The 144179-nt window shown below is 41.0% G+C and overlaps 2 protein-coding genes across 2 annotated transcripts; both read right to left on the bottom strand.

The window, feature by feature from the left end:
- Positions 1-47841: 47841 nt before the first annotated feature.
- Positions 47842-114991, bottom strand: si (sucrase-isomaltase). The gene is made up of 48 exons (XM_079165742.1): positions 114975-114991; positions 113464-113587; positions 111823-111908; positions 111400-111520; positions 109747-109856; positions 109252-109403; positions 106754-106925; positions 106244-106343; positions 105533-105645; positions 105235-105360; positions 102889-103020; positions 102448-102567; positions 97997-98110; positions 97385-97469; positions 96612-96729; positions 92794-92965; positions 91184-91300; positions 89500-89654; positions 86609-86693; positions 81701-81757; positions 79710-79834; positions 79324-79412; positions 78972-79021; positions 78267-78449; positions 76078-76227; positions 75736-75942; positions 75414-75568; positions 73422-73590; positions 70393-70489; positions 69603-69715; positions 69129-69254; positions 67526-67654; positions 67249-67362; positions 67084-67146; positions 66838-66951; positions 66644-66734; positions 66364-66502; positions 65558-65691; positions 65342-65376; positions 64344-64460; positions 58677-58825; positions 57800-57884; positions 57551-57607; positions 56561-56685; positions 56061-56149; positions 53767-53816; positions 51213-51383; positions 47842-48134 (listed from the first exon to the last, which is right to left on the bottom strand). The coding sequence occupies exons 2-48, from the start codon at positions 113585-113587 to the stop codon at positions 48057-48059; spliced, it is 5463 nt and encodes a 1820-aa protein (XP_079021868.1). The 5' UTR covers positions 114975-114991; the 3' UTR covers positions 47842-48056.
- A 21794-nt stretch (positions 114992-136785) lies between these two features.
- slitrk3a (SLIT and NTRK-like family, member 3a) lies at positions 136786-139563 on the bottom strand (the record flags this gene model as incomplete). The annotated part of the gene is made up of 1 exon (XM_079165637.1): positions 136786-139563. The coding sequence occupies exon 1, from the start codon at positions 139507-139509 to the stop codon at positions 136786-136788; it is 2724 nt and encodes a 907-aa protein (XP_079021763.1). The 5' UTR covers positions 139510-139563.
- Positions 139564-144179: the final 4616 nt, after the last annotated feature.

The following is a 144179-nucleotide window of genomic DNA, read 5'->3' as shown; positions in this document are numbered from 1 at the left end:
GTGTTTATTTAGTCACCGTGATTAAATGCAAACACTGACGATGTATACTTCTGATGTAAAAGACCTGAAAGACAACAAATGATTTAAGTTGCAAAGAAGCTGGTGGACGCAGAGGCAAAATAAAGGAAATATGTACGTGTGTCAGGTGGTTAGAAACACAACTCCAAATAAATGCTAATGTTGCTCTGTTTCTAGAGCCCTCAATAGTTAATTATAATATGCAAAGATATTTACACCTGTTTTTTTGTGGGGTTCTTTTTCATTTTGAAGCACACTTGTTTAGGCATTCAGCAATAGTCTCACTTCTAAAACAAATTTGAAATGGTGTGTGACATACTGTGAGATAGAGTTTGAATATCACAAAGTAAGGGGCCAAACAGGAGTTTCCCTCTGTTAAACCGAAGAGACACTTTATTTCCACCACGTGAACGTTGTGAAATTTCAGATAGCTGGCAGGAGAGCCTGGGGCTAGAGGCAACATGCCATTCACTGTGTGTTCATTCAACCTCCCCCATCAAGCCACTGTGGGATGAACAGAGAAGGAAGCCCTAAACTGAACACCTGTCAAAGAAAACTGAATAAGAACACAAGGCTTGTTTTGGTGTTTACTGCGTTATACTGATGGGAATCTTTTATATTTTCCCATTGACATAAAGAGTGGCAAAGTATTAAACAATTCAACAAACTTTCTCATTTACTGTGATAATAAATCAATAGAGTGAAGGTTGACACATTGGTTGTAGATCGGTAAATTTGAAAAGTAATGCATATCCAGGGCCTTGTTATTCATTTGTATACAGAGCAGCCCAGAGGTGACAGTGATTGTGCATAGAGGACAAGCATGGCGCATTGTGAATTTGTAGTCAGGTCTCCCCTGGTGTTGAAGTAGGTCGTCCTCTGTAAAAGCTTTGACAGGGGATAGCTGTTAGCTGTGTGACCAGATGAGCTGCCAGTCATGACAGTTTTGTTTCCCTCAAGTTGCATGAGCCTCTTGGTTTGAGTGTGCCCTGTGCCGCAGTTGGAATGCAGGCACATTGATGGTACTGTGCTGTGCAAGGCATTACTGTCACAACACATACATACATACCATACATACAAAAAGACAGCCGAACTAAATGACTCAGAGCGACAGAGAGACAAAGGAGACAGATGGAAAAACTGTGACAGATATACGGAGAGGCATTCATACAGCCAGTCAGTTGATGACTTGTGTCATAACTTTTCCCATATGTCTTGTCTTGTCTCATTTGTACCATGGGACAGCTGTATCGAAGCTGGGGATACATAACTATCAGGCTATGCATATGGGAGCTGTCTGTTCTGGAGACCCCTTGGCATATCAAAGCTACAGAATATACTGAATCATCCTCCCAATGCTGAAGCAGCAAAGAAGAGAAGTAAACTGGCGGATGCATATGTGGGTGTAAATATGGATAGAAAATGATGGCGATGAAAGTGCTTATGGAGGCACATAACCAGGACTTTTACTTCTAATGAGCACAGATGCATTTAATTATTTAATTACAATGTTGTACGCTTTTAGCTCCCCATTTATCTACCTACTCATCCCTTCCTCTTGCCTCACCTGCCCACTGGTCCCAGTTTTTTTATGCACATTTATTCATAACTGCCCTGCCAATCGAAGACCTGCCATGCAAAGTTCAGCAAGAGGGAAATACTGCTAATAGCCAAACATTTCCAGGTAGCATTTGCATAAAGCCAGAAATAATCTCTGGTGTCAACACATACCTGATTGGTGACATCTCACTCAATTTAGGAAATAGTGTTCAATTTATGTGGGACTTTGGAGACTCAAAGGAACAGTGCACATACCTAAGATATATCCTTCAGGGGTGCAGAGTCAGGATATGACACAATAACACCTTACATTATGTTAGGAAGGTCAACTTCTCACAGTAGAATGCTCTGCTAGCTTTTCAACGTTCTTCACTATAATATCAAATGACTACTATCATCCCAGTATCTCTGGAGGAAAGGGAACATACGTGCTCCAAATGTTAAGTTACTTATATATTATATGCTTCCATGTGATTGGTGCTGAATATCATATGCAAACTATGGGCAGGATCACACCGCCTCCAGGATTGCAGTATTTCTATTTGTAGCATTTGTGCATATTCCTGTATTTGTGTGTGAAAGAATGTGTATGCAAAAATTTCCTTTTTCAAATTATTGGAGCAATTGTGCTCTATTGTGCTTACCTTTTACAACTCACACTCATTTGATCTCACTGTTGCAGATTTTTGTGGCAGTTTTTCACTACCCTATCTTACAATGAGATTTATTTAACTGGGTCAACTGTGTCTAGTAAAGGAACCCTTATCCCTAATCCCTGAAGGATTGTGACAGTAACATGGTAGTCTGACTTTGCACACATTCACACACAAATGCATATATGCACAGGCACATACTGTGTGTAAATACATTCTGCACATTAATGCATGCAAATCCACACACTCCAAAAGGCCACTTTGCTGAGGCCAGCGTATTTTTTTAAATCATAAAATAATTTACAATTGGAGCGCCATGTGATTATGCCAGGGGTATTCAATTACAATTCAACGAGGTCCGTTTAGAGAGAATTTCCTCATACAAAGGTCTGGGACATCACAGTAATGTCTAGCTTGCGCAATGATTTAGTGCCATATAGTGATGTAGCCAACAGTTGTATTAAAGTCTGTATGTAGTAAACAACTGACTGTCAAATCAAATAAAGAAAGTTCAATTTAATAATATCTCAACAGTTTTCAAATGTAACTGGATGAATTATAAATAATACATAATCTAATAATAGATCAATGTTCTTCTCTCGTTTCAAGTAAAATAAGGGCTGCATTTAGGAATAAATTACAGAAAGCTTTTGAAAAAATGAAATTAATTGAATTGTCTTTGCCCTGCAGCTTTAAATCCAGTTCATTCAGGTTGAAGTGTTATCAATCAAAAAAAGCCACGCTATTATAATCTTGTCATCTTCTAAAAAGAGAAATTTGTGTGCAGGGACTTTATCTGTGGTTATTAAACCACTTGTTTCAGCTCTATTCTCTTCTCTGTTAACGGCATTGTTGGACAGTGAATTATTGTGTTAGGATTCTGATCATATTGGGCTCTTAGGTTTATTTTTCTGTGCCTTCATTTCGGACGTGAGTGGGTACGTTTGCTAAAAATATTTGTGCTTTGTCTCGTAGTGCTGCTTCACATTGCTGCTTTTAATAATTGCCATGGTCTCTGAACATATGAGACATACTGCTTTTGAAGAAGAATTAACATTTTAAAGTCTGTCCATTCTTGGTTAAAGTCTCGTTGACCATGTAAAAGTACTGGACTAACCTCACGATTTCCCTGTCTAGGAAAATAAAGTTGATCTGACTGTGAGCAAAATTATGTTACTAGCCGACATATTTCCTCACCCACAAAATCTCACTAGCCACATATTGTCCTTTATCCAAAGCAAGGGCATGTACTCTATGTGCTCTACGTAGTGCCTTCATTTTTACTTCTATAGATACTCTATATTGTAGCAACCAGACACAACCAAAGCACCATGCTGTAAAAAATGCAGCACCTCTAAAGCCCTCAAATCGCTCCCAGCTGGCCAATTTTAAAAGAGAGTCTGGCATTTTCAGCTGAGAAAAACGCTTCAGTAGACACAGTCTGTAATGAGCTGTAAAGTGTCGTAAAACACACTTCATTCAAATTTAAACTAAGTCTCCGGTTAAGAGTAGTGAGTAACAAGTGTGAGTCACCGCAACCACGAGCATACAGCCATAACTGGCCACCCTAAATATTATGCAGTTTGCTACAGCGGAATGCAAGATTAGCCGTGGATAGACACAGGGATGCACACCCACTCACAAACTCATGGACGCATGCACGCATCCACACAAGTGACCAATCAAGCGCATGATCCTCCTGGGGGAGATAATCGTACATCAATCTTTAGCTCCTTTCAGTCTGCTGTAGGCTACTCTATTTATTGCCATACTCTTTACCTGCTGCACTTTATAGAGTGTCATAGCCAAGTACCAACGATCAGCCTTCATCAGTGACTGTCGGGCATTATTGATATGTTGATATCGTGAATCTGCTCGTGAATTTGCCAGTCTGTCAGTAAACTGCAGATTAAAGATTTCAAGCAAGCAAGCTTTCCTTCCTTCAGACACTTAAGCCTGTTTATTGATGACTTTGTGGGGCAGTACTTGATTAAGATAGGCTTGTCTTGGTGTGTGTTTTTCATTGAAAAGTCACAGGTAGATTGGGCAACAAACATTTCACCGGCAGGAACAATTTAGTCTTTTCTCTCAAGGCCGGACACTTGGGATGTTCTTTTCTCATTGCCATCAGTCAGGGTGCAAAACTGGTAGAGCAGGGCCCATAAAGCTCATCAGACGATGTGGCCTTTGGGGGTGGAAGTTTCTGACCAGCTTACCTCTAACCAGCAAAATGAGTTCCCGATCCTGATTGTGTGGCGGATGAAAACAATAGTGCTCTTCCTGTTCATACAACTATGATTACAATATGTCACATTATATTAGCAGTATTTATGAATATACGTTGTCTGCTCTGTCACTTGCTTTGTTTGGTTTTTCTATCTCATTATTCCTTGTTTGTCACAAAAGCAGGTACACAGTCACCCTCACGCACACATGTCCACACATACTGATTAGACAACTCTCAAAGTAACTCAACACCTCTTTTATCTCCATCTCATATTCTCTCCTCTGTCCTCACCAGATTCCCCACTCCATCCCATTGCCCCTGTGCCTGCTGTTCATCCATGTGTGATTGATGGAGGAGTGCAACCTTCCCATCCTCCGCCACTCAGCACTCCTCTGTCCCCAAAGCCCCTCCATCCTTCTCTCTTACCTGCCGTCACCAGATGGCCCACCACCTGCCTCCAACAGTCAACAAAAGCTGCAATTACCCTTCATGTCCAACAAAGGGAAACTCACTCAGCGCGCCCACCGACACACACTCACATGCATGAGGAGATATCCAAGTAAGTAACACGCGCATAAAAGTAAACTCTGTGAGCATGCACACAAATACACACATTCTTCTATTATTTATATAAATTATTACTCATTGTGATCTGTCCCAGTCTTTGTAAACATTTTCAACCGCGCTCATCGTATTCTTCTGTGATATGACGATGTTCCTTTTCCTCTACCTGATTAATAATCAGAGGGAATTGACCGGGCTTGAGTTCTATGGAGCAGAAACCAACACAGGACACACGCGTACAGTGGGAAGCAACTATTTCATGCTTCTGCTTGTTCCCAGAGGAATCCACATGAACATGGACCGACAGCATAGTTCATGAAATCTCAAAGTCTAACTTTCAAGCTTATATGCACTCAGAAAAGTGCACAGACACACACACACAGGTATATGCACATTTATATACACACCTACACAGTTGAGTTGATGATTTGTAGAATAAGGAAGATTTGTTAGAACTACAAACCTATCTTTATACCTTAATGATGGTTATTATTTTGTCATAGTGTGACTCTCACTATGCAAATGAATGTTACCGACTGCAAGTTATTTTTCTCAATACACCATAATTACACACGATTGATAATGCGTGTGTGTCATGGTGTGTGTAGGCAGTTCCCTATTGCTGCTGATAATTACAGGGATGACTGACAGCTGTAACAAACAGAATCACTACCACACCGTATTCTGTTGCCCCTGGCTGCCAGAAATCCAGATAAAAACTGAAAGAGCTCTGAAGTAGTCTTTTCTTATGTTATTGAAGTGGAAATGAAAAATAAAAGCTCTGAACCGTCGTTCAATATGATATACATAATCGCGTTTTATATAGATCAGCTTCCTTAATTTCCTTTCAGTGTCTGAAAGGATTTATGCTCCCTGATAAAAGCCTAATGCCCACTGTGCTATGGTCACAGTACAAGCCTGCTATATTCAATAATAATGATTATTGTTTTAATTAGTTGTGTTTGTGTCATAGTTCTGATGAGTTTAATTAGTTGTGATGAAATCAAACCAAAGACATACACTTCGACCTTTAATTAGATCATCTATAAGACCAATCTTACATTGTCAGAGTTACTTTTCTTGTGAAATGCTGCAAAATACAGGTTTGGGAACATTTCTATTGTCTCTCAACGGCTCACAACATTTGTCCCAAGTTTCTCTTAACCTTCCATTACAAGATTTTCTGAGCTACCTAGGAGATACTGTATGCCGTTTTCAGAATTATGTAGAGCTTTCAAAAGGGATAAATTGTGCAACATTTTAAGTGCCATTTAATTTATCATTGTATCAAGTGCTATTGGTAGGTGAAATGCCAGCAGATTTTTAAGCAATCATTGGAGTGAATACCTACAACTAATCTGCTCACAAATTAACAAACATACAGGAGTGAAACAGAACCTCTTTGAAGAAGCTAATGTTGTAAATGCATACACAGTGATTGAATTTTGTAAATGTAGGTAGCATCTGGATGTAAAAGAGAATAGGCAGGCCTTCTGTAAATAAGACAGCACACAAACATATGGAAAGACCAGTTCAAAGCTAGTACTAGCGTATACTACTACAATGTTTTAAAGTTTGGACAGTATATTTATTTTGTGATGGTTTTTTTAAAATAATAATAATAATATAAAATGTAATTGTTAGGGGGTACAGGACTGAATGTTTTATGACCAAGCAAAGTTCTCTATTATTGTAATAAAGTTGTTGTCAATTTAAAATGAGCTATATGGCTAGTTTGGTATATATTTGCATCAAAGTAGTTCCACTGAACTATTATTTCACATATACTTTGCATAAAACATAATACAGGAATCAATACAGTACTTTTTCACTGACTTGTATGGAACTTTTTTGTAAGGCTTATATAATCTGCTATTTATGTCTGAAAAGCTTAAGAATATTAAAGTGCCCAAATAGTAAAGTATTCCTTATTTTGTCCATTGTAGTACTTTATTGGCCCATTTTATTTTTGCACTATGCAGGAGAACCTTCCTGTACGCGCTAGTGCTTTTCGATAAACTCACTTTTTTGAATTCATACTGAAGTGAACATTGATTTGGCTTTATTGAAAAGTGGATCCCTTATTTGATGCATGGCCTCACGATGGCTTGCACCGTCAGTGAAATGTCCATAAAGAAGTAGAGCAATGAGAATTACAGCACCGAAAATAAAATGAAAAAAGTCCTTGCTCATCCATGCATCACACTGCCTTCCTTCTCACTTATTTAGTCAATTCCTGGTTATGATGGATATATCAAATAAGATTTATTTCCCTCTCATATTTCACATTGCTTCTGAATATATATTACTCCAAAGTGATGTTATTTCTGCTTGCAGATGTGAATGCAGACACACACACACACACAGACACACACACACACACACACACACAACGATGTTTCTCTCACAGCGAGGCCAATCAAAGGTAGCTGTCTCCTGGTGCAGCAATCAACAATGACAGGCAGGCCAATTACATCAGTAAATCATGTAATATCAATTATTCCACTCCACAGATCAAATGCCAGCACTTTACACACGCAGACACATGACAACGTTATACAGCAGATAGACATGTATGTGCCCAGTAAACCATAGTTGCATTTAGATTTTCCGAGGAAAGTGAGATGATAACAGATCATTTTCTTTTGTCACTATATCTCGTTCTAGTTAACTACTACTGAAATTTTTGGATTACTCCCTCTACTGTCATTAACCCATACAAAGGTCAAACTACGTCCTAAATGTCCAGTGGTAGAATTGCCGGCCTTTAACGCCAACACATAGATGCCTACCATCCTAACTCCATCCTCATTAGAACACATGACATTCAAACCCTTTGATCCTAAAACCCTGGTCATTGCAAGTATCTGTTGCCCCACCAAACTTAACCCTATACCTTCCGCTCCGACTTATACAGATTTAAAATTAAAAATAGCAAAAATAATTTCTGGACATGCTTGGATGTTTCAATCAACACATCAACTTCCCTACCCAAAACTTTGGGTACATCCTTGACCCTGTCTGTTCCACTGGAATCACCACTAACCACCTCTCCGACTCTGACCTCACCATCTCCGACCACCTAACCATCATCATTGACATCAAAAATCCCCATCCCAGAACCCAAACACACACGCACCATGTTAAGAAAATTCACTCGAGCCGTGGTAACAATCATTAAACAGGACATTTATTCTTTGCAAAGAAGGAGACAGAGTTGATTCACATACAGTATACATGGATCAAGGCTGCTCCGAGATCTGTCTCCGAGCCTCGTATATTTATAAGTAAACAACAGTGTCACAGGCAATCTACGTCACAAAAGGATAACACACACAAATTGCCTTCATACAGCATATTCTATGTGTCTGGACACTTTAACAATTCGTTCTAGTACAAAGGTCGCTTTTATAATCGGAAGACGCCATGAAGTATTGACGCCGTCTACAACTTTATTTACCATTATAAGCAGTGCTGAGTGTTCTTTTAGATAGACTATACAGCTGTGGTGCTTAATGTCAGAGGAAGTTCACACAACGAGGATCACATAAGGACACCAGACTTTGTAAGCACACATTATAATTAGTCATTTAGATTTTGACCCCAACACACCATCAATCTTTAATATCAAGTCCATCTGTCCCTCATCCCTGTCAGCCCATCTCACCAACAAATATTTCACCCTCAACCTCTCCTGGAGCCCCTGGTCAACCTCTACAATAACACACTATACTTCTGTCTCGATCAGCTTGCCCCTCCCAAAACCAGAACTGTCTCTTTCACCAACACTGCTCCCAGGGTTCACCCCTGAAATCCCGGAAACGCGGACTAGAGCGGCTCTCCAACAAAACCGGCCTCACAGTACACACCCTGGCATACAAGAATACATGCAGCAAAACAAAGATTCTCTCAATAATGCATGCTCCACTGGCCTCATCCACTCTGGTTCAGCTAACCCCAGGGTCCACTTTCCCACAATACACAAACTTCTCAAACCGATGGAAAATATCCCCTATTCTTTCACAGTTGATAAATGTAACTCATTCTAATCATCTACATTCAATGGCTACTGGCTGGCCACTTCCAGCCCAGCCCCCCTCAACCCTGAATATGTCACTCCCCTATTAACCAAACGGTTACCCTCCCAATTCTCCCTAATCTCACCTTCAGAACTCAATAAATCACTGTCGGGCATGAAGACTACGACCTGCACCCTGGACCCCACCCCCTCCAAATTAGTCATCACTTGTCTCCTTGCCCTCCGCCCGCTCATCCTCTCTGTCGTTAACTCCTCCCTGTCCACTGGCTCGATCACTTTCTCCTTCAACTGTCACGCCAATCCTCAAAAAGCCTTGACCCTGACATCCCCAACAACTACAAAGCCCTCTCCAATCTCCCCCTTTTGTCTACAGTAATTGGACAGGGTTTTCGCCTTCCAAATCAAAACCCACCTGTACTCCAGCCAACTCTATGAATCATTGCAGATCCAATAAATAGCAGTAGTATTTTATTCAGCCATCACACACAACACAATAAGTGTAGCCTGTATACAATCTAATATACAATATGACTGAAAAGGTACAGGCAGAAGTATAATATTCATATATACCCATTCTACACACTACAGGATACATCAATTTAAGTTGCCCTAAAAAAAAAAAATTCACATTTGTAACCCCCAAAAATGTATTTTTGATTTCCAAAACCATGATTGTTTTATTTATTTATGTTATGCGACAATATAATACCATTAACCCAAGTTTTAAACACAGCACAGAAACCACCCTAATCAAAGTCCCCAACAACCTCTGAAGATCATTTCCTGAACATCCTTATCCTACTTCACCGCATTTCTGCTTTGAAACCATCAACCACTCCATCCTCCTCTCCCGCTTTGAGTCCTCACTGGCATGTCCCTCTCCAGGTTCAAATCATACCCTTTCGACCACCACCAGTTCATTAGTATCAAGAAATCCAACTAGAGCACAGCCCCAGTTTCTCAAGGTGTCCCCCAAGGCCCGATACTCGGCCCTCTCCTCTTCATTTTTACATTAATATGCTGACGACACCAACCTTTACATTTCCACCAAATCCATCGCTCCCGCCACTCATTTCACCCTTATAATCTTCCTCACAGATATAAAGATCTGGATGCAAGCTAACTTTCTCAAACTCAACAGTGACATATCTGAAATCCTTATCCTCAGACCCAAATCACTCAACAAATCCTGCCTCAATGTCTTTCTCTGCATCAATGGCTCCACTGTTTCTGCTTCCACACACATCTGTATACTCATCTTTGATCATACCCGCTCCTTTGAACACGTCAACCACATTACAAAAAAAACCCACCTTCTTTCATCCCAAAAACATTGCTCATCTTTGCCCTTCCCTCGCCTCCACAGCCGCTGAAACACTCATCCATGCCTTCATGACCTCACGACTCATCTACTGCAATAGAATCCTGTACAGCACATCCACCAAAATCATCAACAAATTACAATAAATCCAAAACTCAGCGCTCAGCCACGCCCACACCATAGATCACATCACCCTAGTCTTTCAAAACCTCCACTGGCTCCTCTAATGAAAAATACAACAAAAATACCTCTCATCACAGACATCATCCCTCACTCCCCTCTTTCATGACTGCACTCAAAAGTTACCTATTTCAATCTGCCTTTAACCTGTGATTCAATGTTAATGTAATAATGTAATTGTCTTGTTACTGTTATAATGTCATTTATTCGCTATGCTTTCATTGTTATTATCCTACTCTTTCTGTTTTTACCTTTTAGAATTTGAGTACCTTTTTAATTTAAACACTTTACAAATAAAGTGTATTTGTGATATTATTATTATCCTTATTTTCAGAGTTAATAAATCCCTTTTACATATTAACATTTTTGATCATGATTTGTTGGCACTTTGTTTCTCCTTTTCAGCATATTTGTCAATGACCATAATAATGATCATATTATGAAAATACAAAAAAAAATGAGCATAAAGGTTTGGACAAATCTTTAGAATATGCAACTCCGAGACAATCTTTAAATCTCTGAGGGGCTCATTACAATTTGTTAATATTTATCACAGTCTATCCAGTGTTCTTTTTCGTTACGCCACAATGGGAAGGAATTTTTAAAAAGTATCACCACATATTTGCAATTCCCCTTCAAGTTTACCAGACAGTAGTACAGTGTGTACCTAGGACTTTGCCACCAAACCCCACTCTCTCCTCTGACAACTCTATTACAACACAATTGGGAGGGGGTGTAATGGCAAGAATCCCACCTAGCTGAGATGGCAAACAGTAATTCTGCAGAGCAAATTGAACTTAGAATCCAATTCCATGGACAGATTTGATGTGTTTCTCAGACCTGCTGCACAAATTAACTAGTAGAGTGCAGCATAGCAAATGAGGAAACACATCAGTTGTTTTATTGCAGATTGTTGTTGAACGTACTGCCAATGTATGTTTTCAAAAATTCTTAAATGTATATGGGTTGTATTTTTTATATACGGTACATGCACATATTGTATTTCACTGTAGAATACTAAGCTTGATCATGTGTGTCACGAGCAGAATCCAGTCTTTGCTATGCATCTTAATATTTTCCGACAGACAACCACAACTGCAAACGTTGAAAGAATACTTCATTTCAAATTCAACTTTTCCCAGATTTTCATTACATGGGAGCATAATGCCTGGGCAAGTCAACATGATTCCAAAATGTTACCAGGATGTCATCATCTCCAACGTTCCCGTTGAGTCGGATCAGTTAAGAAACTACAAGCAACATGTAGTTTGCTTAAACATGTATGTGTTATTCTATAGCCACATGTGGTTAATCAACATAACCAGTGGATTGATGGATCTGATGTGGTGTCTAATGGTGCTTTGACCATGCACGTTTCTCAAAGTGTCTACTTCTTTGGAACTTTTCAAAACAAAACTTTCTTTTTCTGCATTTAGATGTGTCGACTGGTTATGGAATGTTTTTTTTTGTTATTTTGGAGATTTATATATGGGTGATGTTGTAGTGCACTGTTGACCTGGACCAGGGAGGAAGATGGCCAGAACTCCCCGTACCCTACAGCACCTCTTGTCTCACTGCAGAGCAAGTAACAAGGTCTGGAGAAATACCCTAGCAGAAAATAATACCATAACTTTCCACTTGCATCTGGACAGAGTCCGACGATATTCTTAGAAAGTAAAAAGCAGTGAAAGAAATGTACATTGGGAACTAACTTTCTTCCATTGTCTTTTACTGTTGTTTAGTTTAGATTAACCTTGTGACAGTATTAATAAGATATTTACACAGATTTTCTTTCCCCAGAGGAGCTGAGGTTTGGGAATTTTTTTCACATTACAGTAATGAGTAATTAGTATTTATTATTTTTTGATGATATCAATCACTGATCTGTACCTACTGGGCTCTCCTGTTTTTCACATATGCCTGAAAGGAGTTCCCAGTTGTTATTTTAAATGGCAAAGTGCATAAGGCAATTTTAGTATATGCAGATTGTGAGGGAAAATTGGCACAAATATGACTTGTGATTTCCTGTACATACATATGGCACTCAGTGTGTTAGAAACAACCACTCAGTGTGTGTGTGTGTGTGTGTGTGTGTGTGTGTGTGTAGAGGTCGCCTTGTATGGACACTTATTTCTTTTTCACCTATTTGCATTTAGAGCTCAAATTCAATTAGTTGTCCATTGTTTTTGCCTAATGAATCAGTTGAAAGTAAAATGCCCTCTCCACAAGTCAATTAAATCCATTCAAAGACTCAGTAATTGTTTAACACTGCCTCAGGTAATTATGCCATATAAAATACAGTCAATGTCACCTGAAGTGACCGTGTGTGTGTGTGTGTGTGTGTGGAGGGGGGGGGCATCAGAACCTGTTTGACGGGGCATGGCTGCTTGCAGGTGAGCTACTGTGTGTCAGTTGGATATGTACATTTACTCATTAATAATCTAAATGTGCTCAAGCTATGTGTTTGTGTGCTTCTTTGGTATCTGACTGTATGTGTGTGTTTCTAAAGTCTCCTGTGTGCTAGCTGTGTGTCGAGTGCCAAGAAGAACAGACGCCATGGAAAACCAGGGCTCACTGCAGGAGACAGCGATGTTTAATGAACCATTTGGCTGGCGTGTCTATGCAAGCTAGCACACACACACACACACACACTGTTTAGTGTGTGTTTCAGAGTGTAAGTATTTGCACATTTTTCCAGGATGAGTTTTTAGTTTTGGCCTGGTGGCAGAGCAGAATTACTTTGCCTCCTGGTGAGCACACACACTTTGCCCTTGGGAGGGCAGCAGAGAAATGTGGTAGAAAATGGTTTGATTGAATCAGAGAGAAGGTAGTACTTGGAGTACTTGGGGTTTTGTGCTGTGGTGCCATATGGAGCTAATGGTACAGGATGACAAGCTTTTGACTTGGTATTATGGAGCAACAACCTACGAGCCTATTGCAAACATCCAAAGACTTACTGACACTACTTAAATGATGACATGCAACTTTTGCTCTGCTTTTGTATTTACTTTTGGTGTTGCCTCCTTTTCCACAATAAATAAAGCATAACATAATGTATTATCCCAAATTGCGTTGCAGCTAGTTGGCTGAGCGAACTCGGCAACATGCCTCTGGGGACTTGGTTCCAGATTGAAATATCCTGACAACTTTTGGATGGATCAGATAAGAAAATGCTGCTTAAAACTAATCTGACCTGCCAGACGGTTTGTTACACAGAACCATCTGAGAAGCCGTCATTAGAAAAAAAAATGTGGCAGGTGATTGGATGAACCATCTGTCAATACAACTCTTACCGAAGACAGTTGGGAGAAGAGCAAAAACACCTTTTCCATTGAGAAAAGCCTTCAGTGTTGTTTCTTTGCTCTTGTTTTGATCGAGAAATACTCTCCAGTTCTAAAATGATTGATGCTATTGCAGCATCAACGCTTAAGTATTCGCACAACAATCACTTGGACAGTAGGAATATGATATTCATGTTGTAATGTGGTTCACAAAGAACGTTTGCTTGCATGTATTGTATGTCATTGGCCACTGCAACGCCATGTCGGGTGATGTCTTGTTGCAGTCCGCTATAAGTTGAGCCAGGTTAAACTTTTTTGCCAGGCTTTTTTTGTGCTGCAGACCTATGCAGTGGCACAGTCAATAATGGGGGCTGTAGCTCAAGTCTGACTGAATGAGGCCATAATTTCACTTTTTATTTCGATCATCCATCTAATGTTGAGCTTGTGACCATTGGTGAGGTTGTGGGAATGACGGACTGACTAGCACATTGACAATTTTGATTCATAGCTCAGCTCTCTCTTTAAATGAATTACCAAAATAAATAAATAATATATGCTCCTTGTATTTGATTACCAGGACTAATGCATTCTAATTATGCAAGTCTAATGTGAGAGAAAGTTCCCTTTAATCCAATTTAACTAGTGCTTGTGATCTTATCAACCTTCATTTACCCACCTCAAACATCTGTTACCAAAATAACTGGAAAACACACACACACACTTATATGTGCTCTGACTGAGAGGGAGGAAAAGCTGAAGTCTAATTTACACCACACAACTTTCAAAGTTGTCAGATCAATCTATTGTTCACACTGCACAACCTGCTGTCTTGTAATTTGGAGTCTTAAAGTCACCGTGGCTTCCACAATACATGACTGACCATCAGTAGGGTATCACACAGCACAAGATCTTTCACCAGGAGGAATCTCAGATAAGTAGGTCTCGAAAAGTGAATGGTAATGATAAATACCTTGCAAGTTGTCATGTCTGTCGATGTTCCTGTTGGCACACATGTTCACAAAATAGCCTGTTTCCACATGTTACTCTATCTTCCTCTTGGTCTATCTTCCTGGTATTTTTGGCATTCTGCATTTTACATACTATGTATTAAAACATACTATATATTTTTTTTCCACCATGCTCAATAGTATGGTAGTATGGGTAATGGAATGCACAGACAGTTACTGGCGACCCCTCCCTGAGGTTTCCCTCAGTCTATGCCTTGCACTCTCATTGGCTGTAGCTCTGCAACAGACTCCCCGACAGGTCCAGATACTTAGAATACTAGATATTTGGAATGCATCTGGGATGCACTGTCGAGCCTCTCCGCTTGTTTCAGACATAGTGCTTGAGCACACATTTGCGAACAGGAGAGCTGCTGGCTGTGAGGAGTGACTGATGGATGTTTTATGTGATGAATTGACTGGCTTGTCAGGATTTGGTGAAGACCTAGTGGAGATACTACAAACAGCCCCATCCCAGTGGCCAATACCTTAATGATCTGAGCCAACCACAAGACTTCCACAGAAAACAATAATAATTAGGGGTGGACAGCAGATTGATACCAAGTCTCTGTGTTTATTTGAGTTTGTGTGTGAGTGTGTTTGTGTGTTGTGCCTGCTTTTGTGGTGTGTTAGCCTCAGGGGATATAAATCAATATGTCACGTAATTGCTTGAGTGACCTTTGCTGATAAAAGACGGTAGCCTTTTGAAATCTCTATATGTCTCTGTCACTTTGGCCATCTTCACCTCTCAACCATTGCTTTCTCTCTGTCACATGCTTTCACATCATTATGCTCACATACTCAAACTCTTTAGGAATCACTTGGCTAGTGAAGGCTTTGCATCAATTCGCCTATTGTTAACCGATGCACAAAGTAAATCTAATTCTTACTACTGATCCAATCACATACACACAATGTGCCTGTTTTTTTCAATAACAGGGCCAGTGGAAAGGCCAATTGAAGAGATTATCATGACCTTTAATAATCCAACCGACTCTGCCATTTATCAAGTAGAGCTCATAAAGTACTGAGCCTTTACAGTACAGTAGGTTGGACAGAGTGTTTTTATTTTCAAACGTGAGAAAAACGTGTAACCAATTTGATATTCAAAAGTGTAGATAAGAAGGGCCTCCTGAGGTATTGAAAGGGGACATCTGATATAGACTAAAACCTTGAGTTTCTGTGACATTACCTAACATAAAAGTGCAGTTTAGTTTGAATTATTAATCATTATTTCCAGGTAGAGAAACTCCTACTGTATCATCATATCATATGGAGTTTCTAAGCTTTTGAACGGGTTTGATTGATTTTTTTTTTTGCATTCAGTACTCTTTGAAAGTCACACAAATTGCACATACAGACGGCACAGTTACAGTATTAGCTGACGGGAAAATTGTGCCGCTACAGTTGACTGCCACCAGCCCTCCTTTTGATGCAGTGACTCCATGGCAATAAAAATGTTACTTTTTAACCTTCATTTTGAAACGGAAGCGTCACAGAGACCAATGCTTTCTTCTTCAGGAAGGCCCTTTTCGCACTCACACTTTGCTGTTGCCAAAACCCAAGTATACCATATGGTATCAGTTGCAGGCATTATGATAATCAGGTTTTTTTTTACCTCTCCCTTCTTTTTCCATGTTTTCCATCCCTTCTTTATATTTATTCTTCCCTGGTTCTTCCTGCCATCTCTCTGCTTGTATTCATTTTCAAAATCTGCACCCAGCCTTTTCACCTCATGGCTAATGCATATCCACTGGACATATCTTTTGATTGACATCTTACTCTCTCTCTCCCTCACTCTCTATTTTGCCTCTCTCTACCTCATCTGCCAATATATCTAAAGCCCTCCACAGTTCCCTCTTTCCATCCGCTCTGCCTCCAGTTCCTTTTCTTCTCATGTGCCTAACGGTTTTGTCATTTACAGCGGTGTGTCGCGTTAAATCTCTCCCCTGCTGTTGCAGGAGCCTGTGGAGATGGAAGGAAACAGGGAGAGAGAAGAAACGAACAGAGAAGTGATTTGTCGTTCCAGGTAGTTGCTCCTTTGGGAAGTGTAATGGCCAATGGCTCTTCAAAGTGTCTCCTATCTGTCATAAATGTTCACTACAGATGGACACATACAACAGCACGCTGCCTGGCTGGGGTGCAGCTGTATGTCAAAGATTGAGGCAGCATTTGAGCATGTGAATGAGGATTTGCGTCTGCCGCAGTGTTTGTGCACGTGTTAGCCTGTGCGTGTGTTTGTCCAGAAAACTAGCATTATATGGATCTGTGTGCTTACAGTGCAACAGCCTGTGTGTGCTAAACTTATTCTGTATGTATGGCATTTAAGACATGTACTTATACTTGTACGTGGATGAATGGCTGAGATGGGAAACAGGCTACAGTGAGCTCCATTCCAGTAAATAGAAACAAAGAGTTTTTAATAACATTATCATCTTGCTCTGTACTCAAGCTTAAGTAACTGCTTTACAGCACTGTTGTCATTTACACTGCTCTCCCTCCGTGTAATGGTGCCAGTCTTGTCTCGCACACACTCCTTTCCCCCCTTCTTTCTCTTTCTTCCCTCTGACTGTCACTTTTTCTGTCTATTTTTCTGCTGTGCCACCTTATTTCGCTCTTCATTTCAGACCTTATCTGTCTGCCATTTATTGCCTGTGGCCCACTTTTCATTGCAGCTTAAAAAGACACCACTGCTGTAGTTTTCGAATAATTTGGATCATTTTGCCAAAAGAAGCATATAAAACTCCCTGACTCTTTGGCAAAGAGCACAGACGTCTGAAAGTATTTGAAGGAGCTGAAAATGGCTTGAGAGTTTTTTGCTCAATCCAACCAACCAAAATTAGTACCTAAGAAAATTGTCTTTGCCTATGTCTCTTCTCATTCTTTATTGTTTCAACTTACTTATGTATTACATTGTATTCAACCACTATGAGTTGTGGAAGGCAGGAACCTATCGCTGTGTGTGATAGGGGAAGAACACCCTGGGCAGGTTTCCACTGCATCACAGGGTTGACACACACACATAGAGACCCGACAGATCCCAGACAGGGGTCAAATGTAAGATTTAGTTTCAGAACAGCCTTTCGGCAGTTCATTGAAGGACACTCAAGGCGGGAGGATGCTTGCAGTCACAGTTGCTTGAATTCTAGGCCTTTAGTTGAAGATAGTAACGACATGAAATAATTACTGCAGCCCAAAATACATTTTCCGCAGCACACAGCTTTGAAACATACTTGAGCAGCAGGGGGTCTGGTTGTCTCAGAATTATTCCTCATAGTCAAGGTAAAAAGACTGTCTATGACCTTAAGGGCACTTTCTTGACATAGTCTGAATGGAAATCCTTATTAGCACTTGAAATGACATCCTCCCTGCATTTTTTAATACAGAATGCAAATAACTGCATTATTGATATTCTAAAAAAGATGTTACCTGTATTCCTTCACATATTCATTTAACATCACAAGTGTCAGTACTCTGAGGTATGCGCTGGTTTGCTAAAAAAACTTGATGAGGTCTCATTGTAATTGGTGTGAATATTTCATGGATGGAAAAAATGCAGAGTAAAAAGGACTGACAGCCAGGAACGCGACCTGCTTACCGCTCCTTCCAAGGTTCCAAACATACACACTCTCTCACAAATATCGTACAATAATTATATTCGCTCACACTCACCTGCAGATGCACATCTACACAATCACCCATAGGATGTCCTCTAAATGCAGCCTATTAAGTTAGTTTTTGGGACAGTATTGTGTAATGTTTGTAATGTGTCATGGGACTTGAGTGCACATATGTGAGGGATAATAACTCTAAAATCTTATGTCATGTAATTTTTGCTTACATTCATGTCGATCAAGATTCTCATCTTGTGTTTGTCTGCATCAAATAGCTCCGTGTGAGGCTGTTTGAGGCTTACTTAAAATTGGCCCCGGAAGGAGGTGGTAAACATTAAATATTGGCTCATATCGCCATAAAATACATCTTAGCAACAAAGCCTTTAGAATTCTAAACTCAGACAAATGTTGAACACTTTAGAATGCATAAAAGATAGCAAAGTATGTCAACAAGTTACTTTAGTCGCCAGGGTTTTGAGTCAAACAATTACAAACAAAGTATAGAAGTCTATTGATTTTTTTTCCTAGTGTGTTTCAAATGATAATCAATGGAGTAAAAGTGTTTTGAAGTACAATTTCTTTTGTTGTTTTATTTGGGCTCATGTTTTCCGAGAGAAATTTTGTAAAGTGCATCTAAGATGTTAATGCGTCTATCCATCCATCATGTCCCCAACACATAAGCCTCATTTCAAATGAGCCTCATCCTGCTTTTGTTATTTGGTGTGACAAAATAGCGTTCTCTCCTGAAGGGACATGGTAGACTGCTTCTTTTTCCAGAAGCTAAACTGTTCAACATATTTCTTATATCAACAGGGAAAGAGTGACCAGTTATGTTGCCACATTTTACTTCCCTGTTTAAATATTCTGTATACTTGAAGAAATAAAAATGTTCTGCTTTCCTCACCAGACTCCAAATGAGCAGGAGTATCATCCTCTGTGTGATTGGATAGGGGCCATATTTACATTCATAGCAGAATGAATATTTGACATATTTCTTCAGGATATTACTAAGTATGGCATACCTCGGTTTTGTTCTCAAATTAAGAATTGCACTTCTTCACAGAGGAAAAAAAGGAGTGAAGAGGGTAAGAAAGAGGAAAAGGAAATGATAGAAAAGTGGGAAGTCGATGGGGATGGGAATGTGAGTAAATGCAAACAATGAAATGGTGGCACATGCCACTAGATCTCTGATACATACAGTACATGCAACCACACACTATTTCCAACCACCCACCATGCACACACACGTATGCATACATTACCTAAACACACATAGACAGACCACCTGTCTGGGTGTTTAGGGAACTATTTAGGTAAGTTTTAGCAACGATCTGTCACATCGTCGCCAGTGTAAACAAGAGCAGTTGCCGACGGTCTGCTGGCATAGAGCTCCGGAGACTTTGTGTGTGTGAACAGTTGTTTTGCGTTTGTTTACATATGTGTGTGTTTGTGTGTGCAGGAATCATAAAGTGTGGGACTAAGAGAGAACCGGAAAGCGCATCTAGACACACAGATGTGCATCTGAAGCACATGACCACACATCCAGCAGCTATTAAGTATGGAATACCTGAGTCTTTTATATGGATTTGCAGACACTTTTCAAACAAAGGCATTTTAAACAAAGACACACAAAGCAATCCCCTGCATTCATATTGAAATAAATTTTCTGAGTCCGTTTTTCGCCATCTCTTCCTCTCCCACAATCACAAAGACTGACAAACACATGGACATACACACCTGTCTGAAGACAGGACGGTAAAAGAAGCCACGAAGCCAAACCGCAGCCAAGCATTAACAATCAATATGGTGCAAGCTTTTCCAAACAAAACTTGCCTGCCCATAACAGCTAATAAAAACTATTTGTGTTATGTTTTTTCAGTTTACATTGATGAGAGCATTTGTACTGCTAATAGGTGGTTTGTTTAGCAAGAGACAATCTAGGTGAGAATTTAAGTGAGAGCAATGAAGAATATTAGTTACATATTGTAAGTACAGATTCTATGAGTATAGGCATAGCCCTGTGAGGATTTATCCCTGCGTGGTCATGAAGATTTTTTTTGCACCCTTGTGCTCTGCACAAATATTGTGTATGATAACAGTCCCCATGCAGCCCGCTAATCAGTGATGAACAGATTATATGCACACCGTTAGACACGTGAGTAAAAGCTCAAGATTGGGTATAGCTTCATCTGCTGTCTAGCACATTTATAACTGAATGAGTAAGGAAGGTTTAGGTCTTGCAGAAAAAGGTGAAAGGGGTACGGGGAAGCTTGGGATGCTGCTGCTTATATGTCTGCATCTTGCACCTTCTACGGAGGGCCACAGAAGAGGATACAGTTATCTGGGAGTGAGGAGTGTGCCCCGGGCAGAGGCTCAAATCTTGCTTCTCTTCACACTTCAAAAAGTGCTTCACCAAGGGGATGCAGATACATTGATCTTACTCCATAGCTTCTGTGGCAGGACGAAATGGCTGCAACATATTATTTAGCTGATAAATACTAGTTGTTTCCTACCAACGTCTGAAGGTAAGTTAACACGAGAAGCGAAGGGACATGACATGGGAATTTAGCCTCTCTCCACACATTACCGCTGAAAAGCAGACCACCTTATTGCGTAACACTCTTTAGTAGATGGGGCTCTAGCGCCCTGGATAATATGCACCACTGCACGGGAGAGCCATAACCTTTGCAAGCGCTCCCATTTAGTTGCCAGGCCCTCATTTGCTGGTCTATCTCTGGGAAGTGGAGGATCACACTGTCCAGCACCATGGGAGCTGCTATGGGTTCTCCAACAGCAGCTGTACCATGGTCAGGAACCATGTGCGTCCTGGTGCCACCAGAATGACAGTTAGAGTTTCTTCCTGAATTTGCGCTAAAATGTGAGGAATCAGAGGAGCTGGGGGAAATGCGTAAAGGAAACCTCTGTGCCACAGTTGATGAGAGAATGCACCAACTCCTACTGGAGGGTGGTCTTGGTGGTGTGTTAATGGAGCACCACATTGCGCATTGTGCATTCACTGGTGAGGCAAAGAGATCTACCTTTGCCTTCCCAAACCTTTCCCACAACATTTGAAAGAGTCAGGGACTCCGTTCATTGTGGGATGGACCCCCATTGGGTGAAAAGGGGCCGGCGAACTGGATTTTGTAGCCCCTTGAAATTAGATCATGTATTTATGGCAGGCATTGCTACACTGAGCTGTGCTCTGTTAGCAGGTGCACGCAAGTGTTCCAAGCTATGTGTACAAAACCTTAGTCTGATTTAACACGTGCCGGAATATCACCACTAACTAAGGGATGTGATTGATATTTCTTTATATTTCTTCTGCATTGTGAAGTGACAAGCCTTTAATTTGTATATTGAGTGTGTGTCTGTGTGGGGAAGACTGGAGCCGGAGCATGTCGAGTCACAAAGGCAGCAGCAGCTGGAGGTCGCCTCATCTTCGGGCGAGCGTCATGCTGTCTTTAGTCCTGCGGCTGAGGTGCAGCTTTGTTTCCTGACCCTCTCCGCTTCCACGGCTGCTTTGTGCAGATGAGTCATGGCCCCCTGGAGGAGTGGTCCAAACAGCCCATTAGAGATTATGGCATCACAGCAGCTGCTCCCCTCTGATCTGAGCCACCTTAGAAGCCGTGGTAAGGGTCAGGACAGCAGTCATAGCCTTCCCAATGTCCAAGACAGCGTAAGACAGCAGTGAGATGTTGTTATAAGCTGCAGCCACCTTAGCGGCACGCTGGTTTGAGTGGTCAGTGAGGAGAGTATAAACCTGGTCCCGATTAGATGGTGGTGTAGTTTTCTAAGGTCTGAAATAGCCGCCTCTGTGAAGGGCAGGCCACAGGGAAGGACGTGTGGCCAGTGGCTAATGCTGATGCTGATAGACGTCTAAGAGGCTGCAAACAGGTGCACGTTGTTTTGCCGGCATTACGGTGCCTTTCAGATCTTCCCGGAAAGTCCTAGGATAAAGAAAAAGTGTCTTAGCGGCGGGAAAATAATCAAAAGAGAGAAAGCTTCTGCTGCGGATCTCCCGGCCACACTGGGAACATGCAGAGAAAAAAAACAGCACTTGTGGGGATCAGCCTCCGGTGCTTCCAATGGAGAAGGGGGAGAGTTAGAAAGATAGCCCACCATGCAGTGACCTGAGTCAGCAGCTGGTGTCCATCACAGCGGTCCTGATCCAGCATGTCCGGGAAATCACAGATGGAGATGTCCAGCTCCTCCTTCAGCAAGATCACATCTGCCCAGCTGGCATCCCGCCACCGTGAACACAACGCACTATGAAATACTCTGCCTGATGTTGCAGCTCTTCCATAGGTAAGCAAGCATAGACTGGCTGGCTGCCTGTGGGGTTGCCACTAGCTAACCCGTTGTGGAGGGCGCCTATACAGGGAGGATGTAGCCAACCCATCAGCCAATACATAAACAGAAATCACTGGATGTCTTCGTTGTCTTTACTTCTTCACTTTTTGCCTTCTTGATGCTATAGAATAAGAATGGTAGCAGAACTATGGTTGCACGATTATATATATTACAAGTGCGGTCGAAGTGTGGCCCATACAGAGCAACAGGGCGCAAATGAAATCTTGCCGACTGTGTATGCACGTGGAGATAAACCCAATAGTGACAGCTCTTGGAAGACGAAGCTTATAGGAATAGAATTAAAGTCAAACCAGATAAATGGACTCAGGCCCCTTCCATTTGTCCTACAATTTACATAATATTTTTTTAATTGAATTTACCTAGAATCCTTTATTAATAACTTTCACAAACCTATAACTATATCACACATCCTTACACACACACACACACACCAGAGCAGAAAAGGCAGCCAGTAAATAAACAAAGAGGTTACAAGGCAGACCGAAACTGTGGGGAGAGGTCAGGGAAATTCAGACAAATTAAGTAGGTACTTGAATGAACTTGCAGACAAATTATTTGCATCGATCAGTGTGCTTCTAGTTGCTAAAGGCGACGACTACCTCTTTGATTCATTTAACCTATGTGCATCCCTCTTGTCATCTCCCTGCATTCATTCTTATCTCCTGCCTCCTTTCCTCCAACCTAACCCCATATCTATATATAACTTGTCTCTTTGCTTTTCCCCTTCTTCCCATCCAAAGCCCCATTAGTGTGATGTTATCATCCGTTACACCTTAATACAGTTGATGGGAGGTTAGAGGGAGGGTAGAAGTGAGTGAAAGGTATTGGTGAAATGTATATGTACTAAAGTTTCTATCTGCAGTGATTTGTCTTGAAGTAGACTGCCCCTTTTCAAAATAAAAGTTGGTTTCAAGAGGACAAGTTGAGCAGAATAACCACATGACTGACAGTGAGATTTGTGTTGGATGTGCGTGTTGTTGTTTTCAGGAGTTAAAAAGGGATTGTGTCAGTTTAAGAGAGCATGTGGCGAGTTAAATGTGCATTATGACGGAAGGGAATTACTATGTGTGTGTTTGTGCGTGCTCACTTTTGATATGTGGAAGCAGATAGTTTGTGTGCATGCTAGTTTGTGCACGAGGGTATAGGTAATTATCTATACAATACCATATACCAGATCAGTAAAGCATCCACATCCTTCATATCCCATCTGTACCCATAGAGTCCAGTAGCGAACCAGTGTGATTTAGACCGAAGGTTACGATAACGTAACCCTAGTTCAGTACAGCCAGAGCCCTCTACCAATAGAGCCCTGTCACTCCTACGCCACTTAGTGAAGAGGGTTTAGGATAGCAGAAAGCAGTGTGTGCTGCCTTATATACTGTTGCGTGAACGTGATTGGAGGAGAGTATTACCGAGTCCAGTAGAGGACTCCAACTGTGAATATAGAACTAGGGTTACAATAGTGTGTGTTTCACTACTTTCCACCACTAGGCCAAAAGAATAAATTCGTATTTAGTTTCTTCTGTGTCTCATTCAGTATTCTTCTATATCCCTGCCTTTTCTTTAGTCACTCTTACATCTGTCCAGTTCTGTTCCTTTATCTGTTTTGATTGCCCTTGCAGTCTCTTTGACATTCTGACTGTTTCTTATCTTATTAAACTATATTTGCTTCAGTGTTTCCCTTCTTCCCTCCCCCTGTCACTCACATCAGGGTTCGGCCCTTCTTGTTTTACTTCCATTTGCCTTCTATCTCACCATGCAACTATACGTTACAGAAACTTAGATGTGCACTCACACATCATGGCCAACAGAACACACACTCAACAGACACACATACACGTGCTATTGGATTCAATTTTAACAAGCCAGACCACAAGGTTGTTTTAGTCACCTTTCCTCTGAAGATGTTGATAATAAGGGGACAGATTGTAAGTTAACAAGGATGTGTTGTCTGCCTGCAACCCTGCCAAAATCCTCTCCTTCATGATCTACACTCACATCTACACACACTCCTCATCAGTTATCGTGGCCATCAAAATGTCTCTTCCTGAAGCATGTATCATAGATAGCAGAACAGTACATACGGTACATTTTTGAAGCATAACAATAACTAACAAACATACGCACACACACACACACACACACACCAGGATGTTTATAAGTGGCTCTCAAAGTGGCCACCATGGATTCAGCAACAATCAGAAACATCAGTCCACAGCAACAAACACAGTGACTCAGATTCCTAAATACACAAACACGCACAGCGCCCCCACCAGCCCCAACGGAACCGACGACACACACAAAGTCCGCTTTTAACAAACCACACACCAGTGGCTTTGTTCTGAGCGACTGCCTTCATCTTTAATGTGTTTTGGTTGCTAGTGGCTGCTGATGTTTGGACCCTTAGATTGCTTCAGACTCTACTGTTGTCACACTACAGAGGTCAGTCCAATAACTTGCCTCCCCTGGGCTGAAATACACAAACCACGTCAGGCCAATTCCACACACTGACACACAAATACATGGCATGGACACACACTTTGAAGCTCACAGGGTTGCACACCGACACACTCACACACAATCTCCATACAGTTTCGTAGTTTTAATGCACTCTCTTTTCAGTTTACATCAATTAGCGATGCTTTGTGTGTTTGTCCTGACCTTTCATAGTGAAATTGAACGTTATGAAGTAAACTCTGCTAGGCATGTCACTGTGACCTGTCTCACAGCTTTAGTGGAATATAATTATTTTTAAGCATTCAGCTGCACAGTCCAGCTCTTGCAAAGTACATATATTTTCTTTACTTCCATTAAGCATCTAATTGAACACAATCAATGCATTCACTCAGAGGGACTCTAACTGAACCAGTATTACATGTTATTATCAATTCATAATAGAAGAAATAGACAGAAAGAGTATGTTTTTTCACACATACATAGACACACACACACATTAATCTTGTTCTTACAGTAAGAAAACCAATAGATTTCACAGTTGCAAGGAATAAGTAGAGACAAGATGCAAGACAAAAAGAAAGAACAACAAGGAAAAATACGTGTATTCTTTTGATAATAATAATAATAATAATAATAAAAGAGAACCGAAAACTCAGAACTTGCTTTACTGTTTTTAAATAATTTTGCATACGCATCCATTATCAAAACCACACGATCACCATTAATATTGTTTCATTAAGAGTCTTAAACTTGATTTCTGGATTATGGCTTAGTAAAGTGCACAATTGTTCAGTAGATGAACATAATCTCACACATGTATGTTGATAGCAAACATACACTGTGGTTTAATGTAGTGAAAATAAATTCTTAGTGTAACTGCTGTTTAAAAAGCAATAATTAAGTTTGAGCTGGGAAAAAAAATTCTAAAACAAAAGTCATGAGAAGGTTTGATCGAATAAATTGTTTTTATACAGTAATATATAAGTCAATATGTGATAATTAAATACGAAGTATATGAAAACAAGGCAAAAACGTATATTAGAAATTGTGTTTGAGACGCTACTGACGGACATTTAATCAAGGTTGCTGCAACACGCATAGGCTTATTTTATAGTGCTTATAGCGCTGAGTGGATAGGCCAAGAGAGACTGCTATCTCCCAGTCCTACAATGGTAAAACAGTAGGAATATGCATGTCTGGTGATGTTGCAACGTTGTCACAGTGACGCAGGAATTTGACTGACAATCCGCCATCACAGTCAAGAGGAGTAAGTGGTGGGCCTGATGCAGTGGCATGCACACTGCAATTTGTGGAGATTACTGGAAGACCCACCGCTGCAAACAAGTACGGTTTGGCCGGTCGTAAAACGCCAGACCTAACCACTGAGGCACTTAAAGAACACCCACTTTCAGTTAGATTGTCATTTGCTGTTACTGAAGGAAAGTGAATGAGGAATAAGTTGACCTTTTCCTTTTTATACGGACAACTCCCAAAGGTTTGAATAGGCTCTGATTGGCTGGTCACATCCACACAAAAGTTCACAGTTTAGATTCGCAGAGTTAAAGCCTCTAAGAGGGACTAGCCTGTGTGAAATAGAACTAGAGAGGTCTATAGACCCCAATCTGTAGAATCTTGTATGTGTGCATTCAAGAACATTTCCGTATCCTTATCTTAACTTTCTCTTACTTTTTTTCGTACTGCGGGCTTGTACAAGTGGGCCACGTTAGATTCAGCTTTTTGGGGTTCAAAAAAGATAGTTTTTGATTTTGAACAAATTGAAGGGACCTGCTTAATTAAGTCAAGGAATGGGGGAAATGAACAAGGCTACAGAGGGTCATGATGTCACTGAAATAAAGAAGACATGTTCTCATATGAAAAACGTCTTACCACAGCACAGCCTTGAACAGGAGGGGGTCAAATAATTAAAGTTATTTTGCAGTTTGAGATGGTCATTTTGATATTGTAGTTTCATACAATAGCATCAATAGTTAACAGATAGAAGGTACAGGGCTGAGCCATTTACTAACATGACTTCAACTTGATGAATACTAATACCACCTTGAGGCTAACAAATGGCCAACCAGCTGAGTGCATTGACCTTAATGGTTATTCATCGATGGGCATGGCACTTAGCAACTAGTTTGACGTTACCAAGCAATGCAGTCAGTCATTTCACAAATTAATAATTGCAACAACCCTCCTGCCCATTTGCCAGTGATGCCGTAAGTGACAAAGTGAAGCCAGCGTTAACGCATTATCTTATCAAAATAAAGAGATTATTTTGTGATATTTTATTTGTGATAATTGTAACCATTTCAAAAAAAAAAATTAAATGGTTATCTGATCTGCCACTGCTAAAATATATCTCTTGCAAAAAAATATTGACGTGTAGATAAACAGCAAATGCATGTTCAGATCAATGCATTCTTTGTTTGTAATTGCCTCCTATCAAATATAGGAAAACTATTTTTTAGAAATGCCAATCATAATGTTTGTATTTTAGTTATACTTCAGTTGCCATTGTATTTGACTGTCTATCTTCTCTAGAATTAATTGATTAAATAAACCTGCATGCAGTCAACTCAGCGTGCCTGCACAATATTTAACAATTGCAATATTGTGCAGGCAAAACAGATGTAAACGCATCCACACGGACACAAATGTACACAAACGCAGATGAAAATCAAAGACATGAAAAACTTTTTCTCCAAACTCTCTAGATTTGGAAAGAATTCCTTGACCATTAACTTTGTGAAAATGTTAACCGGCATCAATACTCTAACCTCAACCACCAGATGGTTTGTTAATCCTGTTACTTACCATCTGAGAAGCAGTCTTTGGAAAGTGTTTGGAAAAGGGCAGGCACTTTCAAAAAATACTTGGCAAGATGAATCAACTGTCAATTAAACTCTTGCCAAAGTCAGTCGGGAGAAGAGTGAAAACCTCTTTTCCATAACAAAAAAATCCTTCAGTGACGTTCTTTGCTGCTCTTTCAATGACAAAATATTCTCCAGTTCTGACTTAACTGATGCCATTGCAGCATCTAGGCCTGGGGTCTTCAATTATAATTTAACGAGGTTCATTTAGAGAGAATTTCCTCAAGCAAAGGTCCGGAACATCTATCTATCTGTCTGTCTTGCGCTCTGATTTAGTCATATAAAAAAAAGACAGTTTAATTGAATAATATCTCAACAATATTTATTGTCAGTTTTCAAATGTAACTGGATGAATTATAAATAATACATAATCTAATAATAAATAAATGCTCTTCTCTCATTTCAAGTCAAATAAGAAATGCATTTAAGAATAAATTACATAAAAGAAAGCTTTTTGAAAAATGTGCATCTTAAAATAAAGTACCTAATTCATGAATTTAACTGAATTGTCTTTGCCCTGCAACTTTGAATTCAATTTGTTCAGATGTGAAGTGATGTCAATCAAAAAAGCCAGGATATTATATTTTTGTCATCTTCTAAAAAGAGAAATTTGTGTGCAGGGATTATATCTGTGGTTCGTGAAACCACTCGTCTCAGCCTCATTCCACTCTCTGTTAACATCATTGTTGGTCAGTGAATTAATGTGCTCGGATTGTAATGGATCAATCATGTTGGGCTGTTAGGTTTACTTTCTGTGCCTTCATTTCGGATATGAGTGGATACGTTTGCTCAAAAGAGTTGTGCTTTGTCCCGTAGTGGTGCTTCACATTGCCGCTTTTAATAATCGCCACGGTTTCTGAACTACCCGTGGGAAGAATTAACATTTAAATGTTTGTTCTTGGTCAAAGGATCTTGTCTCTCTGACCACATTTCTCCTTTTGAAGAAAGCCATGTGAAAAAACTTCTGACTCGCGTATTATTCTCATACTACTCGGCCTCTCGCCCCGTCTCCCCCGTGTGTGTGAATCTCACTCAAGTCGGGAAGCTTACCGGAATACACATATTTGATTGGCTGAGTAGCATCATGTAATGTCATTTAACGCATGCAATTGGTCATTGTGTTTCCCGGGCCGCTGAACGAGTACCGCCACAAAGGCTAGAAAAGCAGCGCTGGTTAAAATTGAAGCGTTCCGTCAAAATTTATTAATTCTCAATTATTTAATCGGTTTTGGGTCCAGGTACAACGGCGTCCGGGTCCAGTAGTCCGCCTATTAGTGACCCGTGATCTAGGCTAACCTCTTAAGGAGCCGCCATTGTTGTTTGGAACAGACAGTCGGGTCTCTGTGTGGTCTTGCACACACCCAAGCCATGCCTGTAGTATCTGCAAGTAGCTCCTCACAGGGTGCTGATTTGTCCATGCTCTGCCTTGCTGGACACAAACACATTACTTGAGGCCTGACTAGATGGATTTTTGTGCAATATGTGATTCTGAGATTCGTGCGGGAATCCAGCTGCCATGCAAAGCAATATAACTCTGAATTACAGATCACCTATTCACTGTACTGACTACTTCTTTGAGTAATATATATATAGTGTCACAGTTTAAATGTGTTCATCATGACCATGTGAAATGAAAATCAGTTGGATGAATGGATGGTTTCAATATGGACGCCACCCATGACAGGCCAGATGATGAAGTCAGTTGAGCAATCAACATCCAAAACTATCATCACGCAAGGATTGGAATTAACGATGAACAACCGTCATAATATTGCACCTCCGTTTGAAACATTGAGTCAGGTACTACACATGGACAATTAGATGTTGGTACTCTTAACTGTGTTCATTCAATAGTATCAACTGCCGTGTCAAAACAAAACAAAATAAATGAAAAAAACATTCAGTTTGGAGAGTATTGCAGAAAGATGGTATAATCCAGAAAATACACTGAAGGCAGTCCAGAGAACGAGATCACAACAGCTTAGCTTTTTGTAGCCCTTTTCCTCTGATTTCATGCCTTGTCAACTACTCGTGGGGTTGCCCAAAACATAGCAAAATCTGTACTTTGTTTGCACTTGGCCAGTTTCCTACTTAGTGGCACACACTCCCAGGCCATTTCAATACAAGGCTGTTTTATCTGCAATATAACTTACATCTTAAGTTATTGCACGTTGTAATCAACATCTTCTGTTGTACCCATCTCTTCACTCTTTCCCACTTTGAATACATCATTAACCCTATGTTTGCTATTGGCTCTGAGGCTTTGACAGGGCCGTTCATATATCCCAAAAAAACCCAGCAAAACTCCAGTAATTTATTGGTGTGAGTGACCTTCTAGAAACTAGTTTGGGGTGCTTTTGGAGTTGAACTGTGGTCTGCCAACTGTACCTTTTTAACGATAGCTTATAGCAGTATTCAGAAACAATGATGAAACTAATCTGTGAACTGAAAACTTTAGTCACAAACAGCTGAAACAACCTTGTCTGGGATTACATTTGTTTGCTGATTTGAAAACCTATGGCAGCAGACGCAGGTTGCACCAAACGATGTGAAATTACACGCAGTGTACAAATTGACTCAACAGTCAAATTCAACTAATTAATGGTAAAAAGCAAACAACATCCACTAATGTTAAACATCTTCTTGCCACAGTCTCCCTTTCATCTGTCTCCCTTGTTTTTTTTTTAGAGACATTTTTATAGCCAAGATCTACCAAACGATTGATACTTCATCAAATATTCAGATATTCATGCTAAAGTATACAGTCTCTGATTCCTTTAATTAACACAAAGAGGAAATAGATATAGTAGCTATGGCAAGTTTAGTACTTCTGTTTTCTTTAACCGTGCAAAGATTATGTAAGATCGACTTGCAGTGCAATAGGCCTATATTCAGACACATCTTTACAAGTATTAAATGTAATACATGATTCAATTAAATCTAATTGTCGACATACTGGGGCTGTTACCCATGAGTTAACACACTGCATTATCTTTTTCTTTTATCTCACTAGCAGATAATGTCAAATTCATCCCAAAATATCCACGAGAGGCTTGAAAAGAAGTCAGTACTTCAACGTATAGGAAATACCTCAGACTGCACTGGCTGATAATATCACTGCCTATCATGAATCACAAAAGTGTGGTGATTGATGACTTCCTACTTTTTATCATTGAGGTGGTGTTGCTCCATATGTATTAAGAGCGAATGTTTTTGTTATCTCTTTCCTTCAAACTTTCCTCTCCTTTTCTCCATATGACTTCACCCTAAACAAGGAATTTCCATCTGTTTGATGTGTGTGCTTCCCTCTGTCTCCCTCCCACTTCTTGCATCTCACTTCCATAATAACAGCGACTCCCTTTTTCAGTCTACCTATCTGTGTAGTGAGCTATTCCTGAGGGAAAGCATGGCGCTTCAACACCTTGCGCTTTCTAAGTTAAAAATAGTGCTCTTCCGCAAACGAAAAGGTTATCCAATTAAAAGTAATTGCCTGAGAAGAGGAATGGATGTACTGCTCTTCAAGGAAAATAAATAAATAAATAATGACAACAAGTTGCTAACGGCTTGTTATTGCATTATTCAGTGTGATGTCCCCCGAATCTACATCCCCCCCTGGTCCTTCTCAGTCTCTCTTTTCTCATATTTTAGCATAAAACATCAAAGATTGTTAACTCTTAATTTAGAATAAGGCGTGATGATTTGAAACAGGACAGTAAGGAGACTGGCAGACTTCCAGAAGTTGTTCTCCAGAAGACACGGAATAGACAACAAAGCAGAAAAAAGAGAGCTGACGGTTGTTGTTACAGGCTCAGAATAAAACCTTTGGTCCAGACGCAACTTCAATTACAGGGGTCACTTGTGTAACACATCTTCATGACAGTAGTTCACTCCATCATCTGTTGTTGATGTTCAGTGCCACATGGCATCGGAGATCTACGCATTGGCGTTAATGGTCAATGCGTCGGGACAGCATGTCAATATGTACATGCATAGCGTGCTTTCAAAATAAACTTTCATCTTCATCAGTTAGGTTTAGGAAGAAAACCACTTAACTTTAGGAAATAAGCGTGGTTGATGTTGACTCACGTCACTAGAGAGTGACAATTGATTCACGTGACTCAAGACTCAAGGGACCAAAGACACTAATTACTAAGGTGACAAAATGTTAATGTTTATATTTAGTTTCACAAAGGATATGAACGAAAATCCTGTCTGTGTGTGTTTGTCTTAATATGATCTTTTATATCAAATGTTCTCTTCGATTGTGTGCAAAATGCAGCATTTGTGTTGCTGGGTACTTTATGAAGGATGGAGGAGGCCTCCTGGAGCTCTTTAGAAAAGCCCGGCTTCCTCTTGGAATATTACAGATAACCGTCAGCGTACTGAGTCGCAAGCATAATACAAATTGATGACACAATGAATGATTGATTGACACACATTCAGACTATCAGAAACACATTTTTGAGTTAGGTAATAATGACTCAGACATAAATTATAAACGTTTATGTTCGACATTTGTGAGTTGTAGAGATATTTGTCAGGACTCGGGACAGCCAGCCTGAAAGCGGGGCATTACCGGACAAACTGGGACGGTGTAGTCACTGCATCTAAATGATTGTTAACAATAGCTGTTAGCACTTTCACTAGCCCGTGAATTGAATATGCTATTCAGCAATGCTAGTTACATGTTGCTTATCCCAGACACACTGCAATAATAACACAATGCACACTCACATAGCTAAGCGTACTGTATATTGCTTTGGCCTACTATAGGCGATAGTTCAAAGTTCAACCCTGGCCACCTTTTACACCTGTTTACATCTGTTTTCACTGTATCCTATAGTTTTCCTTTTTTCAGTTATCAACTTTTTCATTATACTGCCATGGTGTCTGATGTATGACGAATCATAACAAACTGGAAAGGTGCGCTCAGGAGAGTGCAGAAATCTGCCAGGTGTGTCTGAGTTGACCACTGCTGTATTCTTTGATTGACTGAATACAACCAGTGCTGTAAAGCAAACAACAAACATGCACCAATTTAAAGTAACAGAAGCAATAGGCTTGTATAAAACACGTGCCAAAAAAAAAAGTAAACTCACCAATCTGTCTGCCCCCTTAGCAGCAACTGAGTGGCGACGAGGTACAGCAGTATTTTCATATTGTATATTTCTGTTAGCTGTTTATTTTTGCATTTTTACAGATACCCCCCATTTAATTGATGATTTAAGAATCACAAGAGCAATTACGGGTATGCTAATTAAGCTTTGGGCTTGCTGCGTTCCTCAGTTGGCCATTGACCTCAGTAAAGTCACTGAAGACAAGCTGACCATTTCCTTTATTTGCATTTGTTCTTGCACAATACAACTTAATGGTTTCTTAAAATAAGTCCATCCTGAGTCTGCTGTAATGCGTGGATGCAACACATGCAGCTATGACTGGGCACCCAAGATGTTATGCAGTTTGCAACAGCAAAATGTAAGATTAACCGTGGACGACCACAGAGGTGCACAACACGTAACCTCTTCCCAGGCTTACGCTTGGTGTAGATAACAATAGGCACATACATGCTCTCTCATGTAAAGAATAGTTCTGACAAAGTCAATGCTCTCTTATTTTCTTTCCCTCTTTGACACACACAGAGTTCATCAAAACAGTGCTTAAACAGTATACAGACACACTAAATCAATAGATATTCAGCATTTTTTTTGTCATCACTGTGCAGCTGCCAGGCAAACAGTGCACATGAGGGGTAGGAATGCTGCAGGATGACGATAGAGAAGTGGCACTTAGACAGAGAGAAGACATGTGGAGTCAGCGAGGTCCAAAGACAGCTTGCAAGATAAGAAATGCAAAAGGAGAGTAGGGTATTGAAATAGCTGTGATTGAAAAGCCGCAAACAGTAAGAAAACCACAAAAAAAGCGAGGCACATCAAGAATGACAACAAGCCTCAATGAGAAAAGAAGAAAACATGGCAGACAGAAGAAGAGAATATCAATGTCGTCCTCTGTTCGTTCTGTCCTCGGCAGTCTTTTTGCCAAAAGTGGAACAAAATTGTTGCCTCTTAGATTCTCTGCCTCCACCTCTGTTTCCCACTTCCACCATTAGTCTTACTTTCTCCCGCTTGCCCTTTTTCCTTCCATTTATCTTGTTTCTTTACCCCTCATTTTTAACTCTGTGTTCCACCTTTCCTCTATCTGCCACATCGCCTCCCCATTCCTCTCCCACTTTCCTTCTTATCTCTATTTCCATCCTTCTTTCTTAATTTCCCCCTCTGTTCTTCCTTTCCTTTGTCTCTACCACTCTCCAACCCTGTTTTCAACATACTGTGCCTTCTGCTCTGTTTCCATCGTTCCACCCTCCCACTGTCAATCATCTCACTATACGTCGCCACATTAACTCCCAACTGTTTCTTGCCCTCCCTCTCTAGCCTGTTGCATTATTCAGATGTGCATCTTTCTTTTTTTCCCCTCCCTCTAGCAGCTTGAGATTACTATAGGAGGCCACAGGAAAGTGAAAGAACAGTCTATGTCTGTCATTTATCCTGCTCTGCTGTCAAACACCCGAGTGAAGCAGAAAGGATGATGGAGTGCGGTTGATGGGATGGGGAAGGGCAGAGGAAAGGAATGAGGTGCCAAGGGTCAGGGAGTCAGAGGACATCTTGTGTAGTTCTCTCTGTCCACCAGATTCCTGTCTTTTTGTGTGCCATTTAAACAGGTGACTTGCAGTAACCACTGAGGCCCCGGTAAGAGGGCATATGACGTTTATACATGGCTTTTTTTGTGCCTATAAAGTGGCTTTGTGAAACTGTTGGAAAAGTCCTTGTCGCTAAGGAATTATTCTCTTTCCGAGTCTCTTTGAGGGGGAAACCAGTTGGGATTGGCAGTTCTAAAAACAGGCAGTTGAGAGCTGAAATCACCACCTCAACTGAAATCGCGCATTCCTGTTACAAAAGCTGTGGTGTGAACACACACACAACACACACACACACGGGCACACAAGCACACCTTGCCACTTCAGCACCATGGCCAGTGGCAGCCTCAGTGATACGGCCAACGCCAAGAGGAGCTTAACTCTCAGCACCTTGGACAGCACTCACTCAAAAGCTTACAGGGCAAGTGCATGTTTGTGTATCTGTGTGTGAGAGACCAAACCATTTTTCTATAAGCTGCTGTGACAGGCATGTATCGAAAAAAGCGTTTTATTCAACAACAAATATTACACTGCTAGAGCATTGTGCCTCGCTCTATAAGGCTTCTGCCTGATGTGAAATGACGTTTTGGATGGTCACATATAAGACATGAGCAATCCTTTGTTACTGTGTCAGATAGATTGATGAATTTATTCATTCTTCTTTTTATCTATATAACGATCTATATATATATATATTCTTGAGGGTTAGTATCAGTCCAGTAGCAAGGTTTTGATTTATAGTTCAATGTTTTCAGCCGTTGGTAGCACCACCGCAATACAAGAGGAATATATTGTACGTGATCAGACGGTATCATGCTTTGATTATATTGCCTTGAATAATTGTGTTTACATTCTACATTCATACTATTATTCACTGTGATGGAGGGCAATGGCCGTGGTGAGCAGAGGGTTTGCAGCTACATGTTTTTGCTTGTACGTGTTACTGAAAAGGAAAACATTACTGAGCCGTTCCTCAACTTGCTTAAAGTTAAAATCTCCAACATTTTCAGGGAGGCTAACTCCATTTTTCAAGTTATTTATGGTCTGCCTTTTTCTGCAAAAGCCAATTCAAACATATTTACAATCAGTTATTAAATCCTTATGAAGTATTTTTTATTGATGGTGGTGGAATTCATGGCTTTTCACTTATTGCATATTATATGTATATATATATATATATATATATATATATATATATATAAATACACACTCGACTGACACATCTCATGCACCACATGCAGCCACATTTCACATAAGTTTGCCTGTGTCACATACATTTTGATTCCCCATGATCAGTCCACACACAAGTGTGTCTCATTGAGATTCTAAGTGTAGTAACATATGCTCATTCTTTTTGTCACATATACATACTCACTAATATGTAACCCTCCACCACCAGTTCTTCACCCTGCAGCCAATTAACGCTCAATAAAGCATCACACCGTTCACTCAGTCTTAAACTCATGAACAGAGTTCACTAGATTTCCACGCTTCATTTGCAGATCACGAATGTTGGGGAGATGGTAGAAAACATGTGTAATATTAACACCAGAAAAGTAAACATTTGGAAAGAGGCTTTAATGTTGTAAATATGACAGTTGTGCCAAATTGTAAGAGACAAAATACTCATTATTCTTCCATTATAACACTGTGCCATAGTGTTTGTACATACAAGGACATAAGACGGTGAATTAAGAAAGTTTTCTAAGATTTCCATTAAAAAACAATTTCCACTATTATATATATATATATATATATATATATATATATCTTCCCCTATGCTTAACCAACTAATTGCCTAGGCATAACATACCGTAACCACAGAGCAGCAGAAATTGCGTATTTGAGTCATTTTTGAGTCATTTTTTCAAACAATTAAAAAACTAATTTGTGGTTTCGATATAAAGTCTTCTTTTTTTGAACAGATTATCACAGCAACCCTTGGAAACCAAGTGAATATTATTGGATAAAGACCGTGAGGAGGACTTAAAAGAGAGCAAGAATAAACCTAGCATGTCATTTTCTCCTTACGGTAATTGTGAGAGAATTATAGGCTAAAGCTTTATTGTTTAGACAAGAGCTCTGAAGAAGGCTCATACAATTATTACCCAAAATTACTTTTCTTTATTTGTGTAATATGGTGTGAAGTATGATCTTGTCCCCATATGGACAAGATTACATTTTATATCATTACACTTTGTGGACAGATATACATGACTTTACTTCAGCATTGTGCTCTTCTCTCTCTGTCTCTCAGTCTCATCGTCCCTCTATTTCTGCTTACATTTCTCTGTTTCTCTGGTCTTCTTTGGCCTTCTTTCTCTCTCCCTGGCTGTCTCCAGCATTATGCTAACACATTTAAAGACAGGCTCCTGCTGTGCAGAGTAATCCTTCAGTGAAGCTGCACTCCCTTAATGTGTCTGCGGGGCCCGCAATTCCTCCCAAACCGATCTATCTCTTGGATGACACAAGCCCCAAGGTTAAACCAGGGTGACACACAGGCCGCACACACACACTTGCATTTGCATGCAAGAGCACACTGACGCTAAACATATCTGCACACACATGGAAAGTGTATGAATTTTACAATGTTTTGTGATTTGTAAAGTCTTAATGCAAGACTTCTCACTCATTGGGCTAAACAAAATGATATGCTATGTATTTTCATATTGACACTATCATACTATTAAATTGTTTGCTTGATAACTAATGACACACGTACACACACAGCCATATATAGAAACATAGCCATGTTCCACTAGCATTACAAACCAAGCATGAAATCGCATAAACATCCATATGCAGACAGCTGTCCATGAACATACACGGATGCCCTTTGTCGGAAAGTCAAACTCGCATAACTGAATAAAGTCAAACCAATGTTTCAGTGGCCAGTCAAACATCGACATTCTATAGCACTGTCTAGTAGGAGGATTTATTTACTTTCTCCATCGCCTTACATGATTTTATATTTTGGTGTTTTTGAAATTGCAATTAGCTGCTAGCTTTACCATTGTAATAATAATAACAACACCCTCTTAAACTGTTGCACATTGTATGATCAAGAACAGCAATTCAAGGTCAGCAGAAACAATTTGACAAAACTATTCGTGTGACCTCTTCAACAAGGTTCACAAAGCTTGTGCCCTTGATCCTCAACAAGCACTTGTTTCAGTTTGCTGTCCTGTGACGTCACAGCGGCGTTTTTGGAAGGATTTGGTCATCATCCCCATCTTAGTTACTGCGGCTATTACTTTCATCAGGATCTGCGACAGAGAGGGTTCATGTGATGAGAATGTTATTAGACTGCCTGTTGGAGGGTTTGGAGGTGTAGGACAACAGATCTTGCTGGGGTTGAATTCCAAGAATAGCACTTGAAGGCAAAGCTGTCTTATGTAATGTACACACACAGGCGATAAGGAGGAAGGGCCACCATGTGCTTGCTAGCGGTGATGATTTGTGTGATGTGAATGTCCTCTTGTCTCTGCTATTTTGCTGTTGGTAAGAGCAGCAGAGAGCCACATACCTCCATGACTCATGGTAAGTCACAATCCGCTTCTAGCCAAGCATGAGCTTCACAGGGAGGTCATGATGCTGAAGTTTCCGGTTCATTTTTTTCCCCCCATGTGCCACCCTCCACTGTATGGGTGCCCCTGCCATCTGCTGAGAGTCCGTATAGTGACAAGGATGAGAACCCTTGATGGCGTCCAATCCCTGAACAAGGCCACATGCAACCCCGTGTCTCTGCAGGGGTCAATGACAACTTTACAGCCCGAATAATGTTTCACTCATTAATTAGACTTGCAGTTAGACCTTTAGGCTGCAGCTGGTACACCTGACCAGAGAGCGGAGCCAGACTTTGTTCAGGGCTCAGCCCAAACCCAGGGGTGTCTATAGGGGCAGACGTTGTTTCCCATTTACTGCAGCTATATGCACTCTTTATAAAGCAATTGAATGTAGCTTCCCTACAAATCTGTACATCATTCAGGAAAAAAATCATCCTGTAGAGCTTTAATCCTGCTTTGTTTTTATTTGTTGACTAATTTTCACTCACTACCCATACAAAGGTAGGGTAGGAATTTCGCATAAACAGCATTACTATTCTTAAAACCTCTTTTTATTATATGCAAATGTACTATTCTGCTGTTATTAATTAAAAAGGCTGGTTATAGCCTACAAATAAGATTTAAACCAACAATGAATTCTGCAACCAAATATCATACATGTAGCCCAAGCCTGAAGTGCTGTAGGCTTTCATCTTGGATCAAAAACTATTAGCAACACACCAAGGAACCACACTGTAGTTGTAGACTGTGTAGTCTATATCTGAACCATCCCACATACGCCACCACCCTTCTGCGGAAAGTACTCACTTGGGCAGCAAATGCACTTTTTACGTAACATTTGCTAAAAAATACAGGGCCCTACTATTTTGACATAATATGGCCTTTGTTCAAAATGAGTGCTGCCTGTTGAAGCTCAGTGTGCAATTCTGAATCAAAGCTAAGGAGGTGTTACTCTGGCTTCAGACAGATGGGAGACCCCATGCTGAAACCAGAATCTTCTCATCTATTTCTCTCTCACTCTCTCTTATCTCTCTCTGTTTGCCTATCTCCATTTTTATCCTTGCATCGGTGCCGGCTGTCTTTTCACTCAGTGGGCTTGTGCTCTGTCAATTTTGTATGAATGCGGTCGGGGTTCCCTATCCATAAAATACTTAAAAAACATAATTTCATGGAATGAATACTTTTTCCAGAGCAGAAAGAAATCCACCAAACTGTCTTCAATGAAGCTGCCTGAGATTGGTTGCAGTCACAATGAAGTCCAGTTTATGTGCATTCAGAACACAATTTGTACTTCTAATGCTTCATGTGCTCATGCCATGATAACATTCATAGTGGCATTCTTTGCTTTACTTGTTAATGAAAAAGGGGAGACAAGCATTGCTCTAAATACATTGAATATCAGTCGAGTTTGCTTTGCTTTGCTTATAATGCCTCACTACGGATCATTAGAGAATAACACGACATGCTCCCTTAAGTTGTGCCCACATGGCTTTAGCTCCCTGTACATTACAGTGATGAAAGATGTTTTCAGATCCTTTACTGAAGCAAAATTAGCAATACCAGCTGATAAAACATTTCACTTTATAAAGTTGATATTTGGAACATTTGGTATTATTTGGAGTTTGTTTCTGGCTACATGGCAAGTAATATTTACTTTTTTTATCTCTTATTTTGTTCTCCACAATCACCTAAGGGAAATATCTCAGTTTTCAGTTCCAAAATGCTTTGTTTACCAGCTAGTTAGGTTAGTTCTGGGCAGGTTCTGGCCAGGTAGTTGTCTGTGGGTTATCAGTGATGCTTGAATAGGTAAGCAGCATTACCTTGAATATTGTTGTTGGTCCCGGTGGACTAACTGTTGGCTGGTCTAATCTATATGACTGCTCCTAAATTAAATTGAATATGTAAATGTTAAGTGAATGTAGCGGAGTAAAAAGCACAATATATTACCCCTAGTATGTACTGGAGCAGAAGTCTAGAGTAGTATAAAATACAACTAGCTTAAAATAAGTATAATACCTATCTACTGGTAGTACACAGCTGCAATTTGATGAGGAAAGTTATGTGCTAACATATTACGTATCACATAAACATATCATCATCAGAACAACAGTAAATAAGTGAGAAAGCCGGCCAGCAGGGTTAGGGGAGCAGCAGACTATTTTAAATTCAAACAGTCTCTGCTTCTCAGTATTTCTTCCAGCTAGTCTCTCTTTTTCTCTCGTCTCTTAATCTTATTCCTCTTGTATACACAAACTATTAATCTTTTCATTGTGTGTCACTGGTTTTATGCATGTCTCTTTTTTCATTCAGTTGGATTGAAATGCCTTACTATTTATAATGCTGGTGCTGTGTTAGTTTTTTTTTCTGTACTCCACAACGTTGCATCTCCTGCAGCATATGCATTTATTTCTCTTTGTCACTTTGTCCTTTGCTTTTCATTTCTCTCATTGTAGATCTGCCGTCTCCTACTCTCTCATTGAGCACGTCCCGCTCACATTTTGTATGTGTCTCGCTCGTCGTAATTTTTTTTTATTTCTCTTGTCGATATGTCTCCCCCTCTCCCCGAGCACTGACTCTCCTCTCTCCCTGATGAGGCCAGCCCCTCCATGCCGATGAGACTGACAGAGGGTGATTAAAGTGGAGTCTCATCTGGTGGAAAAACTGACCTCAATCAGAACTATTCTACGAAGAGGACGCTCTCCTCCTCTCTGTTTCCGTCCATCCATCCCTGCTCCTCAGTATATTCCTGACTCTCATCCACCATCCTTTATTCTCCCTGACCCACTCCCTCAGCATGTCAGTACTCCCCGTCTCTCAGCGTCCCTCTCTCTACTCTCATTTCTCATCTCCCCCATCCACTCACAGTAATCACTCTCAATTTGTCATCATCGGCTCTATTGTTCTGAGATGGTAATCTGTCCTTCTGGAGAATTCTCAAATATGCTACCCTCAGCTGTGTTCAAAAAAGCTCATATTGACAAAAAGGATACTTTTTAGGATATTTTTTTTAAATATCTATCTTTGCATAATTTTTCTTTTTCTTTTGCATAATTGGGGAAGTAAAGTAATAGAATCAATTAAAATATATTGTGCAAAAGTGACAAAGTGAGGAAATGAGGGCCATGTAGTGTAACAGTCAGACATTAGCTCATTGTGGTTTCTGTCCCTTATGCTTTCAGATTAATGTGATGGAACTACACGTGTAAAGTGACTTTTTCTGTGTATAGATGTGTTGCCGTCAAGGTCTGGCAAAATATGGTTGATGAATAGCTCACTGCACAGCACTGGAAAGCCTCAACGTGTTATTGCTTGTTAGCTGAGACAGATGCTAATGCCTTAGCACTGCAGCTCAAACCACAAGGGAGCTAACGTAGACAAGCACTTGACAAACCTAAAATATCAATGTTGTAAGATGACTTTTCACTTCTTTTTTTTTACTGGAAATGGTTGAGGAATACTGCACACCGCTGGAAATCCCCATGAGTCATCTGCCAAACTCCTTTACTTAGTTAGCTGTGTTAGATTTAGCTAGTGAGTCTCATGCTAATATCATAACACCAGGGATAACCACTCAAATAAGCCCTCGGAGCAGAACCTAGGGCAAGATAACGTTCAGGTAGAGTACAATTATTTTTAAAGCTTTTTGCTATAAGTGACTGCTCTTGAAACCTTTTTTTTGGTGGAATGGAAATCAAAGTAGAATATTCTCTCTGCTGCCAAAGTTGGAAAACAGTAGGCTCCTTGTGCATCCCGGGAGCTTGGCTGTTACATTCAAATGTGTCATATTGTATATTTCTAATCATATGCAGTATATTGACCAGTATAGTGTTGATGCTTCAATCATACCATGTATTACTCTTTCACTGCATCCTTGGCATTACAAAATGTAACTGTACAATGTTGTTTTCTTGATCTGGCGCCAAGGAAGAACACAATTTTCTGCTTGTGTGAAAATAAGGACATACTAAAGATTTCTGTCTCTCTGTCTCTTTCTCAGTGTCACCGGCAGTGTGAAAGGTCAAAGAGTTGTTAAACTTAGGTGATAACATCAGTTCCCCCTTTAGATGGATTGTCTCTGGTTGACGAACAAGTTGAGCAAATACTGATCAATGTTCACACTTACATATTTAGCCTGTAATTGCACTATAAATTCACGTATAAGTTGCATGCGTGGACTTAAAATAGAGGAGAGCAATCCCAGTGTGTCCTTTTATAAATGTCAGGCGTAATGCGTGTTGTCATGGCAACATTCATCCACAAACCAAATAAAACACTTTCCAGTTTTAGCTTTGCAATTACGACAATACATCACGACTGTCAGCCTTTGCCATCACTTCCTGACTTGTGCTGAAAATATAACATGTATTTCCCACAAACTTGCCCGAGCCCACACACACGTGTGTGTGTGAATGAATCATGTCTGTGTCATTTTCTGGGGGTGATTGTAATCTGCAGTGAAGCTCGAGGTTGTATGCTTCGGTCCCCTTGTTTCTATGGTGGTGCTGGGACTGAAAAGGGGAGAAAATAGATAAATAAATAAATAAATGGAGGCAAACGAAAGATAAATAGAGAGATTTCACCGCACACATAATTAGCAGGGATTATGCATTTGTTTATCGGTCTTTTTGCTTGTCACCGTTTTATCAGCTGACAGCTACAAGGAGCAGCTGTCAAATGTTCTTTCCCATATTCAGATTTGTATTCAGGAGTTAAGGGCAGTAGGTTTGACCCTTCGTATATTTCATATGGAATGAATCTGGTGTCTTGGTACAGTCAAAACACTAAAGGGCAGACTGTGTTTAGCATAATTGCATATACCCTCGACGACACTGTTGGGCTAGCTTGATTTTAATCTTCAGTTTGAAATTACACATGCTTTCTGGAGTATTGAATTGCTTGGCCACCAGAGGCATTTAACTAGCTCTGCTGAACCGGAAGTGATGCAATCACACTGGCCCCATTTCCAGTGATATTTAAATCCTTTTCTGCGTGGATGGTCTGGCCAATTGGCAAATTGCTCTTCCTCCGTGCGTGCCCTGCTTTTGATTTGATTTGTAAGGAATGTTTTTTGTGAGTGTGTAAGTGCGTAGGTGTAGTGTTGTGCGATTTGATGTGATTTTTTGTGAAGATGTGTGCGTGTGGCCATCCTTCGGTGCTTAATCCACAATCTGTCGTCTGCCAGGAAGATATTTCATTTTTTTTCCCCTCGGTGCTTTATCCAGAAAAAAATATATATTTTCTTTCTTAATTTGCAGACTCATAAGTAGCCCTGCAGGTTCACCCTGCTTTTCAGCAATTAAAAAAAAATGTGATGCATCATTTTGCTCATTTGAGTCCAACTAAAGCTTCTCGTCAGCTTTGTGACTAATTGGTTTGCAAGACATTTCAAAGCAAACAGTTGGTCTTGGTGGTTGTTGACCCACCAGTCAGTTCCAGCCAGAAATACTAATGATTAGCAAGTCATTCAGTTAAACGCATGCATTTGGTTGGTAGCTAAATAGAACAAGGTCAAAGACACAGTGAAATTTGACACAACCCAAATGACCTTTTAACCCAAGTGCTTATCAACATTTTGTCCAACTCTATTCAAGAGATGTTCTTTTCCCTTTGCTTTTTCCATGTGAGCGAAGTCATGGTTCTATTCTTGACTGAGGCGTTTTAAGAGTGATGACAGTGATGATCATGATGATGGTGATGGTGATTGTGGCAATTATGATTGCCATGCCACCTGAAGGGGTAGCGCCGGTGTCGACAGATGCGTTTTAATGGCATTTATTAATTATAGTCGTTCATTCTAAAAAAAACAACTAAAAAAACGGTTGTCTAGTGCTCTCTGCAGATTTATCTCTGTTGATTTTGCCCTTGCTTTTGCTTTTGCTGATGTTGATTTGGATGAAAAGTGCCGCACCTTTTTGTCTTAAAAGTTTCCCTTAGATGTTCACTGTCATGTTTTTAATTGACTGTCTGATGCACAATTGTCTCTGCATTGTTGTTCAGTTTACCATATTATCAGTGTTGTGTTGGGTTGTTAATGTCAATAATTGATGTATGATACTATCCCAACCCGCTAGCAGGCTGAAATATCATTAATCTCAATGTAATTGCAACTCGCGTCAAATCAAGCAGTGGAGTGGAAAAGTGCAAACAAAAACAGATGCAGTTGATGTTATTCTGTCACCAACTAAACATTTCTGTACAAGATATTCACCTAGAATTTTTTCAACAAAAGAGGCATTTCAAAAAGTAGAGACAAACAAAAAAAAACATCCCATTTACTTCCAGGGCATGCTGACAAATCAGGATGAAATGAAAGAATGGGATGACAGTGTTAAGAAATGGCAGACATGAATCCGTAAAGGGGTTGTAACATACAAAATGAGTTAACAATTTTAAAGCTTTCTTTGAAAATGTATTTTTTTTCCTTTTCACCATAGGTGCGTTTTGCACCACCAGCTGTCGGGGGAGGGGAGCATTTCTCTTTGAATTGCATCTCCTGAGGTTTCGTCTTATTTCTGATTTGTTTATCATTTAAAAAGAAGATTTTAATTTTATTCTTGGTCAGGAACCACCTTTAATGCAGTGCAGCATAATCAGCATTGAAGGCTGCCAGTAGGCAGATCTGTATGACTTGTCAGTGTGCATGACTGCCTTATGAGTGGCCGATTAGTGAAGGTGAAAGGAAAATTGCATAGCTGAAGCATGGTGTCAACGGACATGAAATAGCTCATGACTGACAGGTGAGATTTTTACCCTGTGTGTCATTTGTGGGTGAGAGTGTGGGAGTTTGTCAACTGGTGAAAATGACTGTGAGGATGTGGTCAGGTATGGTGCTACTGGGTTGTCGGCACAGTTGCTATGCTCACAAAATGACAGGGTGAGAAAAAACGATGTGTGAGAAGGAGTAAGAGTGCAAAGAAATGGAGAAAGTGAGACGAGACATTATATTCTGCAATTCCTTGATTTGTTTCTTACCTGTATATGCTGTGTGTCAGGGAAGGGCGCAGTTAGAAATTCATGAGAAAAGAGACACTCTAATGACTCTTAAATTCAAGATGCACCTTTTCTTTTTCGAAATACGAATGAATGCAGGTGGTATCTTACGCACATAGATGTTTCACAGACTGTGACATTAGCATGTCACCAGATGCACAGAACCACAACCACCCAATGCTTAATCATCTCAGTTAATATTTGCACCCGCATAAAGTCTTAAGGCTCTTGACATTTCAGGTTACATGCTCAAAGACAACACATAATTCATACACACTAATATGCGCAAGCATACAAAAGTATATCAACACATTAACACATTTTCACACAAACCCACACACACACACACACAGACCCGTCACATCTGACAGTCTTTGAAGTTGTCAAAGTGTTTTCCTACTTTCTCGCATGTTGTTTTATTGTGTTGTTTCCACCCTTCATCTGTGACACACTTGTATCTGTCAGTCACCCCAGTAACAAAGACACATTGTTACGGCAGCTCATTTAAAAGCATGGCGGCCGGTATGACGTTTCTTTCAGAAAGTCAGTGAAAAACACATTGATCTGTGCACAATGAGATATAAATGAGACTGTCTGTGAAAAGTGTTGGGCCACATTATTTCATTGTGCTGGAAGAAGGGAACTTTTTGTTTTTTTTGTATTACATAGAAGAAATGTAATGCCATGAATACTGTCCGTGAATGCTGTAAACATAGCATATGCATCATAGTTATAGGTATATGTCCTGTGTTCTCTAGATACCGTATACCAGTTATACAACTGAGGCAGGTCCATTTTGTGATACTCTATAAACTACACGTTTCAGCCAAAACAGGTCCAAGCACAAATAGAAAAATTTAAATCCTCTCAATGTCGAACATATTTGACTCCCACTTGGTGTAGTCTGTCGAGGTAGTTTGTTTTTGGCAGGAATTAAAGAGAAATTTGATTTCTCTTTTTTTTTTCCTGCCAAAAACAAGCTGAAGTTTGATGATGATGATGTCAGGGGGCATTCATTATTAAGTTTCTTTCTCCAGCAAAATCAGAGATGCCAATATGTTGTTTCATTTTGTTTAGTTTTTACTGATAAAACCAGTAACCACTAGTGTATGAATGTGATGGGACAGATAAAAAGATTGTTCCAGAGTTGTTTTCCTCTCTGTTTTTATTAATCCAGGATGAATAACGAGACAGGTCACCTGCTCAATTAGCCCTGCAGGCTTTGTCTCCGAAAGTCAAAACAAAAAACTTGTCTCTTCAAAATCACATTGTACCTGAAGACAAGGGCTTGAATGAATCATCACACACTTTTTGGACAGGAATCACAGAAATACACAGAAACACACAGACACAGAGACACACATCCACCAGTCAGCAGTGAAACCCCTTTGTACATTCTTACCCAAGCAGTGGCGATTAGAGTGGAAATCAATTTCAGGTGCCCATGGTTAAATTGAGATCATTATGTTTACTGCAGGCTGAATAATGGATGACTCTATCATTATATGGGGAAGTAATGGGACGAGGCAAAGCACAGGTATAGAGCTCGCCCGCAGGTGAGAGCTATAATTAGTGTCTAGTTCCTGGCACACCCATACATGTACTGATGCATGGGATCACGCAGGTACCCATGCATACTAAAGCATAGCAATTCAAGCTGCATATCATAATTCCACTTCAGTCAGTGTTACTCTGTTGGTGACTGCAGTTCTGCAGGGACTCACTCATAGCATAATGCATCTCTTGAATCTAAGCATTTCCAAGTAGGCCAATCGAAAGCAGACTTGTTGAGATGTTGCATGTGTGTCTCTCCACTGGTCATTAACTCTGGCTGTCTTTCATTTCATTTTAAACACCTGTTCACTTATTTTGCACAGCAGTCGGTTGCCTACTGATGTTTCTGTGTGGTGAAATAAGGGCCCGAACAATTTCACAAAATGACTCACTCTGCATGTGTTGTGGACACAAATCAGGTTAACATGTCTTCCCTGCTCTATTAAATGGATAACGTGACAATAACTGAACAAAGATCATATTTTGCCCTGTCCATCAAAGAGAAAGAACTGCATTTCGTCAAAAAGAATAAGCACAAAAAGATAAAGTGCAACATGCAGGTTAGAATTTAAACGTTTTAGTTGATGAAGCTGATCATTTGAAGAAAACAAAATATAAACATTATCCCCAAAAAGCTAGCTCAAACTAACATCACATTATTGAAGTTACTGCTAGCATGTGTGTGCACGTGTGCAAGAAACAGTTAGCACCGCTGGTATTGGTGCTACTTTAACGCGTTATGCAGATTTAAAGGGTCCTGGTGAGTTCTTTTGAAGCAAACAAAAGTTGGGTGTTGTGTTGAATACATTCTCTTCCTCATAAAGTGTTTGCAAGCTGAATGTTTATAATCCTGTCAAAGATTGTATGAGGAACACTTAAAATAAAAAGCACTTTATTAATTTGGGGGATATTTCTGCATGTACTCATCTTTTTAATGGTGCAGTAATGTACAAAACAGGCTCATCAATGAGAGTACATTGAGGTGATTTCATGTTTAAAAAAAACACTGCATTTACTTTACATCATAACTCATGACTATGGACCAGGTATATTAATTATCTAATAAAACACAAACACGGCACTCTGTTGGTTAGATGCTGGTCCTCCAGGTGATGGTAAATTGCTGATCCACATGAACAGACTTTGGAGTAGCATCTATTATCAGCTCCTATAGACACAATGAGAAAGGTTACTATAGTTTACGTAATATGTTGTCAAACCAGACATTGCCAATATTTCCTCAACTAGCATAATGCCCAGTTATGGAAGAGCATTCATTACACATTTGATATCTGTTGAAACATTTGAACACAATGACTTCATGAGAGATGGATGCTATTTATTAGTAAATGTGGTTTTCCCCCAAATGCTCATTTACTAATTTAGTATTTGTTTTCCTGTCCAGCATACGTGACCCTAGATCATTACTGAACCACAACAGTGCTTGCATTACATGCAGTGTGTTCAGTGGTATGATTGAAAAGTGTTTAAACTGTGATTTGTCAGTCCACATTATGTTCAGCTGAAATTCTGTGTTCCAATGTGAATAGCGCTTACCCTAGAGACTAACCTTCTATTTATATTGTGACCTTTTAAGAATAGCATTGCTAAAGCAACACACCTAATTCATTTTCCAACTTTGTCTTTGTAGAATAGAAAGAGGGAGAAAGAAGGAGAGAGTGATTCTAACTTTAACCTGTGACTTCTTGACCTCCCCTATCGCTCTGTTTTACCTCCGTTAGCTGATGTTATGAAGCTGTTCTAAAGGTTATGTGAAAGTAATGTATGTACAAAATGTGTGTGCAAGAGAAATATGAAACATCCTGACATTGGTTTGAATGTGAGTGGGAATAACTGCCTCTCTACACACTTTAAACGTTAGCCTGTGATAGACTTGTGGCATGTACAGGTCATATTCTGCCTCTTGCCCAATGCATTCTGCATAAACTAATCTCCACGCAACCCTGCACAGCGAAAGCGAGTAAAGATAATTGATGGTTAAATGGAACTTGCCCTTGAAAAGTTAAGTCTGCTAAATGTGACACGTGGGAAAATGGACACCTACAGTCCTCCTGTGCTGCACGCTGTGTCTGATTTTAAAGGAAAATAATCCCATTTCATTCATGTCATATCAAAAACATGGGTCCCCTGTGAAGTTAAACAAGCCTGGGCTTGTACATGTGATCATATATTATAAATGACAGTATGAATAGGCCTATAATGATTCAGAATAAGACGTCCTGTAACAGAAATAGCTTTCCCACATCACTGTATTTAAATGACACGGCACCAGCTGCTTACTGTTTCTTTCAAGTTGATACCCTATCAGGCAATACTTAAGGAGATGAATGGATTGTCTTGCACCACAAAACCACTTATTACCATATGCATACTGTGTCATCCTTATTCCCTCTCTCTCCATCCTCTATGCCCTTCCTCTTTCCCTCCACCCATCTTTCATTCTTCCTGTTTATCTCTTTCACCTCTCTGTTCCTCTCTCCATCTGCTTTTTGTGATGCATTCTCTCTCTCTCTCTCTCTCTCTACCTCTGTCCTTCCTTTCCTCTCTTTTTCAAGATGGAATGACTTTTCATTATTCTTTACCCATCCTTGCATCCCTAACACACACACCCACACACACACAAACACACGCGCACAAAATCCCTCTGTCATTCTGACTTTCTTCATCTGCAATTCTTGCCGTCTCTTCTTGCTCCTCGCTGTCCGTCTTCTCCAAGAACAGTATAAATCAAACGCTTCCGGGCTTTTTCACCTACGATTATTTATGGAGCTGCTGTAGCTATCATTTTCATGCTTCCGATAAGTGCACTGAGTACAGTACACAGCCTCGACAGGAATATTTGATCGCAGGCCAAATGAGGAGAGGGAACACAAGCTATCTACTTAAACTTGGCCTTGGTTTCCGTTTTCTGCTGCTTCAAACTCTTGTCGTAGTAAATGTCTCTATCACCCATCCTCCACCTCCAGTTACACTGTAATACAGCCCGATACTCTACCTCCCCTCTAAACTCTTCTAGTAACTAAAGAATGTGTCATATATCTGAATAACCTAGATTAAAAGTGACACCTTATAGCTCTATCTGAATGTCATAATCGACCTTAACCCTCTGATCTCTCTATTGGGGACTACAGGAGGAGATTCACACACAAAACAATGTAGGCATTTCCTTGGATGTAAAGACCTGACAATATGCAAGTGTTCTCACAGTGTCCACTAAAAAAATGGAACTCTGGACAAATGAATATACTGTATACCGGCCCTATGGCTTGGCCTTGTGCACACAATTCCTCCTGATTCTCTGTCACAGTTTTCTTCCGTTAAACCATTGGAGCAGATGATGGAGCGAGCGAGAGGAAATGACAATCATTTTATGTGAACGGCTTTAAAATCGCTGTCCTGAGTCAAATCTTCAGCTCTGTATTCATTACAAAACAACAGTGTCAGGGGGAATGCAGAGTTGATTACAGCTGTCAGATGACAGAGTGCGGCACAGCAGGGGGTTGTGAACCTGAGCTGGTTTTTTTTGTTTTTTTTTGTTGTAGTGACAGCTTTTGACTGGCAGGGAAATGCTCAATCAACTTGAAGGCTTGGTGCATGTAATGATGAAGGAGGCTTACTGAGCTAAGTGTGTTAATGCTCAAATTGAACTATTAAATGCAATGATTGTTTGCATGTGGGACAGTGATTAATATGTTTATTTTGGGGTTATTCGAGCGTAAGTGAGGGTGAATACATTTGTGGGATGCCACAGAATATGCGTGCTTTTATACACATCATTTATTGTTCTATTACCAACAAAGTTTCCAATCCCTGCTAGGGGGTGCCTCAGTCTACTATTTATGTTCTCAATGATCAGTGAATAAGACTGAAAAAACACACAAAAAAAACAGGTGACTTTAAGCAAATTCACTGTGAACTTGAAACTGGAAACATTTTTCTGTTTTCTTAAATGGTTTTCCTGCGGCTTTGAAGCTGCAGTATGATGTGCTTTGTCCATTTAATAAAACATCAAATAAACAGGATATACCATTCAGTTTCTCTCTGCAACCGTGTCCACAGAAATAACCATGAATTGCATTTGCAGGTCACAGGACCTTGTCCTGTTGGTCAGCGGTCTGCTGAGTTGTGTTTATCACGATGAAGCTGCACAATGGCAGAAAGCATGATTTTAAGCCTTTTTAAAAAACCTTTAAAAAAACATCTTACTACAGATACATTTACTGACCTGAGTGTCAATGTCGTGCTTCGGGGTCAGTGGTTGTGCCGTTCCAGCCCCGACTGTCAGGGTTACCTCTGTGATTTCAACACTGCCTGCTCCCCAAACCCTCACCTCACCCAGGATCAAGCGGTCAGCAGGATCCAGATTGTTGTTGACGACCTGACATGACAAGGTGTTCTGGAAGTGAAAGTGTTGGAGACGGCAGGAACAAAGACACAGGGTTATTACAAATAGATGAAAAAAAAAATCATGTTCTTGATTCATATTAGGTGAAATCTTGTCTTTACCGAGAGCGATTTAACATCGGGGTATCTTTCTCCATGTTATATTTCTTAGTCTATGCTTTGCTTTTAGTAGGTAATCTTCTGTTTAAACACAAATGTTTAATGTCCCGGATTATCAATGAACCAAAGTGGAGCTACTGATAGCCCCCTTAAAGAAGACTAAGATGGTCTTACTTTGTAAAAAATGGCCTCACACTGAACTCCTATGGAGCTACAGCAACACACACACACACACACACACACACACACACACACACACACACACACACACACACACACACACACACACACACACACACACACACACACACACACACACACACACACACACACACACACACACACCCCTACATTCGGATACCCATCCAAAATGGCATACGATCTGCTAATCTGCCAGGCAGCACTGGCCTCATTGCCCAACTTATCCTCATCTTCTCACATCTGCCTGTTCTCACACACACACACACACACACACACACACACACACACACACACACACACACACACACACACACACACACACACACACACACACACACACACACACACACACACACACACACACACACACACACACACACACAAGAGCACATTCAAACACAAAAACACACACCCCCTTACTGCCTCTCTCCCCCCTTTGGCTGTCAGACAGTGTGGCTGTTTTATCGCTGTGTGAAATTGCTTTGGAATGAGCCTGATGGTAGGCAGAGGACAGCCACAGATGTTTGGCCATGGTAGCTCTATGTGGGTATGTGTATACTGTAGATGTGTGCGTATATGTGCATTTGCGATTAAGCGTTTGCTCGTTAATGTGTGTCTCTGTGTGATTGTGTGCCTTTGCCTGGCTAGGACGCAAATAGGGCTGGGTTAGTCCCATTAGTCCCAGTGATTAGGGGGTTTCTGTCGTGTCTGACTCTAAATGTGATCAAACTGCGGCCTGGTAAACTCCTCTCGCTGAAATTAGCCACAAGAATTGTGGACATACGACACAAACTCTTTGGTGCAAAAACAGGCACAATTTCATATTTGTGACGCAGTTGAGGTTTTATTGCTCAGGTTGCACGGTACAATTTCGGTACCCAGCTTTCTGCTGCTCAGACCACCTCTTCGTACGAATGCAAACACAAAGAACAACGTTTTTTGCTTTATCTGGCAGACCGTTTTACACACCTTAGTGTATTTTCTTTTTTTAAACCCCTTGCCATGTCCGAATACAAATACATATTTAAATACTATTTCATGAAAATAGGCTTTTTATCAGATTGGAGGTGGTAGATGGAGCGCATCTAATAGCTACACATATTCAATCGAAGGGAAGCATCTGTGGAAAACAATCACTCATTATTATGAACAGAACCGAGTTTGCTTTAATCACACTTGAAGTTGTACTTTGATACACCTGTCAATCTGCACAAAGTGAAAAAAATGCAACATAAAACTAAATATTAATTTTTCTTCTTTTTTTTTGATATTGTTATTTTGAAATCAGTGTTCCTGCTTTAGGCAACTGAAGCCACACAATTAATTGTTGTGTTTGTGATAAGAGGTTGCCTGTGTAGGCAGAAATATAAGTGCAATTTCATGCCAAAACAAGTACCAGAAACACACTGTGATCTGCATAAACACAACCACAGCTGCTCCACTCCAACCGCCTGCACGTATCTTGTTGAAAAATCCAGGTGCGTGCACAACAAAAGCCTTGCATCCGTTGGAGATGCCATTGTGACTTCATTCGGGCTGTCAGCTTGGTGATGGTGCAAAGCTTAAGGCTTGAGACTCTTAATATTACATTTGAATCATCAAATCTCAGTATAAAATTCTACAAATTGACTCTACAAAATCCATTTTACAGTAGCTACTTTCTTATTCAACCTTGTTAAGATTGTAAGATAATTGTAATTTCAGCATGACACGCACAAGACTGCTGAATTGTACATTGTACATGCAGTAATCCTCTCCACTACCTCGCCATTGTAGTTGTATTAAAGACTGTAGAATCTTCTTTGTTAAAGTTTTTACATACTGTGACTCACGTTTAATAAAAATGAATCGACTTTTTCTCCTCCACAAGGGGTAAAAGCTCAATTTAAATCACATCTTAGAGTTAGACATGAATTCTGCGCTAATGGTTTCCAACAGTTGATCTTTGACATCCACCTACCACAGCCCTGTTGCATGGTAAAGCACGGGCTCTTTGTCCACTCTCACTGCATAAATAGCAATAATAATGATAAAGACAAAAAAAGACGTGACATGCAGTTGGCCATTGAACTCACCGATTCTGCCGTGAAGGAGGTCAGCAGGTATTTTAATTTCTTGACTGTGTCTGAGGAGAGAGAATAAGAGTGAATTACACACCAAACCACACATGGAGACAGTGGAGGGACAGAGAAAAGAGATGTGTGACCACCTGAATGAATGACAGGACAGAGAGATGAGGAACTGTATGGAAAAGTGAGTATTCATACTGACCACACGACTGAGTTTGTATCCGTCTGACTGACTGGATGGACAAATAATAAATATAATCACCTTGAATGAGTGAGTCATGTAGTGAAGGGTTGCGTTAATGAGTGAATGAAAACACTTAGTAGCAATGAATGGATAAAAAAACCAACAACTGGCAAAGTGGCTGGATGGATGAGTTACCATGGAGTACTTACTCATTAATAGACTCATCACAAAGCATTACTGGTTGATTAAATGAGAAAATAGTATAATTAGGGTGGTAAAATAAATGATTAACTCGCTATGCTGCTTAGCTGTATGAAAAAGGCTGAATAATTAATTGGTTGCATGAATGAGTAAACTTAGGACTGGTTGGATGAAACTGGATACTGTAACTAAAGCACAGATGAGTCGGCCTGAGTTGACGGGCGGAGTGAGCAGCGCATCCCTCGGAAGTGAAACTCAAGCGTGCAGGATTCGAGAAAAGCAGAGATAACACAGGTAAGCAGGCGCTGTAGCGAGAAGCAGAGCAAACTAGAAAGACGGAGGCAGGCTACGCTGCAGACAGACGGGGAAGAGAGGAGCGAGGGAGCAGATACAAGAGGAATGATGGAGAGCATATCTCCAGGCAGCGACACGGGGAATTACTGTAATAGTTTCCGTCAGTCCCCTTCTCTGTCATCCCTCGTTCTCTCTCTATCTCTCCCTCTTTTCTTTGTCCCAACACACAGAGCAGTGAACCTCTCCACAGAAGCACTTCAGAGGCTGATTCTGTCCGCATATCGGTGTGTGTGTGTGTGTGTGTGTGTGTGTGTGTGTGTGTGTGTGTGTGTGTGTGTGTGTGTGTGTGTGTGTGTGTGTGTGTGTGTGTGTGTGTGTGTGTGTGTGTGTGTGTGTGTGTGTGTGAGCATGTGTGAGCATGTGTGAACGACTGAGAAAGTGGAGAGAGACTATGTTCTAGTTGTCTGTGTGTATCTGATTAAATCAATGAAGAAATGAATATTCAGTGAAAATAACTCCATGTGCTTTCACAAACTGTATATGAGTGAATGAAAAAATAAATGCAAACTGAACAATCTAAAACATTAACTGTTTTTTTGTTTCTTTACGACTGGATTCAGCCTTCTCTTCTCTGGCTGACCCTCCGTTCTGCTGCTGCTGCAGCTTTGCTTCTCTCTCTTACTGTTTGGTTGCGTTGCTTTAGTTTCTTGCTTTGCTTTTATGCATCTTTTCAACCCTTACATCTCACGCTGACACACAGCACACACTACTGCCTGCACTGATATCCACACCCCGCACTTTAATTACTTAATTACGTGTAACCTGTTTAATGTTCACATGGCGTGACCCTTTTCTGTTATGGCCACTTGAGCCAGGTTGTACCATCTGTAAATCACAAAATAAATAGTACCTTATGCTTAGTCCTTTTTGTCGGCACACTGTCTTAATTAAAAGGTTAAAAAGAGGCAAAAGTATTTATGAATTGACTTTTGCAGTGTGTGTGTTTTAAGTACTACCGGCTGCTTTTCAAGGTCAACTAAATCATGGTACTTAGTCCAATTCTTTCTCACATGAGCTTTCAGCATTTTCAGTAATTAACTGTATCACAATGGGCTCCTGAAAGGATTCAATTAAAATGTGATGTAATCTGGAATCAGCATATCAAATGTGGCTATCCTTTATTTTTATTAGATTACTGAACAGGCCTACTGAGCCAAATGTCAGCCCTCCCAGCCTTGACCTACAAATGTTACTCTAAGAGACACGTACCAACAACAAGGAGACTCAAAATGTCCCCAAAACACACAAAAAAACGCAACAAAGAGTCAGAAATGGACCGAAACAACAAAGAGATGCATAACATATGCAAAGACACCGAGAAACGACTCTGAAAAGGGGCAAAAAACACACAGAGAGACAAAAATGGCGACAATGAGATAAAAAACAACCACAAAGAGACACAAAATGACATAAGAGACACAAAAATGCAACAAAAAGACACAAAAAATACTAACTATCACGAATAATAAATCAATAAATACATATGTAAAAATGCTATTCGCCCGCTTTCTCTCTCTGTCTCTCTCTCTGTATCGGTGTTCGAGGGTGACCTTTCGCTTACCTATCCCTTCTCCATCATCCCAGAAGAACGATCCTTTAGCGGTACCGCTGTCGCTCAGGGCAACGATCAGTCCTAAAGGATTCTTCCGACTGAAACAAAATGTGCAGAGAGGGTTATAGCGGATCGCTACAGGACGGCATCTATTTACGCTCGCTGCTGAGGACAAATACATTAACATTTCTGCTGGGGGGGTTCCATCTGATCTCACCTCTGCTGGGAGCATTCATCACCCTCTAACTTTCACTCTCTCTCATTCTCACCTCCTTTTTTAACACACGCTAACAATCATAGATGGCATTCATTGTTGGATGTACAAAAAAAAACACTCAAACACAACAGTGACGCATACACACGTGTATTGTCCTTCCCCGGGCACCCGGTATCTCTGCACAGGCATCGACACACAAACAGCTGTAAAACACACGCACTTCACACTAAACACACAGGAATGCTGACCTGTAGTCGTGTGCTGTCATCAGCCATGGTGTGTGCACGCTTACCTGTAATATGTTGTGTTCTCTGGTTTCTGCCAGGGTAAGATATATCCACCTCGGATATGAAGGTTAATATGGTCCAAGGGCGAGGGCATGTTAAGCATTTGTCCGCGCACTTCAACTTCTTTGGCCTGATGAAAGAAGCAATAATTACATTCTGTTAAAATACTATAAATAGGATTAGTAGTTTAACTTTGATTCATTTTATTCAACAGTTCCTTTGTGTGAAATTGGCATTTGTGCACCGGTAAATCACAAAGCACGCAGTAAAATATGTGACATCTATAAAGGCTACACCTGAAACATTTCAGTAATTTATGAGCTGCCAAAAGAATTCTTTGCAAACTTCTTTCTTCCATTATTTTCCACTTCGTCCCTGGTCCCTTCTCTTACAGCTTACACCTCTCTGTGTGCTTAATGGACACGTTTAATGGAGGTAAACGCTCCTCTCCACCATCCCATGCCCCAGTTAAAATTGTTGTTCCTCAAGTTTTGTTTGGCTTTATGATGCCGTCTTAGCAGATGGGGAGTCCCCTTGCTAGAAAGAGACAGAGTGATTGGATGTTTGTTTTTGTCATCAAGGCGCCTTCTGCCGTTGTTGAGCTGTAAGTCTGTAATAATGTTGTCAAAGATGTAATTTGGGTTTTTGTTGATGTGCTCTCAGCCTCTTATTCTGTCTTGGTTTAGCGACATATTTTTTTTTTTTTTTCGTAAAAATAGGTTTTTAGACATAAAGCACCTCATTGATGCAGTGCTTAGCATCTTCCAGACAGACAAAAGATATGATGCACGGGCATATTGTTATATGTTATTGCATCCATACTAATCAGTCAGTCAAATCTCTTTCAATAGTAGACGCTGCGATTACTGTTTAGTGTTATATACTGTATTGTTGCACCAGGGGTGTACCAGGAGTGCTTCACTTTCATATGCAAGATTTTTGCAAAGCATCAGACAATAGACTTTGTTTTCTGGCTGCTACGGACTTGGACTCACCGTGTGGAAGTCATACCAGCGTGCATTAGGAACATAGCCATCCACACTCCTGGCTCCCTGTCAATCACAAAGTTAGTAAATCAAAAAGAATGAGTCAAACCAAATCATAGGAAAACACAGGCACAAGAAACAGACACAAATATCCCTGAAATCATTGAAAAGTTGCCTGTGTGACATCTTTATTAATGCATAGCTTTAGAAGCAACAGAGAAGGAAAAACAAAGAAGCTGTGTGCGTATGTGTGTATACCTGGTCGAGAGCAGGGGTGATAAGTAGGGCAGGTCCCCAGAGGAATTGCTTGTAGATGTCCCATGTGGTTTTATCATTCACAAACCTGTGACACACACCAGCACAGATGCCAATAAGTCTGACTGGAAAAAAAAACATTACTAGCACTCTCTCCTGTGTCCTCAGTCCAGACGACTGCTCAAGTACTCGTTCAGATTTCAATGGTTTGAAGATGCAAGCCAAATATCCCTGCCAGACTCACCCTGCCAGCTCCTTAAATACCATCTGTGACTTTATAAGAGTCTCTTAAAATGAATAAATATGTTTTTCTTGTCATACAGTTCCACACATGCACACATGGGAGCTGCAAAGTATAGCCACAGTCTATAGATAACTGTCTCATTAGAACTGAAATAGAAAGTGCCTTGCTCAAGGGCCGCTTAATGGCAGCTTCTGTGGCAGGAAAGACACTCCTATTTTTTCCAAACCTTTCAAGATATTCAAATGAGGAAAAAGTCACAAACCAGCTTGTTGAACCTAGCTGCAACGTGTAGGTTGATTCCCCCCCCACCCACCCATTTAACTTAAAATCTGTCATTTATAAGGGAGGCTTTGATGGTGACATTCAACAACTAGTTGAAAATGAATTAAATTTGTGCTGAAAACGTGTCGGAGCTCTACTTAAATTGTTTTTTAGTCCGGCAGCCATCACGTATGATATTGTGCATAATAATGAGGAGCAATGTAGTATACAATCAGGTTATCTTGGCGGTAAATCAGGAAGAAAGATCCATCCTGGTAATGACTTCATGATTTGATTAAGTTATTACATGTAAAGCTTGAGCCCCGATGTAAGAAGAAAAGATAAGACCCGTGTGTGTCAAGAGTCCGTGCTTACTCATGCAAGAGCGGTCTGACTACTGTGCTTCCTTTGGCATGAGCCTCGTACATCAGTGTGTACAGGTAGGGCAGGAGGCTGTAACGGATGTTCAAGACATCCCGGGACGCCTCAGAGAATGTGGAATTCCAAGCAACAGGATCTTGTCTCTGTGAGGAGAAGAATGTAAATAAGGGTTATTAAAGACAGGTTAACCAAAATGAATGGTAACACAAACATTATCTCTGGTACCAATGGCTGGAGTTTCTAGACTCTAAACTCCAAATCCAATAAAGTGACATTCCCTGAAGACGTCATTTTAATTGCTGTCTTTTTAGTGAGAAACATGAGCTGCTATGTCACTTGTTTTTTCCGTGTTTCCACGAATCAAGCACGAATCCTTTATCTTGATTTTCGTCTGTGATTCAATATCCAAACTGTCTTCCCGGTCACACTGAACAAACGTTATTTTCAAAGTGATTGTAAAAGCCAGCAGAGCATGAACATGTTACGTTAACATGTGTCCATGCTATAGATGTACATTGCACACAGCTTCGTTTTTCTTATCTTGTCACTGTGTTCCGAGTGTTGACGCTTTCCTGTTTGGATTTCACAACATGCTGAAAATGATTAATTGTAAAATGTGACACTGTGTGGAGAGACTGACAGGAATACTAGATAGTTTGTAGCATGCTAGAAATACCCGAATGGCCTGCGTGAATTTATACTGATAAATGATGCCCAAACTATCCTGCCCCACGCTGCACTGACATTTACCTCATTTTGAATTGCCAACAAGTGTAACGTCCCCTTAAGAGACAAGGACAGAAAAAGAGGACACGGTGTACTGTCATTTTATAGATATGAGCCAATCTAAATGTATTGGCTCATTTTCTGGAATTGTAGTGAGGACAGTCATCAATCGGGTCAAGTATACACACACACACACACACACCATCACACACACACACACACACACACACACACACACACACACACACACACACACACACACACACACACACACACACACACACACACACACACACACACACACACACACACACACAGGACACTGAAGCGTGTCATCAGCATATGCTTCTCCCCATGATACTGTGTGTGTGTGTGTGTGTGTTTGTGAGGCTTCTCACATTGTGCTATGCAGTGAAGTGTGGATCTGTGTATGTGTCTCCTGTCTTTCAATGTAAGAAAAGAAAAATCCTAAAATATTGTCATAAAAATCATCACAGAGAGCAATGAAAGTGACAGCCATTTTATTCCCAGCTGCAATTTTACTGGGTCAGATTTGATAGTTATTAACTGCAGCCCAGTGGTTACTAAGTATAGGCCTAACAGCACACGGTTGAATACAGAGGATTTCCAATATCTTATGACCTAAGGAGTTTACCAGATTACCGTTTCATTTTCCGAGGAAATTTACAAGATTGTAATTATCTGGAAACCCAGGAGTTATTCTACCTGTCTCCCTTTTCACCAACCCTCATTTGCACCCCCATGTCTTAGGATAAGATGTGATCACCGGGAAGTAATTATCATTGTAAGTTCGAATAAATCAAAACGAGTATGAGCTTATTTTGGTTTCACAATTAGAGAGAGGACAGATACAGTCGATGCAATGCGTATACAATTCAGCCTACCCACCCAAGCCGGGTGAGTCCAGACAAAGTACCAGGGCCGGCTTCGGGCGGTTTTGCTGTGTATAGCTTCAGGCTCAAGTCAGGTTGGGTTATTTTCAAGTGTAATTCTTTAAGACATTCCTCTCATCTCAACTCCAATCATCATCTCAACTATGCCCATGTGTGTCATGTGTTGCAAGTAGATATGCAATGCCTGCTGGGAAGTAGGAAGACAGACCTAGTGTATAGTTAGTTAGCCTGGTGAGCTAATCAGTACTGGAAGACAAAAAAAGGACAATGCATTGGGGAAACATTCTGACGTTGTTGTGACCACTGATAAATATGCCACTGGCTATACGCAATGTAGAAATCCCTGTGATATTCTGACATATCTCTGCAGCGAAAACTTGTCCTGATCCCACTAACAGGACAAGAACTATCCGTTGGTTGGGCAGAGGCCTGCAGCGTCTTGATACCGACACACAGGGCATCCTTTAGCGTCTGTATGAGAAGCACCGGGCTTTCAAGTACCTCCAATGTAAACTAATCCTCGTCACACTTAAATTCCTAAAGCAACGCACAGTATTTAACAATGAGAAGTCCTCCAATGGACATTTACTCAAGGGGCCGGTGTGTGAAAACACAGTGCCAGGAGGAGTGCTGTCTTGAGAGAGCACCTGATAGAGATTTGGGTTATCGGCTCAAAAGGGGGACCCCTGAGAGCACGCAGCCGAACATCATTCATTCGCACATATCGTCCACATTGCAATTGTATGAAGCTATTTGAAAATCTGCAAAGTTTCCATTTAATGTGGGGCCTTGCTAATGCCAGACAATGTAGCTTGATTTAAAACTTTGCAGAACCTCTGATATTTGAATAAACAGGTCTGGTTAGACAGCTGCCACTCAGTTTAGCACTGTGTTCCCTCCTAACATTCAATCAAGGCAGTCTATCAAGATTTGTAAAAAACACAGAATAGTCATGGGATGAGTTTCGGGTTGCCTCGCGTTTTGGATTTCCTGTTGGAATCTTTTTTGTTTATTCACAAAGCTCAGAATTAAGATGAGTGACCGGTACCCTCAACTCATACTGTATATGTTTATCCTGTACTCTAGTCCTGCCCACATCATCGATATCATGTCATCATCATTTCATTAAGATAGATATCTGACATTTGATGTGTTTAAAGACATCATGTTGGGTTCTGGGAGATTAAAATACTTTTTTGACTTTTATTTTCATAATTTATTGGCCCTACAATTAAGTATTTGTTGGTAGTTGTATTTGTGGTATATGAACATAGATGAACAAGGGCATACTCATCTCCCAAAACTAAATTGTTTTATTGCTGTCAAGTGTACAGAAATAGTGTATATATAGTGTTCCTACTTTGAAATAATCTGAATTAATGCGAGTCCAGCCCGCACCACTAAAAGACGTTGGCGTAGATGCTGTCATTGTGTAGGAAGTACGATCACCAACAAGATAATCTCCTGAAGACTTTGATACTTTTTTAACATTCAGTCGCACAAATCTTACATGACTTGGCAGTTATACCACTGTCTGTTGGACCCTCAAGGTAGACTTTTCATTAGTGGAAAACCAGAGATGGGATTGATGAAAAGATGAGAGTGGGGAGCGCTGAAGAGTGAGAAGCAGACCGAGAATCTATCTTATGAATTCACCTAATTTATGGTCACATTGATAGTGGCAAAAGGCCCTGTGAACCACACAGATTGTAGACAGATATGCGTGTGTGTGTGTGTGTGTGTGTGTGTGTGCACACATACTTTCACGCATGCACGGCATCAAGGAAAAATGAGGTTATCTGGCCGTGTCAGCCGTTCTCATCTTTTCGCTCCTCTGCATGGTATTTCTCTTCATTTATCAGTCTGGAATCTAGTCCCTCGCCCCACCTCATAAACCTTTTGAGTTTCTGTTTTGCATTGTAGAGCACACATCTTAAAAAGAACATATTTAGACAAACAATAATATGTCCCTTCAGGCGAATAACAATATGCGCGGCTCAAATATGAAACTATTGTCTGAGAATATGTATCTTGTTTAATTAATTTTGCATTGTTCTGATATGACTGTGGACACTGCAGCATATTGCTGGTGCAGTGAAATTATCTCCAGGTCAACATTGAAAGTTGTCCGAGGGCAAAGAGACACTAGGCGTGACAGAGCTCTGGGAATGACTCTGCAAAAACTCTCCTTCCTCTTTCTCTCTTCACTGTTTCTGACCTTGTGTACCCTCCGGTCTGGTTTGTGGTGTTAATACTTTGTTGTTAAACGCCTTGTTAAGCAGACGCGGAGGTTACAGTCACTAACTGTCTAGTGATTGGGGATTTTATGTGGCTGAAGGGAAAAATAATACAGTTTTTAGAGGCGATTACATAAATAACTGACCTTGATTTCATTGTCTCCCATTTCACAGTCCTGGTTTGTGTTTTTTCTTTTCTCCTATTGCCAAGCACCCTTCCTCTCTCACACATGCCTTTTCTCACTTGATCACAGGTGTTTCAAAATCGGCAAATTGTTTATTCAGCCTTGTCCCAGCTTTCATTTCCTTGTCACTACCCTTTGTCACCACCATTTAACTTGCTAAATTGCCATCTTGTTTCACTCTCCGCCAATTTTATCCCTGATAATTTTTTTCTTTCTCTGTCTCATAGCCTCTGAACTTTTCAACCCCTCCCTATTCCTTTATCTGTATTTGCTTGTCAGTATTTCACCTCTTGATCCTATTGTTTTTTTTTGTATTTTTACATTGTTCTCCCACCAGTTCTCTCTCTATCTTTCTTACTATTTTACTCTGAAATTGTCATGTGCCGCCCTCGGCTGCCGAGCGTGTGTGCGCTTTTTCACGTCAATTTTCTCCATGTTTAACCACCTATTTGCAAGACATTATTAAATGATTGGAATCACAGGTTGTATGTGTGTGTGTATGGAGTGGAGGTTAGGTGGTGTGCAATGGTGCCTAGATCACCTTGAGAATTCAATTATATCCCCACCCCATGCCGTTAAAAAGCACAGGCACTGACACACACATGAATGCGCGCACAAACACACACACACACACACACACACACACACTGTGTCCTGTCTGGTATTGCAGACTCCGGTGCAGAGAAAGTTCGCCCGGTGGGATCGATCTCCGGACGGGCGTTATTGGATTTTTCAGATGTGTTCCAACGCTCTTAAAGGTTACCGCTAGAATGAATGCCACCGACACTACACCACCAAACAGGTCTATCTTTTTGTGTGTTTGTGTATGTCAGACACAGATTAAGAGAGAGTTGGGTAGAGAAAGCCACCTATTTTTTTTTACAGACAATAAGACTGATGATGAATGTCGTTTTTTTAATACTATATTCATACAGCTCTGTTTTCATCATCTCTTGAGCTACAGTGAGCACCGGCTTGGTGTCATTTAAGGCGAGTGAAATCAGCCCTCATACCTGGTGAAAGTATTTGTAAAGCACATTTGGAAATGCACCAACTGTTCTGCGTTGCATGATTTGTGATGATCGTTATTTGTACTTGTCTGGTGCGTTTTTTTTCATATTCGTTAGATTATTGGCAGCAGAATAATTCCACTTAAAAGTGTTCTATTTTTGAGGTAGAGAAAACACAATGGCAACCGTATAGTGACATCATCCTATCCTCGGTTTTACAGCTGTCATTTGTTTCCTATTACCATTATCATTGTACCGTGTGAAAAGGGCAGAAATAAATCTGAAGCATGCAGCCATTGTGGTATATTGTTTCTGTAGTTAGAGGACCCCGGCATTATCAAGATCCCAATTTCAAGCATTATTGTAAACTCTAGAAAACATTTGTCGTTGCAAAAAGGCAAGTTAGCTTGAATGTATAAAGGAACAATGATTAAGATATGGCTCATTAGTTGACCATCAGCATGAAACAAGCAACCACAAATAGGAGCAAATATAAGTATTTTTTGAGGTAGGAAGCTCAATTTAAGTAGGTTTACAGTCCCGTACATCTAAATTGTGAGTGTTTTTCTCCTAATTTGAATTGGCCCACCTCGCTACCCTTGCCATTGTGGTTGCGTGAGTATGGATAGAAGGCACCCAGCTGCATCCAGCGAAGACACATCTCGTACTCAGCGGTATTGAAGAACCCACATATGTCTGCACCAGTCTGAAACAGAGGGACAGACAATCAACTGTTAGTATGAATGTGTGTGTGTGTGTGTGTGTGAGGCGACATAGAGGGACAGAACTATGGGCACCAGGGTGCAGGTGTGACTATAAAGATTATTTAATTGATAACTAATTTAGAGTTTATGAAGAATAAGGTTACTATGTTACAGATTGCTACTATTTTACCCCAAAAACATGACAAACATGGGTTTGCTTTTTTGAGGGCATATAAGAGGCACTTAAAGAGGAATTCTTCTTTGCACACCGGCTATTAACCAAGGTCCTTTCCACCAAACACATTGTTTAAGGGCCTGCTCTATTTGTGGGGGCCCCCCACCACGTGGCCCCCAGTGCAACAGCACATCCTGTACTGTCTATATGTATGCCCCTGGTCACTCTACTTTTGTTGCAAGCATCAAATTTCCTTGTCCTTGAGTGCGACACCACAAGAGTGAACGATGTTGTGTATCTGACCCTCTGGCTTTGCTGGGGCACGCAAATGATTTACCATATTGGGATCGATGAGGTGTCAGATTACAATTATTATTAGATGCACTGAGGAGGACAGACAATAGAAGGACAGCATGTGATGGAGAGAGAGAGAGACAGAAAAGACAGCGGGGCAAACAAGCAAGACTGTAAGGATGTTTTAAAGTTGTATTTAAGTTTTTATAGGTCATAACGGACTAGCGTTAGGCTTCTTGGTTGGGGTGGGGCTTGTAATGGCATGCTTCACATTTTATCTCAAGATATCCTTTGATGAAAGGATCTAGCTAACAAAATAACATCACTCAGGCCGCTGTAATCTATTTAGAGAGGACAAGGTCACAGCAATAACATTATGTCTTGTCAAAACCAAGATCAGATGGTGATACTTACGTAAGAGATGCCAAACAGACTGAACTCCATCATGCCTGTAGAACAATGGGAAATGGGGAGTTTTGTCAGATGAAAGTTCCTTTTCTATGTTGCACAGTTTGCAACCGGTGGGATTGATCACATCTACCTGTTCTCATAAGTGTGCAAAACCCTAATATTATTAGATTACTGAAGTTTTATTCAAAACATTATTTACAGCATATGTCTATTATGTACCTATAATGGATTTGTATAGCTGGTCCCAGCTCGAATAGTTGTCTCCCAGCCAATGTCCTGCCCATTTTCCACTGGAGGGGTAAGTGGACCTGGTCACCACTATGCCTCGTTTACCCGTCACTTTCAGCACGGCACTGCACAGAGAGAACAGGCTCAGGGATTTGTTTTACACGTGGAAATCCCACACAAACATACATAAACAAGCAACAAATAGAATGTAAAAGTTTCTTCCCCTTAAGTAAAGAACATTTAATTGTGATTGTTGAATTCAGCACGGGGCTAAACACGAGACAATCCCTGAGCTAAAGCACCTGGGCTCAAGGCCCAAGGGTGCCGAGCATCCCCAGGCCCTTCTGTGGCCAATTTTGCAATCTGGACTCCCTCCAGATTGACCAATGCAGTTTCACATCGGTGATTATTATGATGAAGATTTGATGAGACTGTATTTCTGTAGATAGCTGGAAGATATGCAGCTATGCGTCTCCTGTGGCTGCATTTTCTTCCTAAAGATGTTTGCAATTATAGTTTCTGCTCCTCCTGTCCTCTTTTCTCTTCGCTTACATCTGAATTAACTGTGCTCAGATTATGTACGATTGTGATAATAATGCTAATTTGTATACTTCCAAATGTAGTCTGGTTTAGGCAATACAAATGTATTTTGAATCATGCACAATTTCCTCATGATGTGTCCTATTTGCGGTCTACATCTGTCATCTGTCTTGGCTCATAGGGGCATTTCGTGTCATACTTTTTCTCAGTAATATATTTACTGCACAAAAACAAACAAATATAAATACGTCACTCACTCATAGGTGGGCTCTGCGTGGGACCAGCCATAGAGGTTGTGGACGTCATAGTGTCTGACCTTTTTTCCATCACTGAGTATCTGCTCGCTGTTCATGCAAAGAGTCTTGTGGTTTAAGCCTCGATGTTGAGACTCCAGGGCTTTTGGGGGAAAACAAAGCACAAAAACAAACACAAAGAATAGGTTAAAGGCACACTTCTAATCTTGACTTCATAGCTTAATAAAGTATTTACAACACAGGGATAAAAAAATAAATAAAAATGGAATCATGTGTGACTTACGTGGCATATATGGAGGGTTCTCGAGAAGTGGATTACCCAGACAATTCTCACCAACTGTGCCGTGGACAAAACTGGCAGGCTCATTCATGTCCTGCAGATGTGGACAGTGTGCAGGAAGTGACGGTGAAAAGAAAATCAGGCATAATGAGGTAATAAGGTCATTTTATTACAATGTCTTCTTTCGGGCCACTCACAATCCAGATGCCATCAAACTTTGTTTTATTATAGAAATCCTGTATTTCTTGTTGCCACCATGCTGCTGTTGTAGCACGGAAGAAGTCTGGGAATGCAGTGTATGCCCTGTATATCTGGTAATGAGACAGGACATGAAATGCCGAAACGTTAACAACCCAAACAAATCTCAAGATCTCATACAAATATAAAATGTTGGAAGCTAGACGGGATATGTGTCGGAGGGATGGATACAAAAAACATTGTACCTCTACTTGGGTATCCCAGTCCAGAGAGTCATTTACTATGACATCGGGGTAATCTGGCCAGACCTTTTAAAAAACATGAACATGTCTGTTGGTTTCAATCTCTCTTTATTAATACATGCTTGTGTAATTTCCCACTTGTTTGTTTGGCCTTCCATTCCCTCTTACCTTCCCCCACACAATTTCCTCACTGAGGTTTTCGGGCCATTTGATGAAAACATCTGCTTTTCTACCTCGCTCAAAGGCAGGGTAATTTGTCTCATTTCCAGAGATGGCTGGATCCTGGAATTAAAGAGACACCATTCCTGTGTATTTAGTAGAACAGAGGCTAGGGATTCAGTAATATAACATGCTGTATATAATATGTAAACAAGCCTTATGGATTGCTGATCCTTGGGTGCCCAAACTTGTACATTATCAATAGTTTATGATAAAATGACATTACCAGAATGAAGATGAACCTCATGCCCTCTCCCCTCATTTTGTCAACCAGGGCAGGCAGTCCATCAAACTCTGGGTCCAGAACAAAGTTCAGCTGACGGTCCATGTAGTCAATGTCTGCATACTGCACATCCTGCAACAGACAAAAATGTAAGTTAAGAGAAATTGTCTCCGCACAACTTTCAACATATGCACTAAAAAGCACGTGTACCTGGCCGGTAATGTAAACACAGCACTGAGAAAGTGAGATTACAACGCACACAAAGTGAGTATGCCTTCATTCTCTGCTCAGGTAGACATTAGTCCATTATATCTTTATATAGCAAATAGTCATTTGATGCTCTGAATGTTGTTTGGAGAAGACAGTCATTTAAATATGTAATAACATTTCCCTGTATTGTTTTCGGGTCTTTTATTTTGTGCTATGAGCATGACGCAATCACAGCAAAAGACAGCTATTTTTTTTAGGGCAAGCGTTCTACTGCTGTTCAACGGTTTGCTGCATTATTCAAATATTTTCAAACTCATATATTCAAACTCCAAGTTAAGAGCTGGTACACTACAGTATGTGAATGTAATTACAGTTTGAATGAATGAATGAATAATTATAACCTACATGTCATAAAAAGCAACGCTCTTGTCGTCAGGTCAGGAAAAAATGAATTGCACACTTTGCAACAGTGGTGTTGAATGTTGGGATTCCTACTAAATAAATATGGAAATCTGTCTTAACGGTAGGCACGCAACACCTACGATATGAGGGAAGGGAGAGAACACAACTTCATCTGCTTCGGTTGCCTGGTGTGTCTGTGGTAGTTTAAGGTTGGTTAGTTAGTAAAACTAGCTGATGTGTAGCCTTAGTAAGTAGCTGTGCTTTCGTCTTCTTTCATTTCAACTAATGACGCAGGATTAGTTTTGGCCAGCGTCAGCACCTTGCAGGTTAGGGCTTTGTGAAGTCATATTCAGGGGATCACTAGATTATTGATGGAAACTCTTATCTTCTGTTCTACATGATGAAGAAGATTAAATCCTGGCCTATTGTCATGTGACACATCTTGCCACAGTCAAACACAGAGCTCTCGCAGTTGAGTATTACTTATTATGTTTTTCCAATGCGATCCCCAGATTTCATTATCAGAGAGAATTACAGGTATTGGTACAAACTGGAAACGTGTGAGGAAACCTACAATGGAATGGATTTCAGATTAGATTAGAGGTCACATTTCATTAGGTTGAACTGGATGTACCTCATATAACCAATGAAGTCACCTGTACTCTACAACCTACAGCAGACAAGAAGAGGTTTTCTGATTGCATTTGTTTGTATGAGGGCAATACAATAAATCCTTGAGTTAAGACACTGATTGAATGAAATCAATGTTTTGGCAGAGGAAGGCAAACATACTGAAAATGTAATTGGATGAGATATACTATGTGTGCACCATCAGCATTGTGTCCTGTGACATTCTGTTTTCGAATCACATTTCCGAAGTTATGATACAACAAGCTTTGATATTGTTTTCATCATACGTAACCTGAACAGGTACATATATTTCTTGTATTTGTTTTTGAATGCTGACAATATTTTTTACTGTCTGGGAACTTACATAGGGTATGCCCGCTGCCCTCATGTCTTTGTATAGATCTTCTATCTCCGTGTCATTGGCGTAACCATAGCGACAGAGTTGGAACCCAAGGGACCAATAGGCAGGTAGAACAGGTCGTCCAATCAGCTGTTAAGAAGAAAAACAAACAAGGAAGTCAAAACAGTTCAGCACAGAAAAAGTTGTTTTGCAGGAAAACGGGATGGCGTCCATAAAGTGTTTGTTTGATTGTCTGCGGGTGTGTGTGTGTGTGTGTGTGTGTTTGTGTGTGTTTAGATAGGCTAAATGAGAGAGCGCAATGAAGCGAGGAACTCCCAGCTGCTGCAGTCCATCAACAGCGGCCCAGGGCCAGCCACAAAACACACACACACACACACACACACACACACACACACACACACACACACATAGGTGTAAAAGCACACAAAAATGTGCACAGATACACACAATGCAGACAAGAAGTCCAAGAAGACTTACTGCGGTGTACTGCTGCACCACCATTTCAGGCGAAGGTCCCAGGACCATAAAGAAATCCAGGATACCTCCAACAGTCCGGTACGTTAAAGCTGGAGTAGGCTGGAAAGTCACATCTGGACATAAAGACATTTATGCCCCTTAAAAATGTATAGGAAGTGACATGTTTGTGTGTGTTCAGCATGTGTCCCTGCTCACTTACTGTGTGTGGCTTATGCATGTTTTAGTACTTATAGGAAATAGTGCAGGGATGGAAGATACAAATGGGATAACAACAAACAACTGAAGCAGTTCATTCTACATAAACATGCAGCTTGAGACTCTTTCTAGAAATTGGTTGGAATACATTCAAAAAGTAGGTATTTCTTTCACCTTTTCATGAAGACAGTTGAATTAGACCGGATCAGTATGAAATTACTTTGGCACAGTGAATGACTTAGCTCTTGGAAAGTGAGAAATGGATATAGAGGTACAAGTGTGTATGTGTGCATTCCTGTTCAGTATGCAAATATGCAAAAGTAGACATGAGAAGAAAGTGCTCATTGCGCATTGCTCGCCTTATATAACACTCCCCGTCAATGAACATGTGCTCAAGACATGAGGAACAGCCTCACTCATTGATACATACATTCTCACTGCATATGTAATTGAGTGTGATTAAGTGTGCATGTTAGGTTGGTTGGTCCCATTTGCATATTGTGTGTGTGCATGCACTGCCAATTCATTTGTTCAGTATGCGCGAGCATATGTGTGCTTTTGTGCATGCGTGTTTGTGTGTGTGTGTTTCTCTCACCCATGGCATTGCTGTTTAGTAGCAGCACACCGTGAGCCTCAGCAGTGGTCTCGAGGCCCATATAGAAGGGATGCACTCCATAGCAATTCATCTTGTACTGAAGCAGAGCGACAGAGAGAAAGAACGAAGGACAAAGTGTGAAATAGGTGAATGTTGGGGAAAGAATTGGTCTGTTTTTGTTGCGTGTGCTAATGTGTGCTTGTGCGTCTCTTTATTTATTCAAGACCATTTTCCTTAACACCTGACAGGGCATTTCTCATTGTATGACAACAATGGGTAATGGGCTATGGCATTTCCAAAAGTAGCGAAATAAAGTTATCCTCCAGCTATCCTCTAAGCAAATTAAAGCACACTGAACAGTTATTTAAATATAAACTTTCTGTATTATAGCACCCAATAATGCTCCAAAATCACCCTAATTCATCTTGCCTGAGTTAAAAGACATCAATGGACAACTGGGATGTTATTTAGGGATTATATTTGCTGCGGGGTACTAAAACAAAATCAGGAAGTCCTAAATGTAGCATACAGATCCTTAAAATGAATGACAAAGCTGGAGCTTGGTGGTTGCCAGACTTATACTACTCTTCATTTTCCTTTGACAATTTATACATCACATTTTTTGCATCTGCTTGCATTTGTTTTCAACATGCATACACTGCAGTGCGCAGTAAATGTGCATAGCAATATATTGTTCTTGTGGGAATAATTGAGTTTCAGAGTGTGTTTCTTCTGTAACTACTGTGGGGGTCTTACTGTTGTCTTGTTTAGACAAGGATGGAACTAGACGGACCGAGCTAAGAGGAACAGATAGAAAGGTGGCGGGGGAAAGGACATCTGCCACTTTCAGATGTCACCATCCTGCAACTAAGACTCATGGGAACGTCACACTCCATTAGCCTCCTGCACTTCTGGTTCATAAGACGTTGTTAAACTGTATTATAATGGCTCCTAGGACTGTCTCTTTCTCTGTCATCTTTGTCTGAATGTGTCCTTTTCTTGCTACGTGTGTGTCCTTGTTTCAGTGTGGCCCTGCTACATTGTGTGATCATGGCCTGACTCAGGAAGGAGAAAGGTCATTAACTCGTCCGATAACAAAGAGTGACAGCCAGTAACAGTGTTCTTTTGGTCTTTCTCTGTCTCGCTTTCTTGACTTCTCTCTCACAATGAAAATGTATGGACACACACTGTGTACATTTACATGGATTGTAATGGTCCAACTATGGATGCTCTTCTAAAAAGACAGGAAATAAAATAAGTAATTTACTCAGTGTCTTATAAACTTCATATTTATGTTCTCCTTAATTTGCTATGGTACACAACCTAGTTCATGACTGGAGAAATCCCCTCCAGAGTCCACAACAAAGTCTGAGTTTCCCTCAACTATCACGTATTCAACCTCAAAATATAGCTCTCTTTCATGTTGCTGCAGTTGTGTATCCTTGTGCCTATGTCTGTGCAAATTCTGAACAAAAAAGACCCATGAGAGTAGAATCAGACGATATTCTCTGCATTTCAGGGTTACATTCAGTTTGTTTATCAATTTGTTCTTTTTTTTGTCTGCTCCTTTGAAATTATCTATGTAACTGTTGGTTCTAACTCTCACAGGCTCCACCCTCTGTTGGACCATTACACCTGCTTTGAGTGCTTTGGCATCCATAATTCATCGCCCATTTGGAACTTAACGTCTATTTTCTAATGAGAATGGCTTGTGATTCACTTGGACAACCCTTAATTACTTTAATTGCACAAGTCTCCACCTTTACTGACACAACTGTAGTTCAGGTCAGAAACATTTGGACTGCTAGCTTAGCTTAGGGAGGCTTTATCAGATGTAACAGAAGCAATGAAGAGTGTCAAATCAAGGGGTATGAATGAGTGTCCCGAACACTAAAACTGGTCACCACTACTAGCTTAGCTCAGTAGTAGTAAAAGTAGTATCTATAGAACTACTAGTCTCAGTTGCATACTCGCTCCATGTCTTTTCTTTGTGCAACTCCATGGTCTTGCCTTGTAGTTCAGGGCTGTGTTGTGCCAGAAAAATACAGATTTTTAAAAGATGTTTTGGGAGTTCTAGAGGAACATTTCTGGATTTTCTCTGGAAAAGGAAAACAATGTGTGTAACACTATATAATACTGTAGGGTTTATTAACAGTTTAATAGAGTGACTTTACATAGAAATTACTTGTTTAAAAAAGTGGATTTTGCTATTCTTTAAGTAATGTGACTAAAAGTGATTGCTCTATGTATTAATGTAGCTATGATGAACTGCATCTATTAATTTAGATTAAGCTAATCCAACCTAATTTATCATACTATATTGAATTATATTTTAATATGATATTTATTTAAAGTGTTGCCATATGCGGTTTAATATATTAAAGACTGCAAATACAGAGTCCATGCCACTCTGTCTGCTCTATATTTTATTCTCATTTCATCTGCTATTCCGCCTTTTTTTCCCTCCTAACGCTAATTCCTTTGCTCTCCGAGGGGCCCCATAACATTTGTCTGAACCCTGTGGAGCTGTCTTGACAGCTCAGCAATTAGGCTTGATAATGCTGATGCAGGTGGAAACCTCATCCTGTCTGGCCTTGACACCAGTAGGGAAAACATGATGACACTCTATAACCGCCGCACATATCAACGGCACCGCATCAAAGTGACACGAATGTGAGAAAGACAAGTTTATACACTGTGCAGGAAGGTTGTTTTCAAGTCACCTCTGCAATCAGAGGGTGGCAGGTTAAAGACATTCATTGCAGGGTGCTCTGTTATATATGCCATGACCAGCAAAATTGGTTTGCAAGGAACATGAATGCTTTAAAAAAGACGTGAAAAATATTGCTAGTTTATTTTTACATTTTCTTCATCTAAATCCTTACCAGTCAAACATTCCTTCAAGCAGATGCCATGCAAGTGAACTATGCATCAACAGCAGGTTGAAATCACAGCTAAATCTAATGAGCATAAGTGCTACATTTGTTTTTTAACATGTGTGCATCAATGTGCTTCAGTGTGATACTTACACCAGGAGGCTGGTCCTTGGCGAACATACCCCAGGTGTGATAGTTGAGGTTGTGTTTATAAGTGGGATGCTCCGTCTCTCCAAAGCCGTAGACAAACTCCGATGACAGTCGAGTAGACACTTGTATGAACATGTCTGAGAACGTAAAACCTGGCACAGAGGAGTTCCAACTGAGAAAATGACAGAGGATTAAATCAATGAAAGATGGAGAGAGCAGGGTAGAGGGAATTATTGTCAAAGGGAGTTATTCACAATCTGTTTGACACAAATAAGCATAATAACCCGCAGGAACTGCAGGCATCCCTTCAACATAGTTCATACATTTTAATTAGTAAAATTTCAACTGACACGGAAGGCTTAACTATGAAATAATGTCACCCTTGCTTGGAGACATGCTTTGAAAAGACTCTCGACTGCTTCATGTGACATCATCTCGACTGCTGAACAAGAGGAAACTACTTTAGGCGCTGATACACTGGGCAACTTTCCTGAGCATATCTGATTGGGTAACAGTGCCAGAAGAGTTGACTCAGCATTGTTTCTTTAAACTCACAGGGAAACCAAAAAAAAATAATCTTGCCTGGAAATAATTGATTGGAATTCTCACCCCATGTCTCACCTTATTATTTGTTAATGGGAGCAGCTATATTGCCCACAATTACCTGGTGAATCTCTGCTCTAATGGGGCTAATTTTAGGGACAACAGGAATGGATTGCATAGTGCTTGTGGAAACAAAATGGATGCAATGCATATTCATTTACCTTGATAATTAGGACAGTATATAATGTATTTATTTATTAAAATCCTGTTTTTTAAGAGCTCTCTGGCCAAGATAGACAGCAATAACAAGGAGCTAAAGGCTAACAATATTATGTCAACACATCAGAATTAATGAAAAATATTAGTTTACTTTAAACTATTTGAGCTGGAACTGCAGATGTAAGAAAAACAAAATTATTGTTCTGATTAAAAATTGCATTGGCATTTGTAATAACACTAAAATCGTTGCCTTGAAAAAATTTCATTGCCACTGTTTTAGTTGCTTCAGCTCATTTTACTAAGTCAGTTCAACTAAAACGTTTTGTGAACTTTAAATGTCAAGTCTAACTGTGCCCAACTAATCAGTTCAATGAGAGTAGTTCATGCAACTTAGATTTCTTAGTTGACTCAACTATATGTATGTTTGGCCCCTGCAAAAAGGCATAGGCAGCCCCACGTAGCAAACAAGGACCGGCCACCTCCTACAACGCCATGTGCCACAAGAAACTCTTCTTTGGATCAGGAGTTTTCAAGGTAAGAACAAACTTTTACCTGTCTTATATGTATCAAAGGGCATGTTAAATCAAGTGCTGAACAGGTAAACTACTGACTGTTTTTTCATTGTCATTGTCTTGCATAAGAGTAGTTAGCTTTCAGTAAACAACGTTTGGTTCTACACTTGTGCTTGGTATTTTACACTCAACCGCGGGATATTTTGAGTCTATTACAGTATTTATGGTGTAATAATTCTCACAAGACATTTGGACAACAAGACTAAAGGTAATGAATATTAAATACTAGTAAATGCTGACTGCATATTGAAGGATAAATGCAAAAATCATTAAATATGAATATTTTTTGATTGATGAATGCATTTTTCATAGTGCATAGGTTTAGATAAAGATTGTATAAAAATTGAGGGGATTAGGGAATTTCTGAAGTGGTACATTTTTTGGGGAACTATCTTTTTTTTAATGCTGACAAATAATTATTGTTTGAATTTCTTAAAATAGAGACTTTGATTTGAAAGTCTAATAGCAAATGCTGCAGTGAATGCAAATTTAAGGACATGGAAAGCAAACTTCTGGAAAACTTTATTTTTTCAGAAAAGCCGTTGAAAGTTACCCAAAACCAATAGTAAGAACCCAAAACTCATGAAACAGAATAAAACATCTAGAACACATAACAGCAACGTCATCCCAACGGAACCACCTGTACAACTGAAATACTCACATCTTGGTTCCTGTGCTTTTCCTTATGACCTGGATACCGAATGGGTTGCGGGTAACTTCAACCTTGTAAAGCCTCTTGCTTTCGTCAGTCTCTGGAGTAGGGGGAACCGACAGCGGCACTGGAACCTCATAACGATCTGTGGACGGGTCCCAGATCTGAACAGGTAGGTAAGGAATATTAGTGTGTCAGTGTGTGTGTGTTTATGTGGAGCAGGCAAGTCAGATGGATACATTAAAATAAAAAGAAATAGTGAAAGAAGCAGCGTGGGCAAAGAACATGAATCATGATATGCAAGAGAAAGCACCACCAAAAAGAAACACACCTTGAACTGCAGCATGTCGCTGCTGTGGTAATGGATCACAACACGAAGGGTGTCAATATCTGGTGACTCTGGGCGACCACTGCTCCTGTACTTCTTGTTCCGAGTGATATCAACTGCCATGCCTGAGTTGCTGTCGCTTACTGCTGTAACAGTGTAGCCATAGTCTTTTGGATAGAAGCACCATGGAGCCCGTTCAATGGTGCTTTGCTGAATGAGGTCAGAAAGCATATCAGAACTTTGCAGCTGTTTAAAAACAAAACCTTTTCTTTTCAGCTGTTTAGTGATATAATACAGAAATGATATATACATATGAATTTGAACCTCATCTGTGTCACCCCTCACCTCCCAGATGCAGCCTCTGGCCTTGCACTTAGCCTCATCTGCATTCTCCTCTGGATGGCAGTCAAAGCGCTGATTCACCTCCGGCTCCAGTTCCCATTGCACCAGATAGCTCTCCCCGAGTGTGAGGGAGAGGCCTTGCAGGAACATAACCTATATGTGCATGTGTGACGAAGTGAAGGGGAGGATGAAGATGGGAGAAAGTTGTGATTAATAAATCCAAGGATGCCAGAGAGAGAACATGGCAAGACAATCTTCCTTGAGACAGAATATGTGCCTGACGTTGCGTGTGCTATCAATTAAGACACAGCTGTTAATTTCCCTCGCTGTTTCAACAACAGCCTCTGTCGGGAATTATGAGTCATTCTCACAACAAATCTCGGGGCGTCCCTTTCACGCTAGTCACTAGTCACCATCTGATACATCCTCTGCTGGTAAGGAGACTTCCGGGATCTTCACCAGTCTGTCTTCTTTGTGTCATTTTATTTTGGAATCATGCTTCAGCAATTTTATTGTGTAAAATACATCTCACAGGACACACAAGTACACAAGAATGCATCTTTAGAAAGAAGAAAAGAGACAAAGTAGGCACACGGTCATGCACTGTGAACAAAGCAAAAGGCAGTCAGGCTATATAGCAGACAGAAAAGGGTTTTCAAAAAAGGCATAAAGCAATCAAGTCAAAAAACGAAATAAAATACAGGAAGCCAACATGACTCATGTGTTTTAAAGTTCTGTTCTATTTAACAATATGGAACTAATGATGTTAGGCAGCTGTGAGCTACATTCAAGGCCCAGTCCGACTAGGCATACGAAGACCGATGGACATGACAAGCCAGAGTTTAGGTTTAACGGCACATTTACCCTTCACCCCCAGGAAATGATTACCACTGCGATTCATTTGATGAATCCATGCGTGTGTGTGTGTGTGTGATCAGAGAGACCTTGAGGATTTAGACAAGCATAGCCCCTGGCCACACACACATAAACACATGTGTGTGTGTGACAAGCGCACAAAGCAAATCTCTATAGTAATACTTAACTGAACCTCTTGACACTTTACAGACTCTCGCCAGTTGCTTATAACCCTGGGCACTTACTGTAGGACCATTGCTCAGTCATTACCTCTCACTCTTTCTTACACACATACGCACGCTCAGGCAAAAGCTTCAATGATCCTAACCTAATGTAAATTGTTATCATTTCTTACACTTAGAGGCTAACCTTGAAATGTACAGAAATGGTTTCATCCCTGGTCTTATTGAAACAAATGGTGGGCACCTGCAAGAGTAACTATGGTAGTGCTCATCAACCCTGCATCTGCCCCAAGAAAGTGATGCTTGTAGCATTGTCGAGAACAGCTAATCGCCCATGGACTCCAGTGAGGAAAGGTTTGGTTGTAACGTTAGTATATCCAGCAGCTGAAATTAACTGCAGTCAATGGGCTGCTGTCTGTAAAGGCCTGCTGTGCAAACGACATGCTCAGCTAGGCAGAGCCCTGAAGCTCCCCCCCCCCCCCCCCCCCCACACACACACACACACACACACACCACACACTGTTGGCTTGTATATTCAATGTTTATCAGGCTATTATTGAACGTGTCAGGTGTCTAAATTACACCAAATTTGACGTGGCACTCTCTTGGGTCTGCAGCCATGCGCCTGACAAGTGTAAGGTAGATCTGACGAATGGTTCTCGATATAGGTGAAGGCCGCACCCACAGAGAGGCAGACAGAGATACCTTGCTTTGTAGTTAGATGCAATTTGGCATCTATATTTTATTATACATATTTTATTATATATATTTTATTATATAGAAATGATTATATAGTTATAACTACACTATAGTTCAACTAAGTATGAAGTTGATATGGCAAACTTGTTAGCAAATGGTGGCCTATTTACACATTAAGTAGACACAGAGCAAAAATAGCATTTACTTAGAGATGTGTTTCAGGCCACCTGATTAATGTAAGTCCAACATTCACTTAATCTTTATCTTTGATCTTGGCTCTATCAACTCCTGACTCCTTGTCAAATAACTTGTCAACAGCTCTGCTCACTTTTTTTTTTACATAGTTAGTATTGTTACTTTGTGTATATACAACATTTGAATGCCTTTTCGGTAAAGGTCATTTCCCCTAGCATGTTGTGCATTTGCACATGACTATGTCTATATGTGTGTGTTTACCTCCTTTGCTCCATCGTACTGTATGTTGGAGGTCGGCACAGTGGATGTAGAGTTTCCGCTGCTAACGTGAGTCACAGAGACGGACGCGGGAGGATGAGGTACTCCGAGGACAGTAATGTTGTCAAACTTAAGAACATTCGGGTCCTTGTAGCCGTCATGTGTCACCTGCATCGTCAGGACTCCCTATAAGGCAGAGGACACACAATGTTATGCCTTATTTGAACCCATGACATTCATTGCATGCTCTCAAACTTAAAATGCTGATTATTTAGAAACATATAAGTTTCTTTTACATTTTTCCAGTTTACAACACTCCCAGTGTGCAGCACTTCCTTCTATCACGTTTACTGGTTAAGCCACCAGCTTATAAACTCCCAAAACTCTTGTGCATCAGTCAAACAGCTGATCCGATAGATATCCTGCCTGTAAACCCCGCTACCCCAGTGTAATGCCAACGTACAGGAAGAACATCCCCGTCATACATTAAACATGCAAGGCAATTCTCACTGCCTTGTGAAGCAGGAACACGGGGTACTTGATCCAACAAAGCTTCCACAGCGTACCATGGATCGATGATGCTTGGTGTTGTGGACTGGGGGAGTCTAAAGTCTCTGGTGGTTTTGAACTTTGAACTTGTGTTCAGATCAGAAGGAATATGTGGGCCAGATTCAAAAGATGGCATAGATGCCAGCAAGAGAAACTTACATAGACAGCGGAGAACTTGTAGTGGATGTAGTTGCCTGATTTAACTGTTTCTGGAAAAAAAAAAGAAGAAAAAGAGCAGATGTTAATGTTTCACATCTGTTTGACAACTGATTTACTGACACATAGTAAAATGACTGACCTTCATTTGTTAATGCGTGCGAGCTGAATGACAGTGTTTGAACAGTCACACTGACTCATGTGATGCTTTGTGCTTAACAAGATAAGAGCTTCAGTTGGATGCTCATAAAAAGAAATAAAAAAAGATTCCTGTAATGAGTGGTAATAACAAGATGCAGATGCTCTTGTCTCTCACACACACACACACACACACCAGCACATTTGCACACAATACCTCTGGAATCTCCGTCATCCCAGAATAGCTCCCCAGCTGCCTGGCTGTTGTCATCGAGAGCGACGATCAAACCCATGGGGTGACGCCGACTAAAGACGTATACATAAACACACGCTAAATACCATACGCACATGTTGTTACAATGAATCAAGCAAGTGCACATTAAATAAATATAGCACAATTTGATGCAGTTATGATTATGATGTGGAAATGTGTTGATTGATCTGTCTATGTGCTTCTGCGAGTGTGTGCATGATAATATTCATGTGCATCACATCAATCAATTGCTTTGTGAGACAGCTTGTTGAAATCCTTCAACATTATTTGAAGTGATACGTGTGTGTGTGTGTGTGTGTGTGTGTGTGTATGTGTGTGTGTGTGTATACCTGTATGTGGTGGTGACGTCAGGTCTCTGAGTTGGGAGGATCGCGCCACCTCTGATGTGTAAACCAAGCTTGTCAGCTGGAAGATGCATATTAACATAACTTCTGCGGTCTGCCAGTTGCTCCATCTGATTGGTAAGGTGACAGAATATGTTAACTGACTTCAATTTTTTGATGTGATGCTCTGTGGGCAAGAAAACCTACTTGTGGCCTCTTTCAAGGTTACAACAGTGGCCAGTATTTTGCACAAAGCCTAGGTTGCAAAATTCTGGCTTTGGGCTTGTACAATTGACTTTTTTGGAGGCCCCTTTAACACTGACGCAGAAACACTCTTTGAAATACTTGAGATACTTGAACCTGATTTCAGCAATTGTTACAGAATTGCTCAAAAATCAAGAAATGCTTTGAAGGACTGGATTTTATAGAAAGAAAAATTGTGTCTATGATATCTGTTCACAGTCAATTTTGTGGAGTATGCTGTTATGTTGTTATGTTTAAACCTGTGAGTTCCACAAATTAAATTCCATTCACCTCCATTGTTTTGCGCTTGAGGCAGAAATCTCAGAGAAGTATATCTGAAAATCAAGTAAATAAAATCTACAGTACAAGGCGACGTAACTAAGTAAGTAATAAAGTATGTGAAGTAATTGATTAAACAGGAAAATACTGCATGTAATTGTAGCTCATAGTTATCAAATTAAGAGTAATTTGGCCAATGGGCTTGATCATTAAATTATAAAAAATAAATAAAGTTTAGAAAATGCAGTGACTGAGTCAGTCGAGGACGATGTCAAGTGTGTTATTTTTTTTGCATGATAAAGATTGTTCTGTTCAGCTCAGAAGGATTTATTTTTCAGATGAGAAAACACATTTCTCTCTCTCCCGTTCTGTGTGTCTCTCTCTCTGCCCCTCCACTCATTTCTCCGAGGGCCCCGATAGAGCACAGCTAATTTCTGATCTCCTGAGGACTGAATTCTCAGCCCAGCCTAAAACAATTTATAGCTCTCTTCTCTCCATCTTCTCTCATTCTCCATCTACCTACTTCCTTCTCCACGTCATGTTATTCTCTCTTGTGGTGCTCTAATTCTTTTTTTTTTTTTAATCCCGTTTTCTTCCATTCCCATGGAGGTGTGTGTGTGTGTGTGTGTACAATTGTATGCAGTACAGTAGAGTATTGGCGAGTGTGTGGGCTGGAGTTAGTGGAGCGTCTACAACCAATTTCAGATCTTATCACCCCCTTATTGTCTGCCTTAAGGAGGTCTTCTCTAGCATTGTCTTCTCCTCTTCTCCTTATTCCTGCAGGCCCATGCTCACATCTGCCAGCTCCTCTGCAAAACTGTGATTGTCATCCCTCTCTTCTTCTCATCTTTTCTCTTGTCCCTGCTTTTCCTCTCTCTTCACGTCACGTCCTGTCCTTTCTTTTTTACCTACTTTCTCCCATCCTATGTGTTTTTGCTCCCTTCATACTTCTGTTTTTTTTCTCCATTACTTGTTTTTCGTGGTCATTTTCACTACATCAATACTCCCCCACGAACCCTTCTATCCTCCTGCCCAGATAATCACGGGGGACCAACCAGACAAGGGGCCGGCGGTGAGACAGCCAATCTAATCATTCATCTGATCAGTGGGCACTTTACATCGCCACTGTGACGCCCAAATAAGGTCCCAAAGGAGGACAACACCTCTTTTATCTCTTTGTCAGGGAGATAGTCTCTCTCCACTCTTCCCTGTCCCCTCTTTCACTCTATCTTTGTCCTCACTCTCGCTCTGTCTTATCTCTCTCGTCTCTCGGTACAAAGATCTTGAGGCAAAGACTGTCATGTGATACATGTTCTTTGTGTTGATTCCACTAATGTAACATAATAATTATAAGCCATTTTGCAATCATTTTAATTAATTTACATGGAGAACAACGTTTGATCATTTCCCATCTGAAGTGGAAAAGGATGTGCTTTAGAGGAGACTATTTTAACATGAGCAAAATGTAGTCTTACCGTCTCATAGTCATACCACACAGCATCCGGGATATATGCCCGCACCTTGTCCACACCCTGCAGAAAACAAGAACAAAATGTTTCTTCATATGTGTGCGTATTTGAACACTTGTTGTTGCCATTGAAAACAACATTAAATACCTCTGATTTGTTAAGTAGACATAAAAAGGTGTCGGCTTTGTGTTCTGTGTGAAAGCATGCCTGTGTTTGACTTGTGTTTGCAGCCAGTAACACCTGCTTCCGCTCCCCGCACACATCCTGACACTTTAATCTTATAAAGGCCTAAACAGGAGGATAGGCGCCACAAAACACAACAAAGGAAGCATGGATATTTCTTGCTGCTATAAATCACTGCAACTTAATAATAAATAAGAAGAAGATAAAATGTTTCTATCGCGGAGAGTTATTTCAAAACTGCCTACCATCTGATATAAAGTATCCTCAAAACCCTTTGTGACATTTCAGTCTACAGTGCTATGATGCAACAGATGATGGAAAAGACAGCATCAAGGGACGACTGATAGGTAACAGCCTTTGATAGCTTAAGGTGGTGGACAGACAGGAGCAATCAATAGAAGAGCGCCAAGCCTTTGATAGCTTTGTCACTTCTCTGCTCTTTCTGACAAGGCAGAACAGAGAGGAAGAGAGATAAACACAGAGAGCGCAGCGAAAGAAAGAGCGAACCAGAGGTCCTTTTCAAAACAGACCAAATTGTGAAATACACTATGTCAGCTGTGTAGGCCTAGACCGTCTGTCAAAGGCACGGATGGCACCTCTCTCTCACTCTTTCTTTTCAGTGAAAGAAAGAGAGTGAGAGTGAGGCCTGTTAATAGGAACAAGAAAGAGGTTTGACAGGAAGCCAAGGAAGAACAAACAGGTAAGAAGATGAGGAACAATGGATATGTGAACAAAAGCTAATCATTTTAAAGGCAAAGCAGCCCAAAAGTACATGAGGAACTATATAAGAGCAAAATAAGATAGAAAAAATATTGCTACAATGTCCTACTAACTAAATTAAATGACTTAATGTCCTCTTTAGGCTCCACAATTGCAGTTGTAAGGCAGATCACCTGTCACAACCGCTGCACAGCCTGTTTGGTGACAGCCTGGGTAAATGGATGCTCCCCCCTATACCTTGTTTTCTGGTGTCTGATTTGCTCGCGGTACTTATCAATCACCACACTGACTAATGGGAAGGGACTGCAGGACCTAGCATGGCTGCTAACTTCGATTGGGAGGGACAAGGCATGAGGCCCGTACCCTCATTTGGAGTACTGAAGCTCAGTTAGCCACGGGGTAAGATTTGATCAGGTGGGATAACGATTCGTACTGGCAGAATGATCAGATGGTAGCTGAGGTAGATGAGAGAAGAAGTGAGGGTGAGAAAGAGAGGAGGAAAGAGAGTCGGGATGAAATGAAAAGGGATCATAAGGATGAGTTGACAGCAGCTGATTAAGAGAATGCAGATGAGATAAGGGAGCCACTGCTTGATGAAGGGCTGAGCTAAAAAAGTAAAGGGAGCAATGAGCAAGTAGAGGGGGGAGAGTGGAAGCATGGATGAAGACTAGAGGGGATGACAGAGAGAGAGAGAGAGAGAGGGAGAGAGCAGGAGATCTCCCCAGTTTATCACAGAGATCAAGGTTAAAGCATCGACTGATCTGAATGATGAAGCAAGAGCATCATTAGAGAAAGGGAGAGGCAGGCGGACAGAGAGATAAATAGAAAGCGACAGAGAGGTATGAGAATAATGAAAAAAGAAAAGTGATGGTAGGATGTGAAGGGTTGTTAGAGATCAGCGTGTGACCTCGCTCAAGTGGCTGACACTATCTCTTCATGTGGCCCTTTCACAGCCTGATACATCTGGAACAGATAGTGGGCGCTCTGTTCTTAATGCCTGCCCTTACCCTGTCTTGAACCACAGCACTGCGGCTCAGCAGCACACTTGTCACCAGAAAAGATGAATATTCAGCCGCGCCGGACCTGTCATTTGGAAAGAGTCCTTTTTTTAAGTGGCATTGCTTGAGGTCAGAAATGTTTGTAAAGCTTATGCCAGTGTGCTACACTGCACTGCTTATTTTTCTATATATATATACATAATACGTGAGAGACGAAAAATTTCAGAAACCAATATGTTTAGGTTAAATAATCACCTTAAAGTGTGAGATACTCAATGTGAACAATGCACCATCATACTAATTGATAATGGGTGACCTTGTGCCCATTGTGACTGTGTTGACTAAATGATGCCATTCATCTTGCATTACACTCAGATCCGTTTCTTTCTGCCTGCTACCTTGGGCCTATTCAGTATTTGTCTGCCTGCCATGAACTTCAGTATGCAGAAGTGGGAGGGGAGATTCACATGACGTCTTGTAAGTATTGATCGTAAGAGTGGATCGAGCAGCATGGTGCGTCTTTGGTGTTTTGCTCGGGTTTGGTTAAACCCAAATTCTGGGCACATGGACAAATGTAACTCAAAAGCTTACAAACACTGGTGGAACATCTGTCGATGATATGTTGGACAAATTGATTTGAAATGTGAACACCCTCAAAGCAGAGAAAAAATAAAGCAATTTTCTGTATACTGCACACTGATAGCTGTGGTGTGAACGACTGGTCTCCAACGTAGAGCTGTCCAAATGTGTCATGATGCATTCAGTGCGAATTGTAGGCCTGAATGCATCATCTGTACATGTCTGGGACTGGCAATATGACATGCCCTCTTATAAACACACCGTGCAATTGCTTACAATGTCACCCAAAAAAAGTTGCACATGAGAACAACATGGTCATCAAGTATTTCTGAATAACTTTATCCAGTACACTGAATTCATCCGAGACAATTCTGTACCATCACAAGCAAGGTCATCATTTCCCTTATTGTATGCATTTCTCTCTATTCAATTGTCAGTGTCACGATCTTGGTTTAGTTTGTTTCCTGTTTTATTTTGAAGTTTCCTGCCTCTTGTCTCCTGTGTATATTTGACTTCCTGTCTTTGTGATTTCCCCTCCTTTTTTACTGTGGATCACCTGTGTTGGATTTCTCTCGTTAGCCTTGTTCTGTTCCCTTGTCTTTCTTCGACCTATCAGCTTTCAGCCTGCCCTCGTGTCTGCTGTTAGGTTCAGAACCTCTCAGAACTGTGGAAGGCCGCATGTTGAAAAACAGCCCAGAGGAGAAGAAGCCCCCCCCCCCCCTTGCTCCCATTCTGATGGAGGACAGGAATCGGCAGGTCCAGATCAAAATCACAAGATATTTAATAACTAACAGAAGCCAAAACAACTGCAAACTGAAGTACACCATGAATGATAAAAACAAACATAATACTCCATAAATGTGAGACCCCGTTCAGGCCACCCAGCAAACTGGTGTGTTCACTGGATGGCCCCAAGGAAGTCTCTCTCTCTCCTGGGATTCACAGCTCTTTGTCCCCCCAAAGTTACATCCCTGAGCCCATCGATCAGCTCCCACGATTGGCTCATCCAATCAGCCCCTCCTGTGCAGATGACCCATTGTTCTGTTCTTCTCACCTAGGTCAGCCAGCTTCGTTCCAACCCCCGCTGGCAGACACCTCCTTACATTCTTGGGACCAGTTCCTTTGTTTGATTCGCCAAACCCCCGCTTCCTGTCTTTTGTCAGTTGATTGTCGCTTCGTCTGCTATGTCTCCCTTGTTATTATCCCTTGTGCAGTTGTCTGATTTACCTGATCCTGTTTCGTATCGTTTTTGCCCGTTCTTGTCATTGGATTTTTAGTTATTCACTTTTAGGCTCACCTTCCAAGTTTTTGCTTTTTTTTAATTATTTTTTTTTATGAATCACAGTTTAAAATCCCTCTGTTCCCTGTGGCTGTCTGCATTTGAGTCCATCCCCTGTTGACCATTTCTACAGACCATGACAATCAGGGCACTTTGATGATGTAGAGCGCGGTGCTTTTACAGAGAAAATAAACAGGTGGTTGGTCATAATTGATGCCAGGCCCTAAAACGCCCACTTATGATGGAATTCTCTTCATCCCATTCTGTTAACAAATTCACTACAGTTGAGCTGTGTCACTTGCTCTGAAAGGACCCAAAGTAGGTGCACTTTTGACAGCTATTAATTTGTTTTGTATGTCTTTTGTATTCAAATTACAACCTGCATAGTCACCTTATGGCCTTGTCCCTTCCCCTCAGACCAACTCGAGCCATGAGGCACTGCAAGCACGAACCCTCCACTTCTTGTATTAGAAACTTTTCCACAATCACACTGATTGAAGCTACTTTATCCCTGGCCCCACTATGAATCCAATTCGCTTTCCACTATTCTGTAATTCACAAGAGGCCATGCTAAATTGCTTATTAATCAGGCCACTTTGACATGACCGCAATCGCTGTGTATGCACGAATACACATGCACGTACAGCCACGCACATTTACTAGTACACACAGGTGCACGCATACACACACACACACACACATACACACTGAGACAAACATGCACAAACACACCATATACACACACACACACTTCTATCTACACTTCTAATCTGCTGGTAATGAGGTCAGTGCTCTCATTAGAGTTGAGAGAAAAGAGGGAGGATATGAAAGAGAGAAGAAAGAGGGATGAGAGGAGGGGAGGGCAACAAAGAAAATCCCATGTCATGTTTTCCCAGCGGAGGTCACTGTATGTGTGTGTGCGTGTGTGTGTGTGAGTGAGAGAGTAACTGATCATCTCATCTGCATCATCTGCAAGACACATTTCTCTCTGTACTACCTGTACATTTCCATATGTTGTGTAGCTGTAAATGATGGTAGTTTCTGTGTCTAGATGTGATATAGTACGGTCATGAAAGTGCATTTTGAGTAAGCGCATGCATTTGAAGGACCAAAGCATGTTTGTATCTGTTATTTGGGGTTTTTGTGTTGGCTGACCGGGTGTAGCACAGGTGTGATGAGCAGGTGTTTTCCCCAGAGGAACTGCTGGTCCACTGTCCAGGTGGCACTGTCGGAGTAGAATCTTGGGAGTGACAAAGAAGAGTATAGAATCAATTAGATATGTTTTTAATCATGTTCCTGCAAATAAAAACATATTTTGAAGTACAATCATTGTGTAAAGGCCTCGTCTCTTATCAATACCTGTATTGTCACTGACAACCTTTGAGGCAGTGCATTTTTACAGTTTCCACCCTCAATAATTAATTAATAAAGAATCAATAGTTTTGAAAGTGAAAATAAAATAAAAAATACATGCTGTGGTCAACTTAAGCTTGCAGCCTGTGATTTAGATGCAGGAACGTTGCCTCGGCTCATGAGATCACCATACATTTCTGACAGCCACGTAGTTTCCATAGTTGGTCAATTCAAACATGCATAACAGTCTATTTTTTTCGGCCATGGCCCTAACAGGCAAACACGCGTAGTATGAAAGACTTCCTGCATCACCTTGAGTAAAGAAGTACAGAAATAAAGATATTTTGCATGCATATATGGTTGTCCTGCTTTGTATATCAGGAAATGACGTTTTTAATTAGTCTATTATAATACTGCATTAGCAATTGCTAACTGGGTTAAGCACAAAAAGTGCTAAATTACGGTAGTTTGGGGAGTGAAGTGTGTTCAGGCAGAGCACTGAAATCGCGCTTCTACTGGCTGATTGGCATATCTGCTGTTTGTAGTATGCTTTTCAATGAGTAGCTCATTTCCAGCTAACACGTCCAATCCACATGCATGCAGGCGTGCAGCGCGGGCCTTACAACCTGTCGCTGGTCTGCTCATTATCCTCACGGTGATGCGTTTGCTGCCACACTTTACCTCACGCAGTCTGTGCTTCTCCAAGTGGAGTAAATAATCGCGGTGCACACTGCGCGTCTTCTGCTGCCGCACTCTGCACGCGACTCAGCGGGTTGCCAAGACAGCTGTCACTTCAGATGCCGAGAAGCTATACCACCACCACCTGTGTTTGCTGTGGGATCGCGACCACTATGTCGGGAGACTATAGGCTACTCACCAGTCACCGCATATCTAACTACTTGCCACTAATACCGGGGTCAAAGGTAAGTGTTTATGGTTGCTTCAGGGTGTGCTTGCTTGCCAATGCCAGTGAGCTGGGTGTGTTGTTGTCAGCTATTTCCGGTTTCAGCTTTGCTCCTCTGCTGCTGTTGTTGTTGTTGTTCCTTATCTGCATTCATGGCCTGTGCATGCTTGCACGTGATGTTGTGCTGCTGGCTATTTGCAATCTGCAATGCTGCTAAATATGTGCGTTTTCATTGAAATCTGTGTGTTCATTTTGCAATGAATGTGTAGCATGAAGTTCATGTTGCTGATGAGTTAATGTCATATGGTGTCTGGCAAGTGCTTGCCTTGATGCTAACATCAAAAATTATTATTATAATAGTCTACTTCAGTTGGGGCTGAATTAGTTTTGGCCATGTTTTGCCCAGCGGTTAGAAGGTGTTTTTACCTCATCTATGCTCTAAACTCCTGGTGATTGCTTATGTGGTTTGTGTGAAGAGGAGAGGAAGCCCGGCTTTCCAACGCTGTTTGCTTCAACAGCTATCTGCTCCACCCCAACCTCCTCTTAAATGTATGTGATATTGCTGATTTAACTAGGATTAATGTTCATTTAGGTGTTTTTTCAGGGGATAAGCTCTCTCAGCTGACTCATACATTTAAAAATGCACAAAAGCTTTCTTTTCTCCAAGGCCTGCCATGGCCTAACAGTTAAACGATCCTGTTGTGAATTACTTCTTGCCACAACTTTTTAACAATGATAATAATACAAGAAACAACGTTTGTTATTAGTCTAATGTAATCCTACGTCCCAAAGTGCTAAATAAAGCATGAAGTCAGTTCAGGCAGAGCACTGAAGTTCCACTTGTATTGGCAGCGGTTTGTGATGTACTCATTCCCAACTGTGTGACCAGTGACGTCCTCTCATACTCATGCAGGTGTATTGCGTGGACGTTAAGACTGTGACTGTTAATTATGCTCATGTCAATGCGTTTGCTGCCACAGCTAACCATAGTCTGTTCTTGTCCTTATGGGTGACTACACACCGGGGTTATTTCTGCGTTCAGATTTGCTGCACTGCTGTTTCTGTTCATGATTCAATTTATGATGTGAATGAATTATTGCCATTCATGGCCTCTGTGTGCTTGCAAGTGATGTTTTGCTGCTGGCTGTTTGCAATCTGCTATTTTTGCTGAATATGTGCGGTTTCGACTGACATCTTTGTGTATTAATTTGTTACGTATGTCTACACCTTAACCAACAAAATTAAGTTCATATAGCAGTGCAGTCAAGCATGTCTGGCAAGTGCTTGTTTGGTGCTAATGTCCAAAATGATGATTTGAATAACGCTTCAGTATGGGCTGAGTTGGTTTTGGGCACGTTTTCCCCCGGCAGTTGGAAGGTGTTTTTCCTCATGCATGCTAAATAGATGATCACTAGAGATTACTTTATCAAACTCAGTTTTATGGTCATTCATACCAGCATTTAAAGCTAAACTCCTGCTGATTGCTAATTTGGATTGTGTGGAGAGAACGCCTGGCTTCCCAACGTCGTTTACTGCCACAGCTAACTCCACCCCCCCAAACTCCTCCTATGTGATGTTGTTGATTTAACTAAGACTGATGGTCACATAAGGGGTATTAGCTCCTTCAGCTGACTCCTTGTTGCTTAACTAAGTCTGCGATAACTCCCTCAAACAACGGAGCCTTTTCCACCAAACTGTATAACCATTTGCCATAAATGTTCAATTCCTTGAGTGTCCCTCTCTGATATCATGAGGACCGTGTGTACTTACAATATTTTGAATGACTTACTCGTGCATGACGGGACGTACAACAGTCTCTCCTGTAGTGTGGGCTTTGTAGAAGAGTGTGTAGAGGTAAGGCAGAAGTGTGTAACGTATCGTCAAGTAATGTTTAGAGCTCTTCACCAGTGTTGAGTCGGGACCAAACGCTGCTGGATCCTGGGGCTGGAGACAGACAGACAGATGGATTAAAGGGATGGGGTTGATGAACGAGAGGGAAGAAGTGCGAATGGGAAATAAAGATTTGTCTTTTATCCACAGGGGGGGAAAAGGGAAAGAGATGCGGAGATGAAAAAGAGAGCTTGTTTGAACGGGAAAAGGAATAAGTTGGAGGGCAGATAAGGGAAATGAGGAGACGGATTTGGAGTGAGAGGAAAGAAAGGTTTGATGGGAGAAAGGTAAAGAAGGAAAAACAATGAACCGTTTTCGTTTTACATCACCAAATCATTCATAACAAGTGGACATAAACTGTAGTTATAAAGATTAAAATGGAAATTAACTTTAAATAGGACTAATCTAAAAGCAGCGTTTACAAAGCGAATGAGCAAAAGACAACTTGAGAGAAAGATGTAAAGGAGAAAAAGTGTGCGAGAAAGAAACAGAAGTATGATTTCATTCCGATGATAGTGGAGAGTGAGAAGGTGATTAGCTGCTAACAGGCCGTGCTCCCCTCATCTGGCTAATCATTTATGCCCTCGGCACCTCTGAGAGTGTGACGAGGAGTGTGTGTGTGTGTGTGTGTGTGTGTGTGTGTGTGTGTGTTTGGACTGGCCTGCATGGCCATGTGTTGAGAGCCATGATTAGGGCAAAGCAAAGGTCACACATTAGCTGTCTCCTTTAGTGGAAATCGTACTTCAGATTCATCATCCTCGTGTCCCTGTTCTCCAGCATATAACCCCCCCCCCCCCCCCCCCCCCTCCCTCCTGCCTTACCTCAATGCTGTGCTATTTTTGCAGCAGTGATGAGCATGGAAATGTCACATGAAGACTGTTGTGAGAGCATACATTTTCACGCTATTCAATGCCGCAGACAGACTTTGTCGACCGAGTTATTTGTTCATCTAGCTCAGTATGTTTGATCAATATAAACACTGTAGGCTCAGTGGGTGCTTTTTCTGTGTCTCTCTGTGACATTTTAAATCTGGCATTTACATTTATAGTGTGTTTCCTAAAGATAAACCTGAATATCACTCTATCCTCATTTTGATTTTCATGATTAGTATTGTGATTATTATTGCCAAGTAGTTTTCAGAGTTGGATTTAAAAGAAAATTTGAAAAAAAGTAAGACAATCAAGAAACAAATTTGAGTAGATGAAAATTACAATAGAAATGAAGAAGAAGAAAATATGTACATGTTTGAAATGAAAGAGCATAACTAGTATTATTATGATGTTCGAATACCCCCTGCAACTTTCAATACATAATATTTCCAGCATTAAACCCAAAATCAGTGGTCCATCTGCACATTTATTTTACAACACAGCTTTACCAGTGCTGGTATGGTGACAATCACCATGGCTACTGAACAAAGTTTCTATTTTTTACCACTTGGCATTTTGTAACACCTATATGCAATGCTATGAAATGAAGGGTATACCCTGCAGCACTTTAGACCAAACAATGGCCGTGTGATACACACATCTAAAACTGACAGTCTAATAGAAGAATTGTAGAACAGAATGCCTTTACGGTACCTTGTAGCCCTGAGCGTTGTGGTTCCGGCTGAAGGGATAGAAAGCTCCCACCTGCATCCAGCGACGACATAACTCTTCACTGCAGTCGTCAAAGAATCCACAGATGTCAGCCCCGATCTGAAACGCAGGAGGGGACTGCTTGACATTCAGCCAGAACCTACAGTATAGTTCTATTAATATCTTTAATGTTACATTTGGTGTATTTTAATCTTAGAGTTGTCAAACTCGGAGAAAACGAGCATGCTGTGGATTCCAGTAAAAGAAAGTGTATTGGAACTGAAATAAAATATAGCTCTATTTTTATTATAAATGTTAATCCAGGCGCCTTGTGAAAGTGACCAAACTGCATCTGAGGTCAACAGATCTTGTGAAAAAGGGGCACTTGCGTGATAGCTGAACACATATTTGTCTTTTTAAAATGGCTATCTTGATGTCCGCTCAATTCAGTCAAGATTTACTGTCAGACAGTAGATGTGGGCTGTGATCTTTATTTACATTAATTGCACAATGGAGTCCAAGAAAGAGACTTCAGTCAAAGGCCAGTCCACAGAGACGGCTTGCTCTCTTTTGTTTACTACTGGCCACATTGTACAACGGACTCAGCGGGAGGCAATCGATCCCAACCCCATTTCTCCGGCTCTCTCTTTCTGTCTCTCTCTTTATTTTGTGTGTGTGTGTGTGTGTAAGAACCTAAAATCAGCTTGACACAGTCCCACCAGGATGTAGTTGGCATCTATAAGACCACCTGATGTGCATAGTTGGAGGTGTGTGTGTGTGTGTGTGCGTGCATGTATGTGTTTGCGTGTGCGTTCGACTCTTCGCTGTTTTCTTGCCTGTGTTTGGACTGCACGCAAGTACATCGAGCACACTCGGGTACTGACTAGCTGTGTGTTTGTAGTTTTTTTGTGTTGTCTCGTTTTTGAACGAGGTGGTGTTCCCACAAAGGGAACCGGTGTTCTTCCAGACATTTTAATGGATCTTGTTCCAGACACACTTTTTCTTGCCTGCCCTCCTGTCTTTATGCTTACGCCTGAACATGGATCTCAATTAGCTGCTGAATCCTCTTTTGAAAAAGAGGGAACGTTTCTAATGCCAGAACTACATGTTAACTAAACTGAACCACGTAGTAAGAGCTACGACTGCCTCAAGCTAAATTGATCTGTTACAAGGTCTTTTTGTATGATACAAGCGCTCTACATACTGAATAGTGTTTTTGTCTTTCATTAATGCTATCGGAAGGGAGTCTGAGCCTCAAGTGAATTGTGCCTTCGTTAATGGATATTTGCTAAAAATGAACTGACTGCAAGGAGCTCTTGGTTGCCTCGAGTTTTTCTTTTACCCACACCAAATCAATCAAAACAAGACTTTTTTTTCTCCTGCGAGTGTGTGGTGACAAAATAAGTATAGAGGCTTAAAAGCAGGTCCACATTAAACTGTTGTGACGCAATGTTTATATCTGTAGCCCAAGTGAAAAGCTGAAGAGAGATTACTCCTTGCATTCCTGTTAAGCCCTGTCATGGCATCCAGGTAGAAACTGTTTTCCCTGTCAAACTCACTTACCTTGAGCATAATATGAACAGTGTTTGCCCTTGTGGAGGTTTACTACTCACATAGGGAATCCCAAAGAGCCCAAACTCTAGCATGCCAGGGATGGCCCATTTTATGTCGTTCCAGTTGGCAGCATTATCCCCCAGCCAGTGACCCGAATACTTTCCCACACCTGGGAAGGAGGAGCGGGTCAACATCAGAGTACGGTTTCCTCCAAACACACGCTGCAGAGCTCTGTGTGTGTGTGTGTGTGTGTGTGTGTGGGGGGGGGGGGGGGGGGGGTAGCAAGAGAGGGAGAGAAAGAAAAAGGTTGTTAGGATAAAAAAAAGGCATGGGTACAGTGGCAGAGGGTGACTCCAGCAGCACGAGGGAGAAACTGATCAAACACACATATATGCTCACCAGTAGAATGAGAGAGAGTATTTTGGGACAAAGCCAGGCCTAGTTGTACTTTTTTTCTTCCCCAGTGTACATTATCATTATTTAGTTTGCAAAGGGAAATCGAAGCCACATTGATTTCCATGACAATATGGAACCCTGATGATGTTTATGAAATGTGTCTCCTGCCAATAAAATATTTAAATTTCTGGACAGGGGGAGAAAAAGTGTGGGGGGGGGAGTGAGGAAGGAGACAAAGTAAAGATTAGCTAGCTTGAGTACCAAAGGAGTGAGTCACCAATTGGACTTCAGAGAGCTTGCATTTCACGTGTATGTGCCCTTGTGTGTTTGTATGCGTGTACCATGTTAGTATTATGTTTCCCTTCATACAGTGTGTGTGTCTTTGTGCAACTGTGTTTACATGGGCCTTTCTCATCTCTCCATATTTGTGCCTCATTGTCTGCTCGCTCCTCCGGCTTGTGACCCAGAAATCAATCTTAGCTCTCCGTCATGAAGGACGTCTGAATTCCTAAAATGCACCTTGAATAGCGAGGAGTGCGTAGGCTTACCGCAGGAGCTATAAGCGCGGAAACACCGGTGTAATCTTTTCGGCACCAGTGACATATGACACAGGCGTGACACACAGCTGGAATAACTTCAAACCATGGCGAGACTCTACAAATGTGTTCTTTTTGTATTCACAAGTTGTAATAGTAAAAAAAAATGATCACATTTTCTGCCCTTCACTTTGTGCAGTTTGTGTTCTACAGTCTTGTCACATTTTGACACATTGTGAATTGAATTAATAGTAAATATATAAGCTGTCTTGAACACTGGAATGCTCATCTGTTGCTTTAAATGATTGCTCTTAGGCAGGGATTTCTCAATCGCTAAATGCCTGTTGCCCCGACTCCTCTCTCATCGCATCTCTTCCTCACTACCCGCGTTCGCATCTCCGTGGACGAGGCCAAGGCATGAAGAGAGGAAGCGAGGAAAGGAATCGGGGATATACAAACTAGGAAATGAGAAAGGGTTCTGTGTGGTTGTGATGGGTAATTGTGTACCAGGATGTGAAAACGAAAAGTGTTGAATTCATTTTGAGTTTATTAAATGCTTTCCTCCACAGTTGGGCTGCAGTGATGGCTGTTTACCACCTGGGGAACTCTTCAACGGATATTTTATTGCTAAGATAGCAGCAACAGGAAGCCCCAACAGTGTATGGTCCATTAATGACTGCACACTTTTTTCCTTAATGTTAATGTGCAATGGATGTCTTTTCTGTGACAGCCTTTCTCTGCATATAATTCCAAGTTGATGACTGGCTTATCTTGCAGTCAAATATCATAACAACCTTTTTTAAAGGCCAGTGTGTAACTACATTTTCATTAGTGTATAATCACCTGAAACTAAGAATTGGTGCGTTTTCGTGAGCTTAGAATGAGCCCGTCATATCTAAATAGGGATTGGTTCCTTTTCACAATGTCTGCCATGTTGCTTCACTTTATTTCTACAGTGGCCCTGAACGGACAAACCAAAAACCCTTTAACGAGAGCCTTTCGCATTTTTACGTTACCTGAAGGCCCCCCCGTAGTTCTTGGACATACTTTTGAAACTGCGGTAATGTGAGCCACCGAGTGCAAAACCGTGGTTCCACCAGCTCCCGTCTGACTACTGTTGCTCCTACAGTATAGTTATTAAGGATGGCCTATGAGCAAGGTCAACTGCGTTGCTACCGTTTTGAACTCTGTGGCTTACGTCACGGCTGACTTGAAAAATAAAAAGTTAGCCAAGGGGTATTCAGACGGCTGCAATCTGCAAACACACTGCTGGATGCCACCAGACCATAAACCCTCTCCCTTTTAAGATGTCACAAAGAACTTTAAATAATATACCGAATGCTGTGCCATAATATGTTTTATTGTGGAATAATCTATTCCAGACACGTTCAGGAAAACACTAACACCTGAAAAGTTACAATAGCATTTAATCAAATGCAGTGATTTATTTTTATTATTTTTTATTTGCTTCCGAGATGCATCTGAAAGTGTGTGGCAGTGATGAATCGGTTGAAAATCCCTGCAGAAAATCCCCAAAAGTGGGGAAACAAGGTGAAGGAACCCTTGTTGCACTGATGTGAGGTATTGCAACAGTTCCTATACTTTTTGACTCAACATACAGTATGTATGTATATATCTGTGTGTGTGTGTGTGCGTGTGTGTGTGTGTGTGTGTATATATATAATCTGCATCAAAGGCTGTGCATTGCATTTGTTTAGTGTTGTGGGGTGTTATTTTCCATCAGCCAAAAAACCCATTAGTGCAGGTGTGTGCTGCTTTCTAATTGATGCAATTTCCCATACCATCACCATTAGTGCATATTAGGATTCTGGCAACTGAAGCCATATTTAGCCTTGTGTGAAATGACTAGCTGGGGGCTTGGAGACTATAGAAATTCCTGTACCAAGATAAATGTGACTGCAGCCTTTATACCTCTGTGGCATTTAAGTGGTTTGTGTTTTGTGCAGCTCTTGCTCATGTGCCAGGCTGACTTCCTTGAATGTACAATTTACAGTCTTTGGATTATGAATCTGATGAGCTCCTGTAAAACTCCTCTGCGATTCATTTTTTCAAATTACTCTGTGCTTGTTTTCGCGATGGAAACGAAAAGAGATTAGCTGCATTTTAGGCCCACCTGACTCATCACAATATCGTTTGTGTGGCACCCAAGTACGGTTTCAGAAGCATAGCGAACTTTATGTAACTAAATGGGCTTTACATGCATTTTAGGAAATACACAAACTGGTGTGCCACTTGCATGCACATGATATTATGCATAGACTAAACTGGATGTATAGGTATACAGGCCAAATGTTTGTACTCAAGCTAGCGTGTGCACTTAACTATCAGATGTCCACATAGTCCCCTAAATTTAATATAATAATACTGAGTGTCCTGCCTCTATATCTATAAATAAAGCATAAATCAACTTTAACCTGCTTAAAGCTCCATCAATTTCCATGTCTAAATAATTATTATCATTACATCCTATAATCACATTGATGCCTCTCTGTAGGTTTGTGTAAGTAATGGGCCCTTTTAAACTGTTTCAGCGCCAGACCCAGATGAGAAATTCATTCACTCACCCTGGGATCCGGACTCATTAAAACATATTTCCGCACTTATCACATGGGACACGACTTGAAATGGTCTCCGAGAGTCACAGGCTTTGATTCAGCCGAGGGAATAATACACTGGGCTGCGCTGAACTGACAGATTTCTCCGTTGCACCTTGTTTTTTTTTTTCATTTCAGCTCCGTTATTATGTTGCCATTTCTCACCAGCCACTGATTCTACTGCACTTAACGTTAAAGATCCCGTGTGTCGCACTGTTTTGACATTACACAACACACTTTGAGTTTGCCAATGCCTCAGTGCTCTGGAGGGGTGGCAGCAAGTCGGCGTCCTCGGCACGAGTTGGCCAAACTCCTTGCGAATGTACTCACTTTTCAGTAGCCAGCACCATAGAGTAGCCATACAGACTGTGGACATCATAGTGGTTCCCCCAGGCCTGCTTGGCATCCATACACAGCGTCTTACTGTACATCACCTCATCCAGAATCTCTGTGGGGAGCGAAAAGATGGAGAAGGTAAAGAGATTGGAGTAAGGTGAGCAGAGGCATGGAATGAATACAAAATATAGGATGCAGTGATGGAAGGGGAGAAAAGGAGGGAAACAGCACAGAAGAAAGGGAGACACTGATATATACAGCAATAGGAAGTGTGAACAATGAGGAAATGAGAGACAGCCAGAGCAATGGAGAAGGAGGATGACTAAGGAGGAGTGCAATAAAAAGGTGGCATCAGGGGAGCATGCCTTTTCCAGTTATGATCATCCTGTCTGGGACACAGTCGGAATAAAAGACATGGCAGAAGACTCATTTTCAAAATCCCTCACTGGGGACCCGCTATTTTAGATGAGTTTTCCTCTGGACCTGAACTTACTTTATGAGCTATTGAGACGGATTTATCAACTTGTGCACAACAGTTGGGCTTCAAGCTGCAAGCCCATGACTTCCTCTGTATCTTTGCAGGTATATGTAGATTTATGACTGGTGTGTATGCGAGGGCAAACTTGCAAACAATGCTGCCTTGACAACGTTTTGAGACTCAAGCACGTCTCTAAAGGAACATGGATATTGCGCATATCAAAAATGTGCAAGAAAAGCAAATGCATAATATTATTATGGCACAGGACATATAAATAAAAGTGTCTTACTTGGAGTGTAAGGAGGGTAGTTGAGGTTGTTATCATCACAGCCCTTATTTGATCCTTTCTGGAAACTAGCCACCTCATTCATGTCCTGCAAGTGCATCAGAGGACATTGTTTCATAAATCACAATTGTAATCATTTTAACTTATAATTTGAATTATTTGCAACATGCTCTCCAGGATTCTTCCACTTAGGTGATCATATACTAAAAAGGAGACTCTGTTAAAGTTTCTGATTCTGACATTTTTACATTTTATTTCACTTCTTATTATGTTCTTCTTGTTATGGTGTTTGAAGTAAGATGTTAATTTGTGTGTGTTGCAGCAATCAGAAGTAGTAATGAATGAACCAAATCTAAATTTACTGCTGAGCACCCTTTAATATGAATTTCAGCCTGTTCTTTTTCGTCAGCCTGTGTTTGGTGCTCTGTATTGGCCTCTAATGTCCAACCCACTGTGAAGTAATTGCCACCAACAAATTACAAAAGAAAGTAAGCTCACTGCCCCTGTGTGCGCGTAATTGGCTGCAGAATAATGTCAGTGTCAGGATTTTGGGTTGGCGAACAGCTAATCAGTGGAAACACACCTTCACTTTATGTGTTTTTAAAATTGACTTACAATCCAGAGGGCGTCATGTTTGATCTCCTTAGAGAATCTCTCATACTCATCAACCCACCAGTCGATGCAGTTTTGGCTGGTGTAGTCTGGAAATACAGTCTGTCCTGGCCACACCTGAGAGGGGGAGAATGTGAGAAATGTGTTTTTTTTTACAAGCACTTTTTAATAGATTTGGAGCAAAACTCTGACATTAGTTTGGCATGTGAGCTCCCCTACTGCTGGTATCCACTGCAGTTTTGCCAAAGCACAAGGCTTGTTCTCCTTATTTATTTCATTTCAAAAAGCATCTGCAACATGTATTTAATTAAGTGAGAATCAAGCCGACACAATATGAAGGCGTAGGTGTAGAGAGCTCCCCTAAAGCAAAAAACTAGGCCCATGGAAATGTCAGAGAAACGGCTTAAAGATGTGGATGTGACAAAGAAAAAATATCAGAATAGAGCTGAAGTACAAGAGAGAGAGAGAGAGAGAGAGAGAGAGCAAAATAGAAAGGGGATAGAGAGATTGGACAGTTGAAGAAGAGAGCAGAGGAGAGGAGGAATCGATAATGCAATAGAAATCTCTAGACGTGACTGTGTGTTAGAAGTCGTCCTTAATGACATGTATTGAGAAAAATGATTAATCCACAGAGAAAGGCGGAGATTTCATGAGTGTGTGTGTGTGTGTGTGTGTGTGTGAGTGTTTCTGTGTGTGAACCCCTCCTGTAGAGCACAGTAGATATTAAATCTCAAGGTTGCTCCATGCTAGCTATCTTTCTACCTTTTTTACTTCCACTGCCAATGACTTTACAACCCAGTTTGTAGCAAAGACATGAATCATGCTTATGTATGCTCACACAGATTTATAGGCAGATGTTTTTGGCAGGTGGTCAGAACTCCAAGGTCAGAGCTTATTGATAGTCCCTCACTGTTGCAATCTAACCTTTTCCAATCAGTTCTTTCTTCTTTTATCTCTAGATTTCTGACCCCAGCTGCTTACTAATACTGATAGCCCGTTTCCCACTTTAAACAATCAGTGGCATATCTTTTTATAACTGTTTGTCTGTTTTTTTTTTGCTCTCCAGTCTGCCCATCTATGCCTCTGCTCCAACAAAAGGGACAGACATGACGGAAGGTGGAAAGACTTCCGTCTTTTTTTGTGTTTACTCGATAGTCTGTCTCTTGTCTCTCAATGTGACTGACTTCCTGTGTACCTCCCTGTCACTCCACCACACAGAAAGACAACCAGTCTGTATCTCTGTACATTACTCTCGAATCTATTATTTGTGACTGTCTGTTTTCCCTGCACCTCCCTTTTTCTCAGCCCATGTTTCTGTCTGTCATTCCTACCTTTTTAACCCCTTTAAACCCGTATAGCCTCTTTTCTCTCCTTGCTGCTTTGTTTCTTGTGTGAGTGAAGTCCTGCTGTGATTTTACTCGTACACTGAAACATACGGGCCACCAGGAAAAGCTTTTATCCTTTGCAAGCAATTAGCTGTTTTAATAAATACCAGCCTGTCTCTGTATCTCCTTTGTCACAGACACTTCTACCGCAGAGGTCGCTTGGCAAAGACCCCATTGTTTTCATAACCAGGACACATACTTCATATGGAAATAAATTTGAATCAATTATAATCCTACACATGCGTGCACGGACATGAAGCACAAACAAGCAAGCAAAGCTTCTTGTTTAGAGAAATGGATACACTTATATGTACTCACAGACTGACTTTTTCCTTCTCTCTTTATCTTTCCCACTAACACTTGCACATCAAATCTGTGGTGCGTCGATGCAGAACATTTTAAGATTAAACACTAATGCGGAATCAATGCATATGTTTGACCTGTTATAAACAGCATGAAAAAGCGATTAGCCGAAGGGCTGGGCCTAATCGTGTGCATAATCCAAAGCAACACTATAAAAGCACGGGAGCCGCATACTTCAACCCCCCACCTCCACCTGTCTCTACAGGGGAGAGCTTTTTAAACATGTGCTCTGTGGGGAGACGGATCAAAACATAACATACGGGAGGCTTGAACTCCCATTAGGGAATGGTGGAGAGTCAGTTACACATATGCTTGCATACACACAGCAAATGCATATATTTATGCTTATGTTGCATGAATATTGTATAATGCGAAGGCTCTAATACTCGGTTGCAAAATGGACCTTAGAGGCAGTTTTAATTTTTTAGCCATGGATTCAGCAAGGTCCTAAATAATTTGAGGAGTTATCTTGCCCAACATTATAAATTTACTCAATTCATGCTGATTCTTTAATGAATATCCTCAGGCTAATATCCTTGTATTGCATAGATTATTAGAATTGATCATCCTACCAACATATTTGGCATTCAAGGACGACCGACTGGGGTCCCAAGGGATCCCCACTAACAAACTACTGTAAGAAACAACCATCATAGCAACATGTTGACGTGTTTCTCCTCTAAATATTGTTATTTCTACCAGGAGATTTATGTATTCTGTGCATCTCTCCGTCTGTTTGTCCACGGCTAATCTGGCATACTGCTGGACCCATCAGCCTTCTATTTTTCTTCTCCGTTATGTCTGGATGCTCGAGTATCTCCTATGGTTGCAGTGATTTCACAATTTAAAAAAGTTTATTTTATTGATAACATGTCATACCTTCATTGACTCATCACTAATCTTAACTGGCGGTTATGGGCCTCAAGTTGTCAAAAACTGCTTCAGTTTGGACTCCTGATTCTGTTTCTCTCTTAATTTGCACATATGATGTTTGCACATATGTGGAAATATTTGTATCTGTCTCCTTCAAAATGAGTGTCCCTACCCTCCCTTGCAGTTGGTGATACTTTTTAATTAGCACCCATGTTAAACAATAAACAAATAAGTACATAACAATCAATAGCTGCATCTATTAAAGTCATTATCTCTTATCACTGCATAGTCAGAATTGGGTGGTTTTGACTTTGGTTCCCAGGAACCCAATACATTAGTATTTTTAGAAAGCACTTATTAAAACGGAAATAGAAAACAATGATGTGAAGTCATTGAGAACAAAATGATCGACAAAGTTGTTGGAAATTGGAATGCAGAATAAAGCACCTGTGAGATGGCAAAGTGTACTATGGGGACCCCAGTTAGTAGGATTAAGGTTAATGTTCCTGGAATCATCGTAAGCATTAATTTCACACAAGCTAGACTTGGACTGTATACCACAACAACATTGTGCAATACAAGGTTCAATTGTTGCTCAGGGGCAAACATGGGCCATAAAACCATTTCCATACTAATAAAACACTTTCACCTGCCTCTACAACTGATATCAAGTGGAATGGAAGCATGGCTTAGTGATGTGTCTGCAAACCACTGTTATATCATTTACACATAGAAGCCCAGAGATACTCACAATTTTCCCTTCACATAAATACGTGTATTAAAACACTATGTTGTAGTTCCCACGCAACCACATAGTGTAGAGAGTAGTTGGTAAATAATAAACGGTTTCGGTGAATGTAATAGGAAATTTGAAAGACTTTTCCAACATCCATGTTTAGTCTGGTGATTATGTTTTTTTTATTTCTTTTTTTACTCCTTATCCTACAACTCTCAGCACAAGCTGTTTTTAAGACTATTGCTTTGGGACTCTATAGCTGACTGAATGTGTTTTGTTAACCACATTATTCTGTGTAAAATCCATATGCTGTAGTGTATGCAATTCCCAACAGTTTGGCAGTTCTTGAGAAGGCAGACTTCTGGCAACAATAATGCCATGATAAGGTTGTTTAAATCATGTCTGTTGCCAATTGTAATGCTAAGTGGAACCCCTCAAACTTGCGTACTTTTTGCTGATGTAGTTTTAAAGAGCAAGATATTCCAAAAGGTGCAGGTAGAAGGGGAGGTGGATGGGTCAAAGAAATCGTAGACTTCCGTCCAGGAAACCTCTGTTCCTTTTTCTGTGCAAATCTAATAGTAAAGTTGACATTTGGTCATGAAAGTCCATAGTCACGTGAGTCATTAGTGTCGTAAGTCTCATGACTCTCATGTGGTAGTCACGTACAGTATGTAGTCAAGTCAATGACCTCTTTTCCTAAACCGAAGCAAGTGGTTTTGGTGCCTAAACTTAACTTTGTGCGAAGACAGATTCTATTTTGAAAAGACGTTATACATGTAACCAGCGTCACATAATCACTGACAAGACCAAATCTGACCCAAGAGGGGTACAAAGAGCGTCATAGTTTGAAGCCCAGTGCCACTGACCAACCTGCGTTATTTGATACATTGGCATGGAAATATGTTGGAATATCACTGTGATGATCCTTTTACACAAGCTGCAGACATTTCAGACATGCATGTTATCGAAGCATGGTGTTAAAGAGGCATTACCATCTGGAGGAGGGGCATCTTTGAGTATCTAATCAAGGGCCACTAAGAGTATTGCCTCATCTCTGTGCATGTTCCAATTATCTCTTGCACCCAAATGCAGCTCACCTCTCCTAACAGTGGAGTGTTCCCATCCGATTCAGTGATCCAGGCGTTCTTCTCAGTCCCCCGGTCATAGGAGAGGTATGGAGAATCCCCTACCCTCTTACTGGTCGCTATTGCAGGATCCTGGGGGCGGAGGAACAGACTTGAGAATAGGACAGAAATAACTGTTAACGTGTTGGTGTTGCAGATTCAATTTAAGAAAAACAACACATTGTGGGATCATATATATACATTCTTCTTTACAGCTGAATTTTATCAACCTGACGTCACAGCTGCCAATATTTGGCCAGTAATACAAGACGAAGAGTACTACCAAACCATAACGGACCCAGAAATGCAAGGTAAGATAGTAATCCTGTGTTTGGACAGGGATTTGTACAGTTTACATTTACTGTTAATGTGCGAATACACAGTTTGCTTTACTTATAATAAAGTGCTTCTTACCAGGATGAGGATGTATTTCTGTCCCTTCTCATGAAGGTAGTCGGCGAACTGAGGCAGCTCGCTGAACTTGACTTTGTCATATGTGAAATCTTTCTTATCCTCCATGTAGTCAATGTCAGTGTACTGAATGTCCTGCATGGGTAGAAGAAACACTTCATGTACATGCAATATATATTAATACGCAATTCATAACAACTTAAATCCCAAAAACTTTTCTTGTCTCGCTTTGAAATATTCTTTTGGAATACTGCATGTTTTATGAATACCTTGATGAGTTTACTTCAAATAGGTTAGATGACATTAGATATTCAAAGCTTAATTGGAAATGCTAAAATACTGGCATGGCTTCCATGTATTAAAATAATATTTGCATCTTGCATTAATGTAATGAATTAAAAATGACTCTTAATGCTTCTTAAATGTACCCGCTCATGCTTCTACTTCTATGCATAACTTGAACACATACACTCAAAATTCAGCATCTTCAAAATGACTTGGACAGGTCCTCCTAACACTGTATTCCCATCTCAGCATGGATGGTAAATACAAAACCATTTTCTACTGTGAAAAACAAAACAAAACAAAAGTAACACATTTTAACTGCGATCTTGTTTGACCTTCCTTTTTATGTTTTTTTTTGTAGACCTTACGTGAGTGCTAACAACTTGGCTAATGTGCTGCTAAACCTTGGGAGGACAATGAGAATGCACATTATTTCAGTTTTTTCTTCTCAGGGTGTGACTCAATGCTTGCTCTGTCTGTCTGTTGTCTGCCAAAATCTACTTCATATCGATAGAGCAGATGGTTTGGAAGGTTCTGCCAGATCCTTCCTCTAATGGTAATCAGCTCCAGACATATTAGGGAGAATGTGATAATGCCCTCTGTGGTCTATCTAATGGTTATCAAATATGTCCCTGAGTACAGCAGGAGAGGAAGCAGCTGCATGCTAATGTCTTTGGATATGAAAGAGAGATTGAAGATTGAGATGGGTTAGAAATTTGTTGGCATTTTATCCTTAAATAAGAGATCAAACTGTGTCCTTGATTTTGTGTCTTTGCTGAGTTGTGATACAGTTGAAGTGTTTTATGGGGACATATAAAGATTTGGATTAGGAGTTAACCTTAATAATTAAGGAAAATAAATGGCATCAAACATCAGTGCTCTGTGTGGAAGGGACTTTTTAGAGTTACCATTCGCAAGCTCAGACGAAGATAAGCACTAAGACTCGTTCCCAAGAAAATGTCAACCGGAGCTGGTATTTATCAAATGTCTCCGAAGGGAAGAGGTGTGGGAGTAGTTTTAACATTCAGATCAGGATGAATGAGATAATGAAAGGAACTCGGTCGATTGATCTTTGATCAGCGCTAACATTTCAGTGACGCTCGAAAAATAGTCGTCCAGGGATTGAACCTATAGAGCCCAGAAGACTCTCCATTATTTGACAGAAAGCTGGATTACCCCCGTCTAAGCTAAAGGCCATCCCTATCACTCCGACTGTCTGTTGAACTCCTGCTTCAACCTTCATATCACGTCTTCACATGTATTGTAGTGGTTGAGGCTCTTGCCTCTGGAACCACACAGTAGTGCATGAGTGGTTCAAATTTAACAAGGGGTGTTTAAGGTGAAGTACCCCCCCCCCCCCACACACTATCCCAAAAAGCAAATAAATCCCCACTGCACGTACTATGCATTGTCACAGCATGACTTCAGACAGTTAAGAAAAGGAGAATCCAGCCTCCTTTTTTAAATGTCTCAACATTTTGACATCTGAGGTCAAATTCAAAGAGCTACTAACATTTTATCCCCGATTTTCATTCTTTGCCTTGCAAAGAATATGACATGTTTCCATTTCCCAGACTAGTTTGATTGATAATTATTGCATGCTTCTCAGGTTGGATTTTGTCACGTAGATTTCTCGGTAACCGATTGCTCGTTCCTCTTTGTCATCAACATCAGAACCATATGAATTGAACGAAGAGCTTGCAGCCCCACCTTACACCTAGTGTGATAGAACTGTATTGTGATGATTAACACTGTGCAAACACAATGTGACGAGAATGTTTCTGCTGGAGCTTTACAGCATACAGCTGAGATATTGAGGGTGAAAGTGCCAAACACGTGTAAATCTATCATGGATTACATCATGGATAGTTAAATCTCTTTTAAATTAGTAAAGAACAGTTATTTCACATTTCTATCACAAGAATATGAACACAAAACCACAGACTGCAGTGGCAGAAATAGCCTTGATAGCCATTTCAGATTGACACGCACATTGTCTGCCATACTGCCTATAGACAGCCTAAATACATGAACTGAAAGAAAATCAAGCAGACAGCATCTTACATATGGGAGGGCCACGGCACGATTCCTCTCCACTGTATTCTTGACCTCACTCAGGCTGCCATAGTCCCACCGAGAAAGCTGGAAACCCAGGGACCAGTAGGGAGGAATGACAGGCCTGCCAATGAGCTGGACAACAACATTTGGACATATTATTGCAATTAATGTTCCTAGGCAACTCACAAACAACTTTTGCACAACAGGAAAAACATGCCTGTGTATTCCTATATACAGTATTATATATATATATATATATATATATACCTTTTTAAAGCAAAATAAATAATCATTGGTTCCTCACCACAAGAAACTCCTGGACCACTTGTTCTGGCGTATCTCCAAAGAGAATGTAGAAGTCAAGTACTCCTCCAATCGTCCTGTAAGTCACAGCAGGAGCGGGCTGCAAAGTCACCTCTGAAGAAAAGACGTGGAAATGTTGCAAACTAAATCCTAATACCTTCTTAACTATAAATCATAACCCTGAGCTATTGTGAAGTGGCTATACCTCTGTTTTGAGATTCTGTTTTATCGTTTTGCAGACGTGAGGTTCACACATGAACAGACGCACATAATATCAGTCATGACAATCCATGAGAGGCAAAAAAGTGTTTGTGTATCAGGAGGCTATAGACATGAGCAAGAGAAACATGGCAGCGGGCATTCCCATCGCTTTCAGTCATCTCCTTATATAATACAGAGCCATGCAATATCCTCTTTGATTTGTCAGCAACATTTTGACTAAGGCAACAGGATATCCATTTTTGTTGGTAGGAAGAGGCATAACTGATGGTTCACGCCCTTGAACCATTTTCAAATGGCTCTCGTTTCCCAATGATTTGCCTGATTGTGTATGTTCATGACACTATATGTTCTTTTTGTGTATATGTTTTGGTGTCTGTTAACTTCCCTGATGACAGTATCATTGCATGGTTTCACCAGCATGTATTCATGTGTTTCTATGTCCCAGCGTCTGTGTGTGTGTGTGTGTGTGTGTGTGTGTTTATGTCTTCACCCATAGCATTGCTGTTCATGAGAAACACCCCGAATGATTTTCCACTCTCGTCTTCCAGACAGAGGAAGAAGGGATAGTGTCCATAGAGGTTATGAGTTCCCTGCGGGGAAGGCAGAGGGAAAGGTGGATGAGGGGCTATAGGGAAGCGGTGTCCGGTGCAGGGGGGATGTGGGAGACTTATTGAAACTGAGGGGGCGACTTCACTGCCTCATCAGCTTACAAGGCATTTAAAAACATACACATGTCGGGAGCACATGTTAACATGACACTTAAATACATGTGCACTCTGTGTAAGCCTTTGAGCACACAATCTGTTTACTGCAGCAACCAATAAAAAAAAAAAAAGAAAAAACATAGGGGTAAACATACTGTATACATGCAAATACACTGTATTTATCATCTCAAATGTAGGTACATATGCATGCACAAGTGTGTTTTAAATCATGCATAACGTCAAGTTCAGTGGCATTAAAAATGATTTGCTGAATTAATATCTTATCTTATGCTCACCCCATTAGGGAAAGCATCTCTGGTGAAGATGGGCCAGGTTTTCCAGTTTGTGTTGTGGCGATACTGTTGATGAACATGCTCCCCCAGGCCATAAATATTATGGGATGGAAGCTTAGCAGACATCTGTAGGTACTGGTCTGCAAACACCAGTGGAGCCATTGTAGTGTCAAACCTGAACAAAAAAAAAGAGAGTAAAACATATTACAAACAAAAGAACTGGTCTGGAATGTGAAAAATAGAGAGGGAGCAGGTGAAAGAAAACATGAGAGATAAAGACGTAAGAAAGAAAGTGAGAGTGAGATGCAGTGATAAGAGGGAGTGGGAGTGGGAACCAGACAAGGACGTGTTGAGGAGTTGAAAAAATAGAAAAGGGATGGGAAAGAAAGACCATCCCATCAGGCTCTAATAAGCCCTCTGGGTAGCATTTCTCTAGCCTTCAAAACAAGACACACTGGTGGTTGAAATACTGAGCTTGCTCTAGCTGTATACAGCTGCCAAAAATCAAGATATAGATACAAAATACATTAGTAAAGGTTGTAAATACAGTCAATATACATTTTTATGAAAAGTCATGACAACACAAACACTCAAATGGAACCTTTTCTTTTAATTCACAAGTACCTTTTTATTATGAGAAGAGAAAGCCCTCACACAAGCCAGAAAGGTCAAAGTGTAGAATGATTAGAAGTATCATTACCCTGTGTGCACACACTCACTATCTACTTATTGTATTGGAACTATGGCTATCTGAGGAAATGAGACCTTAATAAACATTTAAGGATGACTCGGTGCAATTGTTATGTTATGAAAAGTGATTTATGAACCTTGTTATCACTCTACTTTATGGTCTTCTTAGTGGTCATGCGGTGCTCAGGAATTGATTATCAAAGACGGAACAAAACAACCATTGTATCCAAGTGAAAGCTGCAGTCAGGCAAATTATTGTACCAAATGATTTTCCTACAATTCCAACAAGGTCAAAAAATGTAGGAATACAAGTAAACTATTCAATTTATAGCATGTTGTAATCGGCTAAACGATGAAGCCATTTGAAACGTACTCGCCCTCCTTCCTTAAATGCTGGAATTCTAGCTAAATGCTAGTGAACACTTTTACAAAGGTCCTGTGAGATAATTGAATTTGCTGGTATGGGTGTTAATATTGTTTTTTGTATTTTTGCGCCTGGCAGATACTATTGCCTGACCTCTAAAGTAAGGTGAGTTCCTAGGCGGTGCCCTATGGGACAACTGCAATACAGGGAATAGAATTTCACCTTTTCGAATGAATGAATTATAATCTTCACAGAAAGAGAGGCTCTTAAAAACCCAAAGTCTGACCTATCACCCAAATACACTACAAAACACATACTCATAATGGTGATTAACATTTGGCCCTGTAGCGACAGGGAAAGCAAAACAAAGTTAGAGCAATTTGGTTACTAAATAGCTGCAATCTCCCTGCCTCTGGCTGAAGGTCATGTGCGGTGTTGAGAAAGACAATGCTGGTTAATACACCGATACGTGAGGCAAGCCAACGTTTGTCATGTGATATATTTGACAAAGAATATAAAGTCTCGAAATTAAAGATAAATGTTTGCCTTGCAAGGTATTTGTCATGTGCCATGAATGGCAATCAGCTCTGATTCACAAATACAGAACACAGTGATGTACAAAACAGCCTTTAGTGTATAAGGTCATCGCGGTGGTATTTAACCCTGAGCACCACGTAGTGGTAATGCAAACAGGGTTGTTGTACCCACAAAAGCCCTATTTTTCACAAAGTGCCATATTCTATACAGCATCAATGGTAATAATGGTTCAATGCATTTTAATAGAAAATGTGTGTGTGGGGGGGGGGGGGGGCACACTCTGAGGGGTAATGGATCACCTAATGTCACCCAGGGCTAACGAAGTGGCCTGGTTCTACATGAACATCATTATTTACTGCTGTGGGAAACTAACATGTGGCATGGTGTTCCATCATATGTAGAAAACAATGCATGACAATGACATTTTGTGGTGCACCAAGAGGATTTCTGACATAAGTGTCTTAATTGAATGAGATACAAAGAATCAATGTTAATGTATTGCCAATTCTCAAATTTAACTGGTGAGTGTAAAAAAAAAAAAAGAAAGCTAGTCTTCTAATAAAATACAATTTTAGACACTATGGCACAGTGTCCAAAAATTGTACTCTTATCCCCAGAAATATATCGACACAGTCAACTGTGAGCATGGCTTGCAGTATCCTCAGATAAAACTTACCATAACAATCTCCTGCTATCATACATGTTTCACACATCAGCCCAATCTCCAGCTGCAGCCATACAGTAGTACTGTATATATCCTACATATACATGTAGTGTATTTTAACAGTATCCTTCATTGTCCACATGGAAAACAATGTGATATTGTAATTCTTATGAACAACCATGTCCCTGCCCAACAGAAATACACAATGAACATACACACAGACACACACGTTTACTGAGCACTCACAGGACTTTTTTGTTCTCCTTCCTGCGTACAGTAAGACCAAAGGGTTTGTGTGTCATCTCCAGTGTGTTGCTGATGGGGCTGGAGGGGTCACTGGTGAGGCTGCTGATGTGCTCATGGGGGACTTCAAACCTCTGCCTGTGGGCATCATAGATCTGAGGAGAGAGAGAGAGAGAGAGAGAGGGAGAGAAGAGAGAAACAACCAAACAGGCAGTGTGAGGGTGGCCTCATATTTCACGGTCATGTTCATACTTTGTTGTGTACATCACTATTTTTGTCCTCTTTTGTTCTGCACAGCATTTGTGTTTAACATGATTAGCTTTGATAAGAACTACTTTTAAAATGAATTTGACTAGACTAGATTTATCTCACAATTCCCTCTGTTGCTGTCTAATTGTGTGTGTGTGTGTGTGTGTGTGTGATAATTTAGTGTCAATTTGTGTGCAAGTAAAAAGGTGTTTAAGGTGTTTAACAGAGGTGGTGTCTGTCAGTGTGTACCTTAAATCGGAGTCGATTGTTTGACTGCATTTCTGCGTGAAATGACAGCTCTTGTATATCGGCCCCAAATAAGGAAGGAGAAGCCATTCTCTTCAGTTGGGCTTTCATCTCTGCAAAATGAAACAAATGGGGAAAGGAGGGGGAAGGTTATAGTACAGTTAAAAATATCCATTCTAGGAAATCTATCACATTCAACTACCTAATCCCCAAAATAGATGACACAAAAATAGTACTCTTATTTTGGAACTATGGTTGTAATTGCAGTCTTTATTTCCATCAAAGCACAAAGAAGTCAGGAAAGTTAGCAAGAGAGTGAATACTATAATTTGCCAAAATGTCAAACTAAATTTAAATCGCTGAGAAGGAGGAGAAGACTGATACCACTCCCATGTCTGTACAGTAAATATGAAGCAAACGCCAGCAGCTGATTAGCTTAGCTTAGCATACAGACCGGAAATGGAACAACGGCAAGCCTGGCTCTGACCGAAAGTAACAAAATCCATCACCTTTATAAAGCTCACTCATTATTGTGTGTATATCTTGTTTATTTAACCCATACAAACACCTAAGTATAAGAACTAGATACATTGTGATGCGAGTTACCTGGCAACATCATGGTTACGACAAGACTCCCAAAATGTCAAACTCTTCCTCTAATACTCTAATATTCTGTATAAATATTCAAGAGGTCTTAAATGTAAGTGGTCTTCATTTTTACAAAATGCCCCATTGGCATCCAAGCTCTTGAGACCAATTGTTGATGTGCACCAACCACATTAGTTATTGGGGCAACATAAGTGCATTAAAATTAAAAAAAACATTTAATTATATAATGACTTACCATTCCCTACAATGACAAGTGAACTGCAGCAATGACAATACACTGCAATAGTGTTCAGTTCTAGCACTCATAAAACATCATCAGGTGAGCTTACAAAAGAATCTATTCAAACACTGATTATATTGGTAAATGTATAACCTGGGAATACATCAAAGGGTGCAATATGCTTTCATAGTCCACAGTTGTCCCGGAGGTAAACGTGGGTAGTTTGCATAGTAGCCTCTAGGGATACCATGGCAGTATGTAACAATATGTATAGACCTTTTAAACTTATATAAGGAGTGTATTTTTTTCTGTAATGATTAAAATCCCTGTTGAGTAACATTAAAACTATCTCAGGCAGAGCAAGATAAATATGTTTTGATAACATTCCTCTCAGTCTACATAAGTGTTTTTTTTATTTAACTACCTTCTGTTCAAAATATATATATTGTGAAAATATGTATATTTTTCTTTTCATAAAATGTTCTTATGCTATTCAAATGTCACCAAAAATATTGATAGAATATGTCCAATGTTTCTTCCTGCTTTTACACAATAACTGAGTTCACATATGTCAGGGAAATCAAGCAGAAAATGGAAAAACATGCATGCTGCAAAGTCAAACATGTTTTCCGATATGACATCCATGTCATATTTCACAGAAAAGCTTGCCTGAGGCAAAGTCGATGAAAAATGAAAAACGATGTGAGGAAGAAAGACAGCCAAATTGAAGGAATGCAGAGCATTTAGAATTTAAAAATAAGTTAAATCGAAAGCCAAGACCGCATGAGTGGAAGAGCGGGATAGAGAAAGGAGAGATGGGGATTTACCATAAGGATTCGGTTGCTCCACTGATTCCACTGTGTATCCATGGTTGGTTGAGAAGAAACACCAGGGAACATTTCTCTCGTCCAGTGGGCTCCAGCAACATCCACGCTGCTGACATTGCAGCTGTTCGAGCAGGGTGGTTAATGATGTTATCATTGTTGTCATCCACATTGTCATTATTGTCAATGCTGTTACTTGAAACAATGTTGCATTATCATCATCATTGCCGTTGTTCTTGTCATCATTATAACCAGGGAAACAGAAATCATCATGAACTACACCATTTTAATTATGACAATGGTCCGAGTACGAATTGAGTTGTAAGGAAACCAGTAATTACCGCATCTTCAACTCCGTTGGTTAAAGGTGTTTAAAAAAACCTTCTCCATATACTTTGCATTCTTGGAAATGGTAGTGGCTCATACCTTTGAGGCTCCAGCATCAGGGAAACAGTCTACTCGTTCAGCCAAAGGAATGTTGGGACACTGAGGAACGAATACTTCAGTAGTTTCTGCCAAAAGATGAAATGTTTACTTGAAACAAAACTTCAAAGTGACAACTAAGCCGCTTACTAATTTAAGATTTATAATCATTTGAGCAATGAGCTGATGATGGCACTCACCAATAGACCTTTTTCACAGCAAACATTTTGACATGTCATAGCAGGAAAAGCACAGGTGAAATTGCTTACATTAGCGATGGCTCGGTTCCATTAATTGTCTCAGTAAGCTATTCCTGTCAGCCAGCATGCACAATACCAGGACGTCCCGAGTAGAATGCAGCCATCATTAATGTTATTAAATACACCTGTTATTTTCTTACTATGACAAGCCAAACGATCTGCTTCAAACAACTCTATATAAGAAGTGGATATAGCTGTCGTGGTGTCACCAATTGGTTTGTGGACTGCAGTTTTGAAGCCTCGAGTTGGCATTTTGGCCATCTCCATCTTGGATTTTGGCCATCGCTATCTTGTTTTTTTGCAACCAGTGAACAGAAGTGACCATATTTAAACTGTGGAGGAGTGTCGTGGAGGCGCTGTATACGGCTCTGATAGGGATCTGTCAATCACAAGGTAGCCACGCCCTAAAACATACACTGCTTTATCGTCTATATTACTCTAAACGGATCTTAATTCCCAAATTGGACAACATGCTGTACTGAAGAAGACTTGAAACTAGTGATTGAGACCATAAACTCATATTTACAATGTTTATTGAGGTAATAAATCAAGTCAGTTTGTCAAGTTTCTCATTGACTTCCATACAATCAGACTTCTTTTTAGCAACCGTAGGAGTCGCCCCCTGTTGGCAAGTAGAGAGAATGCAAGTTCAAGGCACCTCTCATTGTCCCCACCCGTCTTTGAAAAAGGTCGAAGTGAGGTGATAGTTTTTTGACCCATCCATCCACCTGCACAGGGTAGATGCTGTTCTAACAACATTATAATTTCATTGCTACATAAACATAAACAGGTAGATATAATTGTGAACATTTTGTCCCATTCAAAATAATACAAAGTTAAAGGCACTTCTTTCTTGAACTATGGCTGAAAATAGGTCTTTTAATGACCTTTGGTCTTAGAGCAAAGATAGATTTCTATAAACTCTGGCCTCTCTTGGTTCCACAGAAAACTAATACCTTCGTAACTATTCTTGAAAGTAAGATCAATCCAAGTTACCTGGAAGAAAGGATAAGGTGCTGCTCTTGTCTCACAACCACTCCAAAGCCACACAGTTTCAAGTCAATTTTGCACGTTTAGCTTGCAGTCAGCTTACACACTGGAGCTATTTATTGACCACTGCCAGCTAACTCGGGTGACCACGTAGCAGCAGTCATGTCCTCACATTCACTACTCTGAACACATTCCAAGAGTTTCAAGGGTATATTGGTGGTAGTTAGCCTGCAATACAACTTGATGGCATGATTGCGGACACTTGCGGAGCCTCAGTAGCCTTAACAGTTTTACAAATATAGGGGGACATGGTGAATGCTTTGGGCTAATGTTTTTTTAGTTTTCTTAAATTTGACATATACACCTTTATGTATGTGTAAGCATGTTCACTTACCATCTTTAAGGACCCCAGGTTCTCCGGTGACAAACAGGACAATGAGAGTGATGGCTGCCACAGACATCAATGCAAAAATGACCATTAGGATCACCTCCAAACCTGAGAACCGCCTTCTCCCCATCTAACACAAACGCACACAAACAAAAAGAGTGATTACAAAGGCCAACATCATTAACACCCAATAATGACACCAAGTTTACTAAAGGCAAGGTCTCTAAGGTCTCAAACTTCCCTGCTTAATGAGGCCCATTGGCAGGACACACACACACACATGCACAAAACAAGCAAACTCTAGTAAACACACACATATATTTTCCTTGTATTGACCTTGGACTCTGCGATAGCTTTGTGAAGTTAAAAAAAAACACAATAAAATGAAAAATAAATAAATTAAGACTTTAAAAAAAGAGAAACAGGGAGTCCACACGACTGCCCGACAGGCTGGGCCTAATCTTGCAAAGGCACCCATCATATCACTCAAGTGATTAGTCTTCATTCCAGTGTACTCTTAGAGACAAAAACAAGGTGAATGTGTGTAGGTATGTGTATATTTGGGTGAAAGAGAGGCTCATAGTTCTCGTGTTTAATGTGCTGTGAAGAGCAGGCGAGGGCAAAAACAGAGACAGAGAGTCAAACGTGTGCATGCCCCCCTGCACACCATGCAGAAGCACCGACAATCGCCTGCAAACATGCAATGCAACACCGAGGCGCACAAGTACACACATTCATACAGTACAAACCTTTTAGCCTCTCTCTTCTTCCCTTTAGCTTACACTGCTAAGTGCCTAAAAATAGCTTCCACCCATAACAGCATATCATTTTACTTCTCCCAACTCACAGACATTCTGATAGGCGTAGATGTACACACATGAAAAAAAGCAGGGGCACTTTTTGGCTCCAGTGTTTGGATTCCCATGAGTGCAGGCAGTTTAGAGTATTATCTGATATTGCTTTTGAACTTTTACTTTTAGTTCACTGGTTACTTCGAGACACATTCTTAACAGTTAATGTCAAGAGGAGGTTTGTCACCTGTAATAATGTTCAAGACTGGCATAAAAAAAAAAAAGTGGATCAGTGCCGTGTACATCTGAATAAGAAATCTGTCGACACATCAGTATTCAAAGCCCCCATAGACATCTGTCTATATACATTAAAAGGATTAGAAAGCTGTGTTAAGCAAAGAGCTACACTTAACCAACAAACTTGGTCACCGTCTATCTACAGTAATGCGGATACTACTGCATAATAAAAACATCTGCAATCTACAGAAGGTTGAAAGCAAGTCTGTATCTGCAACAAGAAGGATTTCGAATGCATTAGGTTTTATTTATTCATTACATTAATACGTCAATGTTGTAGTTATTAAAATAGAATCCCGCTGGCATCACAGTTATAATCCCAGTATCATATTTTAAATTGTGGTGTATCAACAAATGCTGGAAGTGCAATATAAAATAAAGATTAGTTTTTGATTTGAACAGCTAGACAGCATGCAGCTGCAGTCTTACCTCGGCGCTCTTCAATGTTCAGGGCAAAGTTCTTTTGAGTTCAAGTGAGATAGCGCCTTATAATCCACAGGCTGTATTGTGGTCATAGGGGCTCACCACTCCTGTACTGCGTTTTATCTGTGTGTGTGTGTGTGTGTGTGTGTGTGTGTGTGTGTGTGTGTGTGTGTGTGTGTGTGTGTGTGTGTGTGTGTGTGTGTGTGTGTGTGTGTGTGTGTGTGTGTGTTTTACATTCTGAGCATGCAGACCCCGGAGCCATAAAATGTCAGATAATCATCTAGTGTGAGAAAACAACTGTAGCCTAAAATCCCCATATCAGCTTGTTACAATCAATCCCGCTATCATGTTTGATTCCACAGAGTTTGTGTTTGTGTGTATGCGTATGTATGTGTGTGTGTGTGTGTGAATGGTTGTAACTCAAAGATTATTGTGTATTTTTGTTTTGTATAAGCCGTGACTCAGCACGGGTAATCTTTACCCCACTGTTGCCACATCACCACACTTCTACACATCTGTGCACACTTAGCAGTATTTAGTTGACAGGTTGCAGTAGAAACGAGCAACTAATTAGAATATTCATACTATATATTATTTATAATGTGATGTATATAATGTCTAATGAATCCACTGTGATCAAAGCTTAACAGTTAGTTTTGTGTTTTTATGCAACAGGATCATAAAACAGATGATACTGGAGTCCCTGTATTATTATATGAGGCAGCCATCTAGCCTGGTTAGTGTAAATGTGTGATCCCATGCAAACCACGTACTGGAACTGTCATGCTTAAACCACCTCAGTGGTCTCATTCGAGCCATATGCTGAAAAGTTTAAAACACATTTGTCTCTGCAAGATGCATACAAACGCTTTAGTCCTCCCATAATGTGACTATGCCTGCGAGCAGTCTTTGGAAATAGCCACTCACCTTTTTAATGCAATTGACAATTTTTCTGTCTCATTAAAACCATAAGAAAAAGCAAAATTACTCCAGCAACCTCTATTCATTCGAACAAACACAAAGTGTGTCAAGCTGCTGTAGCATTTATGTGATCCCTGATCAGCTCCACCACTGAATGATCTGTGTGGATGAGAGAGCAGTGTGAATTAGAGTCCATGAAGACAGTAAAACAGTCTTCTGACCTGTTGTTCTTATTCATTAATGAGTTCATGTAATGGATAGTTGTTATCTTACACTAGCTAAACCGTTAAGTGTAGAGGTTATTCTACTTCTGGCATGTTGGCAGTTACTGAACAGCTTCAGGTGTGTTACAAAGGGCAGACCCTGCTTTGCATGTAGCCAGGGACAATTTACACTGGTTGCAATTAGTTTAGATTAGATTACATTAGATTACAGTCATTTAACAGATGCTTTTATCCAAAGCGACTTACAATAAGTGTATTCAACATAGGTATTAAAAAGAACTACTAGTCACCAGAAGTCATAAGTGCGTCTCCTTTTTTAAACAAGCATCGAAGAGCATGAACCAGAGCAAAAGTACAGTGCAGAAACAAACAAATACAATAAGTGCTACAAACTAATACAAATACAAATAGTGCAACAAGCTAGTATGAATACAATAAGTGCTAAGAGGAAGGCTCAGGGTAGTACTTCTTGAAGAGGTGAGTTTTCAGCCTGCGTCGAAAGATGGGCAGCGACTCCGCTGTCCTGACATCAGTGGGGAGTTCATTCCACCACTGTGGGGCCAGGACAGAGAAAAGCCGTGACCCGGTCGATTGGCCGCAGGGACCTCTGAGCGACGGGGCAACCAATCGCCCCGAGGCAGCAGAGCGAAGTGGTCGGGCGGGGGTGTAGGGCTTGACCACGGCCTGGAGATAGGAAGGAGCTGTTCCTTTCAAGCAAGATCTGTAATCTGGCTGAAAGGATATTTATGGCTAAATGAAAGTGTCTTAAATCTCATTTGGATTTTACTTGGATACAAGACAATTAAAATGCAGAGTGTAAATGGGACCTATAAAATGTCCATCGCAATTTCATAAAGCCCAAAGTGTTTGTCTTTAAATGGCTTTTTTTGTCCGACCAACAGTCCAAAACTCAACGATATTTAGTTTAGAGTTCCATAAAATGAAGAAAGGTAGACAATCCTAACAAATGAGTAGCTGCACCAATTCATTTTTGGCATTTGTCCTCGAAATATGACAAACAAGTCAAACAAATCACAGTGATTCAGTATTAACTCTCTGTTGATCAACTAATAGATTCATTGTTAGAGCCTTAAATGGGATAAAGTGCAAAACTACAGAGCTACAGTGCTTTTAATCACAGAACTAGAGTCACAGTGTGTAACTACTGCTCAATTTTACACCGTCTTTGTCTTGTAACAATGCTCCCCAGTCTTTGGTCTGCAGACAGATGACTGCACCCTCTGCTGTGACACTAAGACAATGCCGCAATCATCATCATGTAGCAGGTCAGCAGCAAAGATGAACAACACTCACCCCCTCTCTGGCATCACACGTGTGGGAGTCGTAGGGAGCCACAGAAAATCAAAGTACACAGTTGGCTCTCTGCCTTGAAGCAAATGGTTCGACTGTTTACTGTTTGCCTTAGCTAACAGAGATTAAATATGACGGGATGCAGTCTCCCTTTGTTTCAACATGAGGCCTTCCTCTGAACATGATGTCACGAGCATGACGTTTACTGGGTCTGGTATTTGAAGTGCCCGATGTTGATTTCCTTTGTCTGGCTTGAAAGGACTGCAAAGCTGTGGTTTAAATTGTTTACAGTTTATATGGCCAGAGATCCATCCATGCCAATACACTCTATAGTGTGGAGATGGCGTTAGTCCATGCAATCCGAATAAACAGAATGAAGAGGTTCAACCAAGTGAGCTATTCACTATCGAGAGGCACAATCATCGCCTCCTTCAACACAGAGCTTGATTGCCATGGACTATACGATTTTTAAAAAGCCAATATGAGCTTTGTTTGTGTGTGAGTGGACCCATTTAGGGGAGATAATAAAAGACGGGGGGGGCAGAAGGCTTTCATTATAGTAACCGTAATTTGGCTCAGATACCGTGTGTGCAACGATGTCTTAAGAACGTCTTGTGTGTATGTCAGAGCATGGAGATGTGGGCGTCCAAGTCAGTCTCTGATCATTCTGCTCACTCCTTTTTCTCTCCGTACACATCCAATTCCACTCTGCCACTGCCAATTGCAGGTGCTCTCCCTCTAGAATGCAGCGCCAGCCGATTTCAATAGAACAAACTGAAATTGGCAATTCACTCTCCAGTATCGATCCAGTCACTTTAAGACTAGGCACTCAACATTGAGAGCTGCCAACCAACCCTTATTATATATGTGTGTTCATTTGTGTGTGTTTTTGTGTGTGGGTATGACTGGGAAACCCTCACCAGTATCCTGGAGAATCAATACCTGGATTGTTTACCTGATATCAGATCTGCATAGAACAGAGTTCGTTAAGCTACTTTTAGACAGCGGCAACCATTAACTGCTAAAATGTCTCTTTACTGGCATCGTTTAGAGTTGGATCACATATGAATCTTTTTGCTATGTTTTATGAAGTTTGCATTGTATTATCTTCATTCCCACTCTCAAGGTCTCAATATAGTAAATATGTTTATACATATTTGTATTTGGCCTTGGCTCTCTGTCTGTGTCTGTGAATGTGTCTGTACACTAAATAATTTCCTCCAGTGATAAACACCAGGTCTATTAATAATTGACCATATGGAGGTATAGCAAATGTATACGCAGGAAAGGACAACCTTTCTAATGTACAGTCTAATGCTTGAGATAGGAGACATTTCCGTGATGTACATTTATTATTTATTTTTTTGTCATGACATATCCACTTTTATCCACTATCCGCTGCATCCTGTTCCCGGATGTAGCGGACATCCACAGAATTATCTTGATAGAACTGAAATGTCTGACAATCTGAACTAGTAAATGATGTCCCGAGACTGCCCTCAGGAACCTATAGGTCACAAAGTGGTTAGATTCTCAATTTACCAAGTGCCTGGACAAACTCAAGATAGGACTTGAGATCAATCATTGCACTGAAAGCGTTACGGCTAACTGTAAAAGGTTTTATGAACCATCTTTCCGTTTTTTACAATCAGCCACATTCCTGAGGACACAATAAACAACTTTTAAGATTTGTTTTCTGTCTGTCTCCCAGGATTTGTGCTGAAATGTTGAGAATAATGTTGTGCATGAATGTATTGTGCATATAGGTACACATACATGTATTTCTAAATAGGTCTGTCTGTCATGATAACATTATCTATCTTGCCGTCAGGCCCAGGAAGACGGGGGGGGGGGGGGGGGGGCAGTTCTGGAGCAGGAACATCTCCACAGACTGAAAGAACATCCAGCAAACTGAGAAGCAAGAACCTGAAGAAGTGCCTTCCTTCACTTGGTTTCTAATATATGTTACAACCATGATTAATAACTTTAAATCCTGCACACCAGCGCTTTCTTCGTGGCTCTGCCGTTTTTTTTTTTTAGATGACAATAGTAATATGTACACTCACATTTGAACTTTCTTATCTGCTGGGGCCTGTAGTTTTAGCTCCTGGTTCAGTGCTCCTCTTATTAATGGGCTTGATCTCCAGCTTCTCCTTTTTATTTTTTTCACATCTTCACAGGGGAGTTTCATCTCAAAGAGTCCTGGACCTCTGAAGTCCATCTGTAGAGTCCGGTGCTCACCAGCCCATTTTGTTTGCCGTATACATAATTTGATTAACCTGTTATATACAGTGCATGGGCAGGTTCCATTGCACCGAGACCTTTTAACAGTGTTGGGCTTTGTTGATTCCAGCTATCAGCAATCTTTTTTTGTCAAATAAAAGAATGTTACCGGTGCGTACGGCTGGTAGAAGAGTGTTGACGAAATCTATACATCCCCAATTTTTGGAGAATAATAAATATTAGCGGTGCTAAATATTGCTTCTATTGGCGTTTGATTCGCATTAAGTTTGATTCGCATTGAAGTGTGTTGGTTCTCCGACTGCATGAACCCACACGATGTAATATTGCCTGTGATGTGCAAAGGGATAACCCTTTCCTGGCATATTAAACTGCTGCCACAAAATGAAGTTTAGTGGTGGAAAAAAAATGATTATCTTTGCCTTCAGCCTCACAGAAATCAAGCCCAGGAAATGGCAACATAACAATGAACTGTCCATGTTGATATAGCCATTCAACCTCCTAGGAGACAAATTCATCGAGCAATTAGGCCGGGTGGTTGCAGTTGTTCACTGTGTGTGATTGTGTGTGTGTTTGTAACTGTTACATCACCAATGACTGCACAAGCCATAATATGCAGGTGGCCTATCTAAGTGTTCCCATTATGCAGTATTCCCCAAAAGCATGGCACAGATGTTAGACCCCTATGGGGGAGAAACAGCATATTGAATGAAGAGGGGAATGCATATGCACAACTTTTTACACACACACACACACACACTTCATTTCTAAGGGAAATGTCATCTATCCCTGCTGCTACTCTCTGCATGTTTTGACATAGACTCACACACACATTCACATGGGCATGTGCACACACAGACGCACTCTAAATAATGAGTAAGCAAGCAACTGTCAGTTTTAAGCTTTCATAGTTGCTTTAAATGCACCGTGTGCTAGATGCGATATGATGATTAACCACTTTTTACTTGTGCGTGTTGCTATGCAAGTTCGGTGCAAAGCTCACCCGTCGCTACTATCTTTCGAAAGAAGGTCAACGTGTGAATATTTCTAATGCAGCTCCTCACTGTTTCACATCGGCTGTGTGGCGAAACCTGGCAGCGAACCTTGTGAACTCCAGGGGTCCTGGAGTTCAGGGGAGTTGCAATGAGAGTGTCACGCTGGAATTTGAAAAGGAGAAAACGACTACGAAAATGAAGTAAAACTTCTCGCTCTCCTTTCATGTGTTGAGGTCTCAAATTTACTGCTGCTGCTGAGCTGCTCACGTTCTGTGGAGTATCAATATTTCATTATTGCAGAAGAGAAACTCTCTCTCTCTCTCTCTCTCTCTCTCTCTCTCTCTCTCTATCTCTCTCTCTCTCTCTCTCTTTAGCACATTCTTTCAGATTGCATATCGCAGATTCAAAAGCTAATATAATCTGACAGTTAATTATCTTGAATTGAATGTGCTGACGATGGCATGAAGGATAAACACTGCATAAACAAAAGTCACAGTCGTCCATAGATGATTGCCTCATCACTAGTATATGCACTTTTTCTTCCTCTATATCCCCATTGCAACATGACATACATTGCAATTATTCAGAAAAAGGTCTACAGAGAAACACTGATCAACTCTTCAGCAATCGTCTTCACGTGGAGTGATGAGAGATACCGAGCTTTTCAGTAAAAGTAAACTGACCTTTGTTGGCAGAGGTATGGAAGATAACATTAGCCGTAATTGACGGGGCACTAATGGACGAGGCTTGTTTTTAAGTAATGATTGATGTACATGCATTCAGCTGTGTGACAGGCCGGCAGTCAGAAGTGTTTCCTCCAGAGGTGCTGTTGTGCAGCTCATCCTCTCCTCCAGCCTGCCTAGAAAGAGCACCTTCCTATGGTGATGGTTCTGCAGGCTTTTATAACATAAAATGAAATCTTCTGGCATGTAGTTTTCTCTGGGATTTATGCATGCAATACCGTGTGTGTGTGTGTGTGTGTGTGTGTGTGTGTGTGTGAGCTCTTCTAGTAGCTGACATTGTTTGTTGCATTGCTTAATTTTGCGGTTGCATCCCGGTAGATCGTTCACAGCGCCTGTATTCACTCATCATGTCTCTGCCTGTCAGGCAAACTCAAAGACTAAAAAAAGATAAAAGCTTCACCTTGTGTCTCGGTGTTGAGACAAGTTGCTGAGACAGACTCATTCGGGTTGTGTGTGTGTTTTTATCCGAGTTGTGTCTGTTGAAGGTTTTCTCAGACGATCTACATGTACTTGGAAAATGTGAAGGTGACATTGATGCTTTAGATTATTCATCAACTCGAACTTAATTGCACAGGGATGTCTAGCAGTCGCCGTCCTCTTTTATAACTACTAATAAGATAACTTGACTTCAAAAGAATCCTCTTACATATATTTATTTATTCGAATGTGGTGGGTGGATTGCATTGGTATGATCTCTTATTCCACTGCACCACAATAGAGTCCAATAAATAATAAATGGTTCTGACTAAACGGCAAACACGACCGCCGTGTGTATTGATGTTGCAAAATAACATGTTGGTCAAACATGAATTAAAAACAACTCAACAAATAAATATGAATTTTTTTTTCTACCATGAGATTAATAAACATCCTTTTTAAAGTTCAATTACCCGTTTTACCCCCCCCCACCCCCCCACCGCCCCTTCTCTCTCATCAAGCTGGAAATCAGGCTGTACGGGTAGCAACAACGAATTTCCCCGTTGCCATGGCAACTCTGCGCGGGTGATCTTTTGTCAGGTGCCAAGAGCTTGCTGCCATGGAATAGTGTTGGTTATTTATATATATGTGTGTGCGTGTGTGTGTGTGTGTGTACACTTGCACATAGTACCACTGTGAGTGTGAGGGAAGGATAGAAAGACAACAGTGTGCTTATATTTAGGAAAGACTGCAACTCCTCTTTTGGGTCTGTCCCTCTCACTCCTCCAGCAGAGTGACCCTCTCGCTTTCTTTCTCAGCTTCATTTCTCCGTATCTTCCATTATCCATTCTTTCCCTTCAGAGACATCATTGTCGCATACTTCTCTCTATCACTTTTAAATGACTAAAAAGGGACTCCACAACTTTCGTCATCCCCCCCCTTCTGCTCTCACCTGCTCCCATGCATCGCAAGGACACACAACATGAAAAGTTGCTGTGTACTTTTTCTGTTTTTCTACTCCCTCGCCCTGTTCCATGATATGCAGATTCTCCGCTCTCAAAGTACAGACTGTATTGATCTTCCCCCGTCCTCACTCTTGCTCTGTCTCTCACTGCTCCCTCTATCCATTATCCTCCCTTCATTCTGCTCTTTTCTTTTCCCTCATCCCTCCTTCCCTAATGACCTCTCTGCTGAATCAGAGGCCATGAAGAGTTATAGCATATCTTTATTTCTGTAGAACGATAATTTGGAAAAAAAAAGCGATTAGTCTCCAGTGAAAGTTAAATAGCATACAGCACGGCAGCTGAGGACAAAAACGTTCCTATCAAAACATCTTGTGGCGCAGCTTCTGCATGCAGAGTTATCAGAACATGTGTGTGTGTGTGTGTGTGTGTGTGTGTGTGTTTGCGTGTGTGTCCTAAATTAGGTGAATGACTTGTTGTTGCTGTGTGGCTCTGCCTGCCAACACAGAGGCTCTCTCTTCAACTTCACTTAATCAGTATGCAGCTCTTCTCTGCATCACTGTCCTTGTGTTATAAATACGTAGACGCACACACACACACTCACACTCACACTCACACACACACACACACAAAGGCAAATAAACACACATTCCTCCTTTCCTGACTCCATCGCTGTCCTTGTGGTATAAATACCATGTATATAAAAAGAGAAGGAGGAAAACACAGAACTTGGACTAAGTCCAGATTCTGAAACACACACGTGTGCATGTGTGTGGACACGCAAACTTTCTCTCCCCTCGCTTATTTTCTTTGATTCACACACATGCACGCGCACACACACACACACACACCGAGACGCAGACACGCTTGTGAGAGCCCCAAAATATGTGAACACATGCATACACACAAGCTCACTCACTTCGGGGTGATAAATAAAGCTTTGCGAGCTCAGCAGTAGCCCTTTGCTATGTCAGGCTTTACTGATGTCTGGTTCAATCCAGAGGAGTGGTTCAATCAGGTCCTGTGAGACCAATCTAATCTGAGACCCACAACATGCACATGCACACACACACACACACACACACACATACACACAGCAATGAGAAAGCATTGAGCATTTATTATTTTTCTCTTTGATACAGTGACTTTTTGTTTCATTAGCGAGCCAACTGTCATAAAATAACTTCAACTTCATCAAATTATCCTTCTTCCAAGGAGAATGTTTTTTATTTCAATTAATTTGGCAAAACAATAACGGAGGGCAGGGATGAAACTTGAGAACGAGACGAAATATTTTTTTGTAAATGCAATGACTCAAAACCACTTAAGCAGTGTCAGAACTGAGTATAAATTGGAAACTGGCAAGATAATAAGGAAAGGTGAAAAGTTTGTAGAGAATACAAAGCCTCTTCAATTCCAACACCCTCTGCGCACAATCGCAAGACTTTAGCTTGCTGAGGTGCTGTCATACTGACGAATATAAACAGAAAATCCCAAATCAGTACTTGGCTGAAACCTGAGAAACAGCCATTTCCAATCACCAAGGTCTGCACGTTTCATGATTGAGTGACTCTCAGCAAGTCCCTTTCCAGTTTGGACTTATTGCCTCCAAATATACCCTCTCAGAACCTTAATATAGGATTGGGAATCAACTATCGCACACAAATGCATGAAATCACGTACAAAACCATGATCAGATCCGCTGAATCACAGATCCGAGATAAAACCATTTTGATCTTTTCTATGAATCGTGTCTGATCTTCAAATTTATGTGAAATGATGATATTAAAGTGTACTGAATTGAAGTTGATTCAGGGAGTGTTGAGCCCCGTCATGCCGCTCTCTCTGACTGTAACTCTGTAAGTTTCCATTTTCTTTTCTTTTAAATGTAGAAATAACAGATACAAAGCAAATTAGTTTTTTCTCTGTGACCCACTGTAGCATGGTTTGTACTTTCCCTCTGCCTGCCATAGTTGCCTTTGGCAACAGCCTCAATGTCAGTCCTCTCCAACCTCTTAAAGACCCTGGCTTTTGTTTACTCATGCATGCTTGACAGTTTATTCATCCAGTTAAGAGTCCAACATGAAGGGATAAAAAAAGGTATTTATTTGTTTGTCCTGGGACTTCTGCCCTCTTCACTCCACCAAGATGATCAAGATGTAAACACTCGGGATGATTTCACTCCAGTGTGATGGGTTGAGATATGGTGCGGCAAACTGAAGATCTTTCAAGCACGTAAACCTTGGCTTAAGGTAGTCAATGATTCTCTCTCTCGGATCCATTGGTTGCTGCAGTCTTAACATCTTATGCAGCATACAGACTGTATTTCTTCTGTCAACGGCGTTTTCTTTTTTTTACGTAACTCAGGGTCAAAATGTCAAAATGATGCCGCGCTCGTGACTTCAGGGAAGCAGGAGGATTGTTTCTCTGTCATCTCAACGTCATCTGGGCCATGATGTCTCGGAGTGCAACTGCAGGCTGCTGGTAATATACGCTGTGAAGTCGTTGTTTTCTCTTTTGGACATGCACTAGGGGGCTGGGAGGAAGAAAAAAAAATGCACATCCTGCTTTTGACCTCAATGGTCAAAATTGAAAGCACTATTCAAGCAATTTTGAAAGTTGTGACACCCTTAGTTAAAATATCAATGTCTCAAGAAAAAAAAGAGGAAAGGGCAAGACAATGAGTATAACATGTGTAGGCTACTCGCTGTAGGTGGGTGGGTTTAACATTGGACCTAGAGAACATAAAACATGAGACGCAGGTCTCGTCAATGTGTCATATCAAGAGCTAATTAAACTTAATCTTATCTCCGAGCAAGAAAGCGAATAAGGGTATTTCCCAAAACGTCAAACTTTTTCTTCAAATGTTAACCCATATGGGTAACTAGTGAGTAAATATGTTTCTCATTCACATTCCCCACCGGTGCTTTCCTTGCCTGGCCAGAGATTTGTATCAGCAATCTCGTGGTCACGGGCCTGCCACTCCAGCCTCTAGGCTACTGCTGCTCCTAAACACTGCTGTAAAACCATGATACAGAATGAGGGAGAAGGGTGGGAAGAAGAGACGCGGTCAAAGTATCAGCAGATGATTGTAGAAGTTCAAAGGATGCGGCAACAAGAGAGGGCAAAAGAGTAAGGGGGCTACCCTCACCCTCTCGCTCTCCCTCTTTCTTGTTTTTTTTTTCTTGCACACATACACACACACACACATGTGTACTCTGCGTCTCTCTGTCTCTTACATCAACCTGCCTGTCAACCCTTTCGACCTGAACGATCCATCAACAGCTGCTGGTGCTGCTGCCCCAAGACATGGCGTGGAGGAGAAAGATGTGAGGAGGAGGAGAGAAAGAAGAGAGTGAACGAGTGACCCCGGTCAGAAAGAGGGACACCACTTCTGATGAAATGAAATATTGTTTTGGCTGTAGGTTGGGTTACTTTTTGCCTCTGAAACCATGAAAGGACCTGAGAGAGGCTACATGTGCATCTCTCTCTCTCCCACTCTCACTATTACCCGTCCTTCTCCTCCCCTCTCCCGGACTTCTCATCTTCCTCCATTTCTTCTCGCACTCGGAGAAGTGATGCTAGCTAAAATGCTAAATGCAGCAATTAAAACGAAGCAGCAATCTCTCAGTGCAAATCCTCTGTGAGGTTTTTTTTCTTTTTTAAATACAAAATAATTTGGTGTAATGACCAGTTAAAATGATGATAAATCACCCTGGCTTTTGGCCTTGAGTGCCAGTCCAAATTACTGCCTGACTAGCCGTTGATGGAAGGTACAGTGTTACAGCTTTGCATTTTACAGTCTATCCTCCTCACTCAGCTGTCCATCACCTGCTCGGCTCTCCTCTTCACCGCTCAGTCATTCTCAAAACCGCATTATTCATGGACCCCCGGAAAATTACTCAGTCGGAGCAGTTAAGCACGCTCGTACATCAGACATTTAGAAATAGTTCCTACCCGTTTACCTCCACTGTCTTCTCTCCCTCCCTTCTCCTCATTCATTTTCTAGTCGTCTCTTTAGGTGTCTATAATTTCACTTGTCTGCAGTGTCCACACTGTTTATCTCCCATCCTCTCTTCTCTTCACCTCTCCATCTCATCAGACTCCCCCCCCACCCCCCCACCCCCTTGGTGTCTTATCACACTCTGCCCTCTCCTCTCCGGGCGAGATGGAGAGAAGGGGACCAGGGTGGAAGAGGAGATAGAGGAGAGAAGAGTGACAGCAGCTTGCGGGGAAGAGGGTGGGGGCTTTTTCCCCCTCCCTGGTTTTCTATCTCACTATCCAACTCGCTCTCCCTTCCTTGCACGGGATTTCTCTCTTTTACTCATCACACACACACACACATACACACTGCAGGGGTCTCTGTTCTTTCTTGTCTAGTTATGTTTCCTTAAGGGTTCTCAGCTTCACTCATACACAGCTGAGATCTGCCTGGCGCTGCCCTCGCTGCCTGGCAGCGGCTGTACGTGCACACACACACTTGCATGCATTGCCTGTCTACATACAAATACTCACATACACCTGCAGGGAAGACAATAGACACTGACAGAAGATATCTTCAAACATACAACTTTCAAGCAAAGCAGACATGTAAGACACATGCTGATTTGCAAAACGAGCGTACACCCATGCAGTGTGCTAAAGCAGACCTGCTGCTTTAGTCCTGCCCGTGGCTGTGAATCAGCATTCTGGCTGAATTATAGGGCTGCATTATGGATTCACTCCACAACCCACATACTCTCTAGACATTGTTCCGAGAAACAAACACACACGCGCACACACACACACACACACACACACACACACACACACACACACACACACACACACAGCCGTAGCTAGTAGACCAACAGACACCAGTAAGACATTTTTTGGAATAACTAAAAAAAACAGGCGCTTGACGTCAATTTATCCCTGGTGGTGAGACTGTATAATTTCTGTGGTGGTGTTAAATAACAATCGCTTAGCTGCGGCAAGAAGAAACACATGCTCTGCCTACGATGACACTTCTCAGACAGCTCTATAAATTCCAAACGGCATGCGTATGTTACAAGGGCCCGGGCTTTGCATGATATTGCAGATTACATGGCGACAGTCGTGGTCTTATCTCTTATATATTATAACAGGTTACATCTGTACGCACTCCTTTGTGATAGACTCAGGATGTATACACATCATAGTCTAACACCACTTGATCAGGATGCCATCCACAGGGCCAATTAAAGTAGTACTAGTGTCTTCTGTGATCTACCCATTAAAAGTACATTTTAAAGTAATTCCTTTTTCAGTGTTTGGCAATGAAAAAATAATCCGGCATCTGTGGATTTGCGACTGTTAAGATACTCATTACCTAGAGTATAGAAATGCATAGGCATGTGTTTGTGTGTGCAAGTCCGTGTAAGTGAGTGCTGATCCTCTAAAAGCGGTCAGGCCTTAATGAAGCAAACCCCTGTATTGTTCGTTACTAGCGCTAACAGTGCAAGTGATCCCTGCTCATTAGGCAAAAAATCTCCGTAAATCTTTGCCCCTCTCTGCTGTAGTAGTAGTTACAGAGCGCTCTCGCTATAGCGCAACGGATCCACATCATTACTCACACTTAACATACACACACACGCGCACACAAAAAACACAGTCACGGCCATACGCACACACAGTATAGAGACACATTATGCGTCATTACACTTACTAACCAAGCAGAAATAACATGAGGTCAGTGCCAGTGGGCGACGACATGCCACTGGCTTGTCTGGGTGGGCTGAAAGGCAACAACTGCCTACACACACACGCACACACACACACACACACACACACACACACAATGTATTTCTTCAAGGAGCTGTATTTAACATCTTCAACATTAATATAGCAGCAAACAACTATTGGCTGAGATATAGTGGAGGTCACTCTTCGGTCGATTGAAATTCCAAGTAATAGTCTTGTCAGCATAGTTAGTCATGTCATTTGACCAATGCGGCCCTGTTAATTGCACCTCCGTCCTCTCAGTCTTTTACCGTATGTCTTTAATCAGTCCTCCCTGCTTCTTTCTCCTCAGTTGCTTCCTTCTGCTCAACCTGACCCCTCTTCGTGCCACTACCGTAGCCTGGGGCTAATGGAAGTCAGCAAGCTGATCGAACAGCCAGAGCCAGCAACCCACACACACACACACACACGCACGCTCACATAAAGAGAGGTGATACGCACTGTTAGAAACACAAATACAATCACACAGAAATAAATGTAAGTCGGCTCTACTAAATCTAAAGCCTTGCTGTTTTTCCGGTGGATAAGTGTTTGTGTGTGAGTGTAAGCAAATACCATATATTTTATTCATATGCGTAATCATGTGTAAAAGCAAGATTTATATAGCTCAAGGTACAATCTGACGTGACACCTCACTTGACCTCATAAATTCAGCTTTGTATCATGTTGACCCTGCTGAAACATGAATAATGTATTTCCCATGCAAATACACCTTGCTGTAGTCAGTGCAGCATTTTTGAAGCATTAGTGTGAGTTGTTCCACCTGAAAACACGAACCACAGAAGAAGAAACCCAGCCTTCTCCCTTCACACTAACTCTTCATCTCCGGTCTTTCTCTCTTTATCGTCTTTTCTTCATTCATCACCTCTTATTTTTCTTTCCTCTCCATTCACAATTCCAATGTCACTCACATTTGTAGAGTGTGCTGGCACAGCAGTCCGCACTAGGCCGTTCAGGGCTGGCATAAATTTAACATGCTTTTATGTCTAAATCGAAAGCTTGATCTTGCTTTCACTAAATCTCTGAATGCCAAACGTTCCTAAATCTGCAACAGCACTGAACCCCCTGAGAGCTGCTTTTACGTAAGAAGCATTATATACTTGAAACAAGCAGGCACATAAGCTACACCAGCCACCGGCAGATGGCCTTGGCCAACTAAACCATTCACAATCCTAGTAGAGCAGCTGAAAGTCCAACCACTACACGCAGGCACAAAAGAGACGTCGGCCTCTTTTATCCTGAGTTTCATTTTCTCTAAATACGACCTCAAAAGAAGTTTAAATGTTTTAGGCAGTATCTAGAAACTGTAAAGCAATCAGTCTCACCATTCAATATGCTCATCCTCAAAACGGTGCTTTTATGTTGCCGGCAATAAAATAAACAGGCACCTTTTAACAGCAGGGACTCGATATCTTGGAAATAAAAAAGATTGGTTTATTGTGTTACTTAGTTATCAGACTGTTATTACAACCAGTTTGGCTCATTCTGTCAGGTCACTTGTAGATGTGATGGAGCACTCTCTAAAAAGCAACGCACCGTGGTAACACAACCAGACAGATGGGCGTGTACACACACACACACACACACGCATAAATGCATACAGTCGCCTTCCTGTAAACTAGCTGCAAAAGCAGTTGTACCATGTCAGCTAAAGAAAAGCACAGAGTACATGACTGAACTAAACTGGTGTCAGTGGAATATTACCCAGCCGAGCACGACACACAGACTAGCAGCAAGGTCGCCAGGTCACCAGTTTGTTTTTTTGTGTGTACTAAATAAGAGATACATGGATGGGAAGATGTACTGATGGAGATCATTGCACTATAATGGAAAGAGAAAGACACAAGTGTGAATGTAAAAAAAGAAACTTGAGATTAGGAGTCAGGGGAGGAAACAGCCGATTGTCTTTGTTCAAATGTAAAAAATAAAAAAAAAGATGCAAAGAAACAGAAGAAGGAATAGAATGGAAAAAAATCTTTAGAAAATTCACTACTGGCCATCCTGAAGCACAAAGTAGGGCCCACACTGCGGAACAAAGACAGAGATGATCTATTCAGAACACTAGCAAGGGACACAATGCTCCATATTTTATTTTATGAAATCATGCCTCTCCTCCTCCTCCCCCTCGCCTTTCCTGAAATGAGTGATAATGACACAAATTGCTAATCTTTCTTATATACAAGAGCAAGGTATGTAGCGCACTGCTGAGCAGCACAAATGACTGCAACTTTTCCCAAACTTGCAGTATTTCTTTTGACAGGAGAGAGGGCCACAATCTCCAGGGACCCAAAATTCACAAGGCAAACAATACGAATGCAGAGCTTTACAGTGCAGACGGAGGCAGAAGTAGCAGAGGGTTGAGAATCGCCCTTTCTCTCTTTCACTCTCGCTCTCCCTCTGCACCCCCCTTTTCTCTCTCTTTTTCAACATAGTGGGTCAGTCGAGCTCCTGCACTGCAGCACTGTTGAGTGATGTGTTGAAGGCTTTTTCATGATCTCAGGACTAACAAAAGTGTACAAGTTGGAGCGGTTCTCATCTCTTTTGGGGTCTTCTCTGTATTTGACACCATTTGTGCCCGTTTTAATTGAGTGCAGCATCATTTTAGTAACACCTAGGCTGAAGTGTGGGAAATTTGTCAAATGACAGTCGGTCCTCTGAGAATTAACCCAGTTGGCAAGGTCCAAGTCATCAAATTGATGCAGTATTCAGTACAGCACCAATAGCAAATGTGGTGCCTGCATATAACAGGAAAAACTGCACTCTCCTGTCTTTGCACAAGATATATACACAGCACTTTATGACACCGCAAAGAAAACCAAAAGTTAGTTGAGCCATCAGCATAATCACACATACCTCAAATAAGCTCTTACACACACACACACACACACACACTCACGGGCCTTCCCCACATTTCCCAACACACACAAACAGACGCACACGCACAGCAAGTAGAACGTGCCTTTCTGTATGCCGCACCTGCAGTAAACTGCAACTTCAGCACCGTGGTCAGAGACAGATTGGCCTTTTCAGCACACTGGAGATAATTCCCTCTTTCCCAAACAGAGAAAGCATATCACACACCAGCTACACACACGCACGCGTACATATAATGCCAAATAGAAGTGGTCACAACCCTCTCTCAGTGCCTTCATAACATGCTCTCTCTCTCTGCTTTGGACTCTCAGTTTTTGTAATTAGACTATTATGGATTCTTTCAGCGACAAAAAAGCACAAAGAATCTCTACTTTCTCTAAGTGGCACATCCTTCACAATCCTCTACTGACAACTCCATGTTCTCTCACCCTTCTCTAAGCCGCTTGTCTGTGCTCTCCCTCCCATCAATATTGCTCTCAAACTGATCTCTTCCTCCCATTTGTTTTATTCCTCTTGCTATTCATGCCGTGCTGCCATTCAAAATCATGTCTGGGCTAATTAAGACTCTCAAATACCCATCAACAAACATACACTGATAGAGCGGAGAAAAACAAGGGAACAAAAACGCATGGCGGAAATGTAGCCACCTCAATGACATATCTGTTTATCTGTCCGTCTGGCATTCTCTCTCTCTCTCTCTCTCTCTCTCTCTCTCTCTCTCTCATTACACAAACATACACAAGCATGCACACAAACAGACACACCTAGGTGCACTGACAACTGACAGCACCCCTCTGTCACTATGCAATGCAGGCACGTAACAGCAAAACAGCAACCAGAGGCCCAAAAATATCCTAAGCAAAAAGAGGAGAGGCGAAAAATGTACGAAACATTATTGGGCACCACCTCAAAAGTTAACGGTAATACAAACGGTCACGGTCGGGCGATGCCTCAACTCATCATGAAATATTTGCACTTAGATTCACTTCTAGCAAATGGCTAGAGTGAATCCTGAGCTGGTGTGAGAGCCGACTGAAGCTCCTCTGATAGGCTTATAGTATCTCGTATCTCTAAAACAAGCTAATTTGAAACAGCTATGTCATGGTTAGGGTTTAAATCAACCAATTGATATAGAATGATGTGTCATTACATTTGTTTTAATAGGCATGCATTGCTGAATTATTTCTGCATTATGTTCTAATAAGACTTAGATAAAGGCCTGAAGGAAAGTGTGCCAAGCTTTTTTAATAATTTAAGTTAGAGCAAAACTAACTCCAGACAAAGGCTTTGCAGAACATTTACAGCATAGTGACTTATTGTCAACCAACCACCATCAACCCACCACAGAATGTATTATTAAGTAATTAATAAAGTAGGTTGATGCATGACAACGGTCATTAAAGTGTGTTCTATTCAAATAATGCAAGAATCAAAGGATCGAGAGTCTGCAAGAGAGCCATGGCAGACATTTTGTTTCCACAGAAGTTAGAAGACAGTCTGAAGGAATCAAAATGGAGAATCATATAACCTTTACCACTCCAAAAGACAGGCAACATCTACAAATAGTTTCTCCTTCAACCAACCTGTGTTTGAAGCTGGTTAAATTGGAAAACCTAAACTAACGAGAAAATAAAATGATGCCAGACCTAGGAATAAGGGGAGCTGCGAAGCCAGCCACAGACCTGTTCAAGAGTGAAATTAAATAGATCACAATACAAACTCAGCATGAGAATAGAAAGGAAGACACAAGTAGACAAAAGAGAGGGACATGAAAAGAAAAAAAAGAAGTTGTATAGGGACACGGACAAAGCCAAGGACAGAGAGGCACACGCTGCATTTGCCGTGTTGAAGTCTTGCCAAAGTACAAACCTCAAGAGAGATGTTGAAGGAAAGGTTAACTCCGCTGTGAACATTCTAATACCACTGACTGAATAGAGAGAGACTCAAACAAGCAGTGAATGTTTACATTTCACACACACAAAAAAGAAACATTTAGCCAACCTTCAATCCTATTGGTGGCCATTGTCTAATATTCCACCAAAGTATGAAATCACTGGGAGATATTAGTGCAGGATAACAAGAGGATTTATTGGGATGAAACCACTCAGCATGGTATAATGGGACAAAGCCCAGCACTCATTTATGAAATATAATGGTGGGTTGGTGACAGGAGTGAAGGATAAACGGTTACCAAGATATGGGACTATAGCAAAAATCATCAATGATCCCAAAACTTTATTTATTAATTCATTTGGGGGGGTAGGGGTAATGGTGAGGGCTGGGCTTAACATAGCAATGCATTATGTTTTTAATCAAACTGAGTGCACACTTAAAACGCTGACCATATAGTCTAACCTCTTGGTCAGGAAAAGGAAGGCTGAACGTGTGTGTGTGTGTGTGTGTGTGTGTGTGTGTGTGTGTGTGTGTGTGTGTGTGTGTGTGTGTGTGTGTGTGTGTGTGTGTGTGTGTGTGTGTGTGTGTGTGTGTGTGTGTGTGTGAAGATGCCTGTTTTTGTGTGTGTGTGTGTGTGTGTGTGTGTGCATTAGTGATAAAATAAACAAAGGAGCAGAGCAATGAGGTGGGCCAGCAGAACATAGGGGTACAGCATTGTGAAACTTTCTGCGAGTAGGAAACGGAGTCTCGACGTAATGCTACCATGCTTACAAAGGCTTTATATGCAGATGACCTCCACTCATTTGAGCAACAATAATTGTCAAAGAAACTAAACAATGAATACAACACAAGGTAAAATATTTCATATTATGCAAGCCTGTAGACTGGATCCTTACTGGCGATGACTGCTCTAAACTAGCTAAGGGCCTTCCCATTCAACAGGGAAGTATGTGGTTTGCTACATGTCTTCCATTTAGTGTAAGTTGACACACATTAGAAACCATAAAACCCAATTGCAACTGAGGATCATCACTCTTAAACCAAGTAAAAGGCATGACATGTCCATTTTAAAGCAAAACATGAACGCACCCTCCTTTCCATAGATATTCACAAATGTATAGACATCAAGATTTGCATCATATTTTTCCCAAATAAAAAAAATTCACTTCAGAAAAAAGAAAAGCACTATGATGATGTGAACTGTAATACCATATTTACTTCCGCAGCTGCTTCTACCTTGCTTTTTGTCTACATCTACTATTTGGTCCCAAGAATGAATCCGGCTTGGATGTGGAAATATCAAATATCAAAAATCACAGCGAAAAAGTTAAACAATTATTATTTGCTGTGGTAGAGACTACTGAGGGTTAATTTACAGTGCAACAAATAATACAAAAAGTGATGGTCAGCTCTTTCAAGATTGTTTTCTTTAAAAAAAAAAATGCTGCTTCATTTTGTTGATGCAACTAGAATTTTTTATTTTGCAATTTTCAAGTCAAATGGTTGAAATAAAGCAAGAAAGGGTAAAGAAAGCATGAAACGGATGAAACTGTGCTGGAATGGATAAAATTCTTATGCCACTTGTAGTTATTTTTTTTACGTATAGATATTTTCAAAATAGTTCATACGTAATATGAGACTTATGAATGATTTCTTAAGATAAACATTTTGTGCATTACGTTAAAAACTGCATCCAATCTACTAAACGCCCAATGAACCTGAAAGCCTTTTTATCGCCCTCCAGTGGAATAAATCGGCTTTGCTACGATGGAAGGAGTCAGAAATTGGATGTGCAAATTCAAAGAGCGACACCCAATCATGTTTTTATTCGCCCTCTCAATTACTGCTTATTGGCCTACATCAGCAATACCCGTTAGGTTAATTAAAATTGCAGCGCGCCGCACTGATTTGGCATATCCAGTCAAATCATGGACTTCAAAACCAACTAAATTCACTTGAATTGTTCTTCTACCGTCATCACATCCAACTAGGACAAGTAATATAGTGGCAAAAAAAGATAGCACACTATGACATCCAGCAGGTTAGGATCATAGGACAAAGTACCAAAAAACAGAAGGTTATGTTTTTTTTCTGGAAAATATACCCTTTGTTTCACATTGTTTCACACATTGTTTCCCCTTTTAGTTGACCCTGTCAGAATCAGAATCAGCTTTATTGGCCTATGAATTAAATGAATCTGGTACTAATCCAAAAATAAAAAGCAGTTGAATTCGATTTAAATGTTATTGCCCTCTACAACATCCTGTCTAGCACTCTATTGGTCCAGTAGCTATTGTCTCATTTCCAGCAGCATTACCTCATGATGGTCGGCCACAGCGCCTCCATGCCATTAACAAGACACCAAATACACAGCGTGTCAATAGTGCTCCACACACAGGTTCCCGTGGCATCAACCCTCTCATCATTTGATTGAAGAGTTTGTTTTTATTAAGAAGGCTATACCAGACGCATAATCACTATACATTGATTTAACATTACCTTTACAATTAAATTCTTCACTGAAATTACAGAATAAATATATGCACATTTTTCTTCAAATCTTTGTGAGAGAGAAAACATTAAAAGTGCCTCCTACAAAGCCGTTAGTGGGTGACGATGGGGAATCCAGAAGCAATGGGGTGTCAACAAAGTGCGTGGAAATATCCAGAAAACCTTGAGCGTTGTCTTATAATAATATTCACAAATGTTTTACCATCCGTGCGTCGGCGCATCCTTTTTTTACGAGAAGCACCCTGATATAGACAGAAGTCCTCATTAATAGTAATAACCATATTAATAAGATATAAAAATTAAATAGAACACTGAACTGTAAATGTGTTGCAGTATCTCTGTTCATAATGTGATGTGATAGTCTGAGTAAATCCCCTCGCTTCCTGCACTGAAGCGAGTGCATGCAGCAAACTGCAGTTCATTTTAATATATGTATTTTTTTCCTTCCTTTCATTTCCTACAAACTTCATGTGCACGGCCTCCGGGTGTTTGTACATCCTAGTCAGGGGTTAAAGAGTACAGAAAGAAACCCCAAAGTCAGGGAGACGTCCAGCTCCCGAGCTTCTTGAGCATCATGGTAACTCCATGAAAAGGGGTTATAGTGACAGATGTATTTTAGGATGTTTTATATGTTTTATTCCCCGGTGCCCCTATCATTCCTCTTTTGCTCTTTCTTGGGCATATAGAGATATTTATATATTATAAAAATAACGGCTGTTGACATTGCTGGCTACTCTGAAAAAAAGGCACTTCATTGAAATATCTGAGAATGGCCTCTCCTCCAAAGTGATTTTGGGGGGGAAACTTTGTTGTAACTGTAATATAATATTTTATTTTATATCATGCTGCTCTCTTAAGTTTTGTTTTCTGTTATATTGGTTTGGGGTGATTTTTTTGTTTTCTGGGTGGCAAAGTGAATGTGTTGATTTTGTGTTTTGTTTTTTTTTCTCCATGGGATAGAGATGTTAAAACCGGTACGATTTTTCCAAGACTTCGAGGTAATCCGGCTTGGTTTGAAGTTTGGCCCTTAACTCGAGGTAATCGCTTTGGGACGGGTCGGGGTAGCAGCCTTTCCCCGTCGTGAAAAGCAATGTCTCCTTCAGCCGTGCATCCTGCTGCAAATCCGGGTACTGCATGCCTGGTGGGTGCGCATGCGCCACATGCATGTCCTTTAGTTTGGGTACTGTCCCATACAAACAGTCTACAAAGCCCACTGTTGGTGTGGGCCTCTGACTGTCAATTACTGTAGGGCAGAGCCCTCCGTTCTCATGAAATCCTGCCATGTCAGCCGTGGAGTGGTTAACTGTGACGATAGTGTTGAGTTGAGAGTTGGAGACGGCCAGGGTCCACTCTCTCTCTTTCTCTAATAAGGTTCTGTAGTTACTGTTGCTACTGCTGCCATTGTCTTTCTTCTCTGAAAACTGTGCTCTGTCTTCCACTGCTATCTCCCCTTCTCTAGGCTTATAGATGGGGTTGTTACACATCTGCGTCACTGGATGGGGAATGTAATCATAAACGTGACCATGGGCATGTGTGTGACTAGTGTGGGTGTGTGTGTGCATACTGTGCATACTGGGTGTCGGTTTCTCTGGTGTGCCAATGTTACCAGCAGTGCTCTGCCTTGGTGGGTCCTCAAAAATCCTGCATTGCATTTGGATCCCCGTCAGATCTACCTCAGAACGTTTCCGGAAAGGAAGGTTCTTCCTGCGACGAAGAACAAAGGCGAAAAGCCCGGCAGCAACAAACACAGCAGATATGAAGAGGATGAGTAGGCTGAGAATGAGGACAGACAGTGGGACAGCCCCTCTCCCACCTGCTTCCCCCATGTCAGAGCTCCCTGTGGTGAAGTCATCCCGACCAGGCAGGGCCGGGGAGGGGCCTGAAGGGTACTTGAGCTCAGGACAGATGACTTCGACCTCCAGTGAACGCAGGTCCTTCCCAAACGCAAATTCGGGTGTCTTGCACATGACGTCTCCAACCACAATGACAGAGGAGAGCTTTTCCAGCCAATGCTTGAGGGGGATGATATCACAAGAGCAGTCCCAGGGGTTCTGATGGAGATCGATCTGGACAATGGAGGTCAGATGCTCCAGAACACCACGCACAGGCATGGAAAGGAAGTAGTTGTTTCGGAGGTTGAGGCGTGCAAGATTGGTGCCAGTAAAAGCTTCATTGGGAAGGGAGCGTAACAGGTTGTCATTGAGGAAAACCAGCTGGAGGTTTGGCATTAGGGAGAAGGAGTTCGGTTGTATCTCACGTATGACATTATACTCAAAGTAAAGATAACTCAACATCTGAAGCCCCCGAAACATCCCAGGGGTGAGTCTCTCAATGTCATTCCCATTCAGATATAAACTTTTCAAGTTTGGCAGGTTGATAAAGGCGCCTTCTTGGACGTAGGATATCCGATTATTCCCTAAATGCAGTAAATCCAAACTTGAGAAGTTCCAGAAATCCGATCGGTATATTTTCTGTATTAGGTTCCCACTAAGATACAATTTCTTGGCATTGAGGGGCCGTGGGAGGAGCTCGGAGATGTTGTGAAAGCCTTTCTCTTTACAGTTCACTGTTAGCCCCAGGTCATTGATGTGAAGGTTGCAAGTACATCCAGCTGGACAAATTATTGGGATGGGAGGCCTTGTTTGGTAGCCAGCAACAGGGGGCTGGTTGATGCCTGGATAGATGCTACGAGGGGTTGGAGGGTTCTTTGTGGGCCGAGGTCGTTTGGTGGGCTTGACAACTCTGTCCTTGTATTCCACAGAAGAGGCTGTGTTGTGAAAAGACGAGAGCATGGAGGAAGGTTTAGTAGGCCATGTGTTCTCATTGCTGAATGGGATCCGGGGAATTCCGAGCTTGGCCTCAATCTCTGCATCTGAGAGCAGCGGACAGAGCTCACTGCGCTTGATTTCCCGTAAGTCTTTCCCATGTAAGTGGAATGGGTACTCGCATGTGATCTCACCTACCAAAGCTGTGTAAGGAATTCTCTCCAGCCAAGTTTTTAACTGGACAATCTCACACACACAGTTCCAGGGGTTCTCCTCCAGCTGGATTTCCATTAAGCTCCTTCCAACGTACTCCAGTGTGCCCTTGTACGGCAATGTCTTTAGTCTGTTTCCTCTTAGGTCCAGATGTGTGAGTGACACAGATCGGAAAAGATAATTTGGGAGCACAGGGATCAGATTGTCATTCAGTATGAGCACTCTCAATTTGTGAAGATACCTGAACGCACCACTTTCAATCCGTTTGATGACATTGTAGTCCGCCTGGAGATACTCTAAACTCTCCAACCCCAGAAAAGTGTCATTCCGGAACACTTCTAGTTTGTTTTCATGTAAGAACAGCCGTTTGAGTATTCCTAAGCCATTGAACGCTCCCGCGTGGATATCTTGCAAGGCGTTATTACCCAGGTTAATGGATATGGCGTTGTTGAGATGGAGGAAGCTGTTAAAGTAAAGCTTCCTCATGGAGTTTCTCTGCAGGTTGAGCTTGAACGGCCTGCTCCATATCTGGGAGATCTGGCTGACATTTGTAAATCCTTTACTGTCACAGTGGACATGGAAGATTCCCTCTTTGACCTCGCAGTAGCAGGGCTCGAAACAGGGCTCGTCGATCTCCTCGGAGTCCTCTAGTAGTGGGATCGGGGTGGTCCATCCTAAGGCTATGGTGCTCAGCAAGGTAACCCACAGCATCCTCGCTGACACCAAAGGGATGAAGTCTTGGCTCCAGGGACAGAGCCACTTCACAGCACTGCAACAAAGAACAGAGGGAGAGAGAATGGATGGGAGGGAGGTAATGGGGGTGGGGAATACACACAGAAGTAGCAGATGTAGGAGAGAAAGAGAGGAAGGGTGCATTAGTTTTAATAGAATAGAATACAGCTTTTAAATAAATACCATTGCATAATAGAATGACATTGGAGACAATACTTTCGTTGTGTCAATAGCTGGGTATTTTAAACATATATAAACCCAGCACTGTTGGATAGGTAATATGAAACCTAGCAACACAAACAAATCTCTGCATCGAGACAGTTAACGACAGTAAATAGGCGGAATTGTCATTTATTATACAGCAGACATGCTGGTAAGGTCGCAATAAATCACCCTGAGAGATGCTTATCACTGTGAATAAACTAAGGCAACAGCAGGTGGATAAGGTTAGTGGTGAGGAGACACTGTCCCTCTGCTGTATTTATTACATAACCGGGACCTCAATCCCTCTTTCGGTAAATGAGAGTATATCGCAGGAAGTGGACAGGAAAGGAATAGGTATCAGCTCGGTGACCATTAGTGGGACGAGAAGAGGACTGTCAAGGGACTTGCTGAACATCAATCTCGTTAAAATGAATCTCAACATATTTGTATGTTCTAGTCTATAACTCACAGAAATCCGATGGAAAGCCACTGACGCTATGGTAAATGCAGGGTCTCAGCTTGACCAGTCTAAAGATGTTTGAAAAAAAAAAGAAAAAAAGGTAAAAAATGGTCAAAATAGGTCCAATGACTCTGACGCATGCACAGTTTGATAGCAGTGGCCAGTGCCACCCTTACAATCTGATTTGCCACCCCAGACGCCAACCCCAAGTTTGTGCCACATCATTGGCTTTTACCTTGCTGTGGGGCGGGTGTTTGGCCAGCCCATTACTTGTGCCTGTATGGTTGATGCCGTGCTTGTTTGCATTTCAGGGAGCAAAACAATAAGCAACATAAACACGTGCAAGCACTGGAGCAGGACAGAACTTTTCAGTGGAACACAGCCCGGACTCATTCTCAGGTCTTCAATTACTGTCGGTTTGTCACAGCCCTCAGGATCTGATAATGACGCACAAGGCACCCTTAAGCGTATCTGAGACGCACTGGGATTTCAATTAAAACTCCAATAAAAAAAAATCCATCCCCAGCAATACAGATGCTCACAGCTACTGCTCCAGCATCCTTTCACTCCGTCCAATTCTACTTATAAAGCTTAGACTATTCATCAAGTAAGCATATTATTATTGTTATCATTATTATTGTTTTTATTGTTACTATTATTGTTGTTGTTGTTATTGTTGTTAGTATTATTAAGGCCTCGTCATCTCTTTGTATGAATGGTTTGTTATAGATCCATGACAACAAATACTTGCACATGTTTAGTTACAGTTAAGAGTATTTCCCATCTTATTATAATATATGCAATACATCAAATTAATATGACATTTTTTTATAATAAAGCTCAGGAGTCTGAAGATGGTAATACACATTTTGTCTTTGTTAAAAAAATCACATGACACATATCGATGCATGTTACTTATCCAGCCACTTCATGCAGTCTCGTCAGAGTACGACTGTAATGTTGGTGTACTGTGACAGGAGAAGCCCAACACCTTGCAGTTTGTTCTGCAGAACAAAGTCCATGACTGTAACTGCCTTGAATATGGTTAGAATCTGATTATTATTTGTTATCCAAAAACATCTAGGCTAATTGTCTTATTGTATTAGCATATGATATTATGTATATACATAATTCAGATTCGTCATTTTCAATTACTTTAGAGTAAGGTGAAACCCAGGGTTTGCATATCGTGCATTTTTTGTTTGGTGGTGAGCATTACATTTTGTAAGGGAACTATAGGAAAAAGCTGATATTTGTCATTTTTAATGGTAGCCTACTTAATTAACTTAAAGTTCTGCAGAAGGAGACTGGCCATCAACAGTTGTGTGTGCATGTAGCATATTATGTTTTAGTCAATTATCAGTAAAATATTAATGTAAAAAATAAATAAAAAATCTGCTAAGTCTGCAGGCATTGACGTCTTTGGTTGCCACCTCTAGACATTCCGTTGCTACCCCTGGGCCACCCCAGTCGTAAATGCATAGAACCGCCACTGTTCCGACGTACAGAAGACGGCAACGCCGAGACTATTCTCCCACTGCGTATTCTTGGGTTACATTATATAAGTCCAAAGAGTGAGGGAACTGTCAATTTATCGTTACAATGGGTCCTGCCATGATTTGCCAAATATAAAATCAAGTCAACTTCTTTTGGGTTTCCCAAGTGGTGATGCCATCGGAGGATTAGTGGAGCAACGGTTTAAGTGAAAAACGCATTTGGCGAACCTGCCGTTTCGAAAAGCTCATGAGATGTGATTTATTATCCGGCCGGCCTAGAAATAAATAATAACACAGGAAGAGAGGACGAATGGAAATAATATGAATAATAATATTAATGGTAATAATAACATTATAATAATAATAATACTTATATCAATAATAGGAATAATAATATGGGCTCATAGAAAAGTCCGTTCAGTGTCTCCATTGTGTTAAGTCGGATTATGTCACACATGTACAAAGTATCCCCTAGCCCCTGAATATCTTTTCTGTAGGTCCGTGACTTTTTTGTTTACACGCACAGTGCTGTCCGTTCAAACGAGGGTGCAGGCAATCCGGAGAAGATTCGCCCGATGAGACTGTCTGCCGGAGCAGAGCCGCTGTCCATGGTGCTGAAACCAAAAGCCCAGCGACAGGGGAAAAAAAAAAAGAGGAAGAAAGAAAGATATTGTAATCCCAAAAAAAGACGTGACAGTAAAATGCGCCAAGGAGAAAAAAAAGAAAAATCCTTGAGCACGATCTCCTCACTGTGAAAATCACTGATTTCATTGCCCTCTCCGTATACGTAATCCTCCAGGATTTATTGATTCCGTTTCCATGATAGAGATCAAAAAGCGCAGATGCAATGTCAAAAAAAGTATTAACGACATTAAAAGCAATTCAAATAATGCTGCCATATTATATTCCCTTGGGTGTATCAAATCAGGTGATATACCTACTTAGTTTACGGGGATTCCAACTTCACATTTCCTCCAGCGATGGTTTCTGTTATTGCCCGCTGCGTCCCGCTCACCGTCCGATGCCGGGCTGCGAGGAAGAGAACAAGAAACAGGAGGTGACCGAGCCGTTAGAGGAACAGGAGGAATCAGAGAGTGGGGAGACGGAAAGAGAGAGTAGGGCATTGAGGGGGGGGAGAGAGGAAGAGATATGCATGCGAATGAGCCACGGATTCCAAAACCAAGCTTTTGGCTACTTACATAAATTAAAAGTGCTGCTCCCTGTGAGTGGCAATGTCAATGCGACCTATTAATCTTGAATGTATATCAAACTAAGTTATTGGGAAACGATGACATCTAACAAGCTCCAGTTTATCCGATCTCGTCCACTGAAATCCCCCCCAAAATTGCATTGCTGTCAATACAGCGGAGAGAGCAAGAGCGCTTGTTGAAATACATGCCAAGCATAATGCAGTCGTGCCTTTCGTCGTGACATTGTCAGAGAAACGGTGAATAAAGAACAAACGGCTATTGATCAGTCAAATGGATCCCTACGATCCGTTATCCTTGGTGTACGGAGAGCGCTTGCTGTCGCTTTTTTTTGGAGTCCATGGCAATGCAGACACATAACACATACACACACATCTGCATATACGGTTTCCCTCTTGATACACTTCATGGACAGGCACACACAGCTTAAGCACTCACCTTAGTTTCGTACTGCAATTGGACAGCATCAGGGAAAAAAAGCCCACTAGTGTGAATCTTGTTAGATCTCTCTCTCTCCCTCTCTCTCTCTCTCTCTCGCTCTCTCTCTCTCTCTCTCTCTCTCGCTCGTTCTCTTTCTTTCCCTTCCTCTGTCTCCCCCTCTCTCTCTCTCCCTCCTTCTCTCACCCTCTCTCAGCGGCTGAGGCAAAAGAGAGGATTGAAGACGTGATAGGAATGCAATCTCTCCCACTCTCGCTCTCGGGTGACTCTGACTCTCTACCCTTCTTTCTCGTCTCCTTTTTTTTTCTAAACAGTTTGCTTAAAATGCAAGCCCTCGACTTGTGCCCGTCCGCTTCCTCTTCCTCCCCTCTCCTCCTCCTCCACCTTCTCCGCCGCCGTCGCCGCCCCCCGGGCGAGCACTCAGCGACAGTGTAGCCGGGTGAGAGTGTCCTCCTCTTGGTTTCAGGACCGCGTCTCTGTCCGGTGCAGCAGTAGCAAGAGTCTGTGGATCATATCGACGCGGCTGGGTCAGCTGCTGCTTTTTTATTTTTTTTTATTTTTTTTTTGGTGTCTTGCTTTCCTCGGGTCCGTTTCCCTGCCGTGCGTCAGAGGAGTGAGAGGGACCGAGCTTGGTAGGTGGAGGGTGGGGGGGAGCAAAGGGGTGAGAGACGCAGTGGAGAGAGATCTGGTGGTGAGAGAGAAAGGAGGAGGGGAGGAAAAGAGTGATGGGGACGGTTGCGCTATAGTTCTGGATGCTGTTGAGAGGAGGAGAGGAAGCAGAGTGAAGTGAGGAGAGAGTGAGGAGCGCTCCGGCTTTCGCAGCGTGGACGTGCATCAAGAAAA

Source organism: Pholis gunnellus, assembly GCF_910591455.1.
Source record: "Pholis gunnellus genome assembly, chromosome: 9".
NCBI lineage: Eukaryota > Metazoa > Chordata > Actinopteri > Perciformes > Pholidae > Pholis > Pholis gunnellus.
The sequence above is the reverse complement of the archived record's forward strand: the minus strand, read 5'-3'. Positions and strand labels throughout refer to the sequence as shown.

What these genes read in the sequence shown, in the direction of transcription:
- si (XM_079165742.1), bottom strand. Translation starts at nt 113,587, where the DNA reads ATGGGGAGAAGGCGGTTCTCAGGTTTGGAGGTGATCCTAATGGTCATT. An exon ending in GTGCCGTGGCCCTCCCATAT is followed by an intron (nt 103,021 to 105,234) that starts GTAAGATGCTGT and finishes CTACCCATGCAG; the next exon opens with GACATTCAGTACACTGACAT. An exon ending in GCTGGTATGACTTCCACACG is followed by an intron (nt 56,686 to 57,550) that starts GTGAGTCCAAGT and finishes TTCTTTCATCAG; the next exon opens with GCCAAAGAAGTTGAAGTGCG.